General features: G+C 39.6%; 5 protein-coding genes across 6 annotated transcripts; 2 read left to right on the top strand and 3 right to left on the bottom strand.

The window, feature by feature from the left end:
* Positions 1–30,590: 30,590 nt before the first annotated feature.
* Positions 30,591–45,896, bottom strand: LOC125225474 (exostosin-1). Of its 2 annotated transcripts, none has more exons than XM_048129216.1 (10): positions 45,745–45,896; positions 44,308–45,287; positions 44,014–44,215; positions 42,262–42,381; positions 38,012–38,194; positions 37,324–37,458; positions 35,978–36,099; positions 33,151–33,331; positions 32,396–32,634; positions 30,591–31,119 (listed from the first exon to the last, which is right to left on the bottom strand). In XM_048129216.1, exons 2-10 carry the CDS (start codon positions 45,180–45,182, stop codon positions 30,939–30,941), a joined length of 2,238 nt encoding a protein of 745 aa, XP_047985173.1. In that variant the 5' UTR covers positions 45,183–45,287; positions 45,745–45,896; the 3' UTR covers positions 30,591–30,938. The 2 variants fall into 2 exon arrangements, with proteins under 2 accessions (XP_047985173.1, XP_047985174.1); XM_048129217.1 differs by having other exon boundaries at positions 32,402–32,634.
* A 3,629-nt stretch (positions 45,897–49,525) lies between these two features.
* Positions 49,526–72,492, top strand: LOC125225507 (zinc finger protein on ecdysone puffs-like). Its single transcript, XM_048129256.1, has 13 exons — positions 49,526–49,681; positions 50,752–50,997; positions 57,500–57,574; positions 58,508–58,842; positions 59,225–59,336; positions 59,464–59,622; positions 59,952–60,281; positions 60,433–60,556; positions 60,646–60,749; positions 68,777–68,963; positions 70,243–70,362; positions 71,547–71,649; positions 72,003–72,492. Exons 2-13 carry the CDS (start codon positions 50,752–50,754, stop codon positions 72,118–72,120), a joined length of 2,013 nt encoding a protein of 670 aa, XP_047985213.1. The 5' UTR covers positions 49,526–49,681; the 3' UTR covers positions 72,121–72,492.
* Positions 72,493–79,127: 6,635 nt separating this feature from the next.
* LOC125225222 lies at positions 79,128–80,156 on the bottom strand. Its single transcript, XM_048128828.1, has one exon. The coding sequence runs from the start codon at positions 80,154–80,156 to the stop codon at positions 79,128–79,130; it is 1,029 nt and encodes a 342-aa protein (XP_047984785.1).
* A 7,716-nt stretch (positions 80,157–87,872) lies between these two features.
* LOC125225806 (60S ribosomal protein L13) lies at positions 87,873–92,353 on the bottom strand. Its single transcript, XM_048129659.1, has 5 exons — positions 92,237–92,353; positions 91,840–92,103; positions 90,974–91,123; positions 89,177–89,329; positions 87,873–88,016 (listed from the first exon to the last, which is right to left on the bottom strand). The coding sequence occupies exons 2-5, from the start codon at positions 92,080–92,082 to the stop codon at positions 87,897–87,899; spliced, it is 666 nt and encodes a 221-aa protein (XP_047985616.1). The 5' UTR covers positions 92,083–92,103; positions 92,237–92,353; the 3' UTR covers positions 87,873–87,896.
* Positions 92,354–97,541: 5,188 nt separating this feature from the next.
* On the top strand, positions 97,542–105,349 carry LOC125225813 (polyadenylate-binding protein 1). Its single transcript, XM_048129668.1, has 3 exons — positions 97,542–98,044; positions 98,932–99,716; positions 103,969–105,349. Exons 1-3 carry the CDS (start codon positions 97,852–97,854, stop codon positions 104,824–104,826), a joined length of 1,836 nt encoding a protein of 611 aa, XP_047985625.1. The 5' UTR covers positions 97,542–97,851; the 3' UTR covers positions 104,827–105,349.
* Positions 105,350–108,132: the final 2,783 nt, after the last annotated feature.

The following is a 108,132-nucleotide window of genomic DNA, read 5'->3' as shown; positions in this document are numbered from 1 at the left end:
TTTGAAAATGTCTCATCTAAGTTTAACGTCTAAAACAAAACTTGTATGTACTTGGTTTTGACGACCGCAGTCGGTAGTGACCCTGCCTGCTACGCCGCGGTCCCGGGTTCGAATCCCGGTAAGGGCATTTATTTGTGTGATGAGCACAGATATTTGTTCCTGAGTCATGGATGTTTTCTATGTATATAAGTATTTATATATTATATATATATATATATCGTTGCCTGAGTACCCACAATACAAGCCTTCTTGAGTTTACCGTGAGCCTCAGTCAATCTGTGTAAGAATGTACTTACTATAATATTTATTTATTTATGTATTTAGTTTGTAACCTATATCAAAAAACATAGGTACCGGTGTCAAAACCCAGGCGAAGATGCGTATCTCTTCCCCTGGATTTTGACGCATTTTCCAAAAAATCACCCAAACTTTTGATTATTATCTCAATATGTAGACCCAAGTGCGTAAATGATAGGTAACATATGTATTTAGTTTTAGGTACCTAGTTTTACACCAAATTTCAGCTTACCTAGTTCTTTTACTCAGACAGGGAGCTCTTTCGATCCTAATACGAGAAAAAAAATGTCAACTTTTTTAGGGTTCCGTACCAAAACAAAAGGAACCATTATGGTGCCGCTCTGTCCGTTTGTCTGTCGGTCGTCTGTCACATTAACGGTACCCTCGGTGGGCGAGACCGACTCACAGTTCGCCGGTTTTTATTTTTATATAAATACCACGTCGGTGGCAAACAGGCATACGGTCCGCCCTGATGGAAAGCGGTCACCGTAACGCCTGCAACTCAGGGGACATCACATACGCGTTGCCGACCCATTAGAAACTTGTAGATGCACTCCTTTTTTGAAGAACCCTATATACACCGTGTCCAATAAGTTTGAATACAGCACAAATAGCCAATAAAACAAAATGAACAAATAGTTACTACATTATTATTATATTTTATGAATGGCACTCTTATTTACTACATTCACAACAAATGTTTTGGAATAACTCCAGCATTAACTTGTTTACCAGCCTCAAACGCTTCTCAAACGGATCACACGCGGCACGCACCGTTTTCTTCACATTTCATCCCAAATACTCTCGATAACCTTTTTGAAATGATCTAGGTTTATGATTTTATAAAAATTTAGTCTTTAAAGCATGTATGACCATACAAAATAGTCTAATACACCTAAACCTGGAGGCCTGGGTGGCCACTCATGTTTCGGATAAAAAACTGCCAAATTAGTCTGAAACTACGCTAGAATACCATTTCAAAACCTAGCCGAATGTGCTGGAGGTAATGTGCTGGAGTCTTGTTGGGACACATGATACTCATTCCCAAGCATCCTTTTTAACTTTAAGGCATTTTTTCTCCAAAACCTTGGTTTTAAAGAAAAAAACGTTGATTTTAACGCTTTTATCTGTAAGTACTGAAGGTAGTTTACCTCGCTTACATACTGCATCCCACACCTGGGCCGATGGTGAGCTCTGGAACCTAGGCACATTTTTCTAGTTGCCCGGAACGTTATCTATCCTCGGTACCCATAATAGTTTATTTTGGACACGTGGCGTCTGTTTTATCACATACAGATTCTCCTTATAAAAAATAACTCGTCACCTGCGTGCCGAGCAAGTATTTCGTTGGCACTTTACCTCTTTGTTTTTCTTAGACACTTCGGAAATTTCATGTACTTTGTGCTTGTATTTTATTAAGAGGAATATACTCTTTAGTTTAAATAAGAATTTGATGGCCTGTGATCCCTATATCTTTAGAACTGAGGTAAAATGTGAGTATTCGGACTTATTGGACACGGTGTACTGTAGTTCATCGGGAATACCTCGGCACTTAGGCACATAGACTATAGTAGTACATTACGATACAAGTGCGAAAAAAGGAAATTCGAAACTAGTGGCGCTAAATTAAAGTTAAAACACACGAGTTACGAATTTCCTTTTCGCACGTGTATCGTACGATGTTTTCCAGTGCAGATGGCCCTCCGATCCCATCTGTAGATGCTGAAAACGTCGCGGTTGTAGGTACGATACACGTGCGAAAATCGAACTTCCTTTTTTTTCGTACTTGTATCGTAATGTACCTACTGTCTTTTTTCTTTTTTGTTACGGTCATCTCAAATCAAATAGTAAGTACGGCCAAAAAATTGAGGATGTCCTTCAGTGAAAATAGAATACATAACTTAAAGCTCGTAAATTTGAGTAGAAATACTTATAGATACCTATAATATTAATATAAACATTCCTTAGTTATTAGGACATTTCTATTTTACAGGAGTACAAAAAAGTGTAATCATTACTAAGGAATGTTTATATTAAAGCGTCTTATTATACCTACCTATTGGGGAATTCCTTGCCTACGATACAAGCATTAACATTAATGAATATTAAATTCCTCTTTAGCAACGACAGGAAGTATACAAACAGTGTATATATTTACATACAATATAATAGGTAATACTTACTTATATAACGTGCCTATAAAACAATGCATTAAGTAGGTACTTATTGGAATTATAGGTATGCAAAGCACTGTAATTATTGGGGTGTTTTTTTATTTTGTAATTTACCAGTGTGCTGTGCCTATCCCGAGTTTCCGAGATGCAGTCGATCGCAATTAAGTACCGGTTGACAACACTGATGTTTATTACGTTCGATATTAGAAATATTATAAATGTAACTCCTTTCACTCCTTTGTCAGTGTGTCGATGATTCTCTTAGAACCATTGAATTTTATCTAAGGGACAGCGGGACAAATCCCGACTGGAGGACAATTGTAACTGATCCAGTTTTAAACCCCCACGAAAAAACGACGGGGTGTCTGTCTGTCTCTCTGTCCGTCTGTCTGTCTGTCTGTTTGTCTGTCTGTGTGTGTGTGTGTGTCTGTCTGTGGCATCGTAGCTCCCGAACGGATGAACCGATTTAGATTTAGTTTTTTTTTGTCTGAAAGCTGAGTTAGCCGGGAGTGTTCTTAGCCATGTTTCATGAAAATCGGTCTACTATGTCGCAGCCGGGGTTTTTTTTTTAATTTTAATTTTGTGGTTAGGTAATTATTACCATTATTACACTATTAAGTCCACATGTATCCACTATCCACTAAACATACGTTACGTGCCATACATAACAAGTAGACACTCTAAGCCCCGCCTTAATTAATAATGCTAACATTGTAAAACATGGGGAAAACATGGATCTGTTGCATTTGCCCCCCTAGTCGAAATTGACCCGCTGTACCTTTTGTAAATTTCCTATAGATACTCTGATACGATGTTCAACAATCAGATATGAAAAACATTTTCTAATAAATTGAATAGCCAAAATAGAATAAAAAATCGGCCCACTACGAAAAAAAATAAAAGTCCCATTTCATAACCGGGTTACATAGGAAGAAAAACAAAGTCTTCTTCTACGAAGCGTGGGTGAGAAGTTTAATCCATATAAATAACTTAATATCGTTGTTTATTAACATTTCAAGCTATTTTCATAACAGTTGAGCGGTTTGAGTTTTCGCAATTTGCAACTTTCTTACTTAAGTAACACACAACACAACCGGTCGACATTTATTGTCACAGTTAGTCTACCGACCGAGCAAGTGTAATACGACTGCATATTTAGTTATTTACCTAGTATGTTATGTATAACAAAGATTTCGTCCGGTTTGCGAGTTGCTTCGGTCTCCTGCAACGCATAATCGTCAATCAAAGACCCCAATTGGCCCAATTCTGTGTTTCTGACCACTCCGTCACGCCTCCATCTTTGTCTATTATAAATAAAAATTCTGCTGTGCTCGAAGGTTAACTGGAAAATATTCCTTAACACATGCAATGTTCGTATTTTATGAATCGGCATTCATAAAATACGAACGTTCACCGGCGTGAACACGGGTTCGCCTTTCACAATGACAAGTGTTTTGACCTGTTGAAAGCAATTGATGTATTTCTATAGCTGTTGATTACAATATTTATGATTCTCGTAACTTAAGTACAGTCCATTCAAAAGCCTCACTCGGTCAAATTTTGGGGACAATAACAAGACAAGAATTCAGGGTGGCTAGCCGAATGGCACAATCGCTCACGAAACGCTCACGAAACGAAGCGCTAGTAGATATCTATCTCTATCGCGCTTGCGTATTGGCGCGACAGAGCCAGCGGCGTATCGCTTTCGTTTGGCGTCGGAGAAATGCCATTCGGCTACGGGGCCTGGCCTATCAACTTTTCTCTAATGGATGGATCGAGGATGCATTAATACACGCGCTGCCGCATTTTTGACGTGGCACCGTAATTTAGTGGCGTGTAACAATAAGAGCGTTAATGACTACGTTCCGCAAAACTTACTTCTACCTAAGTAGATATATGTTGTAACCGATTTACCCGAGAGTGAGTCAGATAAGTTGTAGCTCCGGTTTACTAAATTGCTCTACGAAAATTAAGCACTTAGGTAACCATCGTAAATATTACCCTAATGTTTACGTATTTGTGTGGGACAATAAATGTTGTAAGTATTTGTAACGGCTCGAATCATGAAACATTGAAGAGCTAAAGAAAAATCTTGTTTTTTTTTTCAGTACTTATATTATAGTATTTTATTGCTTTTATGTAAAATTTGTATAAAATACAAGATTTTCTGGTCTTAATTCCGATTTATAAGCTATTGTTATAATTTTAATTATACCTATTACATTCGGTGCGCGAACATTTTCTTATTTTTTTCTACTCCCGAACTGTTATTCGTCATTTACAGGGTCGTGCATATTAGATCTTTAAAACCCTACATAAAAGTCTATTCCCCAAAGCCAACTTCAGCCGGCTTTCTGCACATGCGCGCAGTAACGAAATAGTTATCACTGCTTCCAGTAGTTCCACGGGTGGTAAATCATCTTTATTACTAGATTCACCTACTTTTATCAATTTTAAAGCAGTTAATTTGACTTTATTCAAGGTCAAATTACTTTACCCACTAGTGGATAAAATGCGTTTTTACCCACTGGTATTAAAGGACAAAACACGTGTTTCCGAGCTAGTGAGGGGAAATAGTTATTTGTTATACAAGGGGGCAAAGTTGTATTTTAACGCCGAGTGTGGAATTGAAAAATGAGCAAGTGAAAGGATTCTATAGTTGAACCACGAGCGAAGCGAGTGGTTCGAGAATAGAATCCTGAACTTGCGAGTTTTTTAACACACGAGAAGTAAAATACATTTGCACCCGAGTGTAACACAAAACTTTTCCCCTCACTATAGCGAGGAAACTATAACGCAAAAAATGCGTTTATCACTGCTTCCACTAGTTCCACAGGTGGTAAATCATCTTTATTACTAGATTCACCTACTTTTATCAATTTTAAAGCAGTTATTTGACTTTATTCAAGGTCAAATTACTTAACCCACTAGTGGATAAAATGCGTTCTTACCCACTGGTATTAAAGGACAAAACACGTGTTTCCGAGCTAGTGAGGGGAAATAGTTATTTGTTATACAAGGGGGCAAAGTTGTATTTTAACGCCGAGTGTGGAACACACGAGAAGTAAAATACATTTGCACCCGAGTGTAACACAAAACTTTTCTCCTCACTATAGCGAGGAAACTACAACGCAAAAAATGCGTTTATCACTGCTTTCAGTAGTTCCAAGTAGAAAAAGTATTGTATGCAACGGTGTTTAACTGAGTACTCGTTCTCACAGTTGTGCTAAGAATCAACCAATATATAATTTTGTCTTCGGTTACCGCGATAGTTACTCATGAAATAAAACTATGGAAACGGATTAAATCGCGTATAATGAATTTAAAATACATCCCGACGTTACACATCCCGTCCCGACACATAGCGGATGTCAAGCACCGTCGGCAAAGGTCTGCAGTCTCTAAACATGTCATGGATAAAGTCAATCATGCTATAAAGTTTGACAAGCCTCTGGTTCTTGCTAAGGAGAAGCGATATATACCCAGAATGTTGCGAGAGGCCATTGAGATCAAAAAGTATCCAAACTTTAATAGAGAGGATGGCTTTACTTTACCACCGGCTTGGGATCCAGTAGAGTACATCTGATAATGGAACAAGCACGACGAAGGCTGTGAGGCATTTGTGTTGTATGGTGTTGGACATTTGCAGTTTGTTCTTTGTCAATTTTGTGTAGATTAATTGTTGTTTTTAACATAATAATGGTAAATTTTTTGAATATTGTATAACTAGCTTTATTAACTGCCTTAGAAATCTATATTATTTGTGGTCATGGTTCGTTAATATTTCTTGTATGTGGGTAGCTTTTGCACATTTTAATTTTTCCTCAGTCACCCGTTGACCACGAACGCTGTAAAGAGTTCGAAACGTCGGGATGTATTTTAAATTCATTATACGCGATTTAATCCGTTTCCATAGTTTTATTTCAATATATAATTGTAAATGTATACAGACAGTGTACAGTCAAGGCATTCAATATTGTTGCGTACAACGTGCCAAAAATATGTAATCCACAACCATACCGTATAAGCAATAAAGTCGTGTATACAGACTTTTGCAACTATGTCCGCATCTATACGATATCGAAATACCTTGGCTGCACATTGTCAAAGAAACCTTCATGTTGTGAAGAAACTGTTAACCTTTGCTCCGTTGCAGCAAGTGGGTAGGCGGGTGATACGACAGGTTGTGTTTTGACATGTGACGTACCTACACGTACAACAGGTTAAGGCTGCAGCAACGACAGACACGCGACACGCGTTTAATGAATAGCGATATAGATCAGTCAATGAATGCTCAAAAGGGGGGTCTAGGTGGAATGGCCGAAAGCAGAAAGTTTCACTACGGGATGTTGTTAGGGGTAGTCAGGAGACATACATACTAAAAGTCCTCGGACTTTGGACGTGAGCTCGAAGAGGGCGGGATGAAAAAAGGTCCCATTTTTTGGTTTTTTGCTCATATTTCAAAAACTTTGCGTCATATGAAATTTTGGTTTACTACACTTTGAAAGCTTATAAAATTCTCTATAACTTTGATCTAGAAACTTTTTTCCATTCTCAACTATTATCTAGGTATGAGCTCCTAAAAACTGTTAATTTTTTAAAAATCGTTTTCCCCCCACTTTTTGCTTCATACATTGCTCCATATCTTGAAAAATATTTATTCTTTAAAATACAACTTTGACAAAAACTTTATCTTAGACAAAATTTTCTTGAAAAATCTTGTAGATCATTCAAATACCTTTCATAATATGTGTACATACGCTTCTGGGTCATGTACCGTTGAATAATTATACAACTTTAAAACGAAATAAAATAACAAATGTATGTGACAAACGTGTAAAATATGTATTTCATGAACATGATTGTATTACGATGCTGTATAAATGCATTCACACAACAGGTAACAATACAATTAGCTGTACATAAAGGCCTTCTCACACCCACATCTACCACTACTACAATCTGTGGTGCACCGGCAAAATATTGACTTCAGTATTTCTTCCGGAGCAGCTGGTACTTTGGTTTGCACAAGAATCAGTAAGTTGCTTTCGTTGCGTGCCATCCCCATTCATCATCCTCCTGTTATCCCGGCATTTTCCACAGCTCATGGGAGCCTGGGGTCCACTTTGACAACTAATCCCAAGATTTGGTGTAGGCACTAGTTTTACGAAAGCTACTGCCTTCTTACTTTCCAACCCGAAGGGTAACTAGGACTTATTGGAATTAGTCCGGTTTCCTCACGATGTTTTCCTTCACCGAAAAGCGACTGGCAAATATCAAATGACATTTCGCACATAAGTTCAGAAAAAAGTCATTGGTATATTAGCGAGGGAGGTAAAAAAAGTGTGGAATACTGATTAGGGTGGAGCGAAAAAACACTTTTGTGGAATTAGCAAGCCTAATAGTTATCAATCAATGCCCCTTAGTCTATGAAGCCTTTGTGCAAATTTTCAGCTTTTTAAATCAACATCTTCTGCAAATTTTGAAAATCTCATAAAAACCTGAAAATTCAACTTTTAGATAAAAAATGTTTTTCGGCAGTATTATGTTCAGTATACATTATTGATACATATTATTACAAGAAACTACCAAAAATTGCGAAAATAGCGTTAAAAAATCGCCAATTTTCAGTATTTTAGCGGCTATTTTGGCGAATGTACTGAAACTAGACAAACTTAGCGATTCTTGACGCTATTTTCGCAACTTTTTGTAGTTTCTCATAATGATATGTATCAATAACATATACTAAACATAATACTGCCGATTTTTTTTTTATCTGAAAGTTGAATTTTTAGGTTTGTATGAGATTTTCAAAATTTCAACCCTAATGCGGAGGCAGAAGATGTTGATTTAAAAAGCTGAAAATTTGCACAAAGGCATCATAGACCAAGGGGCATTGATTGATAACTATTAGGTTTGCTACTTCCAGAAAAGTGTTTTTTCGCTCCACCCTAATACTGATACAACTAACTAACTTAGTTTCAGAGGTAAAACCTGCAAATAACAGCTTAAGTTACAATTATGTCCTAACTCTTAAAAGTTTTCTACTACTATTCTACTTTAAATCAAATTTTAACGTAAAAAAAAGGTTTTTCTTGACGAATACTGGACCAAGTGCGCTAAAATACTCGTACTCTTAGATCTAGAAATCAAATACTCTTAGATCATAAACTGTTATAAATTTGAAATTCTCATGAATGCAGAAATAACATCATTGATTTCGTGAAAACAAATCCGAATTTTTATGTTATTACGTGAACAAATATATTAGTTATGTTACTTTGTACCTTTGAACGGCTCTCCTCTGTAAAATCATGAGTTTACACTTGCCTCAGTATCCTTAGGAGGTATGGATATAATATAACTTACACGTGTTTTAATTTACTCGCTGCCTCTTTGGGCGGGATGATACTAATCGGTCTTCTTTGTTTGTTTGAAATGCTGTCGGTCTCACACCTTACTACTGTCAACACTGCAATTCTCTATTATAACCTTGTGTGTTACTGTGTTTGTTGTCCCGAATAAATCAAACAAATTGAAACTGTTTCTTCCATGTCATCTGGATCAGATGTGACAACTGTATCTTAGACAATATCCTCCCCGCCGTTATCATCAGTGTCTCCCTCTATCCTGGGGGTGTCGTTGACTTTCGATCCGGAGGTTGCGGGTTCGAACCCGGCTCGTACCAATGACTTTTTTCTGAACTTATGTGCGAAATGTCATTTGATATTTGCCAGTCGCTTTTCGGTGAAGGAAAACATCGTGAGGAAACCGGACTAATTCCAATGAGTTCTAGTTACCCTTCGGGTTGGAAAGTCAGATGGCAGTCGCTTTCGCAAAACTAGTGCCTACGCCAAATCTTGGGATTAGTTGTCAAAGTGAACCCCAAGCTCCCATGAGCCGTGGCAAATGCCAGGATAACGCAAGGAGGATGATGAATGGGGATGGGCACGGAACGAAAGCAACTTACTGATTTGTGCAAACCAAAGTACCAGCTGCTCCGGAAGAAATACTGAAGTTAATATTTTGCCGGTGCACTACAGATTGTAGTAGTGGTAGATGTGGGTGTGAGAAGGCCTTTATGTACAGCTAATTGTATTGTTACCTGTTGTGTGAATGCATTTATACAGCATCGTAATACAATCATGTTCATGAAATACATATTTTACACGTTTGTCACATACATTTGTTGTTTTATTTCGTTTTAAAGTCGTATAATTATTCAACAGTACATGACCCAGAAGCATATGTACACATATTATGAAAGGTATTTGAATGATCTACAAGATTTTTCAAGAAAACTTTTGTCTAAGATAAATATTTTTCAAGATATGGAGCAATGTATGAAGCAAAAAGTGGGGGGAAAACGATTTTTAAAAAATTAACAGTTTTTAGGAGCTCATAGAGCCTAGATAATAGTTGAGAATGGAAAAAAGTTTCTAGATCAAAGTTATAGAAAATTTTATAAGCTTTCAAAGTGTAGTAAACCAAAATTTCGTATGACGCAAAGTTTTTGAAATATGAGCAAAAAACCAAAAAATGGGACCTTTTTTCATCCCCCCCTCTTCGAGCTCACGTCCAAAGTCCGAGGACTTTTAGTATGTATGTCTCCTGACTATCCCTAACAACATCCCGTAGTGAAACTTTCTGCTTTCGGCAATTCCATCTAGGATCGTTCATTGACCAAGTTAATATCATTACGGGTCCATACTTAAAAGGAAATGCCGACCAAGAGCGTGTCGGGCCACGCTCAGTGTAGGGTTCCGTAGTTTTCAGTATTTTTCTCAAAAACTACTGAACTTATCAAGTTCAAAACAATTTTCCTAGAAAGTCTTCGAAAAAATCACATTTTTTTCATATTTTTTTTAACATATGGTTCAAAAGTTAGAGGGGGGGGCACACTTTTTTTTCCTTTAGGAGCGATTATTTCCGAAAATATTAATATTATCAATAAACGGTTTTAGAAAACCCTTATTTATTTTTAAATACCTATCCAACAATATGTAGTGTGTGTACCACACCTTACCCACACATGTGCATAGCTTAGTATATATTGGCATGTACTTGTTATTTAAGACACATTAAACGTATACTCCATACGAAGTAGTTATCATTTACGCTCCACATCACATGGCGATCCTGCCAGTGCGGCCTCGAGCTGCACTGGCGGCGCGCTGCGCCAGCCAGTATTACTGACCGTGAACTTTCGTAAATAAATATTTGGAACTCTAAGTGAATGAAAAGGACTATTATATATTTATAGTGACAGTGAAAAGTTTCAAGAGAATAAATAGAACTTACGGATTGGTGTTATGGGAATAATACGAGTATATCAAATATATGAGTATCATATAGTGAAAGTGAAAAGATTACAGAGACTAAATCGAAAGTTACGGATTGGTGCTTATTGCAAATAAAAAAGAATATGTGCAGTGTGGACTAAGTTACATTTCTAATATCTACTAAATAGACTCATATATCAGGAGATTTTGAAAATAAATCTTTTTTTTCGAATAAACGAAATTGGCAAGTTGTAAGTTTGACGTTGCAGCTGGGAGATTGTTCGCGTCACGGACACCGGGCGTGGCCTTGCCGACGTAGGACGCGACGACGAGGAGACTGGACACGAAGTCCTGGTCCCGCCACACAACGGTCATGGAATGGTCGTTGGTCGTAATCTAAACTAGGTGGTTATATGGTTTTAGTTAATAAGTATAAGCAGTTGATTGACAGTTTCTTCTTATGTTTAAAATAAATATGAAGCGTGTTATATGCATTATTTTCATTAGATAACTATTTTAAATTTCGTTTTTTGAGTAGGTAATAAAAATTAAGTTTCAAAATTGTGTCTGTGTGTACGTAATATTAGCAATTGCTATTATTTACGGAAATTAAGTTTAATAATATTGCGATGTAGGAATACAATGCATATGCAAATTAAATATTATGTGGAATCTAATTAAATGCTGCTTGATGACGAAATAGTAATATAGTTAAAAGTACGGCACGTTTTAATATTAAATCATTCGATCTCTACTTTGCATTCAGTAATTCAAATTGGTAAACTTAACAAATGATTTCGTGCACTTGGATACAACATTCGTCATAGCGTACAAGTGGGCCGTGTCATCCGCGACACGTGTTCACATATAAGGGATCGGTATGTAGCTTCTGTTATTACGTCTCGAATTTCAGTTTCAACATAATGCATTATTAATGTATTGTGCAATAATTTAGATTACTTCAAAATTATCGTATTTAACTTGGCAATTGCATATAATTATAATCTTACCGACTTTTGACCATATTAAACTGAAAATTAGTATTTAGAACTAGATTGTTAAGAAATAATAATAATGTACTTGGATTTTTCAGATTTTTTTTTCTCGGAATTGACTATAATATGTTTACACGGATTTAACAATATAATAATCACGGCAAATGACATTATACTGTGGAAAATAAATATATTTGAGATTTAATGATTTTGTAAAATGTTAAAAGTGAATTGTTGGTATATGAAATGTTTTTGTTATTTAGGTATAGGAGTGTTCAAGTTTTGTTTTATTTTGCGACGGATTTTATGGCTAGAGGTTTTATTAATGTTGGTAATTGTATGTACTTATAAGTAAAGGGTGGAATAGATAAGAATGGTTTGTGTTTTGAAATTAGGTATGTGTGCGAGATTTTGGAAGTCGAGTAAACTGAAGCAGGTAAGTTTTTCAAAGAGCGACTGGTCTGATCAACCAAGGGTTGTTGAAATTCTTATTTGTTGAAGTTTTATGGGGTTGGATTAATTGTGGTTGGTATTTGAAAGTTTTTTTAATGAATGTAACTGAATAGAAATAATTATATGCCTATTGTCTCTTCGGCTGCCCAAGAGGGGCCTTAAGCGATAGGTATAGCAAGGGTACGCCAGGATACAAGGCAGGTAGGGAATCCTTGGAGATCTGATCATGATTTGATCGAGCATCAATCGTGAAGACTCCTTGGACACATGGAAGGTTATTATGTAAGGACGTGTTAAAAGAACTGCCTGTGTGAGTTAATATATTGTATGTGTGCGCGCTTAAAAATAAATATCCTTGTATCCTGAGCAAATAAATAAATAAATATATAGTAAGGTCGGCCGGCCAGGTAAGTAAATGCGTTGTGTACCCTTGCCATAAAAAAGAGAAGCACGCTTTAGATGCACAACTATATACAATGTTATTATTATAACAAACAAAATGAAGACGTCTATAAATTAAGTCAGTAAATTATGAAATAAGAAATATGATTGTTCCCCAGGTACCCAGGGTTGGAATTATATACTCTTAACGTACGTTGAATTTGGATTTAAAATGTATCGACGGATACTTATTTGTCTGTGGAAATGAAATATATACCTACTTAGTGATGGTTTTAAGGTTTTTTTTAAGTCTATGATGTTATTCGTAGTCTTTTCTGCTTAGTTTTATATAAATAGGTATATTTACTATTAACAGTAAAACGCACTGAGTCTTGAATTATTAATTTATTTCCACGTAAAATGTATGACAGCACTTAGACCGACGCTGCTACGATCCAGGGCGGTAGCCATCTTGCCTTCTCGTCCACCCACTGCCGAGCTGTCAGCTCGGGGACGTTCCGAACTACGCTAACAGATCGGCCATTCGACCTTATCCTTTGCCCACAAAGGAAATCTCCCACGCGTGGGCCACTGAACTTCACCACCAGTCCACCACGCACTTCGCAGCTCAGCTCACCAGTGGCAGTTAGCCCACTAGTCCGCTAACTCTGCGAAACAACCAAATTCATGTGAATGCTTTGCCCGAATGCAAGCCATTGTTTCAAGAGGCTTTTCATCATCCTTCCAGAATACCAAACCCAGATCCGTTCAGGACACTAGTAAGTCTCTCACCAAATTATTGTTTTCGTGAGAATAGATACATTCTAGATTTCTATTCTATCAGTATAAGAAAATACACCCACAAGTCACTTCTACTGTTTCCATAGCTAAACGAGAAAACTTATAAGATATTTTCAATCAAGGCTCAACAGACCTTCAATTATCCAACGTCGAAAATTATATTTAAGAACTACTTGAAATTAATTCAATCATAAAAATTATGATGCATGACTTGCATGACCTTCAGACCAGAAAAGTTATAGGTGCATATTCACCACGCTGTTATAACAAAAACATGGAACGGGCTCACGTCTGACGTCAGTGATGTAGAAGATGCGTGCTTCACGCAGGGTCAGCACAAGACACTCGCTCGGCTCGGTGGGCCTCGGCTGTACACCAAGCGCCTACTTAGCTCCACGTCTACGGCAGCCTCCAATGCAAAGATGCGTGCTCCACGCAGGGTCAGCACAAGACACTCGCTCGGCTCGGTGGGCCTCGGCTGTACACCAAGCGCCTAACTCCACGTCTACGGCCGCCTCCAATCCGAAGCATAGATATTAACCAGCCATTATAGTCTCTCCAATTCTGTAATTCATATTATTAATGTTACACGTGTTCCGTTTTATCACAACGAACAATATGATTTCAGAATAACCGTGCATTTCATAGTCCAACCTGAACTGTGAAACATTATTACAATTTACATCTTATCAACGGGCTACAGAACATTACACAAACAGATCATAGTAGTCTGTTGTCTTGTCTCAATACCAATTTTGTATTGACCAAAGTTAAAGTAGTCATTGACCCTCAAACATAACTAGGGTACATCTAAACTTTACTCGTAATTAATGTTGTGTTCTGCCTTACCAGCACCATACGTGTTACCGACTATCCTCAATGTTCATCTCAGGCCCATGCCGCAAACTCCATCGAGTTCACAGTCACCGCCACCGCGCAATAGCAGCCGTATCTTGCGACTTCGTCACGAGTGCAGAGACTGCAGAGAATGACGTTATCCACTTCTCTCAGTCTGGCATACACAGTAGGTACAGAACTTCTCCGCCCAAAGCATCATGGGAGGTAACGCCACACATGGCGTCCTGAAAATAGACGTCACCGCAAGAAGCGTCGTGACTACAGACAAGTCATGATTGACGACCCGAAGGCGTCTTGGAAACAAGCATCACCGCAAAAAGCGTAGTGACTACAGACAATACCGCACGAGGCGTTCATGAAACAGGCGTCACCGCGAGAAGCGTAGTGACTACAGGCAACACCGCACACAAGCGTTAATAGAACAGGCTTCACCGCGAAAAGCGTAGTGACTACAGACAACACCGCACACAGGCGTTAATGGAACAGGCGTCACCGCGAGAAGCGTAGTGACTACAGGCAACACCACACACAGGCGTTAATGGAACAGGCGTCACTGCGAGAAGCGTAGTGACTACAGGCAACACCACACACAGGCGTTAATGAAACAGGCGTCACCGCGAGAAGCCTAGTGACTACGGGCAACACCACACACAGGCGTTGATGAAACAGGCGTCACCGCGAGAAGCGTAGTGACTACAGGCAACACCGCACACAGGCGTTAATGGAACAGGCGTCACCGCGAGAAGCTTAGTGACTACAGGCAACACCACACACAGGCGTTAATGAAACAGGCGTCACCGCGAGAAGCGTAGTGACTACAGGCAACACCACACACAGGCGTTAATGAAACAGGCGTCACCGCGAGAAACCTAGTGACTACAGGCAACACCGCACACAGGCGTGTGAAAACACATATCACCGCTACAAGCGTCGTGACTACAGACATCACCGCACACAGGCGTGTGAAAACACATGTCACCGCTACAAGCGTCGTGACTACAGACAACATCACCGCACACAGGCGTGTGAAAACACATGTCACCGCTACAAGCGTCGTGACTACAGACATCACCGCACACAGGCGTGTGAAAACACATGTCACCGCTACAAGCGTCGTGACTACAGACAGACATCACCGCACACAGGCGTGTGAAAACACATGTCACCGCAACAAGCGTCGTGACTACAGACATCACCGCCAGAGGCGTGTGAAAACACATGTCACCGCAACAAGCGTCGTGACTACAGACATCACCGCCAGAGGCGTGTGAAAACACATGTCACCGCAACAAGCGTCGTGACTACAGACATCACCGCCAGAGGCGTGTGAAAACACATGTCACCGCAACAAGCGTCGTGACTACAGACATCACCGCCAGAGGCGTGTGAAAACACATGTCACCGCAACAAGCGTCGTGACTACAGACATCACCGCCAGAGGCGTGTGAAAACACATGTCACCGCAACAAGCATCGTGACTACAGACATCACCGCCAGAGGCGTGTGAAAACACATGTCACCGCAACAAGCGTCGTGACTACAGCCATCTCCGCCCAGAGGCGTGTGAAAACACATGTCACCGCAACAAGCGTCGTGACTACAGACATCACCGCCAGAGGCGTGTGAAAACACATGTCACCGCAACAAGCGTCGTGACTACAGGCATCACCGCCCAGAGGCGTGTGAAAACACATGTCACCGCAACAAGCGTCGTGACTACAGACATCACCGCCAGAGGCGTGTGAAAACACATGTCACCGCAACAAGCGTCGTGACTACAGGCATCACCGCCCAGAGGCGTGTGAAAACAACTTACTTCATCCTCTTGGGAGTCTCACGCTGACAGCTTACTGTTCAGTACTTCTCATTGGCAACCGCGACCATGCCTTGTCGCGCATCAGCCATGTCAGCATTTCTCACTAGCAGCAATGCCAGCAATACTCCAAACCGAACACATACTTGCATATGTTTCCTCTGAAACCATACTAAAAGCAGTAAATTGTTCCACACAATGTAGCACCATTGGCTTTATGTTGTTTCATATAATACTACCGTGTTCCATTACACTGATATTTTACTCAGCTTTGAAAAGATTCCAAAATCCAGAACCTCAGACTTCAAATTATCCATGTTTACTCAGTTTCAGTTGGACATTAATTCCTTTAGGTACTCATACCAGATGTTATTCATAAAATCAAGCCACCAACAGTGTTAGAGCACTTAACAATACATAACTTACTCCAACATTTAATTGGGAAATAGAAATTATACAGTACGGCCTACAGTGGCAAATTATTACTTGTGCAGTTTAGCAGCTTGTGCAGCATAATTAAATCAATCATATCATACCATTGGTCCAGTAAAGGACCCAACACTTAGTTAACCTTTTGTATAAAGATCACCATGATTAATAATTTTGTCAAAATCAGACTACTGCACACTCACTTGATTAAATTGCAATGGGCAACAACAACCTTAAGTATCCGTCTCACCATTATTTCCCACTTGAAATACGTTTACAGTCTTTCAACAAGCATATTTATTTTTATCTTGTATGAACTTTACACAACAGCCTCACCAGCTAACACCATGCTTGCTTTAGTTTATGTGCCAATTTTCCATCACAAATACTATCTGTGAACACAATGTAAGAACACACACAGAGACAAATAATACTTTGATAACAGTAATCACCATACCATACTCATTTTGCATGAATAAAACTCTTATACGTTTTTTTGTAAGTTGAACATGTGTTATAAACACTTGGCCATAATAATTATGATCAATTCATCCTCTGTTTCTATCTTGTGAAGCAAGCAGTAACTATTAGAGTCACATTTTGCATTGTTCAGGCCTTCATTCCACTTTCACAATGATCAAAGAACATAATGTAAACATACACTAATACAACAACTTTGATAACATTAAATCACCATACCATATCCATTGTGCATGAATAAACCCCTTTTGCTATTATTTTGTACTAGCCATTCATTGATCATGTGTTACAAACACTTGACCACAAGGTTATCAATGTAACCCTTAATCCATTCTTGTGAAACAAGCAGCAACAAGCAGTGACTACTACTGTCACATTTCACATTGCGCAGACCAATATTCTATCACATTTACTATCTGTGAACATAATGTAAAAACACACACAGAAAGACAAGTAGTACTTTGATAACAGTAAATCAGTATACTGTATTAATTGTGCAGGGATACACCCTCATCACTATTATTTTCTGCTGGTAAAACTGTCCACATGTGTTGCAAACACTTGACTACAAAATGCTTAGTAAATCCACACTACTGCTCTTGTGAACCAAGCAGCAATTATTAGTATCACATTTTGCATTTTGCAGGCCAACATTCCACCACAATTGCTATCTGTGAACATTTAAACACAGACATGCTCACAACACAAAACAATACTTTGATAACAATAAATACCCATACTTTACATGTGTACTTTGTTGATATTCTGCATAAATACTTCTTATAGGCACACCTCATCATACCTTTTGCTTTAAGACTAATTTGAGATGTGTTCACATTCCCACAACTGTTCAACAGGTAGCGGTCAGTTTTCTCATGATTCCTCTTGCGGAATCCACAATTCCACAGCCATTGCTGAACTTATACTTGTATTTGTTAAACAGGTCAATATTACACCATAAGTAATATCTGTAAACATAATGTGAGCACACACACAGAGTACACAGACACACATCTCAAAACAATCAAACAGTAAGAAATAGTAACAATATTCAAAATCACACCAACAGACTTACTATACTTTCAGCAAAGTACAACATTTCCTTCATGCCAGTCAATAAATGACAATGTAATAAAAAATCACTCCTTTCACTAAGAGGAACTAAGCTGAATAATTAATCATCAATCAATTAAACTTAAATGGGATCATAATAAAATGACCATTGAATTTTTGTTGTAGTCTCGGGTAATGTCACCAATACTGTTGTCATCAATAGTCGGCAACATTACTGTACCACATTAGGTACTATCAAGTGCCAAACACTTTTATTTTTAACATCATACATTTTTTTTTTAATTGAAAGTATTTACTAAATGTAATTTTAAATGACTTAAATATCATGCTATAACTTCCTCCGCTGATAGGCGAGAAGCTAACTTGTCTAATATGGCTCCGGTAAACCTTCAGCAATATTACACTCACATTCACATTACCTTACCTCAGTGGTTACTAAAACTTTACTGAACACATCATAATCATTATTCAATATTGAAATCAGTCTTCAATACACATCACAGTCATCAAGATAGTCTCATCTTCAAGATACCAATTTCATATATTGTACACTTACTAAGAATACTTATTCTTAGACTTGAAACCATAAACCCTTGCTCCTTGACTTGCAATAATTATTGTGTAACACAATTTTATTATGATCACTTGTATAATTTCCCAACAGCACAAACTAAACCATGTGCAACCCATAATTAATGAAATATCACACTTTGCGCATTTTAGGTGAATGTTCACCGAGTTCACTGTACACATTTTATATTTATTATTTCTAAACATGTATAAAACATAATATCTTACAGTAGTACCTGCTTTGTTATCCATAAGCAGTTCACTTTGTTACCTTGTAAGCCAACATCAGGCTGGGACGGGATCTCAGTCATGTTGATTATTACATCCAGATATTTTGTTTCACATCATTTTGTCCCAAGGCATTCATATTTGTACCATCATCAAACACCGGTATGCCATGGAGTTGAAGTTATCATTTCTGTTCTGTAAATTAAGCTCAAAACCAGCACAGCCACTCTAAGACTAGAGTGGTATTATAATAAATACCAATGCATGTTGTGCATGCATTTATGTAATAATAATGTATAAGTTTCATACCAGAAACACACCAAATGATATACACCAACTTCAAAATGTACATTCCTGTTAGTATTTATCTACTGGACTTCACACAATAAGGATCAAAGTCCATTATCATCTTACGCGTTAGGTTATTGGTGCGTAATTGTTTATTACAATTTCTTGACAGAAAACGTTCACGTATTTGAACAATTGAACATACCTGTATTCAGGGATGGTAATAGCCACATCCAACCAGTGTAACACATTCGTAATCGAGTGTTATTGCCTCGACTCATGCTCGTAACTTACCGCAGTCGCCAGGCGACAATTTTGTTGTACTTGCGTACTTTTTCGTTATGAAAATATCATACATTTATTGAATAACTTTTCAACAAACCATTTAAACACTTCGCGACTCAAAACTTAATGCATTTTACCATTATTTTACCAAAGTGCGTACGCGCCCATTTCGCGCGCAAATGACGCTTCTTCAAACAGTTCGATTATTAACTAATTTGACCGAAATACTACGTAGGCATGAAATTCAGAGATCGCACTTCTGAATTATTAACAGTAAAACGCACTGAGTCTTGAATTATTAATTTATTTCCACGTAAAATGTATGACAGCACTTAGACCGACGCTGCTACGATCCAGGGCGGTAGCCATCTTGCCTTCTCGTCCACCCACTGCCGAGCTGTCAGCTCGGGGACGTTCCGAACTACGCTAACAGTACAAAAAAATCAGTCCCCACTTTACACGTAAGCAGGGGGAGTACCCTCACAAAACATTTTTTTCCACTTTTTATTTTACCACTTTGTCGGCGAGATTGATATACATATTGGTACCAAATTTCAGCTTTCTAGTGCTAAGGGTCACTGAGATTATCCGCGGACGGACGGACGGACAGACAGACATGGCGAAACTATAAGGGTTCCTAGTTGACTACGGAACCCTTATAGCCCCCCAAGGCCCAGCCATATCTACAAATGAAAAATCCAGTTTTGTTTGAAAACTACAACTACTGCCTTTGAGCCTTAGACCGTTTTCACATTATCCGATCCGATATCGGATGTCGGAAGGATTTCAATAGAAAAAATCCAAGATGGCGCCTGTAATGTATGGGATATCGGTCCGACATCCGATATCGGATCGGATAATGTGAAAACGCACTTAGGATTTCTTATGAGGATAACAAAATGCGGTCTCTTTACAATTTGCCTTTCGGCAATTTTATAATAGTACATTACGATACAAACAAAATTCGAAACAAGTGGCGATAAATTCAAATACGAAGGCAGAGAGTGTTTTATATCGACTCGAGTGACGAATTGCTTATTCGCACATGTACAACGTTTTACAATATATATGATCATTTCCATTTTTGGCATAGTTTCATAATGTGCTCATTACCTAACAAGTGCGGTAATATTAGCGCGATATGTATTGTAAACGGCTTTATTACATTGTAAAATGATTTTTATAATTGACTGACAACAATTACATCAATACCAAATACGAGGCCAATAAATGGCTGATTGGACTTAATTTTAACCTATGAATGTTTCTGTTCTTTGCTATACGACCAGGGACCGGACAACCCCTTCCGCGCTACAAGCCTTTCATTGGGAATCCCTAACGTAAGGACGACCCAATCGAGAGACTCTCCCTTTCGAACTGCAAGCCCATTCATTTGACTAGCCCTTACAAAAAACTAAGCAAAACAATAAAGCTAGCCCTGTGCATTGGCTTAGCGCTATCCGATACGGCTTGCAATCCTTTAATAAGGGTTACCCTTATTTTAAGCGCTATTTATAAGGCTTTCCCTTTTGTTAAAGCGTAGTCGAGCCTTGCGTAAAAGAGACAGGATTATGAATCTAAGCTATTGTAAGAACAGGAAGGAAAATGCGCTGTTGCCATTCCGCACTATGCGCCCCATTTTTAATTTTGCAACGAAACATGTTTTCGTTGGATAAAAGTATAGAACACGGCTAGAAATTATTTTTAATGAACTGGGAGACAAGGGACTGATGGATCGCCTGATGGTAAATGATCATCGTCGCCCATAGATCAGTATGTATGTTCGTACGTATGAATGTATGTAGGTATGTATGAATGTATGTAGGTATGTATGTATGAATATAATTATGTATGTATGAATATAATTATGTAAATATGTATATACGCATGTAAATATACAGTGTTGGCCGAAAATCAATACAATTAACCATTAACATTACACATTGAAAACGTTAATTGCCAACATAAAAACAAGCCGTTTTCGTCATCCAACTCACCTTGATGAGTTAATTGGGTGAGCAGTAACCAAGGTAGAGCTGATGCTGAACCCTGGCTTTTCCCAGCTAGGGGAGTGCGGGTTTGGAGTAACATAGGCAAGCGCTGTTTTCGTCATCGGACTTGTCTTGATGAGTACTTGAGTGAGCAGTAACCAAGGTAGAGCTGATGCTGAACTCTGGCTATTCCTAGGGGAACTCGGGTTTCGTGCAACATAGGCAAACGCTGTTTTCGTCATCGGACTTGTCTTGATGAGTACTTGAGTGAGCAGTAACCAAGGTAGAGCTGATGCTGAACCCTGGCTTTTCCCAGGGGAACGCGGGTTTGGTGTAACATAGGCAAGCGTGGTTTTCGTCATCGGACTTGTTTTGATGAGTACTTTAGTGAGCAGTAACCAGGGTACAGCTGATGCTGTACCCTGGCTATTCCTAAGGGAACTCCGGTTTCGTGCAACATAGGCAAACGCTGTTTTCGTCATCGGACTTGTCTTGATGAGTACTTGATTGACCAGTAACCAAGGTAGAGCTGATGATGAACCCTGGCTTTTCCCAGGGGAACGCGGGTTTGGAGTAACATAGGCAAGCGCTGTTTTCTTCATCGGACTTGTATTGATGAGTACTTGAGTGAGCAGTAACCAAGGTAGAGCTGATGCTGAACCCTGGCTATTCCTAAGGGAACTCGGGTTTCGTGCAACATAGGCAAACGCTGTTTTCTTCATCAGACTTGTATTGATGAGTACTTTAGTGAGCAGTAACCAAGGTAGAGCTGATGCTGAACCCTGGCTATTCCTAGGGGAACTCGGGTTTCGTGCAACATAGGCAAACGCTGTTTTCGTCATCGGACTTGTCTTGATGAGTACTTGAGTGAGCAGTAACCAAGGTAGAGCTGATGCTGAACCCTGGCTATTCCTAGGGGAACTCGGGTTTCGTGCAACATAGGCAAACGCTGTTTTCGTCATCGGACTTGTCTTGATGAGTACTTGAGTGAGCAGTAACCAAGGTAGAGCTGATGCTGAACCCTGGCTATTCCTAAGGGAACTCGGGTTTCGTGCAACATAGGCAAACGCTGTTTTCGTCATCGGACTTGTCTTGGTGAGTACTTGAGTGACCAGTAACCAAGGTAGAGCTGATGCTGAACCCTGGCTTTTCCCAGGGGAACGCGGGTTTGGAGTAACATAGGCAAGCGCTGTTTTCTTCATCGGACTTGTATTGATGAGTACTTGAGTGAGCAGTAACCAAGGTAGAGCTGATGCTGAACCCTGGCTATTCCTAGGGGAACTCGGGTTTCGTGCAACATAGGCAAACGCAGTTTTCGTCATCGGACTTGTCTTGATGAGTACTTGAGTGAGCAGTAACCAAGGTAGAGCTGATGCTGAACCCTGGCTATTCCTAAGGGAACTCGGGTTTCGTGCAACATAGGTAAACGCTGTTTTTGTCATCGGACTTGTCTTGATGAGTACTGGTAAAGTTGATATTGAACTCTGGCTGTACCTAGGGGAACTTAGGTTTGGTGCAACATAGACAAACCCGGTTTTCGTTATAGGCCCTGCCTTTATGAGGACTTGGGTGCGCAGTACCCAAGCCAGTGCTGTAGCTCAGACCTTGTGGTACCTGGGGGAACTCAGGTTCGGTGCAATATAAATAAACGCTGTTTTCTGTTCATAGTATATTTCGTGTAAAATATCTTAGACTCGTCTTTATGACTGGTACTTGGTTGAGTTGAGTAGTAGCATAGAATCTGTTAAACTATTTCTGTTGATTGTTGTGAATTCTATGAAGATCGTTTGAAACAGAAATACTTTTCTGGTGGCAATCAAGCATACAGCCCGTCTGATAGTAAATAGTTACCGCAGTCTATGGACGCTTGGAACTCCAGTATTCTCTTTATTCCCTGAGTTACTATTAGTGAAATCGACTGTACTTAATTTTGATATTCAAATGGATATACATAGTACATAGTGTACATACGTATTTTTTTAGACATAAATAAAGTGTTTTATGTATGGCAAATTAATAAATTTGTTGTAACTACTTCTGGTAGGATTTTTGTTCAGTTAATATTATGTTTTATGCCTAACTTGACATTACATGAAATATTTCTATATTATAATGCACCGAAACCAGAGTTGCCCTAGATACCGCCAGGGCTCAGCTACAGCGCTGTCTTGGCTATTGCGCACCCAAGTCCTCGTCAAGACAAGTCCGATGACGCAAACAGAGTTTGCCTATGTTACACCAAACCCGAGTTCCCCTAGGTACAGCCAGGTTTCAGTTCAGGCATCAGCTCTATCTCGGGTACAGGTCACCCAAATACTCATTAAGACAAGTCCAATGACGAAAACAGCGTTTGCCTGTGTTACACTAAACCCGAGTTCCCCTAGGTGCAAACAGAGTTCAGCATCAGCTACACTTCGGGTACTGCTTGCTCGAGTACTCATCAAGACAAGTCCGATGACGGAAACAGCGTTTGCCTGTGTTACACTAAACCCGAGTTCCCCTAGGTGCAGCCAGGGTTCAGCATCAGCTGGACTTTGGGTATTGCTCACTCGAGTTCTCATCAAGACAAGTCCGATGACGAAAACAGCGTTTGCCTGTGTTACACTCAACCCGAGTTCCCTAGGTGCAGCCAGGGTTCAGCATCAACTGGACTTCGGGTACTGCTCACTCGAGTACTCATCAAGACAAGTCCGATGACGAAAACAGCGTTTGCCTGTGTTACACTAAACCCGAGTTCCCATAGGTGCAGCCAGGGTTCAGCATCAGCTGGACTTTGGGTACTGCTCACTCGAGTACTCATCAAGACAAGTCCGATGACGAAAACAGCGTTTGCCTGTGTTACACTAAACCCGAGTTCCCCTAGGTGCAGCCAGGGTTCAGCATCAGCTGGACTTTGGGTATTGCTCACTCGAGTACTCATCAAGACAAGTCCGATGACGAAAACAGCGTTTGCCTGTGTTACACTAAACCCGAGTTCCCATAGGTGCAGCCAGGGTTCAGCATCAGCTGGACTTCGGGTACTGCTCACTCGAGTACTCATCAAGACAAGTCCGATGACGAAAACAGCGTTTGCCTGTGTTACACTAAACCGGAGTTCCCCTAGATGCAGCCAGGGTTCAGCATCAGCTAGACTTCGGGTACTCATCAAGACAAGTCCGATAAAAAAAACCGGCCAAGAGCGTGTCGGGCCACGCTCAGTGTAGGGTTCCGAAGTTTTCGATATTTTTCTCAAAAACTACTGAACCTATCAAGTTCAAAACAATTTTCCTAGAAAGTCTTTACAAAGTTCTACTTTTGTGATTTTTTCATATTTTTTAAACTTGTGGTTCAAAAGTTAGAGGGGGGGGACGCACTTTTTTTTCCTTTAGGAGCGATTATTTCCGAAAATATTAATATTATCAAAAAGCAATCTTAGTAAACTAATTCATTCTTAAATACCTATCCAACAATATATCACACGTTGGGGTTGGAATGAAAAATATTATCAGCCCCCACTTCACATGTAGGGGGGGTACCCTAATAAAACATTTTTTCCATGTTTCATTTTTGCACTCTGTTGTCGTGAGTGATATACATATTGGGACCAAATTTCAGCTTTCTAGTGCTAACGGTTACTGAAATTATCCGCGGACGGACGGACGGACGGACAGACAGACATGGCGAAACTATAAGGGTTCCTAGTTGACTACGGAACCAGGGGCGGCTCACTCCGCGATCCTTTCACCGCGCTACAAGTACATGCCGACGGCCGCAAGTTCGCGGCCCATTCACTGGCGATGACCTTTGCGCGGCGCAATAGAATTCAATGTCGTCTGTACGCGTGCGGTCCGTTTGTTAATGTAGGTAAGAATTTAGAATGGCGGCGTTTTGTGAACATCAAAGGAGTGAGCCTTCTGTACTTGTACTATTATATATTCTGTGTACGGAACCCTAAAAAGCAGCGTTTGCCTGTGTTACACCTGAGCAAAGCAGGAGCCTATCATAATAACTATAAGTATTTGGTATTGAAAATTGAACCTTATTTTATCTACAGCCGTTTCCATCAAACAGAAACGCGCAAATATCACACACAGTGCCGCCGTAGGTAACGATCGTATGTTATTTCGTTCGGAGTAATGTGTGCTTTATGAGCGAGGTACAGGATTTAAACTCGCACGATATGCTATAAGGGAGAGCAAATAAAACCCAATATAAGGCTTACCCTTATGGCGTTAGGCTGAACCGATGATAAGGGTTTTGAAAGGGTATTGGGCTATTTTAGGTAAGCGCTTTCGTTAGGGCTTTAAAAGCAAAATGAAAGGGTATCGCGTCAAAAGGGTAGGGTAAGTTAAGCCTAACGAAATACCCATACAAAACCCCGTATAAGGGATAGCGGGCCGGTCCCTGTATACGACTAAAAAAAAAACAAATAAAAAGAGCTTAGCTAAACTTATAGGCACCTTTATCAAACTAACCGCATTGTATTGAATAGCGACATAAATGACTATACTTACCTAGATATTTTTCTGGCACGAATGAAGTGTCACTAGTGACTTCCTTCCGATATTTAGTTCATCGATAACTTACATTATAATATGTCATTAATTAGTATAATTATGTAATTAATTATTTTCTTGGCAATGAATCTTGAGTAGTTTCATGTGTTCTGCCTACCCCGTTTAGGGAATATAGGCTTGAATTTGTGTATATAACATTATTGTTTTACACAAATGTCACATGTTTGAAAATAGATGGACAATAATAATAAAACGAACCATATTTTAAGAGTTTACATAATTTCTTACATGATTATTCAAGATTTTTGAGATTATTATTAGGGGTATTTATAAACTTAATTAAGGCTATTTATCGATAAAAGGATTGTCGATGTTTTTATTTTGTTAAGCACTAACAACTTGACGTTTCGGGCCAAAAAATATATATATATAAATGACATATGTAATAGACAAATATATCCAGTTTAGTTCTTCGTAAAAACAGGATGTAGAGAGAAATAATAAAAATGTTATTAATCGATAGATTCCTTCGTTTTCTTTATTTATTTGGTCTAATGATATGACAATTATGACTTACATTAACTAGTAACATTTATCGATGTAGGGAACAAATCAAATTATTTAGTTTAAATATTTTTTGATTTGTTGTTTAAGTAGTAACACTACTATATCTAAATTATAAACTGAAATATCTATTTCAGTTTATAGTAACATTTAGATAAAAGATAGTTTGACAAAGTAACTATCAATACCTACTTACTTTGGCATATACATACAAGGTGACCCATAAACGGGAAAATTTCTCACGACCAATACAGCAACTCTTTAGCACACCTCATACTTGATATGCATCGGCCCGCCTGTGAACGTTACTTAGTACAACATATTTTGATATTTTAAAGTCCACAAAAACAATCAATCCAAGTATGTATGTATACTTGCCAAGTATGTAAGCAAAATGTCTGTAATTATCAGCGTCCAATGTATGTTTCGTTTCGAGAGAGTCGAGAAATGTTAAAAACTGATTTAAGTACATATTACAATAGACATCGTGTTTTTATTGAATTCTGTTAACTTTAAGGGAAGATTGATTATTTAGTTCAAATACAATCAATTTCTCTAAGAAACTAGCGTCTTAACTCTTACGGTTATCGAATTATTAAAAATATTTAATTACTGAACGTGTGTGGCATCCCTTGCCACTTACTAATGTTATTTGTTTTGTTATGTGCCGTCAAACACTTGACAATGTCGAATTTAACGGAAAACAAAAAAAAAACACGGTCTATTCTATCGACGAGTAAACTCTACCTTACGTAGTCTGTGCGGAAAGAGAACTTTAGTAAAATGTATTGGAATTTTACGACTCTTTGCTTTCCGTACATACTCTAAATGTTACTTAATATTTACATAATTTCTTTTTTTAAAGGTTTATTTATCCTTATAATATGTTTACATAGTTCATTTATTAATCGTAGGCTGTTTTTAAGGAAAACGTTATATAAACTTACAGTTTTGTGTATAGTTCGAACATGGATAGGTACATAATACTCGTATAAGCTCATATACACACATTAGTTTGAAATTTTGAAAGTATGTTAGGCGCCAGTACTAATGCTATACACAATTGTATTCTAATATTTTCTAATCTAATCAATGGTATACCGTATGCCTGATTTGTTTTTTCTTCCTGGTAAGTCAAATTCTTAACTTTAAATATAAATGCGTTTACTTTGAATCTGACCACGCTAACTTTGCACGAATTTGATACCCAATCTTGACACAGCATTTGACATGAAAACTTAAGCGTGGCCCTATTCTACTTATTCTATCACTATGGCGGTGCAGGCTTACAACTGATGTACTATAAGGAAATACTTATAATACAGTCTTAGCCTAACTTATTCTATAATTAGCATTATAAAAAAATCCAAGCTTCAGTTTTTTACTGAGGTAAACTTGCAAAAGGATTTTTTTGTAGTGGGATTAGACCCTGAGACACTGGTCCCACCGCGAGCTAGTAAGCTAAGAGCTATCGGCTATAAAAATGAACAAAAGATAAGCACTCCCGTGCAAATTAAAGAGACACGGCGATATTGATAGCTCACCGCTGGGCGAGTAACTATAAACATCGCCGTGTCTCTTTTATTTACACGGGAGTGATAATATTTTGTTCGTTTTTATAGCCAATAGCTCATACCCATATAACCATAATCGGTCGCCGTTCCTACGCAAATCCTCCTATTTTGTGTACACACAGGTCTTCGGGTCTCAATGCTTAGTCGCAGTACGGTCGACGTTTAGTCGCGGCGACCCAAATGGGGACGATTGGTAACAGGCACAAATGGTCACAGAAGTGACAGAAGTGTGCACTACGCGTGCACACATTGTTACCGTTTGGCGACTACTTTCCCAAAATCATTCGTTCATTTCATTCTTTTCAAATGGCGACTGTCAGAGACGTCAAAGTAAAAAAGAAATAAAATCATTTGACATTAAAATGTAATGGCGTAAGAATTTGTTAAAGATAAATATTGTTTGCATTTGTAATATAATGTGGGCTAATTACCATGGCCAATTAAATTGCTCGAGTGATTTCATAAAATAAGTCTAAATTTATCAACGCGCCATCAATTTACCTCAGTTTAACCAGTAATAATATTATTGACTACTCGGTGTTTGCGTGTTATGTATATTGATTGGTGAAGTTTTAGTGCTCTGGTGCATATACTATACTGAAATAATAAAAATAATGCCTAGAAAACCAATAAAGTTGTTAAAATATGGATTAAGACGGTAATATTCCATGTAAAAAACAGTCGCCAAACGGTCACCAAACGGTCAACAAACGGTCGCAAAATGGTCGCAGCGTACACGCGTGACCGAAAGCAGAATGGCTTCTTGTATTCATTTTTTTCAGGTATCCTCAAACTTTATAAACAATTAAATATGCCGTCGTACTCAGTTGCCCTCACTAAAGAAGATAAAAAAAATTGTAACGTGCGTACCGAGCTGCTGGGTTGTAAAGGATCGGGGATCATATTATTATGGTCTTCTATAGAGCAACTAGTATTGTGCGGCATTTCACAATTGACACTTGTTGAAGTAGTCTTCATTAATATTACTATCAACATTCATTTCAGCGATCTGTACTTCTTTTGTCAAGATTTTTGTATAGATAAGTGTCTACAAATTTGTAATGTTAAAGAGACATAAATAAAACGTAGTAGAGTAAATAATGTGTTTTTTTTGTAACCCAAACAAAATACTTGTAGATACGAGTGCGGAAAAGAGGAAAATCGATACGAGTAGCAATAAATTAATACACGAACGAAGGGAGTGTTTTAAATCGACACGAGTTGTGAATGTCCTTTTCGCACGTGTATCGTACGACGATTTTCAGTACCTAAATCTAAGCTAAGAGTTTCGACCAGACAAGAAATGAATCATTGCTTGATTTGCTCGCACTACTGCGTTAAAAAAGCAGCATCTGTACTGAAAAAACTATCATTGCGCAACAGAAATTCTATTAATATCACAGTAAATACTCTATTTCATTTGATTCCTACTTTTATTGTGTAAAGCAACACTACACTTCATTTTTATCAATAAGAATTAAAAATTATATATTTAATACATTAAGTAACTATAAAGTGCTTATCTATTTGTATTATCATTCTGCACTTTTCTTAACTTTCCCACATTTCTATAAAATGTCGAAGAGTGCTTAAATGGTCGTCGTCGTTTATTATTATTTAATTCGCTCATATTTAAATGATTCAAAGCAACCAGTCCACAACTTCACAAGACAGTTTGAGAAACCTTCGTATTTCAGATTGTCATTTGCGGATACAGTGGTTTAGGAGCAGTTCGGTAATCAGACCTACACATGTGTGTACAAATTCTGTCAATGTCACTGTCAGAAACCGTTCTGACAGTGACAATGACAGCCACAAATTCGTCCACATGTTGTTACCGTTATGTGTGCAAACGTCGACTAATAAAGTGTCGTTAAAAGTCATTCTGACAGTGACATTGACAGCCACAAATTCGTACACATTTTGTTACCGTAACGAGTGCACACGACGACTACATTTTGTTATTGTATCAATACGGTCGCATTGTTTGCACGCCGTTACCACGCGTTATGTCACATTTGACAGTTAGTTACTGATTTGAAGATTTTGCGACTGAAATGGTTGTATGGGTAGTTTACTAGCTCGCGGTGGGACCAGTGCCTTATACTTGTAATGTTATAAATTCGTCTATTCGTCTGTTCTTCACGCTGTATCGATTCGGATTAAGTTACAATAAAGATATATCAGATATATGTACTAGAAAAGGAAATAGGATTAATGTTATTAACATCTTTCCGAACCCTATTTCTCAATTTTAAGAGTGTACAATCCAATTGACTCAAGAATCAACCACAATTGTATCATGGAATAAGTACATTCACCTGTGGTTATAAATTCAGGCTTTAACTGTTCGTCATAGCGTTAACAAGGACAGATGTAGAGAAAGTAATTTAAGTTCACTTCCGAAGGTGCGAACATCCCATCAAAACATAAATGTGAAGTGAGAGCCATGGACTTGGCTGGTAACAAAATAATATAAAATGATACAACAACGTATAAATAAGTGTCTAGATAACTGGTTCCATTTATTATTTTATTTACAGTGCTCTTATTTATGAGCGAAATACACCAAAACTAGATAGATTTCGAAAAAAAAATTGATACACAGAACAGTCCTAATTACAAACGACGAGATCAATCTCACTGGAAGCGTAACTAAGAAGCGCCCAGCTCCATCTTCCGATCAGCGCTGGAGTCAAGGGGGTGGTCACGTGGTCGATGTGTGTGCCCAGCCCAGTCAGCCTAGCCGAAATGACAATCGTCGACGTTGTTAGTAGCGATAGATAACTAAGATAACGATATGCATTTGGCTACTTACCCAGGCCCCAGGGGCGTCACGTTGTCTATTTGCGTGGCCTAGGCTCCAGGGGAGGATCATGATCTCCATGACGGAGACTAGAAGTAACTAGGCAGCGACGAGCTCCATCTTGCGATACTTCTTGCGGAGCGTGGAGACGGGGTCCTTGAAGAGGATGGGGTCGAGGCGCAGCACGGAGCGCTGCAGCGGCATGTAGCCCCACGCCGCCGCGAACGTGTTCAGGCACGACTGCCGCTGCACGAAGTGCTCGGGGTCGCTCCATGACGACCTGCGATCAATGTGGAAGTTTGAAAAGTCAAGTATTTTCAAAATAGGTATTCTTAAATCGCCATTTTTCTATATTGACGTTTAGGGTCGAGTCGCATGAGGCTTAGAAGGCTAACTCGATTTCTTTATGTTAGTGATAGTGACTATAGTGAGTAAGAGCAGGCAAATAAATCTTGTCACATCTTTGTTACAATAGAATAATGAATATGTTGTACGTAAAAAGCCCTATGGAAAGAGCAAAAACCCCCTGGAGAAGAGGGTGTACTTACAGGTTTAAGTAAGGTCGGTAAGTGCGTTTTCACATTATCCAATCCAATATCGGATGTAGGACCCATATCCCATACACTGAAGCCGCCATCTTTGATTTTTGCCTTTGAAATCCTTCAGACATCCGATATCGGATCGGATAAACTGCCGGATCATCCGGATCATCGGAAACATCGGATGTGAAAACGCACTAAGGCGCATCAAACACCTCTGGAATTGCAGGCGCCCATAGGTTTTGGTCATTGCTTAGCATCAGGCGGGCCGATTTTTACTAAGGTAAGTTTACAGTGTAAGGGCCCATTTAGACGGTACGAGAGCTCGCATACGGGTACGAGTTTTATTACATTGCGGTATTTGATGGCTGTGCAAAATTGTATGTAACTTCAACAGCCCGCAATGTAACTAAAACCGCATGCGAGTTCGCACGCCGTCTACTCGTAAATCAGGCCTAAGTGTAGTGCGCCACGTGGCTGTTGAGCAGGATGTGGTCGCGGCTGCAGGGAGCAGGAAGCAGTCACCTGTACCGGTGGTGCTTGTAGCGGCGGCGCTGCGCCAGCTTGAGCGGCGGGCGGCGCGTGTAGTGCGCCACGAGGCAGTCGAGCAGGGTGTGGTCGCGGCTGCAGGGAGCAGGAAGCAGTCACCTGTACCGGTGGTGCTTGTAGCGGCGGCGCTGCGCCAGCTTGAGCGGCGGGCGGCGCGTGTAGTGCGCCACGAGGCAGTCGAGCAGGGTGTGGTCGCGGCTGCAGGGAGCAGGAAGCAGTCACCTGTACCGGTGGTGCTTGTAGCTGCGGCGCTGCGCCAGCTTGAGCGGTGGGCGGCGCGTGTAGTGCGCCACGAGGCAGTCGAGCAGGATGTGGTCGCGGCTGCAGGGAGCAGGAAGCAGTCACCTGTACCGGTGGTGCTTGTAGCGGCGGCGCTGCGCCAGCTTGAGCGGCGGGCGGCGCGTGTAGTGCGCCACGAGGCAGTCGAGCAGGGTGTGGTCGCGGCTGCAGGGAGCAGGAAGCAGTCACCTGTACCGGTGGTGCTTGTAGCGGCGGCGCTGCGCCAGCTTGAGCGGCGGGCGGCGCGTGTAGTGCGCCACGAGGCAGTTGAGCAGGATGTCCTCGCAGTTGCGCGCGCGGCGCACGGCCAGGCGCAGCGCGGGCGGCGCGGCGGCGTACGCGGCGAGCCACGCGCGGTGCACCAGCGCCGCGCCCGGCAGCACCAGCGAGTACGCGCCGCCCCATTTGCTGCTGTAGCCCCATGCGTTCTGTTTACAGAAACGACGACATATAATCAGTTGAATTGAAAAGTGTAAAAGACTCTGGTGACAAGTGGACACACTGGTGATTAGATTCTATTTCTATACTACTATGATTTAATAACGGCACGTCACCTCAGCCTCTTCCCAGAAGTGCGAGCGCGCCGGGTAGCCGACGATGCGCTCGGGGAACTCCCGCCACACGCGGAAGACGAAATCCATTTCATCAGCCAGCAGCGGCGCGTTCGCGTCACCGTATAAAGAGAATACGCCTGCCGTCGACACCGTCCGGAGGATGTTCGATTCGACTGTACTGAAGGTTCAAAGGCGCACCTTAGCCTCGTCCCAGAAGTGCGAGCGCGCCGGGTAGCCGACGATGCGCTTGGGGAACTCCCGCCGCAAGCGGAAGACGAAATCCAGTTCATCAGCCAGTAGCGGCGCGTCACCGTACAAAGAGAATACGCCTGCCGTCGACACCGTCCGGAGGATGTTCGATTCGACTGTACTGAAGGTTCAAAGGCGCACCTTAGCCTCGTCCCAGAAGTGCGAGCGCGCCGGGTAGCCGACGATGCGCTCGGGGAACTCGCGCCACACGCGGAAGGCGAAGTCCAGCTCCTCGGCCAGCAGCGGCGCGTCGCCGTCCAGGGAGAACACGGCCGCCGTCGGCACCGCCCACAGCGGCTGCCAGCGCGCCGACACACCCTCACTGATACCACACAATTACAAAATACCGTGTTAGTTTCGTGCAGCAGTAGTACCGTACGGTGCTGAGATAACTGACCCCCTTCCTAACAATTTGCGAGTGTGTTTAGTAAAACGTCCCACTTTGTCGATTGCTAATAACGCCGATTTTTAAGTTTATTCATATTAAGATACAAGCAAATCTCCAGTTTCTGATAAGCGACAAAGTGGGACGTTTTACTGTACACACTCACATTTATATGCAGGTTTAGTTATCAGCTTACTGTACATACGTAGGAAATTGGGAAACAACAAAACACCCAGAGCTAGGGTGTGCAAACCGGTTAACCGGTTAACCGAAAAACCGGTTAACCGAGACTTTTTGGCCTCTGTTAAAAACCGGTTTTTATAGTCTCTAACCGGTTAATAACCGAAACTGTATTTATTTCTCAAAATTTGGAAAATTAGCCATAAAAAGGTTAAAAAATACGTAATTATTTAATGTTTTGTAATAATAAAGATTTATTCATTACTTTTCATTGACAACATTATTATCTGTAATGATTTTATTTTAAAAATTAGTCCCGAGTCTATTCAATTATACATTTTATACAATACAGTAGAGTCCGGTTAGTTTATTACGACTCCGCATAGACCTAACGTCCAACCTCTTACAACGACATAAGCACAGGCATTTATTTGGTTTTCGTATGTGATAGTATGAAAGTACATCCGTTTATTACGACTCCGATTTTAACGACCAGCCGCTTTTTACGACACATTTTACACAGAATCCGTCCGTCAAGTCCGTTGCAACGACGAGCGACAACGTTTTTAGTTTTACTAGTAAATTGAGGAAACAAAGCTACTTCCACCCGAGCACGGCCCCCTGTCTTGCCTACAACAAGTAGCAAGATGACATTGTGGCCATGTAACTTTTTGGAGTACTTTTAAAATTTTAACAATTTGTTCACCTCGGGTCTAATCCTAATAAGCTAAATAGAACCCAATTTGTATTTTTCGATTGCGTATAAACTAGCTTTACTTACAAATGATGAGCAAGCACGCATACTAAAAACGACTTTTTCTAACTAAACTAGTCACAATAAAATAAGTTATTAATACTATGATAATAATACCCTGTAAATAACTTGAGAGTCTTCAAGAGGAAGTTGAAGCCATGGGCCTGCGAATCAACCGACGAAAGACTGTCAATATGCGAGTACAATCAGCTTGTAAGGAACCTTTGTTGCTCAAAAACGACCGCCTTGAATCAGTCTCCAAGTTTGTGTACCTCGGCAGTACACTGTCGTGTCAGGGAGGTGCAGACGATGACGTCGAGAGCAGAATTAAGAAGGCAAAAGCTGCATTTGCTCAACTCAAGCCTGTTTGGGATTCAAACGTGCTTACTCGTCGCGTGAAAATCTCCTCTTCGAATCTATTGTCAAGACCGTGCTTCTCTTCGTCTGTGAGACATGGAGAGTGACAAAGGGGCTGACGCACAAGCTACAAGTGTTTGTCAATAAGTCCCTCCGGTCGATCCTCCGTATCTTCTGGCCGAAACTATAAGAAATGAGGATCTGTGGAGTATGTGCCGACAACCTCCGATCGCCCAGGAAGTGGCTCGCGGAAATGGAGATGGATCGGTCATACCCTTCGGAAAGGAGCTACCAACAGCACGAGTATCGCGTTTGAGTGGCGGCCTCAAGGAGGAAAGCGGGCCCGCAAACGCCCCGTACACACCTGGAGGCGGAGCGTTGAGAACGAGCTGAGGGAATATGGACTGAGCTGGAACGAGGCCAAGGCGGTGGCTCAAGATAAAAAGGCGTGGAAGGATCTTGTGGAGGCCCTATGCACCTATGGGGTGCCTTAGGACATACAACAACAACAAATAAACCTATTGATTGAAATGTTCTAGTAATAGAGATGTAGATATTATTTTTAATTAAAAGAAATGAAATTCGTTTTGTACGACATCCAGTTAGTGCGACGTAATATCAGCTGTCCCTTGAGCGTCGTTGTAACCGGAGTCTATTTCCGTATATTTCAAACTATATTTTTTAAAAGAAAGGTAAAATGGAGATCTTGGTTTTCTTACATCAATTGCTTGTATTACTAGGGGCTCTGGGAGCTGTAGACCTTCGCCACATGCCTAGAAAACGCAAAACTGACGTCACATTCAAACCACACAAGCCTTTTTTTGCAATTTCCGCATTTTACAAAATTTCCAAAAACTGGAGAAAAATGATCTTCATCGTGCAAGTAATACCTGCTACGATATCATTAACATCAGAATTCTTAAAGGTAATGGTAATTATTGCGTAGTACGGCCATTTACTAAAAATCCTCAAAACCGGTTAATAACCGGTTAACCGGTTTTGAAGGAAATGTCTCGGTTATTAACCGGTTTTTTAAGTTAACCGGTTTTTGCAAACCCTACCCAGAGCAGCGAGTACTGTAACTTAGTATGGTGTGATAAACAAAATTGAATCTTATATCCGAGCAACAAAGATGACACGATAATAATAAGTTTATCATTATTATATGTGTCCGCGGAAGTAAACACGTCCCGCTTTGTCGTTTGTTAAAGACGCTTTTTAACAGGTTATTTGTAATACGATACAAGAAATCTAAAAACTGGCTTAGACTATCTGTAGGTAGGTATAGTTACCCAGGATAGTGCGTGGTGGCGTCTATGACGAGCACGGGCAGGGGGTCGCGCGGGTCGCCCGCGGCGCGCGCCAGCGACTTCAGCGAGGGCGCCGCGCGGTCGCTGTCCCACACTATTACCACCTGTTGGACAATTACACAATTTGTATTCTCATTTTCAAACACTTGGCATGCCAAGTGTACAGTGAGCTGCGAAATTGCATAGAGTGATTATGAATGAATTCATTGACTAATTCGAAAAATTGTGACATGGGGAAGATGGGGGCTGTTTCTGACGTAATTCATGCTCATCCATTAACCGAGATGTAGTGCCGGTATATTTATTTATTTAATTTTTATTGCACAAAAGAAAAATCTTGCAGTACAAAAAGGCGAACTTAATGCTTTAAGGCATTCTCTACCAGTCAACCTCGAGGCGTATACTCCGTAAGTACTTCGAATCTCAATTCTGCAGAAATATATTTAGATTTAGAGCAAATTAAATATTGGAGAAACAGGTTTACAGAAAAAATTGATGACGATAGGGACATTAGGGCCTCTATGTAGGTAGGTAGGTAGGTACATTAGCGGCGGTACTGTAGCGCTGTGTGTGGCACGTCGGGCGGCTGTGCGTATGTCGGTCACCTACCTTCTCCGCGTGCTCGCTGGCCGCGGGCGACGTGGCCTGCACGTACAGCAGCGCGGCGTGTGGCACGTCGGGCGGCTATGCGTATGTCGGTCACCTACCTTCTCCGCGTGCTCGCTGGCCGCGATGCTGGCCAGCAGGCGGTGCAGCGCGGGCGACGTGGCCTGCACGTGCAGCAGCGCGGCGTGGCACGCCGGGCGGCTGTGCGTATGTCGGTCACCTACCTTCTCCGCGTGCTCGCTGGCCGCGATGCTGGCCAGCAGGCGGTGCAGCGCGGGCGACGTGGCCTGCACGTACAGCAGCGCGGCGTGTGGCACGTCGGGCGGCTATGCGTATGTCGGTCACCTACCTTCTCCGCGTGCTCGCTGGCCGCGATGCTGGCCAGCAGGCGGTGCAGCGCGGGCGACGTGGCCTGCACGTGCAGCAGCGCGGCGTGGCACGCCGGGCGGCTGTGCGTATGTCGGTCACCTACCTTCTCCGCGTGCTCGCTGGCCGCGATGCTGGCCAGCAGGCGGTGCAGCGCGGGCGACGTGGCCTACACGTGCAGCAGCGCAGCGTGTGGCACGCCGGGCGGCTATTCGTATGTCGGTCACCTACCTTCTCCGCGTGCTCGCTGGCCGCGATGCTGGCCAGCAGGCGGTGCAGCGCGGGCGACGTGGCCTACACGTGCAGCAGCGCGGCGTGTGGCACGCCGGGCGGCTGTGCGTATGTCGGTCACCTACCTTCTCCGCGTGCTCGCTGGCCGCGATGCTGGCCAGCAGGCGGTGCAGCGCGGGCGACGTGGCCTGCACGTACAGCAGCGCCGTGAACGACGTGCCCGGCGTGGGCGGCGGCGCGGCGTGCGGCACGTCGGGCGCCTGTACGTACGTTAACAGTTACAGACAATTTCATAGCTAACAACCGAGGCGTGCCTAGCACTTAAACTAATCGAATGCACGATCTATCGACTAGGCTAGGAGGATCTACTCGTCGTGTAATGAACCAAATGTGTTTTCGACTACAAGAGTAGCTAAATCGATACATCTGTCTCGGAAGAACACAATCAATTTGTGAATATTGTTAGCTGTTCATTAACGAATGGCATCGGCAATGGTGCGAAGCGGCACCAAAGGAAGTCGTCAGACTCTGTAGGTATTACCTACGCTTCATATCAACAGCTCTTAAATCAAACATTTCAGTAACAGAACAATATAGGTATAGGTACCTAAATACGTATTACTACGAATTAAAGAGATATCAACGCACGTGCTATTTTGCTAAGTTTCAAAGTAAAGCGTTTAGTGCGTTTTCACATTATCCGATCCGATATCGGATGTCGGAACGATATCCTATACATTACAGGCGCCATCTTGGATTTTTTCTATTGAAATCCTTCCGATATCGGATCGGATAATGTGAAAACGGAGTTACCTGCAGTGGCGCGGGCGGGTCGGGCGGGCGGCGGGGCGCGGGCGGCGCGGGCGCGGCGCGCGGCAGCTGCGCGCGCGAGTCGCCGTACGTGGCGGGCGAGCCCAGCGCGCCCGGCCAGCTGTTCCACACCAGCGCCTCGCGCCGCCGCGACGACCGGTGCATAAGCACGCGCTCGAATATTATCTGATCACACAACAAACTTGTTATGCTGTCACCGCTCTGGGCGAGACTTAAAAAATCGTGATTTCTACCACATAATTATACCTAAAAATCATGCCTGTAATAAGGACTGATTCGTAACGAATTTGCCAAATTCAGAGTGATTTTTCTTGGATCATTTCTAGCTTACTTTAAATATACATTCTACTATTCAAATTGCCAGAATCACAAAATTATTATGTTAAAATCATGTTTAAAAGCTTGCATTTAAAATAAATGATTTTTCCCCTCACTAGCTCGGAAACACGTATTTTGTCCTTTAATACCAGCGGGTATAAACGCATTTTATCCACTAGTGGGTAAAGTAAGTTGACCTTGAATAAAGTCAAATTAACTGCTTTAAAATTGATAAAAGTAGGTGAATCTAGTAATAAAGATGATTTACCACCTGTGGTACTACTGGAAGCAGTGATAAACGCATAGTTTCCTCGCTATAGTGAGGGGAAAAGTTTTGTGTTACACTCGGGTGCAAATGTATTTTACATCTCGTGTGTTAAAAAATACAACTCGTAAGTTCAGGATTCTATTACCAGCGGGTCGAATCCACTCGCTTCGCTCGTGGTTCAACTATAGAATCCTTTCACTGGAAGCAGTGATAAACGCATAGTTTCCTCGCTATAGTGAGGGGAAAAGTTTTGTGTTACTCGTTTTTCAATTCCACACTCGGCGTTAAAATACAACTTTGTCCCCTTGTATAACAAATAACTATTAAATGCAAGCTTTAAACACATTTTTTTCGTCAGGATCGAATCAGCTCGTGATTCTGAGAAGAATGAGCCCAAACACGTCCAGATCTGGTGAAATTCGATATTGGGGATTTAATTTGGAAAACGCCCTTTTTTTTATAAAAATATTGGGGGACACCTTACACAAATCAACCTAGCCCCAAACTAAGCAAAGCTTGTACTGTGGTGCGAGGCGACAATATACAGTACTGGACAAAATTCTTCATACACCGACATATAAAATAAACTTTCTATCATAATTTCTTTACCCTTAAACTTAACATCACAGTTGTATTGGAAAACTTTTAACTAATTTCATGGCGTACAACATACAGACAATAACATATCAATGATCGTACAATTATTTTTTTACATGAGTATAAATATAAATATCAGTACTTTTGGCTCTGGACGAATTTGATCATACAGTAATTAAAATACGAATGAAATGCAATGTAGTAGTGTGTATGGCTGTCATCTGCTTTAGATATCGCTGATTGTCTCGGAGGAACATTTTATGTTAGAAACTGAAAGTATTTATCTAACCCAAGCTTTTTCCTGTGTGTCTACTGAAGTAGGCAAAGTGGGTATAATTCAGAATGACATTTGATATTTTCTTTATTTTTCCAAAAACTTCCTTAAATTTTGGCTTGGATTGATGACATGAGACTATGTTAGCCATTCAAGCTATTCATTCCTATTAATCATAACAAACGCATGAGATATACATACTGGTATTATCTTTCAGCCATCGCCCGTCTGAATATATATGAAAAGATGACTGAAAGAAAATACTAGTATGTCTATTTCATGCGTTCGTTGTGATTCATAGGATTAAGTAGCTTCAATGGCTGACATAGTCTCATGTTATCAATCCTAGCCAAAATTTAAGGAAGTTTTTGGAAAAACAAAGAAAATATCAAATGTTATTCTGAATTATACCCACTTTGCCTACTTTAGTAGGCACACAGGAAAAAGCTTGGGTTATATAAATACCTCCAGTTTGTACCTGAAAATGTTCCTCCGAGACAAGCAGCCATATCTAAAGCAGATGAAAGCCATACACACTAATACATTGCATTTCATTCGTATTTTAATTACTGTATGATCAAATTTGTCCAGAACCAAAAGTACTAATATTTATATTTATACCCATGTAAAACAATAATTGTACAATCATTGATATATTGTTGTCTGTATGTTGTACGCCATGAAATTAGCCAAAAGTTTTCAACACAACTGTGATGTTAAGTTTAAGGGTAGAGAAATTATGATAGAAAGTTTATTTTTTTATGTCGGTGTATGAAGAATTTTGTCCAGTACTGTACATATTTATATAGATATCATACTTACATAAACATCCATGACTCAGGAACAAATATCTGTGTTCATCACACAAATAAATGCCCTTACCGGGATTCGAACCCAGGACCGCGGCTTAGCAGGCAGGGTCACTACCGACTAGGCCAAACCGGTCGTCGATTCCATTTATGATTATATAGGTAAATTCTACCAGCCAGCTTAAGACATCAAGTTAAAATTTGTATGAAATTACTTTGCACTCATGTGGATAAAATGCAATTTTGCTATCTGTTTTCGAATAGCAAAGTAAGCCGTTACCAGTTGGTGTGGTGAAAAATGTTTTGTTTAACCGGCCAATACCCCCTCCCCGCGAGCGTACATGTAAACTGTTTTTTTTGAAACACAAAATTTTTCTTTTGAACTATAAAACATTACAACACCAACGTGTGATATATTGTTGGATAGGTATTTAAAAATGAATAGGGGTTTACTAGAATAATTTTTTGATATAATGGATATTTTCGGAAATAATCGCTCCTAAAGTTAAAAAAAAGTGTGTCCCGTCCCCATAACTTTTGAACCATATGTTTAAAAAATAAAAAATATGAAAAAAATCACAAAAGTACAACTTTATAAAGACTTTCTAGGAAAATTATTTTGATCTTTATAGGTTGAACAGTTTTTGAAATAAATACGGGTAACTACGGAACCCTACACTGAGCGTGGCCCGACACGCTCTTGGCCAGTTTTTTTTTAGTGGACCGATTTTCATGAAACATGACTAAGAACACTTCCGACTAATTCAGTTTTCAAACAAAAAAAAACTAAATCTAAATCGGTTCATCCATTCGGGAGCTACGATGCCACAGACAGACAAACATCCCGTCGTTTTTGCGGCGGGGGTTAAAAATATAATGTTACAGCGTGCTATAAGTATCGTATTTTGAGGTTAGACATGAAGGGTTAAGTTTTCGATGCACTCGGCTCACCGACCCGCTCGTGACAATAAATGAATACGCGACGCCACTATGTATTAAAAACATATATATAAACATTTGTTAGTCGTATAACTCGAAATCAAAAAATCCTTGTAGCTTTTCACCTATTCGCGTTTTGCCGCGATAGCGTATTTTGTTGTAGCGTGTAATATCGATAGTATATTTTGTTACTCGCATATATTTTCAATAGATTTTTACAACAGTAGCAGATTTTAATGTAGCGTTTATCACTAATAGCCTATTCAGTTAGCCGCAAATATTTTTAGTCGCATTTTACCTGGGTCTCATACTATTGTATTAATGGTTTAAAAAAAAGGCTATATCACTGGGATATAATACGTTGTCAAATGGACATATATCAACATCAACATTTGCATTAGTAATATAATATTTTATTAGTAATATCAGTGATATGCACAACGAGGTTATATAACCAGGAGAAAACCTACAAATGCGAAATGCATTTGCAAAACAAAACTAAAGTGCTAAAAAAAAGGAAATATCACAATGTCTAATAACGCATTACAAACAAATATCTATTGAGGTGAAAAGCGACTACAGTGAAAAAAGGCAGGATAATAAATATACTATGAATTTTATACACAATTGTAATTGGCGACCAAAAATCATACTACAACAAAAAAATATTGTTCAGAAATTTTGAGATCGCGGCAAAACGCGAATAGGTGAAAAGCTACAAGGATTTTTTGATTTCGAGGTATACGACTAACAAATGATATAAATATTTCGCGTATAGACAAACAGGTATATAAATAAAAAAGTATATTATTTCGAGAACAATTTGTCACGCAAAGGATCTCGGTCTATAAACCATGGGCTCGAGCTCGGCGAGGCGCGTGCTCACATGCGTGAAGGCGTAAATTTCCTTTCGCAGTTCGTTCCGTATGAAACCCTCCTTGGAATGTGCATTTAAGTAGGTTTTAACCTTCAATATACTTACCTCAAGATAATTACAAAACAGATAAAACACCAAGTAAATACTTACTTCAATTGTTGTAAAGACAATTTTTTCTATGGAGGAAAAATATTGCTCCCATAGTAATTGAGTTTGCTGCCGCAGCGCGAGGATGCGCTCAGGCGACACCGACCGCACCAGTTCCGGCACCTACCAGGAGAAATACACGAAATTATTGATTGGTGACTTCGATTTAACCTTTTAGTATATGACATAAATATTATTTGTTTAAATTTTAACTGATATAATTTTTAAGAAAAAAAAACCGCCTTCCTTTGGGGTTCTGGTGATAAATACTTTCAAATGTTGGATTATGTTATCAATTTGTCTGTATATTTTTTAATGTTTGTTATTCGATATCTCCGTCATTTCTGAACCAATTTTGAAATCTGGATGATTCTGAAGTACTTACAGATGAGAATGATTATCAGAACGGAACAGGAACCTAACCAGGGGCGGCTCACTCTTCATCAGCAGTTCCACTGCACCAAATGTCACTGTTCTGGACGTAAGTGCATGCTGTTCTTATAAAAATACCAAAGTCACTATAAGTGTGCCGTTCAGATTTGAGGAGTTCCGTTCTGACCATCATCAGCAATTCCACTGCACCAAATATCACTGTTCTGGACGTAAGTGCATGCTGTTCTTATAAAAATACCAAAGTCACTATAAGTGTGCCGTTCAGATTTGAGGAGTTCCATTCTGACCATCATCAGGAGTTCCACTGCACCAAATGTCACTGTTCCGTACGTAAATGCATGCTGTTCCTTTAACAACACAAAAATCACCATATGTATGCCTTTCAGATTTGAGGAGTTCCCTCGATTTCTCCAGGATCCCATCATCAGAACTGGGTTCTGAGAAAAATGGGACCAATCTGTATGCATATACATTAATTAAAAAAAAAATTTTTCAAAATCGGTCTAGTAACGACGGAGATATCGAGGAACAAACATTAAAAAAAATAAAAAATAAATAAAAAAAACATACAGACGACTTGATAACCCCTTCCTTTGAGATTTGGAAGGCGGTTAAAAACAAATACCCGCCAGAGACTTGTATTTATAACGGCCATATATTAAACTGTAGGTGGTAAAGACATTTTGCCAAAGTCTGAAAGTTAAGACGAAATAGACTCGAATCGAAACGAAATAGAATAGAATCGAATCTTCATATATTTATTATATCTGGGCAACCGAGCTTCGCTCGGTTCTGTTTCGTATCCTTGACATGTGTCGCCATCTAGTTCAAAAATGAATAGTACCTACATCGAGCGAAAGAATTCTCAGCCTTAACAACACAACTACTCCACACGAGATGGCGCGCATTTCGCCACAAAAACTCAAATAGTGTATTTTCTATTCGTTTTAGCCTTGACCTGTGTCGCCATCTAGTTTGCAATAAATAGTACTTACATCGACCGAAAGAATTCTGTCTTAACAGTACAACTACTGCACACGAGATGGCGCGCGAAGAAAAACGCATGAAAACTCGAAAATTCGCGTTTTCCGGGACCTAAGGATAAGTTAGACCGATTTTTCACCCCCAAAAACCCCCACATAACAAATTTCTGCGAAATCGTTAGAGCGGTTTCCGAGATCGTCAGTGTAAATAAATATATATATAAATAAATAAATAAATAAATAAATAAATAAATAAATAAATATACAAGAATTGCTCGTTTAAAAGTATAAGATAAGTTATAACTTCGTACTATATTAGCGGCGACGGTGACACGAGCACGTTCAATGAAATTTCCAATTGGTTATAAGGTTAAATGACCTGCAGGAGTAGACGCTCGTCGGCCCAGATGACGGCACGGCGCCAGTCGATGCGCTCGTCGAAGGGCAACCGCCAGCTGTTGCTTAGCAACACCGGCACGCAGCCCGCCGCCAGCGACTCCAGGAAGCGGTACGAGCCCAGACGTCTCCCGCGAGCCACCAGGCAGAAAGTAGAATTTGCTAACAGCTGCTCATAATCAAATCTGAAATATTCATTGTTTTATAAATTTTTCAGATCTTTCATAGATAATACCTAATATCAGTTAAGATGATGTGCTAAAATAGGTTAGCTTACTTATCATATTCTCGGTTATCTTCATCACAACGTTCATCTCTTAAATGTTTCCATGATTTACCATGTCGGCATGTTGTAACCAAAACCATGTTATTACCATCATGTAGATGCCACAAGGAATTTCTGGTTTCACTGCCTATCCCATGTACATAACGTTTACCCTTAAATGCCAGTAAATGCCGTCTTGGTGCAGGGAAGGGATTAGCTGTGGCAGCAGCAGGAGCTCCACCATGTTCAGGGTGTTCCTTGTGGAATAATGGAAGGGAAATATCAAATCCTTCACGAAAAATTGATTCAGATGCACTAGCGCGTGCCAGTATAGCTTCACCAGGCTCAAAACCTAAAGCACTTTCTGAATAATCAGGCCAAGTACCAGCATATAAATTAAAAATCAAATGGTTACGGCCGTTATTCCAATATGGAAGCCTAGACAGGCGTGCTGCTACATCTGGGGCATGTTCGGGTGACAGCGGGTCAGCATCCAGCGTGTCCACAGCAGGCAAGAAAAGACATGCTTCATTTGGATCCCTTGTGGCATATTGAGATTCTCTTATTACTGATAGCACTTTTCTATATGATGCACTAACAGGCCCATCAGTTGGGTAGACATAAATTTTAGGATCAGTTCCACACTTTGTGAAATCAAAACAGGTTTCCATGCGACAAGGCCTTGGAGCAGAATGTGGTCTTCTCTGTTCTCTTGGAGGCATTTCTGCCAATTCATCTAATGTAGCATATGAAGGCAGTTGATCCAAATAACTGCTCTGCGCTGCATCTGATTTTATATGTTGACTGCTGAAGTATAAATATATTAAAAATGCACAAGATATAATAAGTATCATATATCTCTTCTTTGCCTGCATTTTATCAATCATGAGGCTGCAGAGTTGAAATTAGTGTTTTAATATGTTATTGACAAGGCATACTGATAAGATCATCCTCAAATTTCCATGAGACCCTATTGTTGCCAGTTGTAATGCCTGTAAAAAAGAAAACATTTTTTGTAAGTTTTTGTATTTGTACAGTAGTGTGTAAATTAGTATACTTAATTTTTTTTCCACCAAAATTTAAAATAATATAACTCAATAAGTAAAATAACTAACCCACAACACATCATTAAATATTTTGCTTTGGGTACACTTTTGACACTGAATTACACATATGTACATACTCAGTGGTATAAACAAAAGAAATGAAGAAACTGATTAGCAAATTAAAGGGTTCCTTGTTTTCACTTAAACAGGAAATAAACAAGTGAATAAAAACATACATTGCAGACTAATGATATACTTTAGGAAGAATAGGAATATTTACATTTTTTAAGTTGTACAACAGATTTTGAGCGATTTATTACTTTAACTGTTAAGTAGGCTATATAAATATCATATTAAAAGTAAGATTTTTTTTGAACCTGTAAATGTGTTAGCGCTGACTTACAGTTTTATTGAATTGTCCAATAACGGTATCTTGCCCATGGTTAATTTTAAAGCATACACTTAGAGAACACTTCAAATAAACATTGCATTGGTAAATAGCCAGTTAAGAAGTTCGAAAATGAATTGAATAATATTTATTTATTTATTTTCCTTGATTCAGCTAACTCTAATTGAAATGAAATATGTCAAAATTGTCAAAGTACAAGGTCAGGAGAAAACGGAAGTGTAGAGAAGATCATACACCACTCCGTGCTGTTCGATAGATAACAGACGATCGTCCCGTACCGTGACCGTGGATTTTTTCACGTAAGTGAGATCGACAAAAAGTTAATTTTCTCTTTCTCGAGGTGCGGTGCCGTCGTTTGTTATTTTTAGTTACTACCACAAACTACTAAGAAGATACTACGTGGTTACTACTCTCACTTAAAGCCCTACCAGACTAAGGCTCCCCACAGACAGTCTTAAAAATTCATAATCTTAAAAAAAACTTGTATGCAATCTGACAGTTCAAACTGACACTGACAAGACACTGACAGATCTGAACTGTCAGATTGCATACAAGTTTTTTTTAAGATTATGAATTTTTAAGCGCTTTTTTTTTGTCTGTGGGGAGCCTAAGGCTCCCCCGACAGACAAAAAAAAAAAAAAAAAATGCAAATTGATAGTTCAAACTGTCAGTCAATCTGTCAAAAAATTTGCATAATCTTTTTTTTTAAGAATGAATTTTTAAGACTGTATGCAAATTCATAATCTTAAAAAAAACTTGTATGCAATCTGACAGTTCAATCTGTCAGTGTCTTGTCAGTGTCAGTTTGAACTGTCAATTTGCATACAATTTTTTTTTAAGATTATGAATTTTTAAGACTGTATGTGGGGAGCCTAAGACTCCGCGCACACGGGCGACAAAGTTGCTCGGCGACTTTCGTATTTGTATGAAAAGTTGCGTCGCCTCGTGTGCGCACCTTCATACTAGCCCATAGACCGAGCGACGGAGACAAAACAGTTTTGTCACCCGTGTGCGCGAAGCCTAAGAGAACGCGCACACGGGCAACTTTTGGCAGCGACTTTTTTGTCGTTCACATCATCGGTATATGGGCTAGTTTGACAGTGCGCCCACGTTGCGACGCAACTTTTTGTCTGCGGGTTCGGCGACAAGCCTGCGACGCAACTGTTTCCTTCCCTATTGGTTTCAATGCAAGTGCGCACACGGCGACAAAATAGCCGCCGGTCGGTTGTCATTTTGACAGTTATCACTCAACCGCCGGGGCGAACGGATTTAGATGGTTTTATTTATATATTTACGTATATCGTCGCACGGGGTCCGGAAGCCGGTGCCTGCCACTTAACAGCTTGTTTTTCCCAGAGTCCGGCTCCCGGCGCCTGCCACATGACCGCGCCACTTCTCCCCTATGCAACTTGTAGCTCTGCGGGGCTCTGCCACCTGAGGGGTTATTCGAAAAAAATATAATTTTAAATGCCGATTGTTGAAGTCGACATTGATATCTTTCGTTTAATTGAAGAAGTAGAGGAAATACCGACTTTATATGACAAGAATTTAAAAGAATATTCCAACAATATTGAGAAAAACGATGCCGGGTTGTAAAATTCTAACCAGTTCATCAAAACACTCATTCTGAAGTACCAAAAATTTTTTTTTGGCTAGGCTCTCAATTTCATGAAAAAAGAAAAACCGGCCAAGAGCGTAGGCTCTCAATTTCATGAAAAAAGAAAAAGTTGCGTCCATAGTATCTTCTTAGTAGTCTGTGGTTGCGTCGCTGTCGTTCCCGTGTGCGCACCTTGGAAATTGTCGCAAGGAGTGACGACAGAGACAATAAAGTCGTCGAGCGACTTTGGCTTCCCACAGACAGTCTTAAAAATTCATAATCTTAAAAAAAACTTGTATGCAATCTGACAGTTCAAATCTGTCAGTGTCTTGTCAGTGTCAGTTTGAACTGTCAGATTGCATATCAGGTTTTTTTTAAGATTATGAATTTTTAAGACTGTCTGTGGGAAGCCTTTGACTCCGCGCACACGGGAGACAAAACTGTTTGTCTCCGTCGCTCGGTCTATGGGCTAGTATGAAGGTGCGCACACGAGGCGACGCAACTTTTCATACAAATACGAAAGTTGCCGAGCAACTTTGTCGCCCGTGTGCGCGGAGCCTTAAAAAAAATTTGTATGCAAATTGACAGTGTGTTGACAGTTCAAACTGACACTGACAGATCTGTCAGTGTCAGTTTGCAGACAATTTTTTTTTAAGATTATGAAAATTAAGACTCGTCTGTTGCCGGCCTTTGTCGCCCGTCTGCGCGGGCCCTAATTTTATAGTTTGATAATCGGTTATGCCCACTACGCCTATTTATTTTTCTTTTTTTTTTTTTTTAACACTACGCCTATGGCTCCCCACAGACAGTCTTAATGAAAATGAAAATGAAAATGAAATATTTATTTTTCAAGTAGGCATATGCAAATATGACAGTTCAAACTGACACTGACAAGAACCCTACGCCTCAGCCTCGAGAAGATTTCAGTCCCCCTCAGTTGGGAGGGGGTATCACTATGGGACCGGCAAGAAACTTATGAATTTTTTCAAGACATTACATCTTATAACTAACATGCATTAAATAACAAGATACAATTTAACATTTGCAAAAATTTTTTTAAGATTATGTATTTTTAAGACTGTCTGTGGGAAGCCTTAGGCTCCCCACAGACAGTCTTAAAAATTCATAATCTTAAAAAAAACTTGTATGCAATCTGACAGTTCAGACTGACACTGTCTTGTCACTGACAGTTTGAACTGTCAGATTGCATACAAGTTTTTTTTAAGATTATGAATTTTTAAGACTGTCTGTGGGGAGCCTTAGAGTGGTGCAAAGTTGCAAAATTTAGCCCGTAGCATTACTAAGGCGCCAGAGACAGAAAGCGATATCGACGGAGCCCCGCTTATTACAGAAACTGCACAGAATAGGAGCCTTCGGCCGTTTGAAGATACCCAACGAACCTAACCTATACCTATATAAAAGTCGTCATTTTGTATCCTAGACCGTTTGCGAGACACGCGTTAATTTTATTAAAGTGCTAGTGCCATTTACTAATCTTAGAACCCTAATATCTCAGTAAATATTAATGGAGAAGAAAAAGTTTATATAACAAAACATCCTTATTTAAACGTGTTCTATATGATTTATCAATATTAACATAGGTTATATTGGTAAAAAAATCATCGTAAATTTATTAAGTCTCTGGCGCCTTAGTAAATACTATGGGAAAATTCGCAACTTCGTACTGCTCTAACTCCTAAATAAGTAGGTTTTTCAAACAACTTCATTCTATAAAAGATGCTTATTTTAATGCAATCTTTCATGTTTTTAAATTACAAACACTCAAAAATAATAAACACGGGCGCGCCATCTGTCGCAGCTGTGGTGCTTTACTCAGGCCACACGCTACAACCATACCGAGCGCATCGATCAGCCGCTTAGTTCCTACGCGCGCCAATAGATGGCGCTTTCGCTATATTGGGAAACGGGACAATGACGTCATCTTTTTCGTGCATGCTGCCCGTAGTAACGAGTTATTAGACGTTATCACGTCAAAAGATTTGTATGCAAACTGACACTGACAAATCTGTCAGTGTCAGTTTACATACAAATCTTTTCTAGATTATGAATTTTTAAGACTGTCTGTGGTGTGCCTATTTCTTTTCTGACAAATCGGTAGATATGATCACTCCGTACGGACTGGCCCTAACTTCCAAGCACTGGCAGAGGCAACACTGAATGACGTGACACAGGAAAAAAGAAAAAGACGCCGGGTCGGTGATGGCGACTTTTCCGCAGAGTTAACCAATTTAACCATTGAATTTTGTGTTACAAACCGGCGGTGGAAAGTCCAACTTTGCTGATTTGGGACAAGTTTAAAAGTTCTTTAAAAATGTATGTATTTTGAAACATTTGTCTTAAGTTCTTGCTAATCGTACTCGTAAGACTATCTTCTTGACGCCATTTTATAACCATATCTCTTCATAAAGAATGATAAATGCTTAAAATGCTTTTATCGTGTTATTATCATCATTCATCAATATTAAAGTATTCTTCCTAAATTTTGTAATTACCTACGGAACATCAAAAAGTATGTTGTCTGTTATCGTACGTATTGACTATTGTAGTCTAGAAAACGTGTCACCGTCTCATGGCCGCTGTACACATATGGCCAACGGTTCCACCAGCCCTTTGTGATGGCCCCTGTACACACATGGCCAACGGTTCCACCAAACCCCTTGGCCAAGTGTGTAGAGGGCTACTTGGCCGTAAGTTGGCAGTTGGCGCTTGCGCTTGCCGGCCAACCGATTGGTGTCGGTTTTTTGTCCACACATCATGGCCGCTGTACACATATGGCCAACGGTTCCACCAGCCCTTTGTGAAACCCCTTGGCCAAGATAAGAGCCGCTGTTTACACATTGGCGAACCAATCACTTGGCATTGGCTCTTCATGAAAGATGGACGTGGAATAGAAAAGTCTAGGAAATTCTAGCTCATAGACGTTGTCAGAAAAATTTGATTAAAAAATAATAACCCCATAGTAAAATTAAATTATTTGAAATATTAACAATTTTTTGAATATTCTGATAAGAACATTTATCTTTTTTAGGAAATACATTAAACATTTGCAAGGTTATTTTATTTCCTAAAATCTACACAATTATTGGCATAGATAAACTTATTATTTTCGTAAATATTTCACTACTGTCCTCTCTGACGGCTGACGACCAACTGAATGAAGCGCCAACGTGTAAACGCAGTTGGCCATTGGCGCCAAGATCCTTTGATGTGTGGACAAAAAACCGACACCAATCGGTTGGCCGGCAAGCGCAAGCGCCAACTGCCAACTTACGGCCAAGTAGCCCTCTACACGCTTGGCCAAGGGGGTTGGTGAAACTGTTGGCCATATGTGTACAGGGGCCATCATAATGATATACTTTATGTAGTTATTTATTGATGGGCAGATGTCATCTCGAGGTCGCGGATACGGAGGATACAGTGGGCGGGGCAGCTACAGCGGTCGAGCAAGCAGTGGATACCGTGGGTCATACCGCGGAAGCGGAGGCCGTGGCTCGTACGAGAGTCGCGGCGGACGTGGCGGCAGCTACTCCTCCTATAACAATGAGTCTCGATACAGCAGCAGCGGTGGCAATAGATACGCCACCAGCAGGGATAGGATTGAAGATTCCTACAAAAAGTCGTATAGATCCGTAAGTTACTTATTGATACAGTTGTCTAGGTCATTTCTAATCATTTTATTTCGAACCAGAATTCTTAGGGAAGAGAAATATTTTTGTATTAAATATCATGACAAATATATTGCTGCTATGAATTTATGGTAAATAATTCAAATACCATACAGAAGAGTGTTCCTACTTAAGTGCAAGTTTGTTAACACATTTAAATTTTCATTATAGGAAAAACTAAGTTAATGGCTATTTTATGGAGTAATAAAGTTTCATAAAATGTACATCAGTTTTTTACGGTACAGGGTGTCCACTTTCTGGAAAGTCAGGGAAGCTCATAGTGGTCATGGAAAGTCAGGGAAATGATTTGGAGGTCAGGGAAAAAATTGGCACCAAGAAAAAAAATCAAAAAGTATTTAAAAAATAATATTATTATTATTTCCTTTATTTATTTTTCTTCTTAGGTTAAGCTTTTTATAATATGAATATAAAAGTAAAATACAAAAACACATACAAAACAATATAAAAAATATATAAACACATATATATATTATTATTCAATTATAGGCGAGCAGCTATTCAGCTGATGAGCCTATGTCACACAGTGTCTCATGATTTATAGTTAGCGAAGTCATGTCACTATCTTATTATTTAAAAGCCACTTGTCTAGTCTGTTTTTAAACACATTCACTGAGGGAGCAGTAACAACACTATCCGGTAAACTGTTCCAAGCCGCTACAACACAATTGGATAGGGAATGATATGCAGCTTTAGTAGTAGTAGGAGTGCGAATCAGTTTTAGGCTGTGACCTCGGGTCTCGCGGCTGGTACTTCTCATAGCGACTACTTCGTGAATGTCTGGGAGGTTGTAACAGTGGGTAACAATCTTGAAACATTCGATAAGGTCTCCTCTCGCTCTCCTGTCCTTAAGCGTGGGCAGCTTCAGTATACTTAGCCTTTCCTCGTAAGGTAGGCGTCTCAGCTGGAAAAGCATCTTGGTGGCTCTTCGCTGCACACTCTCTAAAAGGTCAATGTCTTTGACAAAGTATGGATTCCATACTTGGAATGCATATTCAAGCAAGGGTTGTACATATGTTTTGTATATTTTCCTAAAAACGTCCACAGATATGCATTGAAACAACCTTTTTATAACATACAAGAACAAGTTTGCCTTTTTACTACATTGTTTATGTGCTCACCCCATTTTAAGTCGCTGGTAACTCTCACGCCAAGATCCTTTTGAGATGCCACTGCAGCAATTAATATGATAAATAATATATCGGGGCAAAATCTAGTAATAATATATATTAAATAATAATCTTGGGTTGGCCACATCTATGAAAACAAAGATGGATTCCCAGTAGTGATTTTAAGGCAACTTAGAATTGTCTCTTTAGACTTTTTATGACAAATATAGTACCTGGCCTCCATCCCAGTGATTGCTAATGCGGCGGTGGCCCAAAATCGTAAATGCGGAATTATTTCGATTTTTTTACATTGCGTGCTCCACCCACATATTCACAACATTCATAAGGTAGGTGATTTTGCTAAGGCGACATGAAAACGACAAAGACAAAGTTACGTCGCTGTCCAAATTCTAAGTACTTATCCGATCCCACAATCCAAAGCGGAGTTCCTCATAAAGCCAATGGCCCAAAACGTCACATAAGGTTTGCGCGTTGACACAATTAAAAATGTCGCACGCGCCGCTCCGCCGCCCGCGCGCCCCCCGCGCGTGCGGCCGCCTCCCCCCTCACGTCGAGCTCTCGTCAGCGGGCATATGCTGATGTAGCCGCCCTAGCCGGTCAACGCAACGCCGCGGCGAACCGGGTCAGCGCACCTGCAAAGGTGTGTGAAGAACGGGCTCCAATCAAGGAGAAGTCCTCCCGTGCCGATGTGGATAAGGAGGGGTTCACACTGGTGCAAAGGAAGAGCAAGGCGCGTAGGGCGCCTCGTAAGACTCTGTGTGGTACCGCGGAGCCGATTACTTCTGGTCTGCGAGTTGCTACACCGAGTAAAGCGCTCTACGTGTCGCGCTTGCATTACTCCGCCGGGGCTGATGAGGTGGTGGAGTACGTTCGCCGGAAGACTGGCTACACGCTGAGGGTGCAACAGCTGCAGTCGCGCCATTACGTGCACTTCACTTCATTTGTTGTGCGCGTGCCGTGCACGCTGCAGGACACCATCGCGAGCGCAGACTTCTGGCCGAAGGGTGTGGTATTTCGGCGGTTCCGGGGCAACCTGCCGAATCCTACGCCGAGTCAGACGACGCAACGGAGCCACGCTGTTACGTCGTCGCCCAAATCTAATGTTTAATTTGTTTATATTTTGTATGTCTTTTGTATTATTTTTTTTGTAAGTCTTGTTTTGTATTTTGTAGTTTCACAGTGCCTTGGTGTAAACTGTAATGCTGTGTTACTTTTTGATTAAATAAATAAATAAATAAATAATAAATAATAAGGCGCAATTTTGTATTAGTCAAAGGAGCATAGGAGGATAATAAGCTCGACAATGGGCATCCCTTTTTGGGTTTTTTCTTTAAGACATAAAAAACAGTTTTTTGGCAACCCTTAGCAAAAGTGGTAAAAATGTCACCATAGAATGAAAATTTGATCAGGGAAATTATCTTAAATGGTCTGGAAAGTCAGGGAAAATTCAGGGATTTTTTTTGGGTTTAGTAGTGGACACCCTGCGGTAGTTTAGTAGAAACAAAACAAACACATCGCATATGTCCAGGAGTACCTTTACCTAGGCCACAGAATATATAATAGTACAAGTACAGAAGGCCCACTGCTTTGATGTTTCCGAAATGCCGCCTTTTTAAATACCTACAACATTCTTACAAAGAAACGAGCCGCACGTGCGCGGCGTCCGGTGATAGGGTTACCAATGGATCCAAACGAATTAATACTCACATTAAATGTTATATTATTATATTCAAGTCTTGAGTACTTTCTAGGTATATACGCTGTATTTATATATTTTTGTTCAAGGTTCCAACATCACAAGCCTTATTGAACTTTTCCGTGGGACTTAATCAGTAGTAGATCTGTATAAGAATGTCTTTTGGTATTTATTTTATTCAATATCTTATACTTTTAAACGAGCAATTCTTGTATATTTATTTATTTATAAATTTATTTATTTATATATACCGACGATCTCGGAAACCGCTCTAACAATTTTGCTGAAATTTGTTATGTGGGGGTTTTCGGGGGTGAAAAATCGATCTAGCGTAGCCTTAGATCCTGGAAAACGCGAATTTTCGAGTTTTCATGAGTTTTTCTTTCGCGTTAGTAAACGTAAAATATGGTCGTTAATTTCGCCGCGCGCGCATCGATTCCGCTTAGCTCAGTCGTACGAGGTCGGTCTAATGTACGCAGATAGATCGTAGGTGTCAGGGTTTCGAATCCCGGCCAGAAATTAAGTTTTTGTTTTTTGTCTTTTTTTTGTTTTTGTATTTATAAGAGTTTTTTTTTATCTAAAGACGTGATATATTAAAATAGAACCGAGCGAAGCTCGGTCGCCCAGATATTGTCTATTTAACTAAGTATTATTAGCCATTCCACCCGCGGACATCGCTTAAAAAACCTCGCGACGTAAAGTAACAATAGAAAGTGCGAACGTGCATTCCGTGAGAATGTGCGCCACCCCTGAGTAGGCCGCGAACTCGCGGCCGCCAGGATATACTTGTAGCGCGGCGATAGGATCGCGGAGTGAGCCGCCCCTGCCTAGGCCAAATAGCCTCTTTCCAGGCGCGACAAGACAAAGAGGTCCAAAGACGCACTGAAAAAGGCCTGGAAGAGTTATTGGTCAATGAAACACCTAATGAAGGGAGACCTACCTATGTCACTCAAACGTAGGCTCATGGACATGTGCGTACTTCCAGTTCTCACCTACGGTGCTCAGACCTGGTCTTTGACGAAAGCTCAGAAGTTCAAACTCGGGGTTTGCCAGAGAGCTATGGAGCGCAGCATATTAGGTGTAAAATTAAGGGATCGGATCCGGAACATCACGCTGCGCTCTAAGACTCAAATAATGGACGTAGCTCGGAAAGCTGCTAAGTTGAAATGGGACTGGGCTGGTCATGTCTGCCGAATGCCGGACGATTTGTGGGCTAAGATAACCACGAAGTGGGAGCCCCACGAGTCAAACCGGGGATCCGGCGGACCACATCGGCGAAGGCGGGATAACCTCGACTCATTTTTGAGTGGTTGGTCAGACATAGCACTTAACAGAGATGAATGGAAAAAGAGGGGGGAGGCCTTTGCCCAGCAGTGGGACACAGCAGGCTCCTAATAATAATAATAAGCCCCCAGGGCAGCTTGTGGCGAGCTGAATGGGAAGTGGCGTCCCTTGGGTCCCATGCCCCCGAAGTCGATCAGATCCCTCCCCCTCCCGCTTGCCTTCATTGGCCGGCCGGAGTGAACACTGAGCAGGGGTCGCAGGACTCTCACCTCTGGCTTGCCTTAACCGGCCGTCCAGAGTGGGGTGCCAGAGCTATATGCTTGCAGGGTGGAAGTGAAATATGCATAAGACGCGAGTTGGCACAGTGGCTGTTTCGTACAGACTGGGTAGAAAGCGGCGCACACCTCTCCACACCCTGAGCCGCTCAGGCTATGTTGTGCCCTTGTCGCTCCGTGCGAGCGCCGTTTTCGGGGACCCATATAGTGAGTTGGCGAGTCACCACCTGCCTATTTTGTCATGTTTTGTAACATATGAGTAAGGCAGGTGCCATAGAATAGCACCGACGAATTCACTAGCAACTCAACATAATAGCCCGGTTTCTTTTTGTACCTTTAGGTATCTTACAATAGTTCTACACTAACCGGGGCTTGTCCTTGGGTGCATTATATAGTGCGGACAGGGATAATCGCTGGTTTGTGTCATCCCAAAAGGGCCTCTGCGCTGTTGGCTTCGGCCCCACGTATGCCTTATCCGGGACCCCATGGTCCCGAGATCAAACATAATAAAATAATTCTCGAAAATGGTCGTGCCACGCTCTATTGGGATCGATCTATTATCACTGACAGGACTATTGTAGCCACCTGACATTGTGATAATAGATCGACTGCAGTTCTCGTTGACATCACCATCCCCCATGATGAGAATCTCGTGAAAGCCGAGAAGGACAAGTCCAGTAAGTACCTAGACTTGGCTCACGAGATAACCGCCATGTGGGATGTTGAATCAACGATCATTGTTCCGATAGTCGTTTCAGCGAACGGTCTCATAGCGAAGAGTCTCGACTCGACCAACATCTTAAGAGACTCTCGCTAGGTGGCTGGATCAAGGGCCAGATGCAGAAGGCGGTGATCTTGGACACAGCGCGGATAGTCCGACGGTTCCTCTCTCTGCAGCCCTAACCACCGGCAGCTTGGGCCCTGCCCCGCTGCTGGCGGCACCCTAGGCACAGTATAAGGATATATCAGTAGTTAATCTCCGGCAGCGGCGGCGCGGTCGTTACTACTGCGCAAGGTCACGCAGGGTTGTACCTGTGCTACTGTCCTACTCGTAGTAACTGTGTATGGCGCTATGCTAGTACCAACGCTCTTTCTACCTTTTTATCTAATAAAGATTCAAGTACGTATTTGTTTCTTAAATACTGACGAAATCATATTTACATAAAATGTTTGAATAGATGTTTGCACAATATTTAAGTAGGTACCAAACTTTCGAGCTAGATAGATCGCAGCATCTACCTAAATGTCGTTACAGATAAATCCTTATTGATTTTAATGTGTCATTCTAGCTTTAAATCTCACTTTTACGCCATTTACGTAAGCAATAATGTACCTAACACTGCAAAAATATAACAACCACTTACTTTTCTGGGTGTCTAGGAATTCTAAGAATGACATTTCCGCATTTTGAGAACTTTCCATACACCCATAAACACTACAGTAACGAAAATATGTCTTCGGTGCTGACGTCATTTTCTCCCGAACTCAACACGTCAACACAGCGCGCAAACGCGGCCCCGACTGTTCAGCCCAATAATCACCAGTTTCGCATGTTTTCGCCGCATGCGAGGGGTGGGAGGGGGACACACCGCGCGGCGTGAAGTTTGTAAGAAGAGTTATTACTGGTTTTATACTGTGCCCTAGGTTAGGTTTTTTATAATGTGTTTATATATTTTGTATTGTTTTGTATGTGGTTTTGTATTTTACTTTTATAATCATATTATAAAACCTAGCCTAAGAATTAAAATGAATAAAGAGGAATAATAATAATAAAACAAAGTTCAGTTTTTTAAACAACTAAGAATGTTAAGTATACCAATAAATATCTTATAAAATAAAAGTAAATATTGGATTGTCTATTTTTGCCAAATTGTGTGAATCAAAAGACAACAGTTCTAGTTCTGTAAACAAGGTCCTGCACTGCCTGTTGCTGCACTTGTAGAAATTGAATCACCCACCCAATTAAGTGGTTGTAACTTCTATAGTTGATCACTAATCCCTCCATATGTTAATATTTCTTCCCTGTATCATTCAGTATCCTAACTTTGAAATACTATTTACAGGAGTCATCTGGATATTCCAATCGTGATTATGGTGGCCGATCTGGATCACCTGAACGTAAAAGGATAAGAATGGAGGTTTGTATACTGATAAATATTGAATTCTAAAGGTAGCAGTCTTATATTGATGACTGATAAAAAAAATATGAATGAGGAGCAGACCAAACGTAAACCATGGATGTCAAACTATAATGGAGAATTTGATAAGATATTCAGGCAATAAAGAATACAATGAAATTGAGTATCTGATGCATTATAGTATGATGTTAACATATTGACTATCACTAAGCCATGAATGAAGTCAGAAAATGATTATGATGTTGGCTTGCTTTTTGCCTAGTACTTTACTCTTGATGGTTTTTACTTGGAAATAGTCTAATGATTGCATACAATTACAGAATATGCAGATGAGAATGTCAAAAATTACTGAAGGAGATAGTGTTGACTAAATATTTACCCAATTGTAAGAGAATGAACCGATGAGAATGTTACACATGTTATAGGAAATTGATATCTTCAACACAATCCAATTAAACAATACAATATTTCAGCACATTTGAGAATGATGTGGTCAGTTTGAGCTTATCCAACAAATGATGCAGGAAATCTATTTATTTCAACAATTGAACCATTTTGTCACATCTTCCAAAATCTGCCCGTCATGCTGTCAAGCATCTATCTACCCATGATTTGAAGGGATGGAAAAATATACTGCGTATCCCATTTCGCCATATAGAGCAATACAAATCCAATGACACAGATATTCAAGGTGCAAGCTAGCCCGTCGAGCGCTGACAGTCGACACCATGAGCCGCCAAACACTCCACGGGCTAGTGGCAGCGCACAGGGTAACCCATTTAATTCTCTATTTGCAGAAATTTACTGTAGAGAAAACAAAACAAGAGACGCTTTATGCAAAAGATAAAAACGTGTATCTCATTCGTGTGCCTTAATTTAATACCATTTGGTTTTGTAAGACGTGTGGCGAAAAATAGAGAGAATTGTGTACAGGGGTCCGGCGATAGACGTAGCCACGAAGGCGGCGGACACTATGGCGGGTCTTACAGCGGTAGACAAGAGATGTACAGCGAGCGGCGCACGTTCAGTGGCGAGGACAGGAGGCGCTCGCCCAGCCGAGAGTACCGCAAGGCGAGCGCGATGGGCCCGCCGCGCGAGCCCTTGCGCTCGGCGCCGCGCATGCGCGCCACGCGCCGCTCCTTCCGCGGCCGCACGCTGCGCTCGCGCGCCGTCTACCGCGGCGCCCCGCGCTCGCGCCCCTCCTTTAGGCGATTCGAAACCAGACCGCTGGGTTACACCCGCGCGTTCAGATCTATCAAGGGCCGAAGGTAATATCATCCCCCGACTATGCTTTCGTTATTTTTGGTTTACTGAACTATCTTTATATTATTTGTTGGAATGAAAAACTGACTGAACCACGCCTCGATGGATGTGAGGGCTGTGAATTAATGGATACGATGTGTTGGAGAAAACCTTCCACAGATTGGGAACGGACACGGTATCTATGAGGCCCATCTATGCCTAGGTTTGCAGGATTAAGAACTTAGATATATTGAGAGGATTATAAGTTGCAGAAAAAGGTGTCAAGGTAACTCTAAAAGACTGGTATAGAAATAAAATGCAAAGTTTAGTACTTGTATACACTTGATATAATACATATAATCCATAAAGTAATACATATAATTATTACATCGAATTACACTTTAACAGTTCTGTGAAGTCTAAGGAAGATGAAGCCTCTTCAACTGAAGAAGACTGGGATGCCGATGATAAGGACGAAGCCATCGAGGAGAAAAAGGAATCCAAGATCAAGTCACCCAAGGTCGGTACCATTACTCTTATCGGACGGCTCTTGCGTAACTTATTCAATTAACTCTTAGGTTAACCATTGAAATCCATTAGTCGGCAACATGTTTACATGAAATATATGATATGTTAAATGATACCAGCCGGAAGACGAGGTGGACGGGTCGGACGGGGAAGCCGGGGAGGCGGGCGAGGACGGCGACACGGACAAGGAGCCCGAGCTGCCCGAGGCGGAGCCGCGCAAGCGCCCCTACGTGCACCTGCTCTGCGTGCACTGCAAGGACAAATCTGCCACTTTCGGTGTAAGTCTACAACATATTCTTAAACTTTTCGCCGAAGACACTGATGAGCGCAGCCACAGCCCAAAATCGACCTTCATGCATTCCGACATGGTTCGGTTAAAATGTTGATCGGTTAGTAAAGGGTTAAAAGTCGGACCGGCTCAAATTTTCAATTTTATGATTTGAGTGTCTTTAACAAATCATTTTAAATTTCTAACAACGAATCCTTGTCAATGTAACAATAAGTAGGTCCATTTTAGTAGTAAATTAAAGCCCATTTTTTTTACATTGTACAGACTGCTTCGACCATTTGATGAAGTAAGTTTATACAGAGCGCACTCGTTGTTTAGGGGTACGCCAAGCACCTGATGTCGAGCAAGCACCGCGCGGCCATGAGCGCGGTGGCGCGGCGGCACAAGATGCAGCTGCTGCGCATGCGCGTGGCGCAGCGCGAGGCGCAGCGCCAGCTCGAGGCCACAGCCGGCGCGGACCTGGCGGCGCACACCACGTTCTGCCTCGTGTGCCGCCTCAACCACCGCACCACGCGCCTGGCGCACAACCAGAGCGACACGCACCGCGCCATGAAGCGCTTCCTCATGCCCTTCTGCCGCGTGTGCCGCATCTCCTTCCGCTCGCCCATGATCTACGAGCACCACATCTGCTCCCTAGACCATCTCAAGGTGACGCTTCTATATCCCTGTCGATTTTCATCTTACTTCTTTGCCTGGTAGCGTCCGAGTAAAGTGTCCGACATAATCCCAAACAATACAATAGTTACACCTGACCCTCTCCTGTGTAACCTTCGATTAATAGAAAACATATTTGATACAGAAAAAGGCGAACCGAACTACTCGCCGAGCCAGCCCAAAGGAGGCCCAGGAGGGCAGTGGCGATGAAGGCATGGATGTCGATTTGGATAACTTTATGACTCTCGACTCTGTTGGTGATGTTGATGGTTAGTAAAAAAATACTGATATTAAAAAAAAATATATATATATATATATATATAATTTTCTGTTTTTAACTGTGTTTTACCATCCTCAGAGGTGGAAGATGAAGACTCTGGAGCTGAGAAGAAAGAAAATGAGGCTCCCAAGAAGCCCAAGGTGGAAATCAACATTGGCAGTGACCACATCAAAAAGTTGGAGGTGAGTCTAAAATAACATTTCATATCCATCTTATTTCATTCTTCTACAATTTTATGAGTACCAAATTTATTTTATATCTATATTGTAATTATGGTGCTCCCACACCACTGTCTGTTATACATGTTATATATTGTCCCAGAGCTGTAAGAACCTCTTTTTGACATATATGATAGCGTCCACTAAACGTAAACTCGCGCAACCTCATGAAATTTTAAATAAAATCCTGTAATAATATTTAAAAAAATCAAGTACTTAAAAACAATATTCCACTTACTTTAATTAATCTAACACATGTTACATTTTTGCGGATCTTCGTTATATTCGTATTTTACGATATTAATTTATCACGCAGGATTTACTTATTATGTCATTTATCATTCATTTTTATTTTTAAACTACTGCTGTTGCAGAGTCTGTCATTTCAGTAAGTTGATAGAAATCGTATATTTGTTTAAGCGCCTCCTTGTACATAGGGCCTAATCGATTCAACCAATTCGAAATTAATCGTTAGATTTGGCAAACGATATGTCTTAGCCACATCGCAACAAACTTCAAAACAAATGTGTCAAAAATGTGAACTTACAAATCTGGGACCAAGCCTCCCTAATAACAAAGCTTGTGAAATGCATATACTCATCCTTGACTTCTTTATGAATTAGATAATGTATTGAAAAGGGATGGATATATGCTAGTTATTTCTCTTTATGGTAGGTGGTCAGTAGGTTCTTGTTTTGCTAGGGATGTTACTTTGTCGATTCGATTATCGATAAAATACACACTTATGTTTTCACCTTAAAAATAATATAAACTTGATACATATAAAAGTAACGAAAACATACAATATCTATTATAAATATTTCATTAGGATTATTATGGCTTTTTGACTATGAAAATCACATATTCATACTGTATTCTTGGCTAACCAATCTAACCATACCTACGGATTGCAAATAAATGGTTTATTTATGTACTTAATACCTACATAACCGTTCATTTTCTTCTCTTACTAAGGCCCATATCACATTATCATATATATTTCATCATAGATGTATATGTCTCCCTTCTTCTTTAACGCGAAGAAAAAGGACGGCATGTTGTCTGTGATCATGTGATTTTTATGATAGTGCAATATCGCCAATATCGGCCTAAACAGTATGTGTAAAAAATACGAGTATATGAGAAATCAATACATTCTTCTCTTCTCTTTACGCAAATACCTAAGTAAAATACTTTTATTTAGCATCTATCTCATGTGAAGTCCACCACTCAGAAAATCTACTTACCTCATTAATATCTTCTCTACCAAATGGAAAATAAAACAAACGTAGTATGTAGGTGACATAATTTATTATTTCAATAGTTTCAACTATTTTTAGTTTCTTTTAATCATCTATGAGAATATCTGGAAAAAAACCGGCCAAGAGCGTGTCGAGCCACGCTCAGTGTAGGGTTCCGTAGTTTTTCTCAAAAACTACTGAACCTATCAAGTTCAAAACATTTTCCTAGAAAGTCTTTGTAAAGTTCTACTTTTGTGATTTTTTTCATATTTTTTAAACATATGGTTCAAAAGTTAGAGGGGGGGGACGCACTTTTTTTTCCTTTAGGAGCGATTATTTCCGAAAATATTAATATTATCAAAAAACGATCTTAGTAAACCCCCATTCATTTTTAAATACCTATTCAACAATATATCACACGTTGGGGTTGGAATGAAAAAAAATAGCCAGCCCCAACTTTACATGTAGGGGGGGTACCCTAATAAAACATTTTTTTTTCCATTTTTTATTTTTGCACTTTGTTGGCGTGATTGATATTATATACATATTGGTACCAAATTTCAGCTTCCTAGTGCTTACGGTTACTGAGATTATCCGCGGACGGACGGACGGACGGACGGACAGACAGACATGGCGAAACTATAAGGGTTCCTAGTTGACTACTGAACCCTAAAAACTAAAAAATATTAATGGTTGAGTTCGCTAGACCTGCATTACCAGGTCCGTGATGCCTACCAATAAACATTCATGTCCTTTTTATTGGGGTCAGCGCCGGCCCGTGAACTCGATCAGGGTAGAGCGAGTTTGAGTTTCGGCGCCCCTTGGTAAGGTTTCACTACACGTAGGAAAATAAATCGCGAGCGTAGCGAGCGCGAAATTTTCATAGTAATGCCGTAATTTGAAGATTAACGTAATACAGAATCCATGGATTTCATCATACAGATACAGAGTACGAAAAGGACAAATGGTTGGACTTTCGTAGTCGCACCCTAGTATAGTTACGTGTGGCTGAACGTGGATATCATATTTAAATACATAAAATAACAAACAAAATGGAGCACTGTAGTGGCTAAGTCAGGAAAGCAGATTCGAGTTTTTTCCTAAGTAACTAAAAGGGAACATATTAATAGTAAGCGCGAGCGAAGCGAGCGCGATTTTTTTTACTCGATTTATTAAGACTCAACCCGCCAGCGGGGAATCCGCGAACTTTCCAGCTTTTATTTTCTGCAGAGCCGCGGTCTTTGACATATTTTGGGGTATTTTGACTTCACAGGGCGCCTATGTTCCCGACTATTCGGCCTTATATTTCGCCATCACTATTATTTTTATAATACCCTTGATAATACTAAGAGTTAATTAAGAGATTAACTGCGGACTCGATCGTCACCGTCGAGATGCCCATTTCGTTAGTTTGCCACTAAGTGATCTTAGTGTTTTGAAGTTCGCTCACCATCTGCTGTGACTCACAAAATTGCGCCTCTCTGAAACGTTTTGCGCCTTTGGCTTTACGAGGAACTCCGCTTTGGACTATCGGGTAGACTCATATTTTTGCATTTGGATAGCGACGTAACTTTGTCGTTCGCCGCACAACAATGTGGTTCGTCAAGGGCTAGAATCCTCCTTTTACGGCGCCCTAGTAACAGCGCCCTTATGAATGTTGGTATATGTTGGCAATGTGGTGCAACTTTCCACTTAATCTGAATTACGAATCTAGATTTTCAATAGTGGATTCATTCCCGACTCCTCTCGCCATTTTGTGATGTGTGCGCGCCCACGCAACGTATATTTTTTTTGTATGAATTTTTCCATTCTCGATTTTGGCGCCCCCTTACCATGTGGCGCCTAGAGCGGCCGCTCCACTCGCTCTACCCTTAATCCGGCCCTGATGAATGAATGTCGATAGGGTTATTATCCCTGACGTCGATAAAAATTACACAATTTATACCCTATTCAACCTTACTTGTCCAATATAGTAAACAAACGAAACGTCAAATATGGCCAAAGACAATTACTAGTGATCGGAAGTGTCGATAAAATGATGTATTAACGATTTTCAATTTTACGTCACACAATATCTATGTTAAAACCAAAATTTAATTCGTTTTCGTCACATTGCAAATGTCAAAAATCAATCCTGTGAAAAAGGCTAGTTCAGTATTTATTTTATAGTACTTACCTAGCATTAATATTAATACAACAACAAATATCAAAATATAGGTACTGATAGTTAAATATTTATTGTAAAGGAAGGGTAGGAAATAAAACGTTTTAACACACTTTTATTGGTCGACCTGTATGTAACTATGTAATGGAGTGAAGGTAACTAATTCAATCATCTTCCAAGGATCGTAGGGTAATTGAAAATGGCAGCTGAATGTAGTTCTGATGACAATACAATAATATGGTACTATCGAACTAATCTGATGATGGAGCCGGAAGATATGAACTGGAACTTCATATTGGAACATCTTATCATAGTTGTTGAATTTCTTAGAGAAGTCTTGAAATGAACTTGATCAGGATTAGGTTTTTAGTTTAATTGCGCGTTTTTTTTAAAGTATAATTTATTGTCTAGACATCGCTCGGTTCAGCAGGAGCTCAGGGTGTTAGGGATGGGGTGGGAGGAGGTTGCCCAGACTGCCCAAGACTGGAGTAAATGGAGAAATATGATTCGAGCCCTACACCCCACAGAGGGTAACAGAATGTAAAGAAAAGAAGAATTTATTTTTAAATATAAATGTTTATTCATCGCTATCACTAGTTGTCTCGCTTTCGCTTTCTTCAGAAACATGGATAACAAAGCTCGGGGTTGGTACTACCAATGCTTCGTCAAGTATTCCGTCGAGCTTCATCATTTTATCCTCTTCTTTTATTATATTTTACTGTTCTGAACTTAAATGCATGATGTTCTTATAAAAAATACCAAAGTCACTATAAGTGTGCCGTTCAGATTTGAGGAGTTCCGTTCTGACCATCATCAGCAGTTCCACTGCACCAAATGTCACTATTCTGGACGTAAGTGCATGCTGTTCTTATAAAAATACCTAAGTCACTATAATCGTGTCGTTCAGATTTGAGGAGTTCCGTTCTGACCATCATCAGCAGTCTGCTGCACAAAATGTCACTGAGTACGTAAATACATGCTGTTCCTTAAAAAACACAAAAATTACCATATGTATGCCTTTCAGATTTGAGGAGTTCCCTCGATTTCTCCAGGATTCCATCATCAGAACTGGGTCCTGAGAAAAATGGGACCAATCTGTATGCATATACATTCAATCAAAATCGAGATATCGTGGACCAGAAAAAAAAAACATACAGACGAATTGAGAACCGTCCTTCCTTGAGAGATTTGAGGCGGCGGTTAATAAAATACAGACGAATAGAGAACCACCTTCTTTTGAGAGATTTGAGGCGGCGGTTAAAAAATTGACACGAAACTGAATACAGAACCTCCTCCTTCTACGCAAAGAAGTCGGTTAAAAAATCTGATAAATTATTGTAGTTAATATCAACGCATTTTTTCCAAGCTATACAAACTCAAACGTTCATAACGATAAGTTGTCATCCCAACATTACGACTCATTGACAATCTAGACTTCATAATGTCAGGAGTTTTTGATGTCATTCGTTCGTAATTACAATTATTGATGAAAATCGTTTTAGAAATGCTATTTTTCAGTGGTTTTTTGATTGATTTCAATACTTTGTGAGTAGAGATTTGAGGCGGCGGTTAATAAAATACAGACGAATAGAGAACCACCTTCTTTTGAGAGATTTGAGGCGGCGGTTAAAAAATTGACACGAAACTGAATACAGAACCTCCTCCTTCTACGCAAAGAAGTCGGTTAAAAATCTGATAAATTATTGTAGTTAATATCAACGCATTTTTTCCAAGCTATACAAACTCAAACGTTCATAACGATAAGTTGTCATCCCAACATTACGACTCATAGACAATCTAGACTTCATAATGTCAGGAGTTTTTGATGCCATTCGTTCGTAATTACAATTATTGATGAAAATCGTTTTAGAAATGCTATTTTTCAGTGGTTTTTTGATTGATTTCAATACTTTGTGAGTAGAGATTTGAGGCGGCGGTTAATAAAATACAGACGAATAGAGAACCACCTTCTTTTGAGAGATTTGAGGCGGCGGTTAAAAAATTGACACGAAACTGAATACAGAACCTCCTCCTTCTACGCAAAGAAGTCGGTTAAAAATCTGATAAATTATTGTAGTTAAGACGCTACGATACCCCTCATTTCTCCATACAAACGCTCTCGCCTGTTTCCTCTCTGGTTTTTGAAGCTAGATCAATGGTTTTTTCAACACAGACTTTTATTATCAATATCTGTGTCGGACCGTTTTGCTTTTTTTGATATTTTTGTTTTAAAAGGAATTAGAACCTCTCAAAGTTGGCCAAAACGGCTTAATTGAATTTGCCAGAAAGAAAGGCGTGGTATTCAAAACTGAGATCAATTATCCAAAAAAACGAAACGGTCCGACACAGATAATTTCCTTGTCATTCTGATTTCCAAATTTCGTAACGATTGGTTAAGTTTTGGAGGAGGAAACAGTCGAGAGCGGAACCTCGATTTTTGCCGTTTTTACGCGGGATTTCGCGCCTGAGCTGCAGTTGTCCCTATCGCACCAAATTTAGGGGCGGGGCTAAGTTTTTATATACGGACACTGAAATAAAGTGATGGGAAATACTCGACATCTAATGTCGATAATCGAATACGATTTTGTAAAGAAAATATCTCCTAGATACATACTATCAATTGTGTCGCTTAGTTTCAAACCTGGGTACTTAAATCCATTCTGCTTTAAGATTGAATATATAAAAAATATATATTAACCTTGTAGCAGAATGGATTTATCCAGGTTTGAAGTTAAGCGACACAATTACGCTTAATTCGGTATGTAAGAAATATCTTATTTTTTGTTAAGTTACTGATGGGCCTTATTTCATACATGCAGCAATTTGGGAAAAGTGCACCTACTTAATGCACAATTGCACATGGACCCTATTTTTTGGCCCATTTACACTTATCTAATTATAAAATGTACATAGCATTTCGAGACTTAACCGGGCCTTATTTGTATGTAGATTACAGATGCCCTTAGTTGGTAGATGAAATGAGTGTTATATACGTTTTAATTCTATGGTAACAGAAATGCTGATATGTAAGTATAAATAAGTTTTAAATAATAAAAATATCAAAAGTATATACGTTTAAGTACCGATACCTAGGTTTAAATTTAGCTGGCAAATTAGTTAAGCATTTTTATGTTTGGGTTTGTTCTGAGCTAAGCCTTGTATTTCTACTGCTAGATAGGTAATATGTATACATACAACCCTAGACAATTAGAAATATAAGTGCATATGTATAAAGGCTTTCCATCTGAAAAAGGTCCTTATGATTCATATGCAATAAGATTTTGTTTGGCAGATTTTTTGTTAGAATTCTGCTAAAAAGTTCTAATTACCTACGCTCTTGGAACATAGTCTGGTGTCTGGTAAAGTATAATAGATACCAAATTGCCCTAGGTAAAAATAATGAATAAGATTCACATAAACTTTTGGTAGGTACTGTCAACCAATTATGTAGAATCCTAGGCCACCCAGAACCCTGTCGTATTGACACCGTGCTTTATTTGCTATAAAAGTCAGTTTGATTTTTACTGTGAAAGGGGTCTACAGTGGCCTAGGACCTAGGATTCAGATTGGTTGATTGTACGTACATAATCCAAATCTCTTTGACATCGAAAAGGTTGTGGCTTTTTACATACCGAATAACTTTATTTCTTTTAAGATAAGGTGTACTCGGGTAATTCTGAACGTAATTTATTACTATGGAATCACGGGTGATTATCATTTGAATTTTGGAATTATCCGATTAACGGCATTACCCGAATACCTACACCTTAACGACATTATGTATAAGATAAGGAATTGTATTTACAATACTTAAAACATTACAAATTTGCATTTTTGTCAAATCAGTACACTTAGTATACTTCCTGGAGTCCTAAAACAATACGCATCAGAACTCCGAAACTAGAGAAATATAAAAGAGCACTGGTGCGCGAGTTGGTACTTGCGCCGCCGCGCGGACGCGTCTGTGTGCGTGCGCCGCGCGCACGCACACAGGGCCTCTCTGTGGGTGCCGCCCCCGTCAGCGCGACGGCGATAGAGACCTAAAAATCTCAAATTTGAATTCGTGCTTCGGTATCGTATCCTCTTAATATCAACGCATTTTTTCCAAGCTATACAAACTCAAACGTTCATAACGATAAGTTGTCATCCCAACATTACGACTCATAGACAATCTAGACTTCATAATGTCAGGAGTTTTTGATGCCATTCGTTCGTAATTACAATTATTGATGAAAATCGTTTTAGAAATGCTATTTTTCAGTGGTTTTTTGATTGATTTCAATACTTTGTGAGTTTATTTAAGTGTATAATAACATTTTAGTGATGGTTAATGTGTAATTCCAGAGAAAAGTGAGATAATGTTTTCTAGCAGTGTTTGTTTACTATATTGGACAAGTAAGCCTGAATAGGGTTTACATAACATATTATAGTTCCTCGGAATGCTGAAGTAGGATGACATGAATTACGAAACAACTTACGCTATTTATTTACTTTGTTTATTCGGTAAATATTCGGCAATGTAACCGAAGAGTTGCCGAATATCGAATATTTAGCGATCTCTAATTGTAACTATTGTTGTTGTGCAGGTGTGGTGGTGCGAGCTGTGCCGCGTGTACCTGCCGCGCGCGGAGCCGGGCGGCGCCGAGGAGGCGGAGACGCTGCGGCGCCACTGCCGCCTGCGCAACCATCTCGGCCGCTACGTGCAGCACCGCGACACGCGCACGCTGCGCAAGCACGCCGAGCGCATCCACCGCCAACTGCACCAGCAGCGAGGTACTGCACCGACGACTACCACTACCCCGCCGAATACACGAGGACGAGAAAGACTAAGGGCCAGTTGCACCAACCACATTTGACACACACATCATCACATGATTTGGTGCAACCGGCCCTTAGGTTCGGTTGCACCAAATCGTCTGTCACCGTTAAAGCGTTCGTTAAATTTTATTGTATGGGAAGTTCCATAGACATCCTGCGTGACGATGATGTGTTTGTCAAACATGGTTGATGCAACTGGCCCTAAAGGAGCAACATTACAGGGGCGCCAGATATGAAATCGAGTAGCTTGCTTGAAGGTTGATCATATTAAAAACCGGCCAAGAGCGTGTCGGGCCACGCTCAGTGTAGGGTTCCGTAGTTTTCTGTATTTTTCTCAAAAACTACTGAACCTATCAAGTTCAAAACAATTTTCCTAGAAAGTCTTTATAAAGTTCTACTTTTGTGATTTTTTTCATATTTTTTAACACATGGTTCAAAAGTTAGAGGGGGGGGGGGGACGCACTTTTTTTTGCTTTAGGAGCGAATATTTCCGAAAATATTAATATTATCAAAAAACAATCTTAGCAAACCCTTATTCATTTTTTAATACCTATCCAACAATATATCACACGTTGGGGTTGGAATGAAAAAAAATATCAGCCCCCACTTTACATGTAGGGGGGGTACCCTAATAAAACATTTTTTTTCCATTTTTTATTATTGCACTTTGTTGGCGTGATTGAGATACATATTGGTACCAAATTTCAGCTTTCTAGTGCTAACGGTTACTGAGATTATCCGCGGACGGACGGACGGACGGACAGACAGACATGGCGAAACTATAAGGGTTCCTAGTTGACTACGGAACCCTAAAAATGTATTATGATATTTATGATCTGAAAGATACTTAGCAGAATGGATTTACCAAAGTTTGCAATTAAGCGACACAATTAAGAGCGTGCGACTTTCGATCCGGAGGTCGCGGGTTCGAACCCGGCTCTTACCAATGAGTTTTTCTGAACTTATGTGCGTAATGCCATTTGACATTTGCAAGTCTTTTTTCGGTGAAGGAAAACATCTTGAGGAAACCGGACTAATTCCAATAGGCCTAGTTACCCTTCGCGTTGGAAGGTCGGATGGCAGTCGCTTTCGTAAAACTAGTGCCTACGCCAAATCATAGGATTAGTTGTCAAAGCGGACCCCAGGCTCCCATGAGCCGCGGCAAATGCCTGGATAACGTAAGGAGGGATGATGATTTATGGTTTCAAGTAACATTATCTATTTTATTTTTTAGCTGAGGAAAACAAAGACGCTAATGAAGAGGATGCTGCTGAGAAAGTCAAAGTCGAGAAAACTGAACCGGTTGAAGAAAAGAAAAAGATTGAAAATGGTGATTCTGCTAATGCTGCTTCAGGTACTATTTCTTAATAATATTAAGAAATAGTGTAATAATTAAAAGTCTTAATAAAGACAATGATTTAATTTCATGAAATGAGAACATGCTATAAGAGCTTTAGTGAATTTATTTACAAGTTTATAAATACGAGGGACGTTCAAAAAGTAATGAGAATGGATATGTTCCTGTATCTTGATTTAATTTTTCTTAACTTGTCCATGTAGCAGTACTCATTAAAGTGAAATTGCATAATTCAAATTTTTACTACTTTCATTTGTTTTTCTTTGATATGTAAATAATTGACACAAGGTGGGGGATGAAAATTTTCAAGTAAAATAAGAGCATGTTTTCATGAATATTTGACATGTCGTGAGTTCATTTCTGACATGAATATCAAAAATAATCATACTTTAAATTAAAGCTGGGTTTATCCTTTGTTAGTAACATCAATAAAAAAAGTTCGTATAGATACATTTTCAAACGGTATGGTATCCAAAAAAACTCTAGGTGCTGTTTTGGGTCATGTTCACGATTTTTACAGATTATCACGAAAATTGAGAATATAGATTGGAAATAAAATTACGTTAGTATTAAAGAAGAACATACAATCATTTTAATATTAAAAAAATGATTAGTTACAATAAGAACATTTTAAACAAACAAATAATAATGTTTTTGGCCTTCAAAATGACAGTCGACAGGGCCGAACCCTCAAATTGCCGAGGGTGCTGCTCAAGTTAGTGTATTTAAAGCTACAAGTGACATACCTAATATTGAAGGTAATATAAGGATCATTAATATTTTATACCCGACCTTTAAATAAAATTGTAAAATAATCGCTACTCTGAAGTATAATGAAGTGAAGTGCTTACTGACATGGTATTTAGACTATCGTTAAGATTTTAATTTTTAAAGGGGGCAAAAAAATAATAATTGAAAACATTAAATATGTAAATAAATCACAAAAGAGTTACTTTTAATTATAAAAATATAAGGATACTTACATTCTTATGTTTTAATACTCATTATCATTACTTATTGAACGCCCCTCGTAAATTCCAACTATAGTATAACATGCTTCAATGACCTTGGGGATACACAGTTGTTAAACATACATATTTGAAATTATTTTATGATAGTTGTTGTTTCATCTAATTGCTGTAAATTGTTATATTTCCGCTAACCTCTGCGTTTTTATAAAGGAGAAGACAAATTGTGGGCTGACGTGGACAAAGACATTGGAGACCTACTGCGCGAAGTCCGCCCCACCAACGAGGGCAGCGACGACGACGAAGATCTTGGGAGGTAGACTAGTGTTCCAATAATTATGTTTAAACTTTTCATCACTGCTCCCGCCAATAATATCGCACAATTGAAACAAATTGTCATAGACATAGGGGTAGAAGCAGTAAAATTTTACCTATTCATTCACAAAGTCATATATTTTTCGGCTGTGGAAAATATTGCAATCTTGATTCTTGACTGACTTTGTAATGTCTATGATAACTTTTTTGTTTGTGAATAAAATGCAGTTAAATGATTAAGATTAACTGGCCTTAGTTATAAGCTCTTTCGATAACCCTTTGTAATTTTCATATATCACTGTCAGTAATTATAATTCAGCATTTAAATTTTGATTTTAATTATTTTATGAACAGGTATGACAAATTCAGGAAGAGCGATAAGAAAGGCATAGCCGATGGAGAAGAAGCAGAGACCAATGACGTAGCAGAGAATCTTGAGAAACCTAATAATGAGGTTATGACCCCAGCCTAACCATTTCGATTGCACAAGTTATCATACATGAAATTTAAACGATTAGTTATAAGTGACGATATGACAAGCATTCCGAATTCCCTTGTCATTTACTGTTTAGCAGTGAAACTTAAAGGCACTGTATTACTATGTATTCAAGTTAGAAGTATTCTAACCGTAATGTTATTGCAGTCTGCTTTGATTAGATTAAGTAGTATTTTAGTTCTTAGTGTTGAATAAGGTAAAATATAGGCTTTATTATAGTAATAAAATTAGATTTTTTGTTTTCCCCTCACTAGCTCGGAAACGTGTTTTGTCCTTTAATACTAGCGAGTAAAAACGCATTTTATCCACTAGTGGGTAAAGTAATTTGACCTTGAATAAAGTCAAATTAACTGCTTTAAAATTGATAAAAGTAGGTGAATCTAGTAATAAAGATGATTTACCACCTGTGGAACTACTGGAAGCAGTGATAAACGCATTTTTCGCGTTGTAGTTTCCTCGCTATAGTGAGGGGAAAAGTTTTGTGTTACACTCGGGTGCAAATGTATTTTACTTCTCGTGTGTTAAAAAACTCGCAAGTTCAAGATTCTATTCTCGAACCACTCGCTTCGCTCGTGGTTCAACTATAGAATCCTTTCACTTGCTCGTTTTTCAATTCCACACTCGGCGTTAAAATACAACTTTGCCCCCTTGTATAACAAATAACTATTATTTACACAGATGTCTATAAATTTACCTTCAAGTATATACTGAAGAAATTGGTAACACAAATTATTAAAAAGTTAATTGCCTAGGTTTACCTACCTTTTTCGCAATGCTTTCAAAAACCTTCGTGACCCATAATGTAACTGGATTATTGTATTTGATTGTGAAATAAATGTATTTCTATGTCTTGCGCATTTTATTTTTAATGTAGTTTGTACAGAAGAAATGGTCGTCAGGTCAATATAGCAGGTATGCAAACTTGAAAACATGTAGTTTGTACAGAAGAAATGGTCGTCAGGTCAATATAGCAGGTATGCAAACTTGAAAACATGTAGTTTGTACAGAAGAAATGGTCGTCAGGTCAATATAGCAGGTATGCAAACTTGAAAACATGTAGTTTGTACAGAAGAAAATTGTCGTCAGGTCAATATAGCAGGTATGCAAACTTGAAAACTACACAAATACTAATTAATGAGTAAAAAGTAGGGTCTGCCAGCAGTGGCGAAAACCATAATAAGGGTCCTTCCGAACCAACACATATTACAAGTTGCAACCATAGAGTATATTGAATAGTATGGTATAGAGTTATCAGTCAAGATTTTCGAATGCAGCGCCATCTATTATTAAGTTACGACAACTTTTCATGTGACTTTCCAGCCTAAAGGTTCCTTTTAGAACATAAAGCATGTGGACCCTTTAAACATGGAACGCCACATTTTTATGGCGGGAATTTTAATTAGGTCATTCTTCAAACAGTTACATTAATACATTTTTGAACGCTAATCTTTTTGCCAAAAAAATGTAAATTTTCTCGAACCTTAATTAAGTCCGTTTTCACATTATCCGATCCGATATCGGATGTCGGAAGTATTTCAATGGAAAAAATCTAAGATGGCGCCTGTAATGTATGAGATATCGGTCCGACATCCGATATCGGATCGGATAATGTGAAAACGCACTAAGTCTCTGGCGCCTTAGTAAATACTATGGGAAAATTCGCAACTTCGTACTGCTCTAACTCCTAAATAAGTAGGTTTTTCAAACAACTTCATTCTATAAAAGATGCTTATTTTAATGCAATCTTTCATGTTTTTAAATTACAAACACTCAAAAATAATAAATGAAAATTTTTAACAAAAATTTTCTGTCCTAAAATCGGGCCCCTTATGCTTATACCCATCGATCTAAACTACCTAGATGCACCATCACGGCTTAAGCTAGGAACATACTACGCGGACGTCCGTCGTAAAACGACCGCGACCGCGACCTATCAGTGTGCACGGAACAAAACATCCAATCCAGAGAGCCAGATTTCGATCGGACGTCCGTGCGCTCAAGGCCACGTCCGCGTCCGTCGACCGATAGTTTGCACGGTTATGTGTATTTCCATTGTCCAGATTCCCGTCCGCGGTCGATTTACGACGGACGTCCGCGTAGTGTGTTCCTAGCTTTAGAATGTGTCCTCAGCAAATTGTGCTTGAAAATGTTCTAAGCACAATTGGGCGGTCAGTAGCGCTTCATCCGCCGTGTCGGCAACATGCCTAAGTGCTCCGTAAAAAAGTGCAAAAATAACACCTTATATACGTTAAAAAAGGATGACGTATCGTATTTCCGGTAAGTAATTGTTAATAATTTTATAATGTTATGCATTTGTGGCCAAAATTAAAATTTTGAAAAAACCCCCGACCGCGTCATAGTGGACCGATTTTCATGAAATATGGCTAAGAACACTCCCGACTAACTCAGCTTTCAGACAAAAAAACTAAATCTAAATCGGTTCATGCGTTCGGGAGCTACGGTGCCACAGACAGACACACACACAGACAGACAGACAGACAGACACGTCAAACTTATAACACCCCTTCGTTTTTGCGTCGGGGGTTAAAAATGGCTTTCTAACTTACTAAACTAACTTACTGGGACACTTCAACAGACATAGATTACTTACAAGCAAACAGTTCGGTTTCACAAGGGGCCGTTCCACGACCGATGCTGCTTCGGTACTCATTAAACATATATATAATTTTTGGGAAAATTCTTGTGATGCAATTGGCATATTTTGTGATCTTTCAAAAGCCTTTGATTGTGTGGATCATGGAACGCTCATTTTGAAATTAGAACACTATGGTTTGTCTATAAATGCCCTAAACTTTATGTCTTCTTACCTTAGCAATAGAACACAAACAGTAGTTGTTAACAAAACTCGCTCTAGCGGGACTGTAGTCCAATTAGGAGTGCCACAAGGCTCAATTTTAGGTCCATTCCTGTTTTTGGTTTATATAAATGATTTGCCATGTATAGTGAAAAACTTTTGTGAAATAGTACTTTTTGCTGATGATACATCACTGCTTTTTAATGTTGACCGAAAATCTACGGATTACAATGTAATTAATAGCACGTTAGCTGATGTACTGCAGTGGTTTACTGTCAACAATTTACTTCTTAATTCTAAGAAAACCAAATGTATTCGATTTTCTCTGCCGAATGTTAAACCAATCGATACAAAAATACTTTTGAATGATGAATGCTTAGAGATGGTAGATACAACACTGTTTCTTGGTTTAACATTGGACAAAAATCTACAATGGAGTCCTCATATAAAGAAACTAGCAAGCAAATTAAGTTCAGCCGCATACGCCGTTAGGAGAATCAGGCAACTGACTAATGTTGAGACAGCTCGCCTAGTGTATCATAGTTATTTTCACAGTGTAATGTCATACGGTATTCTGGTTTGGGACAAAGCAGCTGACATACAGACTATCTTTGTATTACAAAAGAGAGCCATTCGTTCTATTTACAACTTAGGAACACGTGAATCAGTAAGAGAACTCTTCAAAGAAATTAATATCTTAACTGTAACTTCCCAATACATTTATGATAGTATAATTTATGTTGTTAAGAATTTAGACTGTTTCACTAAGAATTCTGATATCCATAATTATAACACTAGAAACAAAAATAAGCTTGCCATAAAGAAGTTTCGTGTCCGTAAAGTACAGAAGTCATTTGTTGGGCAATGCATTCATTTTTATAATAAGTTACCTGACACTGCTTTGAGATTACCCCTCCCAGCTCTTAAGAACTACTTAAAAAAATCATTGATGTTAAAGGCTTATTACAGAGTCGAGGACTATTTGACAGACAAACATGCATGGCCCGAACCAGAAACTACAAAAAACGAATAGCAATTAAAATAATTGTATTATGTATAGAGGACACAGTTCAGATAAGAAAGCACATCAAATATTTTATATTTTATGTTGTGTAGGTAAATTACATATTTAATGATATTGAGATTCATATTATCTTTTTCTTCTATGACAATTTGATATGTTTTCTCTGAAGAAGAACGACGTATTATTAAGCAATAATATAATTTATTGAAATTGATTTCCATAGAGTACCTAGTCTGTTCATATTCTTTGATGAATACTTTTGCATGTTAAATTGTATGTTGTTATTTAATGCATGTTAATTATAAGATGTAATGTTTTGAAAAGAAGTTGCCCGCCGAGTTTCTTGCCGGTCCCATAGTGGATACCCCCCTCCCAACTGAGGGGGGACTGAAATCTTCTCGAGGCTGAGGCGTAGGGTTAGAGCCGGCGTAGCTTTATTTGACGTTCATATGCGCATTGTAATATGCCTACTTGAAAAATAAATATTTCATTTTCATTTTCATTTTCATACTAAAAACATTTATTTTCTAGAATAATCAAAGTAAATTCCTTGATTTGGTCTTACGCAGTTTGTCTCTTTCTCTCGCGCTATACTAGTAATGAGCGGACGGCGACAAAAGATGGATGAAGTGGAACATAGTTAAAAATGGAATGATGGAGTCGCTAATTTATATTTTTTTGTAAAAGAAGCCTATTTCATATTAATAGTGTATGTATTTATTTATTATTATGGACCAATAAGTCTGAAATAAATGATTTCAATTCAATAATATTAATACATATCTTATAAATTACTTTAATTATAAAAAGAAACAAGCCGGGAATAGCAAATTCGTTTTTAAGTAATAAAAAAGGTTTTTATTCCAGATTCCCAAAACAAGACGTTGAAAAAGAAAAATGGCGCAAGATTATAGCTGAGGAGCGGAGAAAAGATTTACCCACACAAAGCTATGAAAGAAATTACGTAGAATAATAAATTAATGTCATCATTCAATTCTTCTTTGTTTTAATAGCTACTTAATTCATATTCTCCAAGTGCACCATCCCTCACACACACCACATACAATCCCTCAACTGTTTACCTTCACATAATCGCTACACATACACTCACTACACGCACACGCACACACACACACACACCCACACACACACACACACATATGTTATATATATATATATATATATACTCTGTCTCTGTCCATCCTCGTTCCCAATTTAAAAAGGGCGTTTAGATTGTTGCAGCGCGAACGAAATTAAACTTATGTTGGTTGCAATAAGACGTAGATTTGTTTAAAAATATGCACACCTGCGATCTGCGGTCATAAAATTTTATGGCTTTCGCGATGATCACATTCATTAATGTCATAACCGCCAATTGCTTGCATTTGAAATTGAACTTTAAGTACTAAGAAATAACGTTTTTTTTGTAAAAAAATTAAAGTAGTTTTTACTACATTGCGAAGTTGTCGTTTGTCAACTAGACGCACACATTTGCAACTAAGCGATCGGACACTTTTGAGTGTCGAATTTGTAGGTGATAGTGTATCTAGGGAAGTTTAAATCAGTGTTTTTCAAACTTTATGGTGCCACGGCCCATTATGACCTCTCAAATTTTTTCGCGACCCCCATACCTCGTTTCTAATATTACCTATGTGTAACTTAGTGCTGAAAGATGTAATAAAAGTTGTAAATTCGATCAAAGGTAAAGATTTGCAAACTCGTCTATTGCGAATAGTATGCGTAGATATGGGTGTACTTTATCACTTATCACTTTTAGGTGAGATGGCTTTCGAGAGGAAGGGCCGGTTTTGACACGCGTTATCGAGCTTAAATCATAAATATCTGGGCAACCGAGCTTCGCTCGGTTCTGTTTCGTATCCTTGACATGTGTCGCCATCTAGTTCAAAAATGAATAGTACCTACATCGAGCGAAAGAATTCTCAGCCTTAGCAACACAACTACTCTACACGAGATGGCGCGCATTTCGCCACAAAAACTCAAATAGTGTATTTTTCTATTCGTTTTAGCCTTGACCTGTGTCGCCATCTAGTGTTTGCAATAAATAGTACTTACATCGACCGAAAGAATTCTGTGTTAACAGTACAACTACTGCACACGAGATGGCGTAAATAAATCTTCTTCTTCTTCCTCCTACCCTTATCCCACGTTATGTGGGGTCGGTACAACATGTCTTTCTCTTCCATTCTCCCCTATCTTTCGTCATCTCAACACTCACATCTTTCTTTCTCATGTCCTCTTTCACACAATCCATCCATCGTTGTTTGGGTTTACCCCTCCCTCTCCATCCATCAACATTCATCTCCAACATTCTTTTGCCTATATGACACTCATCCCTCCTCATTACATGACCGTACCACGCCAACCTGCCACTCCTCATCTTTTCCGTTATAGGCGCAACTTTCAAACTTCCCCTAATATACTCATTCCTGATCCGATCCATTCTGGTCACTCCACACATCCATCTCAACATTCTCATTTCCGCTACGTGCAATCTCCTTTCATCCTCCACCTTTGTCGCCCAGCATTCAGATCCATACAATACAACAGGCCTCACAATCGTCTTATAGATTTTCCCCTTAAGTTTAAGGGGCATCCGTCGATCGCATGTTGTCCCTGAGACCTGTCGCCATTTCATCCATCCCGCATTTATTCTATTTTTCACGTCACGGTCGATGCTTCCGTCATTTTGGAATAATGACCCAAGGTACCGGAAGTCGGAGCAGACTGGTAGGTATACACCATCTAAGGCAATAGGGGAAAAACTGGATAGACCACCGAAATCGCAGAACATCTGTTCAGTTTTGGTTCTGCTGATTTTCAGTCCCACACTTTCCAGTCTTTCTTGCCATTTTCCCAGTCTGCTCTGGACCTCAAGTGCATTTTCCCCAACAAGAACAATGTCATCGGCAAACAGCATACACCAGGGTGCTTCCTCCTGTATGTCCGATGTCAGAGCATCCATAACCAGGAGGAACAAATACGGACTTAAAGCCGACCCCTGGTGTAGACCTACCGCCACATTGAACTTGTCGGTGACTCCAGCTTCAGACCTGACGTGAGTACTAGCTCTATCATACATCGCCTGAACAAGCCGCACATACTTCTCTGGCACTCCCTTCTCTCTCATACACCACCACAGAACCTTACGCGGAACTCTATCGTATGCCTTTTCCAGATCCACGAACACCATGTGCAAGTTCTTTTGGCTTTTCTGTATTTCTCGCATAGTTGGCGAAGTGCAAATATGGCGTCCGTGGTTCCCCGGCCCGGCATAAACCCAAATTGGTTCTGTGTTACCTCACTCTCTTCTCTTATTCGTCTCGCTACCACTATTTCCCATATCTTCATACTATGTGACATGAGCTTTATTCCCCGGTAGTTGTTGCAATCCTGTACATCACCCTTATTCTTAAAAATGGGCACCAATGTACTGCTGCACCATTCATCAGGGATCGCCTCTTCTTGCAACAACTTATTAAAGAATAAAGTCAGCCACTTCCAACCATCCGCTTTCAGAACCTTCCATACTTCCACTGGTATATCATCTGGCCCTACCGCTTTCCCATTCTTCATACCTTGCACTGCCATTTTTACTGCTTCTACAGTAATCTCTTTCACCATACCTATGTTACTTTTAGCATCATCTAGCACACCTGTCCAGTCATTCTCTTCATTCATAAGTTTATTAAAATAGTTCTTCCAGCGTTCTCTTATGCTCTTGTCATCCGTCAAAATCTTTCCTGCTTCATCTTTCATACATTTCATGTGATTGATATCTCTTGCATTCCTCTCCCGCTCTCTTGCTATTCTATAAAGGTCTTTTTGGCCTTGTGGGCTTTCCAAATGGTTGTAGAGCTTATCTTGGACCTTGGCCCTCGCGATTGCAACTGCTTTCTTGGCCTTCTTTTTACTTATTAGATAAGCTGACCTCTTGTTTTCCTTTTCTCTATCATTACCCTCTTCCACACTTTTCCATTCTTTAAAAGCATTCTTCTTTTCTTTCAAAATCATTTGCACATCATCATTCCACCACCATGTATCTTTATCAATCTTTCCTTTCCCCCTTGTTTCACCAAGTACATTCTTCGCCACACTTCTTAAACTTACAGCCATTTCATTCCAGCATTCATTCATCTCTGCCATATCATTCATTTTTATCATCTTATCGACCATTGTTTTCTTAAATTCATCAGCCAACTCCCTGTCACTCAATTTGTACCACTTCGTTTTAGGTGGGGGCTTTAGGTTATTATGCTTGCTCAGTGTAAATAAATATAATAAATAAATAAATAAATATACAAGAATTGCTCGTTTAAAAGTATAAGATTATTAATGTTTTTACAATATTGTTGCTGATTATGTTACGATATCGAAAGTAGCATGTCTTGCCGGTATCTTTTGACCACTTAAATGTTATGATCGCAAGTCTGCAAAGAAAGGGACGAAAACATAATTACAGAAAAAGATAAAGTTAACGGATTTCTAGCAAAAATTGAGTTGTGGACAACATTTTTACACAGCATGAAGTTTGCGTATGCGTATGCAGTTTGATTATTTCCCTTGCATGGCTAAAATCATTCAAGAAATATCATCAGATATGGTGGAGCGCTTGCAAAGTTAAAAAAACCAACTCCAAAGTTATTTCTCAACTGAAACATTGATTGGTGATGGAAAGTTGGATTTTGAATATTTTTTTAATATTAAGTCCGTTGAGCTGGTCGATGCGCGCCAAGCAGAAGTCAGAACGGCGTGTCTATGTAATATCTATTTAATTCTTAATTTCTTGAGGTACAGTTTTCTTTGCTATCGGTACAGTTTAGTACAGTTTAGGTTCAGTTATTTTATGCAAATTTTGTGACTATTCAGACATCTCTCACGCCATCCTGACGGACACGGTGAAAGAAGCACCGTTTCAATGGCTGAATATCCACATTTAGTAAAAGAAGCCCTTAAAATTTTGATCCTATTTGCTACTTCATATTTAATTATTTATGCGAGCTGACGTTTTCAACAAATAAACACAATTTATTTATTTATCATAAAATGAGTTGTTTTAAGGTTAACCTTTTAATTTTCAATAATTTGACTTTTTTAAGTTAAAAAAAAAATTAACCAGTCTGTCATAAGTTTATCTTAAAGCTGAACTTCGCGACCCCCCTGGATAAATGCCGCGACCCCCCTGGGGGTCGCGACCCACACTTTGAAAAACACTGGTTTAAATCGATGCTTATACCCCAACCGTCCATACACAAACCACTTGCTCTTGCTAGGTGGCCTTGAGGAACGGGACAATGACGTCATGCAGCCCGTAGTAACGAGTTATGAGACGTTATCACGTCAAAAATACTTATACATTTTACGAAAACAAGTCATTACCCAGTTTGCGGGCGTAACAGTGACATCTGGCGAACAACTTTCACTACGGCATATAATTGATTTTCACGTCCTCTATCGTTAATTTTCCTAAACATATCGAAAGTACATGGGATTTACTATTTCCTTTGACTGAAAACACCGTGGTTGCAACCATTGAAAGAGGAAAATCCAATCTAAATCTATGGGAAAATCCCATCAGAAACATAAATGTGAAATGAGAGCCAAGTTCAATAATATGATGCTATCACACTGTGCCTTACTGGTGAATAAACTTAAAGCTCCGGCTGTACAAAATTAAGGCCACAAGTGATAATAATAGAAAAAAAATACTGAAACTGAAAATAATTAAAACGGTGTCGAAATATGCTTGCTAGGGGAAGTATATGTGGAGATAAATAATTTAAGATTGTCTATATTTTATAACATTTATTTATATAGAAAATATTGCTGTCAAAGTGCGTTGTTAACTTGGTTCTTAATTTAAGTTCTGCGCTAACTGTGTGAAAACTGACTTGTGATTCTCTTGTTCGACACCAATGAAATGTACAGAGCTCAGTGGAAAGCTAGGTCGCTTAAAAGGGTTCAAAGTAAACTTTCACAAAAGTTATCTTAATTTACATACATACAATCACGCCTGTTTCCCATATAGGGGTAGGCAGAGCACATGAAACTGCTAAAGTTACAGTGCCACTCTTGGCAAATAAGGGGTTGAAAGAAAACGAAACTGTGACATTGCAGTGACAGGTTGCCAGCCTCTCGCCTACGCCACAATTTACCCCATATCCCACAGTCGCCTTCTACGACACCCACGGGAAGAAAGGGGGTGGTGAAATTCTTAACCCGTCACCACACGGGTTATCTTAATTTATAACTAGAAATTATACTAATAAATACCTAGGTACCAGTTCTCAAAAATATCTGCTTGCTCTAAATTACTGACTCTATGAATTTAATCTAAATTGCAGCCGGCGCAGATGCCCTGACCATTAAAAGGATAAATCGGACCGACCTCTAAAATGGTGAACCTTCGGGAAAGCTGTGGAACGTGTCACAGGACCTCTGCGGTGACTTGTCAACCCGGAACGCGTGCCACGTGGACACTGAGGCAAATGCGGCAGAGGCAGGCCATCCTCCAGCGAACAGGACCCAAAACTTGCGCCGGTCACAAGGATTTCAAAGAAGGACTTCCATAGTAGTATAAGATTTGAAGATTCAATATTTCAAATCAAATTATAATAATCATAATTAATGATCAAATATTATTAATTTAAATCCCGGCTCCGCTGAAGGTCAAAAATATTTCCTAGCGGAGCGCTCCCAATCCCACAGCTGAAGACAGATCATCCTCAATTGGAGGATTAATGCAGGCCCTCTGCTTCCACCGTTTAGACCACCATGCGGTATGGTCCCATGGAGAAAGTGCGTGTGCACCCAAAAGGGTCAAAAAAGGAAATGGACCACCAACCCATCTGCATATGGAGCAATCAAGGACATAGGGTGACAAACCTAGCCCCTTTAGCACAACTTGCATTGTCGCGCGCGAATCCATACATCAAGCGCGACTTCAAGTATGGACTCGCGCAGGACAAGGCAAGTTGTGCTAAAGGGTCAGGAAGACACAATATATCGAACCAATATATTATATTTATTTGAGACTCCATCAGAGTCATGAAAGATTTACTATGATGTACACAGCAAGATTGTCACCCCAGACAGGCCTCTTATTTAGAATATCAATATTACAGTATTTTGTTATGTATTTAAGACAATTTTCTGCATTCTTTCTATATAATTATATTAATTTAATTTATCAAAATGTACTGGAGTAACAATTAAAAATCTCATACAACGCGTTATTTTTAGCTATCTGGCAACCCGTGCACAGATTATGCAGAAAAGTGCATACATGTGTGGATGCAAGTATTTTTGCACCAAGACAGGATTGCAACTTTTGGAAGAAAATAAAATTAATGAAATTTCGATTTTTGAATTATAAAAAAAATATTAATTACGACTAAGAAAAAGTACTACGTTACAATTGTTCACTTCAACGAAAAAAGAAGTGGTATCTAAATGGGTGCCAATGCCAAGTTCAACGGTCAGTCATGAAATTTATTTATAACAACATGAAATACTTTTATTATGGGACCAATGCCGAAATCGCGAAAAAAAATTAGCTGTTCCATAGAAATGAGCGGTATCATGACAGTCAAAATGTATGAAACAGCCAAATTCTTTTTTGCGATTTCGACATTGGTCTCATAATAAAAGTATTTTAGTTGTTATAAATAAATTTCATGACTGACCACTGATGTAGAAAAATGTGTAGATATTTTTTAAAACTGCTTTTAATACTTTAATTATTTGATGGCAACACAAATGAATATACGTTAAGGTTTGAGGAGTTTCCTCAATTCCTCATGAATCCGATTAATAAGAAATTGAAGCTTGACAAAATTTGACTTTAAAACTCAATATTCTTAACAAAGAACTAAATAAATGTCACTGTTCTGAACTTAAATGCATGCTATTCTTATAAAAATACCAAAGTTACTATAAGTGTGCCGTTTAGATTTAAGGAGTTCCGTTCTGATCTTCGTCAGCAGTTCCATTACACCAAATGTCACTGTTCTGGACGTAAGTGCATGCTGTTCTTATAAAAATTCTTTATTTATTCCTTAAATTAACATTAACAGTCTAGCTAAACATGTCAATCGTACAGGAGGGTATAAACATGAATAATCCTGGTACACTTATATAAAATAGTGTGGCGGAACATAAAGTACATAATATAGTAGGTACTCACACGTGGATCGAACTTGGAGTAGTTATAGACTCCAAGTGACGGGCGCTGATCGCAAGGAATTGCGACTCCGTGCCGTGAAACATATCCAGTTTGCTGTCGCTGGCCAGTATGTCATTGAGAAGGGTTAAAGCGTGGTGCAGTGGTGAGTGCGACAGAGCATGGGTGCGTGCCACCGGGATGGCGAATAGAGTCTGTCGGCGGGGACGGAGTTCTAAACCGGTGACATGGACGCACTTTGAGTGAAATGAGCGACAACAAGGAAGGGTTAGAAATTTGGCCGCGTATTAACCTAATAAAAATACCTAAGTCACTATAAGCGTGCCGTTCAGATTTGAGGAGTTCCCTTCTGACCATCATCAGAAGTTCCACTGCACCAAATGTCACTGTTCTGGACGTAAGTGCATGCTGTTCTTATAAAAATACCAAAGTCACTATAAGCGTGCCGTTCAGATTTGAGGAGTTCCGTTCTGACCATCATCAGCAGTTCCACTGCACCTAATGTCACTGTTCCGTGCGTAAATGCATGCTGTTCCTTAAAAAACACAAAAATCACCATATGTGTGCCTTTCAGATTTGAGGAGTTCCCTCGATTTCTCCAGGATCCCATCACCAGAACTGGGTTCTGAGAAAAATGGAACCAATCTGTATACATATACATTCAATCAAAAAAAATTTTTCAAAATAGGTCCAATAACGACGGAGATATCGAGGAACAAACATTAAAAAATAATAATAATAATACAGACGAATTGAGAACCACCTTCCTTTAAGATATTTGAGGCGGCGGTTAAAAATGACGACTTTTGGACGTTATTAGCTAAACAACCGTTTAAGATCTGAAATTTGGAGCACATATGTAATGTATCTCGCAAATGTCAATATATGAGCCAAATTTGATACGTTTATGTCAAATAGTTTTTGAGTAATGAGGGGGTCAAGGTGGTTCCAAATAGTTCGTGTTTACACACGGTGCTGCTCGCCAGTTCTCTTTTACTTGAACTTGGCTTGACACCAACTTGACACGTTTGTGCTTGACACGCTACCGCGTGTTGTCTAGATAGATTGTGTTACAAGGGAGCAAAATTACACAGCGAGGGCGTAAATTGAATCCTTAGCGTATGGAGAATTCTCCAATATAGTAGTTGATAGTAGTGAGGGATTTAAGTGTTAACAGCTTCCAAATGGGAAATAAAAGCTTGTAAAAACCCAATTCGTAACTGGCTTGAAATAGGGACATTGTCATTACAGAATTGTAACCACGTTTGGTAACCGGCTTCGAAACGGGAAAAAAATCCCGTGTTGTAACTGACTTTCGTAGCCATGGTTTGTAAACCATCTTCCGAACGGGAAAAAGATTCCCGTGTTATAACTGGTTACATAACCACAAAATTAAAATTTTGAAAAAACCCCCGACCGCGACATAGTGGACCGATTTTCATGAAACATGGCTAAGAACACTCCCGACCAACTCAGCTTTCAGACAAAAAAAACTAAATCTAAATCGATTCATCCGTTCGAGAGCTACGACACTAGCAGACAGACAAACAGACAGACAGACAGACGGACAGACAGACAGACACGTCAAACTTATAACACCCCTCCGTTTTTGCGTCGGGGGTTAAAAATGAAACTTAATCATTACTCATTACCGTTTCGTAGCCATGGTTTGTAACCAGCTTCTAAACGGGAAAAAATATCCGTGTTGTAAAAAAAAGTTTTTATTTGACCCTGAGTGTCGCTACAAACCGTTTTCATATGGCAATAATGTGCGGACCTCATATATAATGGGGACAGCGTGTACTGGTTTCGCGTTAATATTTGTAGAAAATTAAAACATGGTTTTAGAGAGTCAAAATTTAATAAGCTAGGTTTTAATACTTGCTACTTATTTCCGCACATCCTAAAATCATTGAATCTCGTACCTTTATCGAAGTCGTCGATGTTTGTTTTCATTTTACGTGGGACCTTGTTTTGTACTGGTGCCAACGATGGAACGGTCTCCTTATTTCTTGAGCCGCCCCTGCTACTACTCTTATCGAGTTTGGCATAAAAAATAATTGTTTCTTGTAGTATTTGGCATAAGAAACCAATGTTTACAGATTTTGGGTATTAAAAGTGTATGATGGCTACGTATTTTACGATTGAAAATGTGTGTAATTTTTTTTTTAACTTTGGCCACGGAAAACGCTGTCAGACCTTGTAGTGACGTCATAGAACCTTCATGTCGAGTCAATCACTGGCATAATGAACTTTATGCTTCATAGTTTAATGTCAGAAAATTCCGTATTCAATTCGATTAAGGTCATGCACAAACAACCTATAGATTGACTTGGCTAATGTTGTTTTTGCCTGAAAGTATATTTTAAAAATGTTTTTTTTTGCGGTTTTCAAGTCATAATAAAATATGGTTGTATTTTTTTTCGGTTAATTGGACAGTAATTAATAATATAAGATAGACTTTAAAAAAGGGTCAAGTAGCCTGTTCTGCCGGCGTAACTAAATGGCAATCGTCGTCACGCTAAAACGCAAGAGTGATACAGATAGATAGCTACGAAGAAAACAAATATCGTGACAAACGCTCACGACGCCACGGTGTTTTCAGTAAATCCCATGTACTTTCGATATGTTTAGGAAAATTAACGATAGAGGACGTGAAAATCAATTATATGCCGTAGTGAAAGTTGTTCGTTAGATGTCACTGTTACGCCCGCAAACTGGGTAATGACTTGTTTTCGTAAAATGTATAAGTATTTTTTGATGTCCAAAATTATTTATTATCATCATTCATTAGATGTCGCTGTACCACCCGCAAACTAGCGAACGGCATTCTATGGCTAATTAGCTAATTACGTGTATTAAATTTGTAAATATTATTATTGTCCTCTTTTTTGGCAAAAAGAATAGCGTTCAAAAATGTATTAATGTAACTGTTTGAAGAATGACCTAATTAAAATTCCCGCCATAAAAATGTGGCGTTCCATGTTTAAAGGGTCCACATGCTTTATGTGAGCAATTCCCGTTTAGTTTGTACATTTGGATCACGTCTCCGATTTGGATAAAAATTGGTAGGCTGATAGAGTCCGTGATGCTGAGCAAGATCCACTAGGTTTCCCAAAATGTCCTATGTAGTTTGTATGAAACCATCCTTTTTTGTTACCAGATTTCTATACATTTTCGGTAACAAAAAAAGGAAAGTTTCATACAATGAACCTAGGACATTTTGGGAAACCTAGTGGATCTTGCTCAGCATCATGGACTCTATCAGCCTACCAATTTTTATCCAAATCGGAGACGTGATCCAAATGTACAAACTAAACGGGAATTGCTGATGTTCTAAAAGGAACCTTTAGGCTGGAAAGTCACATCAAAAGTTGTCGTAACGTAATAATAGATGGCGCTGCATTCTAAAATCTTGACTGATAACTCTATACCATACTCTGCACAACGCTACGCAGTTTAGTATGGAGAAAATAGTTCTAATGAAATTAAGCAACATGCCGCGTCGTAGTCCTATATTTCTGGTCAAGCTTTACTAGGCTAGGTACTTGTTCAGGGACTTCAGGGTTAAAATATGAAATTCAGTGGACTCCCTCGCAGATAGGCGTATTTTCATTATAAAAAGGCCAAACGATCAAGCCAAGAACACGGATTGGGATCAAAAATGTATATAGAAAGGAAACAAAGTGTCTATTTAGATTTTATGTATTAAATCACTTCTTTGCCTTAGGGTCTTTAACAGCAGTAGGTGCTTTAGTCACGTCATCAGGGTTCTCAGCGGCGTCCTTCAGCCTCTTGGCGCGGATGCCCACCAGGGCGGCGATGGAGCGAGCCTAAAATAAAAATTCCATTGTAAACTTTTACAAGCATCAACGAATCTAAAATTATTATTATAATACGATACAAGTTCGGAAAACATGTATCGTACGAAGTTTTTCAGTAAATATTGGCCCTTTTTGAAGTTTCCATCTGACAAGAAATGTACTATGATTTCTATGAACGAATGCGGGGAAAAACACCATGTGTACTGAATAATCTTTTCTATTATCATTTGTCAGATGTGATTTTTATAACAGAAATTTGTCCTTTTAGGAAATTTAACTTTGGTTGGATAAAAATAATAGAATAATAGACAAATTTAGGTCTGGAGCAAGGACCAATCAAGTTAGTTCTGCTGATCTTCCTTCCTTAACTAGTCAGATTTTCTTTAGGAAATACAACTTAATAGGAACATATTTTATACAAACATTCCTATGCCCTAATTACTGTCGCATGATAATTTTGCCAAAATACAGATCACATTTGAATTATTAACACTTGGAATGCCAATGATTCCATATTTTAAACATGCTAGCTTATGCCATCAACACAGAGAACCTCCTATAGAGTACGAATATTGTAAATTTTGTGCGCGGTACAAATCACCAGTGCTTGGGGCGCGAGGAGCGGGAGGGGAATGTGTTTAGCGCGCTGCGATTGGTCGTTTCAAGAACGGCGGGCAGTCGCGCCAGATGAAAAGGGACAGAAGTATAACTGTCCCTCTACTGTCGCGTAAGTAGCCAGTGTAAGTTGACCTATGCCGGCTCTGAATAAATTATAAATATGACTTATTTGTGGAATGTAATGCCGTGTTTTTAAATTTGAGCTTGTTGTTACCTTTCCACACCATTTCACAATACAGGTGGACATCTTTAAGGCATCAAAATATCCTTTTTCAATTTTTTTATTGCGAAAAACACGCGCTGCTTTCGGGTCGGTTACTTGGTCGCTACTGATCGGGCACGGCGAGCGCCCGCGCTTATATCATGGCAAATACAAGTAAGGCTGGTGACCGCGAGTCGTCTTGTAGTGGATGTCTATAGGGGTTGGTCTGTGATTCAGAGGTATGACAGATGGCATTCCAAGGGCTTGATTTTCAAGGACTTTGCAGTCATAGTTAGTGTTCCTTGGAGCACACTGCAAAGTGCAAACTGCTTTAGGTAGGTGTACTTACGCCGCGGAGGTACTGGTATGCCTTGAAGTTCTTCTCGTCCTCGGTGATGGCGCGCGCGACGGACTTAGGCGCTGGCTGCTGCACTGGCATCAGAGGGCCGCGCAGTTGAGTCGCCAGTTTGCGCTCCTCCTCATTGGCTTCACCCTTCAGAACCTGGTTAAAAAACATTATGATGTTAAATTTTTGATCAGGTTTCCATGTCATATGAGAAAATTTACATTTAATTCTCATATTATCAAATTTAAGGCCAACAAGGAAAAGAGTCCCAACTATGTTATGTGTGTTCTCATAGTAATAATATAGCAAAGTGAAGCTTATTTTTTGAAGAAATTCATCTTTAATTTTTCTCATATAATATTCTAATCCAGTGTCACCAAAACTCTTTACGGCTGTCTTAGAAGAGGTATTCCGTAAATTAAATTGGGAGGAATGCGGATCAATCAATGGCGAAAACCTCTCGCATTTAAGATTTGCAGACGATCTCATATTAATCTCACCATCTAAAACCAGACTAAACGAAATGATATGTGACCTAGATACAGAAAGCCAGAAAGTAGGGCTATGTATGAACACCCTGAAGACCAAAGCCATGACCAATGGAAAAGATAAAGAACCCATTTACGTCAACAACAACATGATCGAGTATGTAAATGAATACTTATATCTAGGCCAAATTATATCCCCACACGACTTGACTACGAAAGAACTAGACAGGCGTATTGGAAACTAGGGCGTGGAAGGAAGCAATATTGGAACTTAAAAGAAGTTATGAAAAATAAAGAAATGAATATGACCATAAAAAGGAAACTGTTCGATACCTGTATACTTCCTGTCCTAACTTATGGTTGCCAAACATGGGCACTAAACAAATCCCACTACAAAAAGCTAGAGATATGTCAAAACGCTATGGAGAGAAGCATGATGGGAAAGCGGTTAGCTGATAAAGTTACAAACATAGATATAAAGAAATGTACTAAAACAAAAGACATTACTACAACAATTAAAAAGTTAAAATGGCAATGGGCAGGTCACACAATAAGAGGGAAAGAAAAGTGGTCTAAAACGATAATGTACTGGTTCACTAAATACAAAAAGACGAAACGTGGCAGGCCAAGAAGAAGATGGGAAGATGAGATAAAGCGTGCAGCAGGAAGTTCCTGGACTACAATAACAAAAGACAGAGACAAATGGAAGGAGTTAGGGGAGGCCTTTGCCTACAAAAGGCATACAGACAAAAACTAGGAAATATAATATATTATGAGTGTCAACAACAAAATGAAATGTAACAAAACGTCTGAAATAAAGGCTATTTTATTTTATTTATTATTTATAATATTCTAATTTACATACACATAAATAATTATGACACCTTAAATTATTATGAGAACCCATTTAATTATTTCTTATCCCCTTAAACTTATAACCACTACTATTTTGTTTATAGAGCGTCTTGTTTTGCCACCCCTATGAAGTTACACAAATCCATTTCTTAATATGTATTAGACTGTGGTAAAATTAACTTAATATTATAATTATTGTATGTCATTTATTGGACTACAGTGGTTAAAAGGTTTAATCATAAAATTGATCGCCTAAATTTGTTTTATTACATTCTCACAAATAAATCTGTCAATTAGATTGACAAAGACAAACAATTACTAGCTAAAGCTTTTATGGATTGTCATTGGTTTTAACCATTTTCATTGTTCAAAGCTAGCCAATTTGTTAAAAAACTAAAAGCAAGTTGAAGCTGAATAGGTGATTTTATTCAAAATGTAATTATTAGAGGTAGCGTACCTTCTTGCCCTTCGGGAAGAGGATGAGTCTGGCGCGGTACTCCTTCAGTCGCTGCACATTGATTTGGAGGGATTCTACAGACTTGTTGCGTCTGCGAGGATCAACAGCAATACCAATGGTTCTGGCGAAAGCAGGGTTTAGCCCAGAAGCCTGAAATAAAATATGTTGAGATAAGTTCCTTTTTTCTAGAAAAAAGTTAATATGCTAAAAAGAAAATTTCATAGTTGTTTTAAATTATGAATTAGAGCTCAGTTATGCCTGCATAATAGTGCTTCCTATCATTTAGAAGATGACTAAAACTTTGGGTTTTCTTTCTTAAAAGTGATTTTTTTACATAAATATGACCTAGGCACATCTAGACTGTTTACTATTTCTACTAATACCACAATTTACACAGAATTATTCATATAATATTTATTATTAAGAAAATCTCAACATAGCTGAATAATCACAATTGTAAGTAATTATATGCTAGAAATCAGAATTGTTTTGATCATTACGTTATTCCATAAAGCTATGCCCAAATAAGCTATAGGTATATAGCTGAAGGTGCTAAAACTAAAATATTAATTATAAAACTCATTGATTAATCATAACACTTGTATTTGTTAAAAATAAGTAGATAATTTAGTTTATTTACTACATTATGTACTTATACCAAACAAAAAATCCAACAACAAAACTACACCTTCACATAGATAAATTTATAATTAGTCCTTTTACGATACATAGTTTTTTCACAAAATCTTCAGACTTTTAACGAAATAACCCATAATCGACAGGCCAAGTCTATGAACTTTGTTACTTAGGTCTTAATTATTTTACATTTTTATTATATGAACAATAAATGAGGATAAAGAACATACCCTGATTTCCCGGAGGGTGAATCCACGACCAGCGCGGACCTTAGTGTGGTAGCGAACGGTGGGGCAACGCACAACAGGACGCAGAGGCCCCGCTGCTGGTCTTGGTGCAACGGCCTTAGCTTTCTTGATTCTGTTTTGCTTTCTTCGGTGTCTCCTGGCGGGTTGGTTGAACCAAGTCTTCACAAATCTTTGCCAATCTTTGTGGAAGTGCCCATTCGGGATCATATTATTTCCCTTACCCATTTTGAATGACCACTACTTTACCTAAAATAAATATTAACATAAAATATTATGGAAGATAGACTCTTAGATGGATGTAATCTAAGAACAACTAATATTAAGTAAAATAATTTCGTGATACATAAGAAAAAAATAGATTTAATTTCTAAAAACTAACCGGTGGCTACAACAAGTATGGGGAAAAAGACTGTCATACATGACACAATAACAAACGTCAAATCAACATGACATTTAAGCATTTTTTAGTCTATGAAGCTAGGAACATACTACGCGGACGTCCGTCGTAAATCGACCGCGGACGGGAATCTGGACAATGAAATTAGACGATAAAGCTCAGGAACCTACACTTACGCGATAGGGACGTCCGTCGTAAATCGACCGCGGACGGGAATCCCGTGCTGGACAATAAATTAAGCATAAAGCTAGGAACATACTACGCGGACGTCCGTCGTAAAACGACCGCGACCGCGACCTATCAGTGTGCACGGAACAAAACATCCAGAGAGCCAGATTTCGATCGGACGTCCGTGCGCTCAAGGCCACGTCCGCCCGATCGAAATCTGGCTCTCTGGATGTTTTGTTCCGTGCACACTGATAGGTCGCGGTCGCGGTCGTTTTACAACGGACGTCCGCGTAGTATGTTCCTAGCTTTATGTGTAATTTCATTGGCCAGATTCCCGTCCGCGGTCGATTTACGACGGACGTCCGCGTAGTGTGTTCCTAGCTAAATACATATAAAGCTAGGAACACACTACGCGGACGTCCGTCGTGAATCGACCGCGGACGGGAATCTGGACAATGGAAATACACGTAGCCGTGCAAACTATCGGTCGCCGGACGTGGACGTGGCCTTGAGCGCACGGACGTCCGATCGAAATCTGGCTCTCTGGATGTTTTGTTCCGTGCACACTGATCGGTCGCGGTCGCGGTCGATTTACGACGGACGTCCGCGTAGTATGTTCCTAGCTTAACCGTGCAAACTATCGGTCGACGGACGCGGACGTGGCCTTGAGCGCACGGACGTCCGATCGAAATCTGGCTCTCTGGATGTTTTGTTCCGTGCACACTGATAGGTCGCGGTCGTTTTACGACGGACGTCCGCGTAGTGTGTTCCTAGCTTTAACCGTGCAAACTATCGGTCGACGGACGTGGACGTGGCCTTGAGCGCATGGACGTCCGATCGAAATCTGGCTCGCTGGATGTTTTGTTCCGTCAGGGGCGGCTCACTCCGCGATTCCATCGCCACGCTACAAGTACATGCTGGCGGCCGCGAGTTCGCGGCCTAGTCAGGGGTGGCGCGCGTTCTCACGGAACGCACGTTCGCACTTTCTATTGTTACTTTACGTCGCGAGATTTTTTAAAGTTTTATATGCGGTGTCGGCGTGTGAATGGCTAATAGTGCTTAGTTAAATAGACATCTTACACAAGACTGGAGTATAATAGTGTAACATTTTATCTGAGTATTAATTCGTTTTAATCCATAGGCAACCCTATCGTCCGACGCTGCGCACGTGCGGCTCGTTTATTTTTTGAATATTCTGATAAGAACATTTATCTTTTGACGTGATAACGTCTAATAACTCGTTACTACGGGCAGCATGCACGAAAAAGATGACGTCATTGTCCCGTTTCGCAATATAGTTTTTGCGCCATCTATTGGCGCGCGTTGGAACTAAGCGGCTGATCGATGCTAGCGTGTGGCCTGAGTAAAGCACCACAGCTGGGACAGATGGCGCGCCCGTGTGTTGTTCTCGTTAAGCTGAGTTTAGACCAGCAAGTTATTGCTGCAAGTTTTGAGACGCAACTATAAGTAAGAGTGAGTGGCAAATATCTGCATCTCTTTCTAGCATATACTTCTGTCTCAAAACTTGCAGCAGCGCCGCAGAGATGGGCAAATCGTAATCGATTCCGGATTACACGATTACTTGATTTTACTTTGTAATCCACTACTGGGTGTCAGATTACTTGTAATGTAATCAAGTGAAACGGTAAATTACCATTACATATAAAGGAATCACTAATCATCTATACAATAATTACTATTACCAATAATTCGGAATCATAGTCGATTCAAAATAACTGAAATTATTGACTTGATTACTTTCAGATTACAAATATGTAGTACCTCAGATTGCTGACTGTCACTTTGACACAAAAGTCATCATGGGTGTCGTAAAATAGGTTTTAGGGGGTGCTGATTCCAAAATTAATGACCAATTTGGAATCTGACATTGCTGACTGTCACTTTGACACAAAAGTCGTCATGGGTGTCGTAAAATAGGTTTTAGGGGTGCTGATTCCAAAATGAATGACCAATGTGGAATCTGACATTGCTGACTGTCACTTTGACACAAAAGTCGTCATGGGTGTCGTAAAATAGGTTTTAGGGAGTGCTGATTCCAAAATTAATGAACAATGTGGAATCTGACATTGCTGACTGTCACTTTGACACAAAAGTCGTCATGGGTGTCGTAAAATAGGTTTTAGGGGTGCTGATTCCAAAATTAATGACCAATTTGGAATCTGACATTGCTGACTGTCACTTTGACACAAAAGTCGTCATGGGTATCGTAAAATAGGTTTTAGGGGTGCTGATTCCAAAATGAATGACCAATGTGGAATCTGACATTGCTGACTGTCACTTTGACACAAAAGTCGTCATGGGTGTCGTAAAATAGGTTTTAGGGAGTGCTGATTCCAAAATTAATGAACAATGTGGAATCTGACATTGCTGACTGTCACTTTGACACAAAAGTCGTCATGGGTGTCGTAAAATAGGTTTTAGGGGTGCTGATTCCAAAATTAATGACCAATTTGGAATCTGACATTGCTGACTGTCACTTTGACACAAAAGTCGTCATGGGTATCGTAAAATAGGTTTTAGGGGTGCTGATTCCAAAATGAATGACCAATGTGGAATCTGACATTGCTGACTGTCACTTTGACACAAAAGTCGTCATGGGTGTCGTAAAATAGGTTTTAGGGAGTGCTGATTCCAAAATTAATGAACAATGTGGAATCTGACATTGCTGACTGTCACTTTGACACAAAAGTCGTCATGGGTGTCGTAAAATAGGTTTTAGGGGGTGCTGATTACAAAATTAATGACCAATGTGGAATCTGACATTGCTGACTGTCACTTTGACACAAAAGTCGTCATGGGTGTCGTAAAATAGGTTTTAGGGAGTGCTGATTCCAAAATTAATGAACAATGTGGAATCTGACATTGCTGACTGTCACTTTGACACAAAAGTCGTCATGGGTGTCGTAAAATAGGTTTTAGGGGTGCTGATTCCAAAATTAATAACCAATTTGGAATCTGACATTGCTGACTGTCACTTTGACACAAAAGTCGTCACGGGTGTCGTAAAATGGGTTTTAGAGGGTGCTGATTCCAAAATTAATGAACAATGTGGAATCTGACATTGCTGACTGTCACTTTGACACAAAAGTCATCATGGGTTTGTTATATAAACTTTTTCTTCTCCATTAATATTTACTGAGATATTAGGGTTCTAAGATTAGTAAATGGCACTAGCACTTTAATAAAATTAACGCGTGTCTCGCAAACGGTCTAGGATACAAAATGACGACTTTTATATAGGTATAAGTTAGGTTCGTTAGGTATCTTCAAACGGCCGAAGGCTCCTATTCTGTGCAGTTTCTGTAATAAGCGGGGCTCCGTCGATATCGCTTTCTGTCTCTGGCGCCTTAGTAATGCTACGGGAAAATTTTGCAACTTTGCACCACTCTAACTCCTAAATTAGTAGGTTTTAAAAAAACTTTAATTTATAAAAGATGCTTATTTTAATGCATTCTTTCTAATAAGAACAAAACACTATGCTAGAAAGAGTGCAGAGGAAGTTCTGTAGGCACATTTACAAACGACTGTACGGATATTACCCATATATGTATCCATCTCTATTCGTAACAGGAATGGTTGGTCTTCAAACTCTAGAAACCAGACGGAAACTGCTGCATATTATGCATTACCGCCAACTGTTTCACCATAGAGTAGATGACGCATCCGTGCTTGAGAGAATGGGGCTGCAAGTGCCAAGAGCGAATGTGGTGGTTGGCATGCCGGGCGCGGTGCCGGCGCGGCGGCGGCGGCGCCTGTTCGCGGCGGCCGGCGCACCGCTCGAGCCCGAGCTGCTCTTAACCGCATCATGTTGGAGACAGACGATATTGACATATTTGCTGATAGTGTTGGTGTGTTTTACAGAAAACTCTTAAGGTTCATAGACTCTACACTCCTTAGGTGATTAATGTAATAACCATAGTTTAACTTTTAAGTGTGTTTGCTTTTATTTACTTATGTCAATTTAACATGTACATAATTATATTACCACATAAGTGCTTTGGTGAAATACTGTTAACTTTTGTGTATTTTTAAAAAATAAATAAATAAAAAAAAACGTGAAAAAGTCCCAGAATCGGGCCCCTTTTGCTATACTCTGACCGCCCCTGTCTATACTACTGTAATGTTTGACGTTATCACGTTAAACTACCGTCCGTAAACCGACTTTACAGACAAACAATTTTTTTTAGGAAATACATTAAACATTTGCAAGGTTATTTTATTTCCTAAAATCTACACTATTATTGGCATAGATAAACTTATTATTTTCGTAAATATTTCACTACTGTCCTCTCTGACGGCTGACGACCAACTGAATGAAGCGCCAACGTGTAAACGCAGTTGGCCATTGGCGCCAAGATCCTTTGATGTGTGGACCAAAAACCGACACCAATCGGTTGGCCGGCAAGCCCAAGCGCGGCCATTAAAGGTATCCAAAAGGTATCCACTTGACAATCGTTTAGTGACCACGTGACCACCTTCGGGAAAACGAAAGAAGTTCCGGATTTTTGTCGCATTCGCTCATAAACAAAACGTAATAGTGTGTTGTGAGTAAGATTCGGGTCACCATGCTCTTATTTTAGCATGGCTTCCATGCTTTAGTCATACTTCCGTGGACTGAACTGTCTCCCTGGTTCACAAGCTTTGTCCAATTGTCCAAGCTTTGTCAACGAAAGGGCTTCATCGACTAAAAAATCGTACACAATTTTGTTTCAACACTTTCAACTTGACTGCGTGCCTTAATAAAAAGTAACTGGCAATAAAAACACGAGACACGAGGTAATTAAAAAAAAAGCAATAATACTGATCCTACGTGTGATGCGTTTCTTTATAGCCTAGTGTTAATTTTATAAATTAAAATAATATTTAAAAAGACATATATTTAGTATATCATTTTTTTTCTATAATTTTTAAATTAAAAGTATATATTCAACAGATTAAAAATAGTCATTCATTAAAATGATTAAGAGATGTGGATGAGATGCCATTTTTATAAGAGCATAAGTACGTGAAATTAGTCGCAGCAGTACCTAAAAATATCCCAACAGCTACCGCGGCTTGGCCACATATACGGGTAGCCATTTTGTATTTCACAAACGTCACCTCACCTTTTCCTTTGGTGAGTAAGGTGTGTTCACGCGAGGTTGTGTGTTCCATCGGGAATAGGTCACACAAACCTCAGAATTTCGTGAAATATTCTTGTAAAATAAAAAAAAAAACATAAAAATCACAAAAATCCAAAAAAATAGTAAAATAACAAAATTTTAAACGAGAATCATTCGATTTTAGTTAGGAGTACGTAAGCGTGCAACGTGGTCTAAGGAATGCGATAGTCGACGTAAAGAGAAAGTGAAGTTGCTCTTGATTACGGTTAATGTTCGACATAATACCGTCACAGTAAGATTTTCAAAATGAATCCTGGTCCGCCAAATTATCCCATGGCGTCATTGTACGTCGGGGATTTGCACTCCGATATTACCGAAGCCATGTTGTTTGAAAAATTTTCAACTGCTGGTCCGGTTCTCTCTATTCGCGTTTGCCGTGATATGATTACTCGTAGATCCCTGGGCTACGCTTACGTAAATTTTCAGCAGCCTGCCGATGGTGAGTAATATTTTTATAACCTATTTTAAGTTATGATTTATATGCAGTTTTCATTATCAAAAAATGATAAGTGAATATAAAGATGGGTCCTTTTTTTATATTGTTTTCTACAATTTGGTTTTAAATGTTTAACTCATTGCTCAAGAATTTTTCATCTGAAACGCTACTTAGTCCTGAATCAAATATCAAAATTATTTAAAATATATATAAAATAGTTGTAACTCTTGCAACACCACAATTTTGAATTTGTTCTGATAAGATATAAAAAAATGAATATTTCAGAAAATACCATTGCCTAAAAATATAAATGCCTAATTTCAGGAAATTGCTGATTTCTACTATAAGAGTGTAATCTCTGTCGTGTTGCAAGAGTTTCAATTGATTTGATAATGTTCTTATCTATTTCAAAATCTCTGTCTGATTGAGTAAACAATTGAATTTGCAACATATTATTTTCATCCAAAGAAACATCGATAATCAAGAATCCAATACATTAATTCACCTTGAGTTCAATTGTAATTACCTAGCTTTCCCCACTCCATAATGCATCAAAAGAATATTATTGCTGTGGTTGATTGTATCTAGTACACACAACACAAACTGGATTTACATGAAGTACTACTTAATGATTTCACATTAAGTACCATTATTGAAATAGTTTAAAACAAATGATTGATAAAAAAAGGTTTTAACTGATGCATTTAGGAAATCTTGTTCTGTAGTGTATGCATCTAGGACATCTGGAATGTAAATAATGCACATCATTTATTTTGTCACAGAACCAGTTCTCTCTCCGACTGGAATATGCTAATTTTTTTTTAGTACAGTATCTCTAATAATTAATATTTGATGGTAATGAAGTAATTTGTATTTTTTATTTTCTTCAGCTGAAAGAGCCTTGGATTCCATGAATTTTGACATGATTAAAGGGAGGCCTATTAGGATTATGTGGTCCCAGCGTGACCCTTCCCTTCGCAAGTCAGGAGTCGGCAATGTGTTTATTAAAAACCTTGATAAAACCATTGACAACAAGGCTATGTATGACACTTTCTCTGCTTTCGGCAACATTTTGAGTTGCAAGGTGGCCCAAGATGAAACTGGTGCTTCCAAGGGTTATGGCTTTGTTCATTTTGAAACTGAGGAGGCTGCCAACAAGTCCATTGAAAAAGTAAATGGTATGTTACTCAATGGAAAGAAGGTTTACGTCGGCCGATTCATTCCTCGTAAGGAACGCGAAAAGGAACTGGGAGAGAAGGCCAAACTGTTCACAAATGTATATGTGAAAAACTTTGGTGAAGATTTTGCTGATGAACTTCTCAAAGAAATGTTTGAGAAGTATGGCCGCATTACTAGCCACAAAGTAATGTATAAAGATGATGGAAGTTCCCGTGGTTTTGGATTTGTTGCTTTTGAAGATCCTGATGCTGCTGAGAGGGCTTGTATGGAACTTAATGGTAAAGAACTCGTTGAGGGTAAGCCCTTGTATGTAGGACGTGCCCAAAAGAAAGCAGAGCGTCAAAAAGAACTGAAACGCAAATTTGAACAACTAAAATCTGAAAGATTGACTCGCTACCAAGGTGTAAACCTCTATGTTAAGAATTTGGATGACACTATTGATGATGAACGTCTACGCAAAGAGTTTGCTCCATTTGGTACCATCACCTCTGCTAAGGTAAGCCTGCATGTTGCATAAAGGTGTGAACACACTGCTGCTTGAAAGCGGCGACGGTACGGAATCGCAGTGAGCAGCCGTCTGGGGCTCCCCGCATGCGGTAAAAACGGTACGGATATGATGCGTCACTGCTATTCCATACCTTCGCCGTTTTTAAGCAGTGGTGTGTTCGCACCTTAAGTCTTATTCAACCTTCTTTTCAAAAGTGAACATTATCCTCCTGGGGTTCAATGTCCCTAAAGGTGGTTTTCCACCGGCAGGGCGTGAATGGGCAGAGCGGGGAGGGAATTGAAATCGCCCGGACCCTTTTCCACTAAAAATTGCCATTAATAGCCATCGCGGGCCTGCGCGAGCCCGCGCGTGTCTGCCGCAGATTGTAGGTTTCATACGATACTCTATGTCGAAAGTAATACGGTACATTTTTACACTAATAAATATCTCAATTCAAGTCTCGCACATCCTCTTCAATCCGCGCCTCGCCATGTCTCGTCGCGCCCTGCCGGTAGAATACCACCTTCGAGTTAATTTATACTCTAAATAGAAAGCAATACGGTTAATTTTTACACTAACTAATATTTCAATTCACGTCCCGCACATCCACGTCAATCCACTCCTCTCCACGCTAAGCCACTTTTCGTTTCGCTCTGCTGGCGGGAAACTAACATCAGAGTTAATTTATACTTTAAGTCGGAAGCAATACAGTTCATTTTTACACTAACAAATATCTCAATTAAAGTCCCGCACATCCAAGTCAATCTTTACTATTTCCACCAAAGATGCGCTGGGCGAGAATTTAAAATTCGCCATACAAATTTCAATTCCCTCTCCGCTCTGCCCATTCACGCTCTCCCGGTGGAAAACCACCTTAAGCCGCTGTTTACACATTGACGAACCAATCACTTGGCATTGGCTCTTCATGAAAGATGGACGTGGAATGGAAAAGGCTAGGAAATTCTAGGTATTTTACGTTGTCAGCAAAATTTGATTAAAAAATAATAACCCCGTAGTAAAATTAAATTATTTGATATATTAACAATTTTTTGAATATTCTGATAAGAACATTTATCTTTTTTAGGAAATACATTAAACATTTGCAAGGTTATTTTATTTCCTAAAATCTACACTATTATTGGCATAGATAAACTTATTATTTTCGTAAATATTTCACTACTGTCCTCTCTGACGGCTGACGACCAACTGAATGAAGCGCCAACGTGTAAACGCAGTTGGCCATTGGCGCCAAGATCCTTTGATGTGTGGACAAAAAACCGACACCAATCGGTTGGCCGGCAAGCGCAAGCGCCAACTGCCAACTTACGGCCAAGTAGCCCTCTACACGCTTGGCCAAGGGGGTTGGTGAAACCGTTGGTGGCTTATGAAAGTTGTACCGTCTTTGATTTTATTTTCGAAATACAGTTTCGATAATGATTCGTATAGGATTAGAACTATCGTAAGTTCTACCCGTTTTTTATTATTTTTGTTTAAGTAAGTATATGAAGATTGTGCAACATGCGACGTCAAATATTTCAAAAGAGAGTAGGGTTTCAAGTTGGTCATTATTTTTATGATCAACATTACCCAACAGGAACCGTATGGGTACCCTTTAAAACGGTTTTGACCGACTATTTTACGGCTACGCGACCGTTAATTGACATTGCTGGCTGTCACTTTGACACAAGTCGTCATGGGTGTCGTCAAATAGATTCACGGGGGTGCTGATACCAAAATTAATGACCAAATTAGAATTTGACTTTGCTGACTGTCACTTTGACACAAAATTCGCTATGGGTGTCATCAATAGGTTTTCGGGGGTGCTGATTTAAAAATTAAACACTACTTTGGAATCTGATATTTATGACTGTCACTTTGACACAAAAGTGGACATGGGTGTGGTCAAATAGGTTCTCGGGGATGCTGATTCCAAAATTAATAACCAATCTGGAATCTGACATTGCTGACTGTCACTTGACACAAAAGTCGTCATGGGTGTCGTCATATAGGTATTTGGGGGTGCTGACTTCAAAAATAACGACCAATTGGAAATCTGACATTGCCGACTGTCACTGTCATGAGTGACATCCAACAGTTTTTTGGCTGTATTGGTTATTGGAATCAGCAACCCGAGAACCTGTTAGACCACACCCATGACCACTTTTGTGTCAAAGTGACAGTCAGCAACGTCAGATTCCAAAGTGGTGTTTAATTTTGAAATCAGCACCCCCGAAAATCTTTTGATGATACCCATGACAACTTTTATGTCAAAGTGACAGTCAGCAATGTCAGATTTCCAGTTGGTCATTAATTTTGAATTCAGCACCCCCAAAAACCTATTTGACGACACCCATGACGACTTAGCGTCAAAGTGACAGTCAGCAAAATCAGATTTCAAATAAGTCATTAATTTTGGAATTAGCACCCCCGAAAACCTATCTGACGACACCTATGAATACTTTTGTGTCAAAGTGACAGTCAGTAATATCAGATTCCAAATTGGTCATTAATTTTGAAATCAGCACCCCCGAAAACCTATCTGACGACACCTATGAATACTTTTGTGTCAAAGTGACAGTCAGTAATATCAGATTCCAAATTGGTCATTAATTTTGAAATCAGCACCCCCAAAAACCTATTATAGGTTAAGTAACTTGTTTAATGTTTTCCTTGTACTCGGTGTTGAGGCAATAAATGTATTTTCTTTCTTTCATTATTTCTTTCTTTCTTTCTATACTCGTGGTATATGCACTTCGCGCATAGAGTAAAGAGTGACAGAGATAGCACTATCGTTATTGAGATTCGTGGTAGTAAGAGTGAGGAGAGAACTCGCGATTACTGCGCGGTCGCCGCTGTCTAAGCAAAACACCGCAGCTACTTGAAACGGTTGAAACGGTCAACATAAGAGTTCAATCGCCCTTTTTAGATTCACACCCACCAATGTTACCAAACTAATTCACGTATCTTAATATCCTATTACCTTTTCTTAATAACAAAGTTTCAAAAACAGATAAATACTTAGTTCGATTTATATGAGCCTGTAATATCGTGACTAAATTGGATTCCCAGGTGTTCGTTGGAAAAACAGTATTATGCAATATCTGGACCTGAAAAGAAAAGGTTATGAACCCCATCTACGGGACATATGCCGGTCTTGCCTTATAAATGGAAAAATGCTTATATGTTTAAAATTTCAACGTTATTTTATTAATTATCTAGCACATTCTGCCCTGTTATTACGTAAAATAACAATGATCATGATTTTGGGACCTAGTCTCATATGAAATTACGTGACAACAAGCACTAGACGGTCTTTCCGTACTCAACGCGGGAGGACGGTCAACCCGCCGAGCCTTAAAAAATTGATTTTTATCACTTAAAAGTACCTAATTTCACCAAAATGTTGTATAAGCTTTGTAAAATATAATATTTGCTATCCCTTAGGACCATGCGCATTACGCCAGACTACTTTAATTATAGAGTTTTATCCACTCAAACGTTATTTCAAATAAACTATGCAGGTCTTGCCCGCACTGACCTTACAATAAATATTACAGGAAAAATGAAATTTTGTAATAGATTGAAAACTTTTTTTTTATTAAAAAAAAACGCTTCAGATTTTAACTTTCAATTTAATCACTCTTGCGGATGTGCTTCAAATGACTGATAACACTACCACACTGAATGAGTTAACGTAAAAAAATATCTTTCAAATAAAGTATAAACTGTCTAAATTGGTTAACATCATAAAGAATTATCCCTGAAAAACCAACATCCTATCCTGTTGATCCTATCTGGCCGTCCCTATCGCACTTACTAATAGTGCGATAGGGACGGCCTGATATTTTTATCGTCTATCGCGCGACCATGCTACCCGTGCAGGTCGCGCGATAAGTGCAAATCCCTATCGCACTATTTTTAAGTGCGAATTCACCGATATTTTATCGTCTATCGCGCGACCATGCTTCCCGTGCAGGTCGCGCAAATTAGTTAGCGAATTCACCGAGAGATGGCGCTATACAGTTTAAAGTTACATGAGAAACATGATTATTTTAACTATTGAAAGTATGTACGGATACGGAACCCGCGGTGGGCGAGTCCGACTCGCTCTTGGCCGTTTTTTTTGTATGGTGGGCCGCTAGAGGATAAGCATGCTCACTAAGATAAACTATAATCAATAAAATTTTAATTTATTTTTATTAGACTTGTTGCAAAGAGTATTTAGTCCATATTTTTAACCATTTCCATTATTTTACCACAGGTAATGTTGGAAGATGGCAGAAGCAAAGGCTTTGGGTTTGTATGTTTCTCATCTCCAGAAGAAGCTACCAAGGCTGTCACTGAAATGAATGGTCGCATTGTTGGAACTAAGCCACTGTATGTGGCTTTAGCCCAACGTAAGGAAGACCGTAAGGCTCATCTGACATCACAATACATGCAGCGTATGGCTAGTATGCGCATGCAACAGATGGGCCAGATATTCCAACCAGGTGGCGCTGGAGGATACTTTGTCCCGACTATTCCACCCACGCAGCGTTTCTACGGCCCCGCTCAGATGACGCAGATAAGACCCTCTCCACGTTGGACCGCCCAACCGCCGGTTAGACCCAGCACACAGACGGCTGCTTCTGGCTATCCTAACATGCAGGCGCCATTCCGTCCAGCACCAAGAGGCCCAACTCAAGCAGCCCTGCGCACATCTCTCGGAGCCAGGCCAATCACAGGCCAGCAAGGTGTCCCTGCTACTGCTTCTATCAGAGCACCACTTGTCACCCAGAGTGGACGTCCTGCAGGATACAAGTACACTGCAAACATGCGCAACCCTCCGGCACCACAACCAGCTGTACACATCCAGGGACAGGAACCGTTAACAGCCTCTATGTTAGCTGCTGCTCCACTGCAGGAGCAAAAGCAAATGCTGGGTGAACGTCTCTTCCCATTGATTCAAAGAATGCACCCAGATTTGGCAGGCAAGATTACTGGAATGCTTTTGGAGATTGACAATTCTGAGCTTCTTCATATGCTGGAGCATGGGGAATCTCTCAAGGCTAAGGTGGATGAGGCTGTTGCTGTGCTGCAAGCTCACCAGGCTAAGCAACAAGCCACCAAGAAGGAGTAATACCATTTACATGTTGCTAAAGTAAATACGAAGTGACCAGCTTTTAATAGTATATTAAACAACTACATAGTTCTGTTTAAAGCTTGAATATTGAACTCAACTATTGTTAGACTTGTCCCGCTCATATAAAAAAAATATATAAAATAAAAATTGAAAAAATAAAAAAGTGGATTGCACCATTCCAAAATATAACTTTATTAAGATTATTGGGAGTGCAGTTCCGCAAACAAAAACAATGCAACTACCAACGTTTCTATATTTGAAGTTATACCACTGGGCTCTTTGACTATGTATTTACATTGACTAAGAAGTTTGATTTTAGTTTTTTGTCATCGGAAATAACAACTTTTCTTTTCTATGTATCTCAGTTGGATTTTGGCTTTTGTTCTTGCATTATATTTCTTTCTTTAATCGGTTGTACATTGGATTTACCTCGGATTGTAAACTTGGTCCCCAATGTCACTGATTGAATATTCCTTTGTAATTTGTTACATTATATTCTGTGGAATATTCACAATAAAAATGTTTTTTTATTTACACTCCCACAATCCCCGATCTTAGGCTGTTACAGTCGCTACCTAATTAATATATGGGTGCGGCAAGTGTACACAAAAATATACTGAAAAAATGCCCTTTATTATGACATTGTAAGCAGTCTCCGTAGCCTATAAACCCCTGCAACTTCGGAGGTTTTACACAGGCGTTGCCATCTTTACCACTAGCCTATTTGGGCTCTGGCAACCTTACTTACCTTTGTCAGGAACGCAACAGAATCAGGGTAGTGTATTTGTTTTCCCTGACTAACTCGCGGAAACACGTGTTTTACCCTTTAATACCAGCGAGTAAAAACACAATTTATCCACCAGTGAATAATAGTTATTTGTTATACAAGGGGGCAAAGTTGTATTAACGCCGAGTGTGGAATTGAAAAACGAGCAAGTGAAAGGATTCTAGAGTTGAACCACGAGCGAAGCGAGTGGTTCGAGAATAGAATCCTGAAATTGTGAGTTTTTTAACACACGAGAAGTAAAATACACTTACACCAGTGTGTAACACAAAACTTTTCCCCTCACTATAGCGAGGAAACTACAACGCAAAATAGTACATTACGATACAAGTGCGTAATAATTTTTAAGAAAAAAAAAACCGCCTTCCTTTGGGGTTCTGGTGATAAATACTTTCAAATGTTGGATTATGTTCCAAATATCAGCGTAGTATTTCAATCATATTAGATTTCAAGTAAGTAAACACTTTATTGTACAATAAAAGAATACAACACATAAAATTTAAAATAAAAAGTTTCAGTACAAAGGCGAACACATTTATTGGGTTGGTAAGAAAGTAATGAGCGATCGATTGAATTCCACATAAAATTTTTGAGAGAGTTCTAGAATCTTCTGTGGTCGAAAGTATATAAAGGGCGAGTCGCACAGTTTCTCGTCAGTCATTCACTAGCTCTCGCCGAGCTAATATAAGGAAGAAAATGGACGAATTCGTAGTGGCGACTTTTCATTATCAGATCAACCTAAGTCTGGTCGACCGGTGAATATTGATGTAGCCAAATTAAAAACCTTAATTGAAGGAGATCCGAGGCTAACGAGTCGTACTCTTGCTACCGAGTTAGGCTGCTCTCATGTCACCATAGAAACACATTTACACGAGTTGGGAAAAAACTACAAATACAGTGTTTGGATACCGCACGAACTTGATAGAGATCAACTAAACCGCCGTGCCGATATCTGCATACAACTTCTGTCTTTTCGCCGCACATTCAACTGGTTGGACCATCTTATCACTGGAGATGAAAAATCTCTTATATATAAATCACACACGCAAACGTCAGTGGCTAGACGAAAAAGGAATAGAGGCACCAAAAACAGAGCCTCACCCGAAAAAGTTATGCTGTCCGTTTGGTGGGATATTCATGGTATTATTCACTGGGAACTCCTACCAAGTGGAATGACTGTTACCGCATCAGTATACTGTAATCAGCTTGAAAATTTAAACCAAAAAATCTGTCAGAATCGTCCACAGCATGCTAAAGTTTTTTTCTTACACGACAATGCTCGCCCACACATTGCAAAAGTGACTCGGCTAAAGCTATTGGAGCTAGTTTGGAAAGTGATACCTCATCCACCGTACTCTCCAGACTTGGCACCTACGGATTACGCATTGTTCAGATCGCTAAGCAATGCCTTGAATGAAAAAAAGTTCGATGATCAAGCCCATCTACGACAGTACATAGCTGAGTTTTTTGAATCTAAACCTAAGAACTTCTTCGCCGATGCTATTCATTCTTTACCAGAACGATGGAGACAAGTAGTAGATAACGAAGGCCGTTATATTTTTGATAAATGATTAAAATAATAAATTAAATAAAAATTACAATATTGGTTATGATACGCTCATTACTTTCTTACCAACCCAATAGTTTAAAATTTCGGGCGGCTAAGGCGGAGGGCTTGAGTTTGTAATCCTTCAGTTTCCGCCCTTAATACACAATGTAAAACACACAACACACTTGCTCATAACAAGGATATTATTTGAACTGTTTTTAGGCTCATTGGTGAAGCGAGTCATATAATATCGATCGAACTTCGCTTGCGAAGCTCGTTTGATCATATATTATATTTCCTCGCTTCATTGTTCGATATAATTATTAAGTTTACATTATTGTAGTTGTTTAGAGACAAAGTTTTTAGGCTCATTGGTGAAGAAATTAAACATTGACCCATGCCGAAACGGCAGTAGACGTGGTAGTATGACGAGTGCCTGTGTGCACTAAATGTTGCCACGTCCATCCCGATCTCCGCTAACTTGTTTTATCCACCTGCTTATTGACTGTGCCATCGCGTCCCTGTGAGGGCGCTTCGCAGTTAATAAGAGGTGTTCTGAGTTCGGAGGCCTTTTATCGCTTGTTAAACACCGAAGTCGCGCGACACGTTTCTTTAAGGTACGAAAGGAACAGTATAAGTATGTCTGGTTATATCTCACGATAATTTTTGGGTAGTGTATATTCACTCATTTAATCAGTAAGAATGTTGGCACGCGATGGGCAGTGCATAATGCCAATAATACGCAAGCTTTTTTTAGTACCTAGGTAATCTGCTCTAAAGTATAGTCGTATTTGGATACATTCATCAATGTAATCCAATACTATTTTTGGATCCCAAGAGTGAGTAAGTATATTTTGGAAAATTAGGTCTCATTTTAAATATGCGTTTTAACAAACGTTTAACATGTTCTGTTTTTTTTTTTTTTTGTCCTGCGAAACAGGGATAATGCTGACCTTATGATTGTTTATGG

The sequence above is a fragment of the Leguminivora glycinivorella genome, chromosome 4 (assembly GCF_023078275.1).
Source record: "Leguminivora glycinivorella isolate SPB_JAAS2020 chromosome 4, LegGlyc_1.1, whole genome shotgun sequence".
In the NCBI taxonomy this organism is placed as follows: Eukaryota; Metazoa; Arthropoda; class Insecta; order Lepidoptera; family Tortricidae; genus Leguminivora; species Leguminivora glycinivorella.
Note: the sequence above shows the minus strand (reverse complement) of the source record. Positions and strands in the feature narration are given on the sequence as shown.

What these genes read in the sequence shown, in the direction of transcription:
- LOC125225474 (XM_048129216.1), bottom strand. Translation starts at nt 45,182, where the DNA reads ATGATTGATAAAATGCAGGCAAAGAAGAGATATATGATACTTATTATA. An exon ending in GATAACCGAGAATATGATAA is followed by an intron (nt 44,216 to 44,307) that starts GTAAGCTAACCT and finishes TGAATATTTCAG; the next exon opens with ATTTGATTATGAGCAGCTGT. An exon ending in CCAGCGAGCACGCGGAGAAG is followed by an intron (nt 36,100 to 37,323) that starts GTAGGTGACCGA and finishes ATTGTCCAACAG; the next exon opens with GTGGTAATAGTGTGGGACAG.
- LOC125225806 (XM_048129659.1), bottom strand. Translation starts at nt 92,082, where the DNA reads ATGGGTAAGGGAAATAATATGATCCCGAATGGGCACTTCCACAAAGAT. An exon ending in TCTTCCCGAAGGGCAAGAAG is followed by an intron (nt 89,330 to 90,973) that starts GTACGCTACCTC and finishes TTTTTTAACCAG; the next exon opens with GTTCTGAAGGGTGAAGCCAA. An exon ending in CATACCAGTACCTCCGCGGC is followed by an intron (nt 88,017 to 89,176) that starts GTAAGTACACCT and finishes TTTTTATTTTAG; the next exon opens with GCTCGCTCCATCGCCGCCCT.
- LOC125225813 (XM_048129668.1), top strand. Translation starts at nt 97,852, where the DNA reads ATGAATCCTGGTCCGCCAAATTATCCCATGGCGTCATTGTACGTCGGG. An exon ending in TTTTCAGCAGCCTGCCGATG is followed by an intron (nt 98,045 to 98,931) that starts GTGAGTAATATT and finishes TATTTTCTTCAG; the next exon opens with CTGAAAGAGCCTTGGATTCC. An exon ending in GTACCATCACCTCTGCTAAG is followed by an intron (nt 99,717 to 103,968) that starts GTAAGCCTGCAT and finishes ATTTTACCACAG; the next exon opens with GTAATGTTGGAAGATGGCAG.
- LOC125225507 (XM_048129256.1), top strand. Translation starts at nt 50,752, where the DNA reads ATGTCATCTCGAGGTCGCGGATACGGAGGATACAGTGGGCGGGGCAGC. An exon ending in ACAAATCTGCCACTTTCGGT is followed by an intron (nt 59,623 to 59,951) that starts GTAAGTCTACAA and finishes CTCGTTGTTTAG; the next exon opens with GGGTACGCCAAGCACCTGAT. An exon ending in CTCTGTTGGTGATGTTGATG is followed by an intron (nt 60,557 to 60,645) that starts GTTAGTAAAAAA and finishes TACCATCCTCAG; the next exon opens with AGGTGGAAGATGAAGACTCT.
- LOC125225222 (XM_048128828.1), bottom strand. Translation starts at nt 80,156, where the DNA reads ATGAATGATATGGCAGAGATGAATGAATGCTGGAATGAAATGGCTGTA.